At 39.4% G+C, this 110,837-nt stretch overlaps 1 protein-coding gene across 1 annotated transcript; it reads right to left on the bottom strand.

Annotated features, from left to right (window-relative positions):
• Positions 1-30,112: 30,112 nt before the first annotated feature.
• Positions 30,113-91,920, bottom strand: LOC126817651 (neuropeptide receptor 15). The gene is made up of 2 exons (XM_050544758.1): positions 90,982-91,920; positions 30,113-31,200 (listed from the first exon to the last, which is right to left on the bottom strand). Exons 1-2 carry the CDS (start codon positions 91,428-91,430, stop codon positions 30,447-30,449), a joined length of 1,203 nt encoding a protein of 400 aa, XP_050400715.1. The 5' UTR covers positions 91,431-91,920; the 3' UTR covers positions 30,113-30,446.
• Between the last annotated feature and the right edge of the window lie 18,917 nt (positions 91,921-110,837).

Genomic DNA, 110,837 nt, shown 5'->3' with positions numbered 1-110,837 from the left:
TGAGATAAGGGAAGGCTGCAGCACCAGACACAATTATCATTTTACTCTTCAACATTCTGATTAAAATACAGATCTATATTTTGTTTCGTTTTTTTATTCATTTGATGGCCTGAACTACATGAAGATCTGACCGACTGTAGTGGAAGGTCACGTCAGAGGTAATACGAATGGCTTTTGACCCTATGACATCAGACATTTGATTAACCAATCAACGTTGATGTGTCTAGTGGGTTACCCACAGTTCCGTGTACCTCACAACAAAAACTCGCCATAACAGACCGTTTCATTAGCTAATCCCTCACATCATCCAGAACGTGGGTTATATAACAACTCTTCCAGATCCTATTCATTGGCTAATCCCTCACATCAACCAGAACGCGGGTTATATAACAACTCTTCCAGGTCCTAGTGTATAAAAACGAAACGAAATAGGATCTGTGCTTTAATCAGATTGACCCTTTGATATCTTCTGATATAATCCTACCAGTACATTCTTATTCTCTAAGACCCCCTCCCACCCCCAACCCCTCCTCCTGAAACCCCTGTATATATTATAAAGATGGCTACCTTCGATATCTTCTGATATAATCCTACCAGAACATTCTGATTCTGTTATAGTTGTTGTTAAATCTACAACCATCTGGCCATCTCTCTGTCCGTTATCAAACTTAATCTAAAACAGTTAAATATATATTATCAAATTTAAACATACATTATGCAAGAGCTAAATCTGCCTATTACAGGTCTTTCTTTAGGCCTGATATGTTATATAAATTATTAATTAGACATTTATTAACTTATCCAGACCATAATCAACTCTCGATGTCATCGGATTTCTCCGATATTAAATAGATTAGAACAGTTCAGCCATATTTTGATTTAAGCTAAAAAAATGGACGAGCGAGACTTGGCTTTGAACAACCAGTACAGTGGTTGAAATTATTGCACACGTCTTGTCAAACCTCCAAAGACAAATATCTTTGCTCGCAATAGAGTAATTTGAATGAAATTTTCAAATTATTCATTTTACATTATCTATTTTCGAACTATTATAGCACGAATGGCCAGCTCTTTATCTAAATCTTACATAATGTATTTTTAATCTAAAACAGTTCAATATATCAAGTTATATATATTATAAACAGCTGGCCGTTCTTACTATAATAGTTTATAGATGTATTATGTACAATTTAGATAAAGAGCTGACAGTTCTTGCTATAATAGTTTATAGATGTATTATGTACAATTTAGATAAAGAGCTGACAGTTCTTGCTATAATAGTTTATAGATATATCAAGTAAGATTTAGGATAAAGAGTTGAGGGTTCAAAAGGCATCAGGGAAAATCTAATGTATCATTTAGCTTTCATGGAGAGAGAGAGAGAGAGAGAGAGAGAGAGAATGAAAAACTGAGGTCCGGTGTATACATTGGCATGCATGTAAAAGATCCCTTGGCAGTTGTAATTCGATATAAGAGTAGGCCGTAGTGCCGCTGCCAGGGCAGGCAAAATTCCCCTCCTAGCACACTGTATGGCGTATGCCCGTCTTCATTAGCCAGTTGAAGCAGAACATTTGGATATTAAATCCCATTTCATTTCATAAACAGGTCTGAAAGCCAGAACTTCTTTTTTTATATGGCCTAGCTACAAGTAAACAGGAAAGAGAGAGAAATGGGGTTTAACACCCACTCGACACAAACTAGGTCATTTCGGGACTAACACATGGTTCAATTTTATTTCAATAATTCGCTTTACGGGTAGCAGTGGGAGGAAACCTGAGGACCCGGAGAAAACCCCTGAGGTTGGACAGGCAACTCTACTCTTTGTAACGTACAACCAGGGAATCAAAACCCTGCCAGTTGACTCAATGACAGGCTTTATGATACAGCGTGCACGTACTAACCTTTCGACCATCCACCCTCCGCTACATGTAAACAAGTTGACGTATAAAATATAATCTGTCTTCATGTGTTTACTTACGGTTAGCTCCGTTTTAAAACAAGCTGGACCAGAATGTTGCGTCAATAAATCTAAATGATAAGATCGGAACAACATTTTCATTTCTACAGATAAAAACCTGAAATATATAAACACACACATGCCATATATTTCAAAATGTGGCAGTCGAGATATATTTATTTGGGGTCATCAGCGGACGAATTATATTGTCATGGTTTAGCTTAAAAATAAACACAACAGTTCTATGGATAACAATTTCTGTATTTCTATTTAAGCTACGTTTCAACAATGATTCTCTTGTCGTTATCAAGCTTGATAATGACAAGAAAATCATTGTTGAAACGTAGCTTAAATAGAAATACAGTAATTGTTATCCATAGAACTGTTGTGTTTATTTTTAATGTGTTCAATTACTAAATGCCATTCAAACAGTATATCAGACATCAATAAGGTTTAGCTTATTGTATAATTCATGACATTGAAAGTAAATACCTGTCGAATAAGATTGTATGGTTAATCTTGTCGAGATATTCTATAATATCCGGCACTAGGGTTCCATTAGCGCTGATTTCTGGCTCTATTTCAAAACACACTAAAAAAAAACAATATTTATACTTGACGTAATAAACCATAACACATACATATTGAAAACAGCTACTAGTTTATTTGGGCAACGTTAATTTCGTTTCGTTTTTATAGTTCCAAATTTTGTTTTACTTGTCTTTACTACACTGGGATCTGGAAGAGTTGTTATCATTGACGTGTTCTGAATGATGTGAGGGATTAGCCAATGAAACGGTCTGTTACGACGATCTTTAGGCATGTTTTGCACGGAACTGTGGGTAATCCACTAGTAATATCAATGCTGATTGGTTAGTCAAATGTCTGACATCATAGGGTCAAAAGACGCTCATATGACCTCTGACGCAACCTATCGCTACAACCAGTCAGATCTTCATGTAGTGTAGGCCATTGAAAGTATAAAAAAAAGAAACACAATATAGATCTGTATTTTAATCAGATTGTTATGGCGACGGAAAATGGTCTTGGAGCGCGTCAAGATCATCATTAGCCAAGCCAAGGTTTTGCGATCTGACCTGGATAGCTGTGAGAAGGCGACTTTTTTCATGTTTGTAATATTTTGGGACATTTTCTCGCGTTGTGTTCATGCTTGCTGGCGACCATGTGCATTTTCTGGTCGCTGTTACATCATGTTCAATCAATGTCAGATTTTGTTGCAGTGACAATCTGATTAAAACACAGATCTATATTTCGTTTCTTTAAACTTTTGATAGCCTACACTGCATGAAGATCTGACAGGTTGTACTGGAAGGTCGCGTCAGGGGTTGTACGAGCGGCTTTTGACCCTATGGCGTAAGACATTGATCTAACTGGTTGTAGTAGAAGGTTGCATCAGGGGTCGTACAAGCGGCTTTTGACCCTATGACATCAGACATAGAATAATCAATCAGCGTTGACATTTATAGTAGTTTACCCGCAGTTCCGTGCATCGCGTTTTAATCAAATTGATGAAGTAAGGCCCTAGGTTACTCTATTGATGAGACTCCACCCTGACAACTAGGGGAGGGGAAATCGGAGAACCCGGCGAAAACCCACAAAGTTGGACAGGTGACCCTACTCTGTGTCACGCATTAACCATCCCCCCCACCCCATGACTTGAGGATGGGACAAAAAACTGAGGTCCCGTGTACAAATTGGCATGCACGTAAAAGAAACCTTGGCAGTTTGAATTCGATATAAGAGTAGGCCGTAGTGCCGCTGTCCAGGCTAAATTTCCCTCATAGCACACTGTATGGCGTAGGCCCGTCTTCATTAGCCCAGTTCGGAGCAGAACAGTAGGACGGTAAACTCCATTTCATTTCATTTCATTTCACTTCTTTCATAGGACAAAGCATGGCATAATTCTGTCTTTATTACCTCAATTGGTGTAGAGCAGTTTGATATTAAACCCATTTCATTTCATTATTCGTTGAAAATCAATAGGCTTCTTCATTATTTTAATGCTACATGTGTTTAAACATTTTTAAATAGGACGTTAAACTCCATTTTATTTCCTGAAGTTTATAATTTCTCACAGGGGGTTGGATGGCCGAATGGTTAGCATGTGCGCGCTGTATCATAAGGCCCTTCATTGAGTCGACTGGTGTGGTTTTGATTCCCCGATTGTACGTGACAAGGAGTAGGGTCGCCTGTCCAACCTCTTGGGTTTTCTCCGGGTCCTCCGGTTGCAAGCGAGTTATTGAAATAAAAAATTAAAACCATATGTTAATCCCAAAATGGCCTAGTTTGTGTCCAGTGGACATAAAACCCTTTTCTCTCTCTCTTTAATTTCTCACCTTCTTTAACGTCGGGATCAATAATAAATGTTTTATTGTCGTAAATGTTGACTCGCGTGTAATACCGTTTACACATTACCATTGGTTTTGGTAGCGTAGATGTAGTATTTGTTGAGGAAGAATTACCGTGGGGCTTTTCCCAGTAGAATGTACCGATTGCTATCGACGGTATTTCATAGTACTGAAATATTAAAAACATCACTAAATATATTTATTCTATTTTAAGTAAAACAATGTCTTGATGTAAATGAAAAAGTTTGAAAATCATCAACAGAAAAAAAGGATTCATTTAATACCAAAGATTTCATCCACTTTCAAATACAAACTCTAAGCAACACTACTAACAGTAGTCTCTTAGTAACACTAATGGTCTCTTAGCAACAGCATCGGTCTCTTAGCAACACTATTGTCTCTTAGCAACACTATCAGTCTCTTAGCAACACTATCGGTCTCTTAGCAACACTATTGGCACTATCGGTCTCTTAGCAACACTATCGCTCTCTTAGCAACACTATATACATGTATTAGTCTCTTAACATTTTTTCTTGGTGAAGTAAGAGTAAAAAGTCCAGTGCTGTCGGTTTTTAAACGATATTTTTCCCCCGTTATACATACCTGAGATATAATATGGTTTACATGGTCGTAGAAATTCTGTTTTGTATAAATGGCATACTCTCCTACTGCAGGTGGGTACGGCATCGTCTCGTAACTAGCTTCCCAATCTTTCAGAAAGATATGTTTTAAAGCTAAACGATTTCTCTCAAAATAATCAACAGTTCCCGATCTTTGACTTGCAAATATCAAAACCTACAATGATGATAATATAGTGATTACCATGGTTTTATTAATATTTACCAGTTTAGACGAACTGAAATTGAAATTAACCAACTAAAAAACTTACCTATAAGTAACAGAATATAAAAAAAAAAGAATTTCAAATGTAATAAATTCAGTTAAACATACATTATTCAAGAGCTGAATCTGCCTATTGCAGGTCTTTCTTCAGGCCTGAAATTTTATCAACTTATTAATTAGACATTAATTAACTTATCCAGACCATAATTAACTCTTGATGGCATCGCCATCCTGCGATATTTACTGGATTATCAAAAAATGGATAATCGAGACTATGTTTTTTATCGTAATGATGATCGAGACTAGGTCCAAAATTCAATCGCTAAATACTCGTTTCAGGGTGGATCAATTTGACTTAAATTTTTAGCAAATTGCCTTTACATTATCTAGATTTTAACTATTATAGTGCAAACTACCAGCTCTTTATCTAATCTCCCATAATGTATCTTTAAGTTTATATAGTTTTTATGTGTTAAAAAGGGGCATTGGGTAAGATTAGATAAAGACCTAATAGTTCTCGCTATAATAGTTAAAAAGTAGATAATGTGAACAGATTGGGGTTTAAAGACTAGTTGACACAATACTTAGAATAACATAAGCCAGCCACTGTGATGGTAAAATGTTTCAATGGCATTTAGTAATTGAACTGGAGTAAACAGGTCACAATCCTATGGAAAACAATTACTGCTTATTACGGAGCGACATTTCGACTAGGCTTCTCTAGTCATTATCAAGCAATGAAAAAATATAACAATATAACAAGACAATATATACCCGTAAAAGCCGACCAGATAATGACTAGAAAAGCCTAGTCGAAACGTCGCTCAGTAAAAAGCAGTAATTGTATTCCATAGAATTGTGACCTGTATATGATGGTATCGTGGCTTCCAACATACAACATATAAAAACTTTGTAACATGGACGAAAAATCTTCCTTTGTTCTCTTCGTTGAATAAGCAGATTGTTTTCCCAAATTTTAGTAATTTGATTGGATAATATTAGATTGATTTTAGTGCTTAGCCAATCAAAATTGAAGTATCTACTAAAATTTGGATTTTATCTTTAGTTACAATTTCGTGAAACAGGGCCCAGGTCAGTTACTGAAATGACAAAAAAGCTTAAAAAAGAAACGCGATACATCGATTCAACATCTTTTGATTTAATACGTGAATCACGATACATTAATTCAACGATATATCGTGCCAGCAGGAGTGTGTTACTATTTTTGATATGTGTCCAGTACCAAGTTCAAAATGCGAGGTACTAGTTCAATAATATAGCCTGTTATTTTGTCAGTTACAACTATAATGATTATTTTTTGGCCTGAGTAAATATGTTTTGTCTTTTCTCAATGTTTTTATTGATATTATTAAACATACATTATACAAGAGCTAAATCAGCCTATTGCAGGTCTTTCTTTAGGCCTAAATGTTATCTAAATTATTAATTAGACATTTATTAACATAAAAAGACTTTAATCAACTCTCGATGCCATCTTATTTTTGTCTGATTTTCATTGGATTTGAATGATTAAACGCAAAAATGGATAATCAAGACTTTGTTAATTATCGCGACAGCGGTAACAATGACAATCAAGGCTACAGAGATTTTAAAATAAGATTTTCTCGGCTTAGAGTGAAGCAATTTGACTGAAATTTTTAGAATAATACATTTACATCATCTAGATTTTATCTAAACAGTATACAATGCATGTCTGGCACAAAGTCCAAAATGTCAGGTATTAGACCACTATTTTCAGTAAGTGCATGGCATTTTGGTCAGTTTCAGTTAAAATCATTATTGCCTCGACTGAGTAAATATTTTAATGTAAAAAAAGAATTTACTGTACCTGAGCTGTAATCAGGAATATCTTCAATACCTGAAGACAAAGTTTCCACGGCCACCTACGTTTCGCTCTCCATTTACTACATGGATCCATAAAAAGGAATTTTAACTTGCGTCGAAATTTATCCTCCAAATCGGGTGTGTAATACGACGACTGTCGCCTCATGTTGATATTCGGTTTGTCCTCTGTCTCTGTGTTTTGCGTGTTGCGCCTTGCATCGTCGGACATATTATTGATGCTATGCTCCACGACCGTTTCTATATTGGCCATGTCACTTAATTCTACAACACAACAAACATAATATCATATTACAGTATCAAGTCGTAAATCATCTTAAATCATCTTCTGTAGACATATACCCACAGATCATAATATTATAAACAAAGGTTTCATTTACAGGTCCGTACAACAGCTTGCATCGAAAATTTGGCCAGACATTTTTTTTTAAAAGTAAGATAGGTTGCCACTTGCCAGGCAATGAAACATGCCCAAGGCAACTAAGTGGTTTGAGTAGTCAACAAAACAAAAAGTTTTTTGTACAACAGTTTAAATGGACCATTTGGTCAGACATTTTCTTTTTTTTAAAATAAGATAGGTTGCTAGGCAATGAAACATGCCCAAGGTAGCTACATGTAAGTCATCTAAGCAGCCCTCAAGGTAAAATATTTGGACAAGTATTAATGTCATTGCTGAAATTCAATAGGCTTCTTCGTTTTACTAATTCAAACAGATAATCAGATATTAACGAGTGTTCTATACGGATTCACATGGTTCAACAAGGGCCATAACTCTAGAAGTAATTAACGTCCACTCGACACAAACCAGGTCATTTCGGGACTAACATATGGTTTAATTTTATTTCAATAATTCGCTTGCCCGTAGGGGTCTTTAGCAGTGGGATGAAACCGGAGGACCCGGAGAAAAACCATGATTTTGGACAGGCACCCTACTCCTTGTCAGGTACAACTGGGATTCGAAACCAGTTGAGTCAATAGCAGGCCTTATGATACAGCGCACATATGCTAAGAATTCGGCTATCCAACACCCCCATATAAATTGGAAAAAGATTGATAATAATTATGTAGTCTTTAGAGTGTTCACAAGAAATTGTGGGTAATAGACGAGGCAATGACTGTATAACAAAAGCTTTTTGTGATGCTGCCCTGCTCCTAAGTAAGGGACTGAGGAAAATATCATTTTAAAAGTATGAATGACCAACATATTGGTTCAAGTTTTAGTGATATTTACAGTGAAATTGACAGACTGGCTGGCAAATTTAATGGTCAATAAAGTTAGATAGCATAAAATTAGAAACAAATAAGATTTAATTGAATTTACTAAAAATCAATTCATAAATTAGGTGCCAGTAATACTAAAACGAGTCCTAATTATATCGTGCTAATCCGAGTTAAACAGAATCTGTCAAACATTAACTAACAGGCAAAATACTGACGTAAAAACCTGGAACAACACCCAAAACAAACAACACACTGGTACGTTTATCTCCACAAAATTACGTTGTCAAGCAACCAACAAGACAGGATAAAAAAGTTAATGGTTCATAGACTAAGCTTTAGGGCAGTGGTTGAGTTGGATTAATGACTGAAGCATCTGTTACTTCATACAGTTAGTAAGTGCAGGGGGACTGCACCACACATAATTTACACAAAAACAAATATATGGACAAGACATATTACGAAGAACTCACAAACAAATGCACAATTCCCATAAAGTGAATGGATCCGGGGGCTAGCCGTAAGCGTCCACTGCGCTGTACAGTCCCGCCTGTAGTGACACAGACTTCACTCAAATTTGAAAACAATCAGGAATAAAACCCAGAGAAACCATTATGTAATGTCAGCATGAGTCATGATCTGCTATATGTTACAAGCATATTGTAGTGAAGGTGAATGAACACCACCCAAACAACATTTCTCCACAAAATTATAGACACTGTCTCTGATACATGTATTTGACCACGTTGGTCCTCACTCTTCACTGTATATTATGTAATATCTGTCCTGTTAATCCCTGCTATGTGGTACGTACATTGTTGTACATGTATCACTGACCTACTGTCCCTTTCTTACACAACCATTAAAAATTATTGATAACAACTTATTATCACATATTATCGTTAAATCATACATGTCCGACTTACAAATTATCTTTTTATAACAAATAGAACAAGCCAACAGTGAGGCTGATGTCCCCCGCCGAAATCCCAAAATAAATAGATGACACATATTAATTAATCGTGCATTTATTTTTTTTTCAAAAGTATCAAGCAATCAAACTGATTATCAACTATACACTAAGTTTCATCACTCTCTATCAGATAGAATCCAAGTTATCTTGTCCCAAAGCATCGACCAGCTCTGCTTAGGTTTAGTTCAAAATGTTAAATCATTGAACTCAGTCAAGACATTCACCTAATGAACATCTACATCAAATTTAATCATTCTAACTCAATTAAAAGCAGAGTTGTTATGTTCCAAAGTCTTGGCCAATCAAATTGCTTATCAATCCTTAGCCCAAGCATAAAATTCTCATCATTGAACTTGGACAAGGTAATGATATAATGAATCTATACTCGGAGTTTCATCACTCTCACTTAATTATAAACAAAGTTATCGTGCCCCAAAGCATAAACCAATCAGATTGCTTATCTCTGTTTATCATCGAACATTCTACCTCAATTAGAAGGAGAGTTATTGTGTTCCATAGTCTCGACCAATCAAATTGCTTATTGTTCTGCTTACCCTGGCTAGAAAATGCTCATTATCGAACTTAGTCAAGGTATTGATGTAATGGAACTATACACCAAGTTTCATCGCTCTCACTTAATTACATGTAGAACTAAACTTATCGTGTCCCAAAGCATCAACCAATCAAATTGCTTATCTCTGCTCACCCTAAGCATCTTCGAACTCCATCACGGCATTGACCTAATAAACACCTACATCAAAGTTGAACATTATAGCGCAATTAGAAGGAGAATTATTGTGTCCCAAAAAATGTGACGGACAGACAGACAGACAGACATAGACAAGAAGAGAGGGGTTGGGATGGCCTAGCAGTCATGAGTGTCTCACTTCGAGCTGTAGCTGGCCCGTCACCACTGTTTTGAGGTCTTGGTTTTAATCTGTGGTGTGAGTGTAGGTTTACTCCGGGTTCTTTGGTTTCCTCCCACATCAAAAACCCCTGTGGTGGACATTAACCACTAATAGAAGAAGATAGGGTTCTGATATAGGCTATGTCTGTCCTAACCACCCACCCCACCCCACCCAATATATTGTATTAAAAATTTTATTTGAAAAAATAGATGGTCGTTCAATGAGTAAAATCCCGTTTCATTTCCTTATTTTTATTAAGATGAAATTGAAAAAGACTAATAGTAATACTAGGTCTTGACCTAGATGTTATACAAGCTGCCATCATCATGTATCACATGTTACTTATAAACTCACATGTTTGTTATACTTAGCTTCCTTTACTCAAATAATAGTTTCATCTTTTGTAGTGTGCCGGACAACCACACTACACACAAAACAAAATCAATTAGACAAATGAAATGAACTGGGCTTAACATCCTATTGTTCTGCTCCAACTGGGCTAATAAAGACAGGAATACACCATACAGTGTGCCGTAAGAGAAATTTTGCCTAGGTAGCGGCACTATGGCCTACTCTTATATCAAATTCCAACTGACAAGGCATCTTTTACATGCACGCCTTGGTTTTTCGTTCCATCCAAATGACTAGACAGCTGTCCTTGTCAGGCCCTCCGGCCTGCACCACTGACAAGGGGAAACCACATCGGAAAATCCAGATGAACTTTCTTGGCCAATGCAGAGATCGAACACGCGACCTCCAGGCTAGCGAGCCAGCTTGTCACCCACTTAGCCACAATTAGACAAACTTGCAGATAAGATAAACAACAACAAATATCTATATTTCGTTTCTGTTTTTTTTACCTTCGATGGCCTACACTTACATGAAGATCTGACAAGTTGTACAGGAAGGTCGTGTCAGGGGTCGTACAAGCGACTTTTGACCCTATGATTCAGACATTGATTAATCAATCAGCGTTGATGTCTCTAGTGCCGTAACAGACCATTTCATTGGCTAATGCCTCACATCATTCAAAACGTGGGTTATATAACAACGCTTCCAGATCCTAGTGTAGTAAATACAATTAAAAAGAAATTTTGAACTATAAAAAAACAAACGAAATGGGACCCGTATTTTAATCAAATTGTCTTTAGACCTGAAATGTTATCTAAACTATTAATTAGACATTAATTAACTTATCCAGACCATAATCAACCCTCGATGTCATCGTTAGCCTGTGATATTTAGTGGATTTTAATACATTTTGTTATGGATTATTTAACGTAAAAATGGTTAATCGAGACTTTGTTTATTATAGTACTAACATTAGTAATGACGATCGTGGCTAACCTAAAACCGAATCGCTAATATATATCTTGATTTAAAGTGAAGCAATTTGCCTGAAATTCTCAGCATATTCTGTTTTCATAGCTACATGTACCTTTGCTCAAATAGTACATGTAGACTGGGTACAATAAACTGAAACAATAGCTAAAGTACATGTAGAGTATTTATTACTATAAACAGCTGTTATCTACATGTACTTGTAGGTCACAAGATATCTCTATCAAGATATCTTATATTGGTCACAAGGCTCAGGTATGATACATCATTTTAATTTTATCATTTACATAATTCTGACAGGTCTATTTCCATACATGATAAAATGACACAAGCTAAATCATAAAATCTAACAGTAATTTATGTACACTGCAATGTTTGCAGACAAGGAGAGAGAACAGAGAGAGAGAGAGAGAGAGAGAGAGAGAGAGAGAGAGAAGAGAGAGAGAGAGAAATGAAATGAAATGTGGTTTAACTGTCCTACTGTTCTGCTCCTAAACTAGGTTGATGAAGACGGGCATACGCCATACAGTGTGCTATTTTGCCTGGGCAGCGTCACTACGGCCTACTCTTATATCGAATTCCAACTGCCAAGGGATCTTTTACGTGCACGCCAATATGTACACGGGACCTTGGTTTTTCGTACCACCCGAATGGTTAGCGTGTGCAAGTTGTATCATAAGGTCTGTCATTTAGTCAACTGCTGTGGTTTCGATTCCCCGGGTGTACGTGACAAGGAGTAGGGTCGCCTGTCCAACATCGTGGGTTTTCTCCGGGTCCTCTGGTTTCCTCCCACAGGTAAAGACCACACAACCCATACATGTATGCACACAGCAGTTAAGTCGTCTTAGTATTCCACAAAGGTTGTTGTATAGGCCTATTTATTCTTTTGTACATGTACAATGTAGGCATAATGCGATCATCCTATGAAGAACATGTATGTATAATAAATTAAAATGTGGATGGTTTCTACATGTAGTTGGATTTAAACTAGATTTTTTTGAATCTGCTATTTAAAATTAAAAATGTTATTCGGAAAATAGGTCAACCAAAAAAAAAAAAAAAAAATAGGTCAACCAAAAAAATAGCTGAACACGTATAGTGCAATTCACAGACTTTAGGGTGGGTAAAAAAAATTAAGAAAGAATGATATTAATGTTCTAAGCATTTATTTTAGTTGACTTCAATAATAACTATATATCAGGCCTTAGTTCCTTTAGGAACTGTTTCTGATCGGACTATATGTCCGCTGACAGTTCCTACCGCTTGCTAAGAGCTGCAATATGAAAATAAGGTAAAATACCACTCTTTCCCACCTCTGTTCTCGGGCTATTTTCGAACTCTTACCTTCTATTTTTCACCGTGTAGGTTTATTTTTCGCAAAAGGAATCATTTCTCGTCATATCTGACATTTAGCGATTAAATAAACATGTGGTCTGCTCATGTTCGAGTCTCGTAATGGCTGATCAGATGACTTCAATAATAACTATATAAATGACTTTAAGTGTCTGGTAAAGCGGACAACATATTATTGAATTTGAGCTGAATGTATGACAAGTTCGACCATTCAGTCTAATGTGTCAAATGGTGTGATTAATGTTTTGAAGTTAGTTCCTGAACGGTCTACATGAACATTTCTATCCTTCCTTATAACTCTGCAATATGAAATTAATGAAAATACCGCCCCACCCTATTACAGTAACAGGGATTTACATCATTAACAGCCTGAGGACGTCGTCTGCTCTCAGAGACTATACAAAAGCAACTAATGTTGACGATAGAAAAATACTACACAGGATTAGGAGCCTACCATAAATAAAATATGTTTAGTGTAATAATATTTCAAGAAAATTAAAATTAAAATTACTTAATGAGGCATTCATGTTTGATGTGACTCCCATTTTACTGTGTCTCAATATTTCATTGTTCCTAACCCTGAATTTATAGGTTTTAATTTTAAATACCTGACCCTAACCCTAATAGAAAGTAGGAAGTTCCATGCATGTGGACACAGTACTGTACGGACGGACCTGATGAAATGTAAAAGACTAAAAGTGATGGAAATAGAAAAGGGAGTCGGGTCAAACATGATCACCCTCAATGACAGGGCACCAATAACATAATCAGTTTAGTGTACACATATGTACATGCAGACACAACCATAAAAGGCAATGACATTTGCTAATTAAAAAATCAGGTGTTTACTGACTAATTCTGACAGGTGACTGCAGTGGGTTTACGGTACGGTACCACATGAAGAGTTACAACAATTTTAAAACCCTTTTTTAGTCCCTTTGTTGTTTATATACATGTAATAGGCCTACTATACCTGATGAAAAACTACCATAGGTTGAATTTCTGTCTTTATTGTGTCGGTGTCTATGCGATGAAACTGTCAAAAATTGTCTGTCACTATCTTCTTGGTTTACGACGATTTCGTCTCCACCGTCTTCTTTATCGTCATCATCCTGTTGATTACTGCCAAAAGCTGGACTCGGTGAACGCCTTATTAATGACGTATAGTTTGCTGGGTTCATCGAGGAAGGCTTTTTGCACCGACAAGGAAATAAAGACCATAGTTTACTCTAGTCACGTAACTTTAAATTCCCCATTAAATTTAGTAGTGGCTTTTGCAAAATGAAAACAAATGCACGTGACCGCCAGGGTTTTACGACATCATGGATTTTTTTCATATTGGTACAAAATGAAGAGTCTGTAACATTATGTTTAATAAAATAGAAAATGGACCATAGCTTTATCAAAAATTAACTATGAAACAACAAAAGCAATCGCTTTAACGAACATATTATATTTACGACAACCATTTAAGTAAATTAGTCGTTTCGTCCATAGAAATATATGGTTTCGTCATTTACCTTCTAAATCGTTGAGTTGTTTCGTATCACATAATACTACATACCGCGTCGTTTCGTTCAAATCAATCCAAGAAAATGTTTATCATCATAACATTAAATTGCTGTTTGGTATTACCAGAAAGATAATTGAACATGGCGTGATATCAATTATTTGTGTCGGTCCATTTCAAGTTTTAAAATATTGGACGCGAATGGCGAAAATTTTTGAAGATTTGTTTCACGTTTCATTACCTTTAAAGCGGAAATTGCAAATTTTCTAAGAAAGTCAAAACGTAATTATTTCTGTCTTTTGCTCAATAGGTTGTCAACTCACAATTATACGATCATAGGTGTCATTCTCACACTTAAAACTCATTTACACAGGAAGTAATAACAAAATTACCTCCCAATTACCTCCCTTGTTTTCTATTCTCCACCATGGAGTAGCTTTTTTCAAACGTTTGAAAATGAAGAGGAAAATTATATTTTTGCCAATTTCTCAGCTGGCAATAGTGAATTATACGATTAATAGGATTATTCTTTAACAAGGTAGGACTGTTTATTGATACCATCTATTTTCAGGCTTTATTTTAATAAATTTTAAAAATATAACCTTAAAAATTTGCAATTTCCGCTTTAATATTGTTGTTAGGAAAATATTAAATACGTAATTTTATAATGATAAACACTTTTTTTGTCAAAGTGTTTTACAGATATGATATTATAGGAGATTCCATACAAAGAGGTGGAACGGCCTTTAATCAAAGCAGAACGAGATAATTGGATATCTTCGATTCCATTTCGACTAGGTCCATCCAAGCCCCCAATGAAAAAAACAACAAAAAATTCTGAATTTGGTCCTTAAAATGTAGTTCACAAATTAGAAAAATGTGAACTTAAACGTGGAGAGAATTAAACCTCTGCGATCAAAAATTTAGAAGTTCAGTTTAGTTTTATCCCATATAGAGTTAATAATAATAATTCTTTATTACCTTACAGGAATCCTTACACATAGACAAGAGATGAGAAATTTGAAAGAAAATAATAAATAGATATAAATAATATACATGATACATGGATATATGTTAACAAATCACAGCCTATTGCATTTCGTCTGATATTGCTTGGTTTAGTATACATATGCTAGTTACGGTCCTACTACTGTCCCGTATCGCGTTCAGAAGCCTATAAAGTTATTTTAAATGTAAAAAGAAAGAAAAATCTGCGACTTGCGTTTGAACTTGTCCGGCCAGAAATTCTCATATTCGACACGGTTCTTGCTTATGCCTTAAAGAACAATAATGACAGTGGTTCAGGACGGAGGGTCTGGCAAGGGATATTCAGTGTCTAGTCGTTCGGATGGGACGAGTTGGTGCACACGTAAAAGAACCATTGACGCCTTTCACTTCATCTCAGTCATTTTAGTGTGTGAAAAGGGAGGTAACTCCTCCGATCACACTATTGACAGATATTGTTTCTCGATCCATTCTACCGGTCTGTTGATTGTAAAGGTCATGCCATTTTGATAAGGAAATGTATTGAATAAAGAATAAGTAATGCTTTGTAGCCATCAATATTTCAACTGAAAGTTTTTCCAAACCATTCTTTGTGGTGGGGACGGCAATGGGTTGACTAATTAAGTTGTAAAATTGCCCCGTATTAAAAAAAAAAAAAAAACCCACTGCGACAATTGTCCCCAATACATGAATATGTAATCTTTAGGAGTCCGCAAATTCAAACATATCCCAATATAAAAGGTCCCGTGTACACAATGGCGTGCACGTAAAAGATCCCATGACAGTTGGAATTAGTTATAAGAGTAGGCCGTAGTGCCGCTGTCCGGGCAATTTAATTTCCCTCATAGCACACTGTGTGGCGCATGTTCGGAGCAGAACAGTAGGACGTTAAACCCCATTTCATTTCATTTCAAACTGGTGGTTAACAGTTCTTTTAATTTTGTAGATAATAAAGTTGTGATAGACAGTTTTTCCTCATCATGTTTCTAATAAGTTATCCGATGACAATCCTCCATCGTTGACGGGTCGGACCAAGACTGTTCACTTTAGTCAGGTTCTGTTTAAGATATCTGTTGGTTGAAACGCGAGTGGTTTTTCAATATTTTGTGCTTTGATTTGAGGTAAACCCGAGAAAAAAATTTATCATTCAGTATGGCAACTTTTTGTCGAAGATGCTTTGTGGAAGACAAATCGGCGGTCATGTCGAAGATGGAGCGTAGGTCACGCGGAAGACAAATCGTCCACCATGTCGATGATGGATCGTCGGTAACGTCGAAGACAATCGTCGGTCATGTCAAAGACAATCGTCAGTCATGTCAAAGACAATATTGTCAGTCATGTCAAAGACAATATTGTCAGTCATGTTGAAGACAATCGTCGGTCATGTCAAAGACAATTGTCGGTCATGTCGATGTCGAAGAAGAATCATTGGTCATGTCGGAGACAGATCGTCCGCCAGAAAAATCTTTCAGACTATTTAGTACAAGCCAATTTCATTAATATATATAACAGTTTTTTTTAAAACGGTTACCACCCATTAAAACCACTGACCGTCATTTGAAGGCTTTTGAATCCCTCGTCTCGTGTAAGTTGAATCTCTAAAACTAGTTGAATTTCGTTCAGATCGTCGGCCAGAAACATCTGCCAGACTGTTAATATATTCCACGGTATCCACAGTTTTGACAGGTGTTTTTCAGTAAGTGCAAATTACAGTTGAGTTGAAAATAACAGAGAGAGAGGGGGGGGGGGGAGAGAGAGAGGTACATCGACAGGAAGCTCAGTGCGTGGGGGGAGGGGGGTCCATAAAATGGGCACAAAACCAGACCCAACTCTTCGAAACCTGTTCCAAAAATACGTAAAAACTGTCAAATCGAAATCTCCCCGATTTAGTTTAAAAACGATTGTTATACATAATGAAACTAGTTGTCCGAAAAACAATTGAATAGTTTCCTGGTTGGACGCCAGTCAGCAGGAAGCGCAGATTTCCGGGAATCCCAATCTGGGAAAACCGACGTTAATCTGTGACCGGAAAACACGTGTCTGACGACGTAATCAAACATTTGCAAATTTTTTATGAGTTTTCATAAATTTCGCCGGAACATGGACACAGATAAAACCGACGGATGCATTGTACATAATAGCTCACGGGATATAAATGCCGTATTGGTAAATGATAGCGAGGGAAAGTTTGGCATGCTTCATGACGCGGCCCGCAGGCTGGAGTCCAGCCATGAAACTATTTAATTGTTTTTTTCGGAGAAGCCATTAAAAACGCAATGCCTAATTCGTGAAATACTTCTGGTAAACGCTTTCCTATCTTATGGCACATAGGTGAGTCTTGTGATGGGTCGCTTTTTGTGGAGTTCTGGGTTTGAACCCAATATCAGTTCTCGGTAATGAACCTTGTTCGTGCAAACGCAACACTTGTCTTTTTTCACGATTTTAAACAGTCCCATGTCACACGTTTTGCACGTGCATTCCCTGCACTCTGGCCCTTTAAATACAGGTCAAAATTTTGCACGTGCATTCCCTGCACTCCGGCCCTTTAAATACAGGTCAAAATTTCAACATTCATCACTTCGGAAACATGCCACGCCTTACACAAGAAAAAAGAACAGAGCTATTGGCATGCTGGATCAGGGAGCTTCATAGGTAGCCGTCGCCAGACACTTTAATGTCCAACCATCGACCATCGACAACGCAACAGGTTCCAGTCAGCTGTTGGAACACGGGAACTGTTGGAACAAGGCAACGTCAAATCGGCCCTCAAACAGTCCGAAGGCGCCTGGCTGTTCTTGGGTTACGCTGCCGTCTACCTTACCGAGGTCAAATCCTTTTGCATCGTCATCGACTTGCCGGACAGCAATGGGCCGCAAATCAGGGGTTTCTGCACAACACAACATGGCGAAATGTCATCTTCAACCTCAGTTTCCCTTATGAACGTCACCGTATCTACCGACGTCGACATGAACGCTTTGCTCGTAACCCGATCGAACACCTTTGGGATGAACTTGGACGACGGGTTCGAACTCAAGCCGTGCCACCACAAACTGTTGCAGAGTTGGCACCGGCACTCCAAAATCATTGGTAAACAATCTCACAGATATCTGTGCCAGTCCATGCCAAAGCGACTTCAGGCATGTGTAAGAGCTCAGGGTGGACATACCCGACATTGACATCAGTTGACCCCTGCTTTGTTTCATGGTTCTCTGACGTTTCGGTTTTGTGCATTTGTAGTGAATTCTTTCCTGAAATTATCCACAGATGCTTGATATCTCGATTTTGTCAATTGTTATATACATTTGTCAAAAGTTGATGCAGTAAATAAACTTTGAATTTGGCATTGCGTTTTTAATGGCTTTGGGTATAGTTTCAAGGTAGCTCAGATGTAAATAAGGTAAGGGCACGTGATTGTTGGCGAGATTGTAGGTTAGGGTTAGGGTAAGCTCTAAGGCTAGATCAGGATAGGATTAGCGCTAGTCTAGTTTAATCTCCATCGTGACCTTTGACCCAACTTGAAGTTGGCATCACCAAATCGATCTAACCGTTAGATATGGGTACATTTTAGCATGGATTAAGTCGTAATAAATATACTATGTTCCCACTGTCGTACGATGGTTGCAATATGATTTTGCCTATTGAGTCCACGATCTGGTACGTACAGATACGTTCTGATACGTTTCGACGACTGACCTCAATATGGGGAGCCACGGTGGCTAGTTGGTTAAGACACTAGCTCGGTAGCCTGGAGGTCGGGTGTTCGATCCCCGCATTGGGCCGAGAAAGTTCATCTGGATTTTCCGAAGTGGTTTCCGCTTGTCAGTGGTGCAGAACGGAGGGCCTGACAAGGACACCTGTCTAGTCCTTCGGATGATACGAAAAACCGCGGTCCCGTGTAAACATTGGAATGTACGTAAAATATCCCTTGGCAGTTGGAATTCGATATAAGAGTAGGCGATAGTGCCGCTGCCCGGGCAAAATTTCCCTCATAGCACACTGTATGGCATATGCCCGTCTTCATTAGCCCAGTATAGGAGCAGAACAGTAGGACGTTAAACCCCATTTCATTTGATTTCATGACCTCAATATATGATAAGACATAATAGGATCACCACGATTACTCCACGATTAAAACCACGATTTCAATCGTAGCGCGAATCGTGGTAACCTATCTTTAGATACTGTATGAAAAAGCATATACTGTCTGAAAAAGCGTATAACGATCAGCGCCTTTGAAGGTTGGAACTTGTGAATATTGAAAATTGCAGACTCGGTAAAATTTTATTATAAAACACTTTACACGCTACAGATTTCAGTTTCGTTAAGTGTGGTGTTCACAAATCCTCATTGTCTTCTTCATTTGGCACCCGAAGGGGTTTAAATAAACGTGGACTGCTCGTTTCAATTATGCGCTGCTTAAAACAGCGCCATTAAAGACATCATGACCAATCGAATGCTTTTAATTGATTAACTGCAGGACGTTGCGTATCGTCCCTCTTTGTTGGTGCATTGTGGTGTTGACGCACTTTGATTGTTGCTCTGAGAGAATCAACTAAAACTCTTCGTACTCAAAGTTTACGCGGCAAATTCGATACAGACTTGAAAAAGTCGATACTTTCAAGCTACCCCCCATGGCTAGAGCCACTCACCAGTCGTGGAACTCTTCAGTTTTAAGCACCTGACAACGGCAATAAGATGTTGAAAATTGTGTCTCCGGTCAATATCGAGGAAAGTGAAGTTGTTTGAATGTGAAGGCGTTATTTTACTTAGGGTGCAGGGATATTGATCCTTGTGCATTCTCATTGTTTGTATTAAAAGTACGTTTTTTTGAAACTGTTGCTTGCGTAACAAACATAAAAAAGTAAAGATGCATTATGTAAGATTTAGACAAAGAGTTGGAGGTTCTTGCTATAATAGTTCAAAATAGATAATAAAAATGAATAATATATTGAAAATTTCTTTCGAATTACTTGATTCTGAGCGAAGTTATCACTGTATGATGATATGGCGTAGATTGTTTATTATCGTAGCGACGGTACTTGACAACCGCGATTTGAACTCTATTGTCCTTTCAATCTGGTTAAAACACAGATCCTATTTCGTTTCGTTTTTATAGTTCAAAATTTCGTTTTATTTGTCTACTACACTTGGATCTGGAAGAGTTGTTATTTAACTCGTGTTCTGAATGGTGTCAGGGATAAGCCAATGAAACGGTCTGTTACGGCGAGCTTTAGGCGTGTTTTTTACGAAACTGTGGGTAATCCACTAGTAACATCAATGCTGATTGGTTAATCAAATGTCTGACGTCATAGGGTCATAAGTCGGTCTTTGACCCCGGACGTGACCTATCGCTATAACTTGTCAGATCTTCATGTAGTGTAGGCCATCGAAAGTATAATAAAACGAAACGAAATATAGATCTGTATTGTAATCAGATTGTTGTCCTTTTTATCGTTATTTTTAAACTCGCGGATGTTTAAATCCATTTAAATCTCTGCCATCCGATTGTCTAGACTAGAGAGTTGATTGTGGGCTTGTTAATAAATGCCGCTTAATTATATGACATTTGAAGCCAAAAAAAGACCTGCAATAGACAGCTGTAGCTCTTACATAATGCATCTTTAACAATTTAGTTCGTAGCGAAGGCACGTTTCTGAAACAGTTACTTGCACAATCATTGATTTATTTCGGAGCCACATTGGTCAAGAGGTCACGGGTTCGATTACGCAGTTTGTCAATAAAGTTCCAACCTGATTTGCCCATATCAGCGGTGGTCAGGGCTTGTAAAGACCCCCCCCCCCTCCCCCAATCTCCCTCCCTCCCTCATGACTAGGGGAAAGTGAAAGTGTGTTTTAAAATACAATTGGGCAAAGCCGAGGATGATGACAGATGTTTGAGAGAGAGAAAGAGAGAAAGAGAGAGAGAGAGATCGTTTAACGTCCACTCGACACAAGCCAGGTCATTTCGGGACTAACATGTGGTTTAATTTAATTTCAATAATTCGCATGCGCGTAGGGGCCTTTAGCAGTAGGAGGAAACCAGAGGAACCGAAGAAAACACACGAGGTTGGATAGTCGACCTTACTCCTTGTCACGTACAACCGGGGATTCGAAACCACGCCAGTTGACTCAATGACAGGCCTTATGATGCAGCACGCAGGTGCCAACCATTTGGCCATCCAACCCCCCAGATGTTTGAGACTACAGCGCGTATAAGAAATGCTTATAACAATATGCCACACACCTTAGCTGAAGGCCCCATGGATCTCGAGGTCATTCCATCTTTCAGACACAAACTAAGTCATCTCAGGACTAACAGATGGTTATTTCAATAATTCGCTTGCGTGTCGGGGGGGGGGGTCTTTAACAGTGGAAGGACACAGGAGGACCCGAGGAAATCCAACAATGTTGGACAGGCGACCCTACTCCTTGTCACGTACAAGTGGGAAACCACATCATTTGACTCAATGACAGACCTTATGAGCTAAAGGGCATTTGACCACCCAACCTCTCCTCACGATGTTTTCCTATCGCCAGGGTTGAGCAATTAGATCAAATGAATGCAACGACATAACTCTCTAATTTAGAGAAATCTGCAATCCCTTCTGTATCTATTTTTTAAACATTTAATGGATTTTAATGGAATATAAATTACTCCAGTTCATGGTTGAGAAGATGGTGTGTTTTTTTTTGTTAATGTTTTTGTAATAGCAATCAATCTCTGTCGACACATGCGTAATTTACTGAGATCTAATTCTAAATCTAAAAGTTAAGGCCAGCTGAATTTTCGTCAAGGTCGCTGAGATGTAAATAAGGTTAGGGCACGTGATTGTTGGCGAGATTGTAGATTAGCGTTAAGGTAAGCTTTAGGGCTAGGTCCAGGTTTAGGCCCGGTTGGGATTAGCGCCAGTCAAGTTTACATCTCGTAACCTTTGACCAAACTTAAAGTTGACCTTATCAAACTATAGTCCGCTTCAGTGTGTGTGTGTGTGTGTGGGGGGGGGGGGCATACTGGTGGAAGCGGACGTAAAAAAAACTAACTCACATACAGTGGGGGGTTGGAATGGCCTAGTGTTTTAGAGTGCCGCGCTTCGACCTCTAGCTGGCCGGTCACCTGTGGTTTGTGGTTGTGGTTTCGATCCCTGGTGTGAGCGTATGTGGCTTGGAGATAGGGGTGCGCTAAGATAATAAAAAAAGAGATTTGTTTCGGACGTTAAACACTAAGAACAACAAGTTCGCTTCACAGAAATGTGGTTTCCAACAAAAGTGAAACTCGACAAAGAAAACCCAACTTTGTATGGTTTACTACATTTACCTTAATAACATGAAATAGACAAAATATATTAAAACAAATCACAAACTCACAAAATGTGAAATACTCGTCGTTATATCCATTAATACTTTTACTTCAGTCAACAGTTTGATTCTTAGATTATTTATACGGTGTTCAACTCTTCTGTATTTTCACCTTAGCAATAATCGTACGCAAACTTTGTAAATTTTAAAGATAAGTTCAATCTGATTAAAACAAAGATCCTATTTCGTTTCGTTTTTATAGTTCAAAATTTTGTTTTACTTGTCTTTACTACACTAGGATCTGGAAGAGTTGTTATATTACAGGTATTTTGGTTGAAGTGAGGGATACGCCAATGAAACGGTCAGTTACGGCGAGTTCTTGGTGTGCCATGCACAGAACTATGGGTAAATCACTAGAAACGCCAACGCTGATTGATTAATCAATGTCTGACGTCATAGCGTCGAAAGCCGCTCGTACGACCCCTGACACGACCTTCAAGACAACGGTCCATGGTTGGATGTAGCAGAAATGTTATAAATAACAATAATCAATCGTTGTTCTGCAGAAAATATTTACAGGTTTGCTCCCGGTCTTAGTCGAGGAAGTTCCTCGGAATTATCCGGCCTGATTTTCCCTAATCAGTGGTGCAGGACGGAGAACCTGACAATGAACAGTGTCTAGATGTTTGGATGGGACGAAAAACCGAGGTCCCGTGTACACTGCACATTGGCGTACACCTAAAAAAAAACTTGGGAGTTTGAAGAGCAGACAGTTTTTATGTATTTTTGAAACAGGTTTCGAAGTGTTTTGTTTCTGTCATGCATGATCTTTTTCGACGTTCTAAAGTTAATGTACGGTGGTAAGACCCCCCCCCCCCCCCCTAAAGATACGTTTTAAATGTTCCTTTTATTAATTAGAACAGGCTTGACATTTTATTCCTTTAAATCTTCCTTGGGCAAAAACTGACAATTTGCCCTTTTGACATCCGGGGTCACAAAGAACAAAGGTGAATTTAGCAAGTTTACATTTTTATTGAAAGGCTGATTACTTTCCATCATTTTCAGAATGTTTTCGTGATACAAGAATGGCCGCGCATTTACTTTCAGTGCAAATGACCCCATTTGACCTGTGACCCCGAATATCTCGAAAACACCCCAACGACGGACTGATTACCACTCAGCATCGTATTCTACGCAAAATTTTACTCTAGAAAAGTTGGGTCTGATTTTGTGCCCATTTGATGAACACCCCCCCCCCCCCACCGCACTGAGCCTCCGGTCTAGTTGATTCAATGGCAGACCATTCGGCCATTCACCAGCCCCACCTTAATCGTCAGAGTTTAAAACTAATTTCAACTCTATTAATGACCGTCTGTATATGCCGTATTTTCTATTAAAACATGTATAACTCATGGTGAGAGAGGGGCGGTAAGTTATATATATCGGGCAATATATGAAATATACTATTATATAACTGCATAAAGAAACCATGCGCCATTGGCCTTTATCTTTAAATTATCAAATTTATCATGGCTTGATCGACATTAATATACATACTCGGATTATTAAACATACATTATGACGTCACATTAATAATGACGTCATTTTAATAATCATATTAAACATACATTATGCAAGAGCTAAATCTGCCTATTGCAGGTCTTTCTTTAGGCCTTAAATGTTATATAAATTATTAATTAGATATTTATTCACTTATCCAGACCATAATCAACTCTCGATGTCATCGCTAGCCTGCGATTTTTACTGGATTAAAACCCCGTCTGCTGCTTCTGATTAAATAAAAACAAAAATGGATAATCGAGACTATGTTGGGTTTTTTTTATCGTAGCGACTTTAGTAATGATGATCGAGGCTAGGCCCAGAATTCAATCGCTAAATACTCGGTTTAGCGTGGATCAATTTGACTGAAATTTTCAGCAAATTGCCTTTACATTATCCAGTTTTTAACTACATGTATTATAGTGCGAACTGCCAGCTCGTTATCCCATCTCCCATAATGTTTCTTTAAGAAAACAAAACCATAATAGCAACGCTACATAATGTCACGGTTTGAATTCAATCGGAATTAAAATAGATCTATCATTAATCCCTAGAGGACAACAAAATGGCGCTGGGGTTATTACTTAGCGAGCAGGATAGATCGATGAGAAATGGAATAGAATGAAATGAAATGGGGTTTAACGTCCTACTGTTCTGCTCCGACTGGGCTAATGAAGACGGGCATACGCCATACAGTGTGCTATGAGGGAAAATTTGCCCGGACAGTGACACTACGGCCTACTCTTAATCGAATTCCAACTGTCAAGGGATGTTTTACGTGCTCGCCAATGTGTACACGGGACCTCGGTTTTTCGTCCCATCCGAACTACTAGACAGCTGTCCTTGTCAGGCCCTCCGTCCTGCATCACTGACTAGGAGAAACCACGCGGGAATATCTGGATGAACTTTCTCGCCCAATGCAGGGATCGAACACCCGACCTCCAGACTAACGAGCCAGCGTCTTACCCACTTAGCCACCATGGCTCCCTATAGATCGATGAGATTCCTTTTGCTTAAAATGACGCATCTGGCCCCAAGTTGTTGGTCTTATTTTAACTAAAATATAACCCTTTTATTGTTTTAATGTATCAAATACACCAATAAGAAACTATGTTTCCAAGTTTTGTGTTTCTGGATCAAAGATATTTCTCGTGACTGAAAGTACATTAGAATACTTTGTGACCTCGGGGCCGGTACGTTAAGAATTTAAAATCGACCAATTTACGAAGGCGTTAATTATCAGGCCTATGATTCAGATGACAAAAAGAACGAAGTTTTAAATTATTTATGGATTCCTTTATTCTATATTTTAAGTAAGATCTATTCCGTATCGACTAGCCACCCACCTACAAACCGACATGATATGTCAAAAGTTCCATCGTTTTTTGGTTTTTTTTAAAAATTGTCTCATCACCTGCTTGTTTTTTTAGATTAAAGTATAGCTGAATTTTTCTTAGAACGTGTTTAAATGAAATATAAGATTCCTCAGACGGGTAATTATAATATTAACACGTGCCTTCGATATCATCTTCTGCCCATACTTCACATCATGATGGCGACATGATGTTTGAACAATACACACGGTGTTATGAATATTGATATCCATGATATCGATTAAAATTCTAAAGTTTTATAAAAACACTCGATTACTGCTAATTATTAAAATTAAAATAGAAATAATAAAAGAAATTGGGTATAAATATTTGTTTTGTTGGGTTTCCTGCGTCATGTTAAATAAAAACACAGTGTTTGAACTCAATTCCTGTCTGAGTTTTTTTTATATTTTTTTTGTCTTTGTCAAGAAGCCATTCTCGTACGTTTTGTTTTTGTATGGAAGAGGATTAAATGTCTGTTGCCGGCTTTCCGCGGATTGTTTTCACGTTTACACGACAGCGTGCACGCAAAAGAATCTTTGACAATTTGACTTCAATTGCTGCCCGGGCAAAATTTCCCTCATAGCACACTGTATGGCATATGCCCGTCTTCATTAGCCCAGTATAGGAGCAGAACAGTAGGACGTTAAACCCCATTTCATTTCATTTATATTTTCTTTCAAATATCATGTGATTCATCACACACGCATCGACATCGCGGAATGCGATTAATGATCAACATGAAAGCAGAAATTATTGAACTTACCCCGAGAAAGCAGGAAAGTTTTAGATCAAATAAAATCTATAGACAAATGTTGACTCACGCAAAGCTTCTGTTTTCAGAGAAGACAAATGATTTAATTAAAAAAACCATCCCGGACAATTGATTGAGTGTTTATAATTTTGTTGGGGTTTTCTTATAATGACTTAGACACGTGTTATGTTTGAGTTTCTCCTGATTTGGAACTTATATTTGTCCCATACACGGCGACTGACATCCGGTGTAACCCACGGCGACTCGGTGATTGTGGTGCTGTGATACTAACAGGAAGTTTCTAGGTTCGACCCCGGCGTGGGCCGAGGACCTTTCTGGTACTCCCTGCGATGCTGGACGAGGGGTCTGGAATGCAACAAAATTCGTCTAGACGTCTGGATTGGATGTTAAAGAGCCATTTACAATTTTAATTCGATGATCAGTACACAGAAACGCCACTGTCACCAGACACCCCAACCCCCCACCTTTATAAACTGCATGACGTGTACCGATCAACAATTTCCAATTACCAATGGCTCATTACTAAGATCGCCAGAGTCCTCCGCTATTGGGTGGTGGTGGGGTGACTGGCCAAACGGTTAGCACGTGTGCGCTGTATCACAAGGTCTGTCATTGAGTCAACTGGCGTGGTTTCGATTTCCCGGTTGTACGTGACAAGGAGTAGGGTCGTCTCTCCAACCTCGTGGGTTTTCTCGTCCTCCGGTTTCCTCCCACTGCTAAAGACCCCTACGTGCAAGCGAATTATTGAAATAAAATTGAACCACGAGTTAGTCCCGAAATGATATAGTTTGTGTCGAGTGGACGTTAAACCACCCCTCCCTCTCTCTCTCTCTCTCCCACTCTCTCAGAGGCGGGGTCAATGTTAAACCCCATCTCTCTCTCTCTCTCTCTCTCTCTTTCTCTCTCTCTTTCTCTCATCCCCGCTATTGTAAATAGTAAAAGTAAATGCTTACATCGTGTACAATGGTAGGATCGAACCTACCACTACATTGAAGAGTTGGATTAAGGCCCTGGGTTACAGATACCTTGAAACCCCTGGAAACACATAAGTACTATGACTTCGTAATGACGTCATAGTGCAATTGGAAGTGATTGCTGGGGTTAAATGTCAATATTCACACGTTATTGATGTATTAGTGCTTAGGTGATTGGGCGGGGTCAAAATACAAAATGGCGCCAAAAATTATCCCCAAGGGGTAGATATGGAGGGATAGTACTGAGCCAATAGATCATTACAAAAATCATCTTAACCCCTCTTAATTCTTGCTAACACGCCAAATTTCACTTCCCCGATCACGCTAGTGTTATTATTATTATTATTATTATTGTTCGATTCATATAGCGCTTCATTACACGTGAAGTGTTTCTAAGCGCATATCACAAACATATATTCCTACACGCACACTTAGATCACAAAACAAAAACTTGCTAATGCCCTATCATGCAAAATCCTCATTTGGGGAAAGGTCTTATAGTTTTGCTGCTTTTAAACTATGGAATAAGTTACCTTCTGAAATTAAAGATTCCCCTTCCCTGCCTGTTTTTAAGAAAAAGTTAAAGACCCACCTTTTTAAAAGCCATTTTAATTGCTAAATGCTTAAGCTTTTTCAGGGTTTACTTTTTTATTATTGTATACCATATTTTATTCTAATTGTGCAATGTTCTTATTATTGAGATGTTTTATATTTTATACCTTTACAATAATGTAATAGCGCCATAGAGCAATCTAAGTATTGGATTATAGGCGCTCTATAAATAAATTATTATTATTATTATTATATACTTCAAACACACAGAAACAGTTATAAATCTATGAAATGTTTACACGCAAGATTCTCATTTACTACAAATTTATAAACAGTATATTATTTAATACTTTGAATCTACATTCACAAATAAAATACCCACTTTTCTGATTTGAGACCCCTCGGCTGCAACCCCTAAAAACCATGTTCAATTCAGGGGCGCAGATCGCCAAAAAGTAGTGGTGGGGACAGTCCATGCGCGGGCGACTATTGGTAATTTCCTAGATTTCTAAACCATCTTCAAAACAGCAAAAAAAAAAAAAAAAAAATCACTTACTTGTAATAATAAGTACACGATTCTTGGCTCAGCTTACAGAACTCCAAAAAATAGAGGATTTGAGTCTTAAATTTTAGATTTAATTGCCTATATTCCACAGAGAGAGATAGAAACCGGTCTTTAAAAATACGTTTATTTAGTATGACAGCAAATCTAGCAATGAAGGGTTCCCCTGATATACAAACTAAATCCTTTAGTTAGGTGATTTATCATCCAGTATACCAAATAAAAACAAAATCTCAGCTATTCCTTAATCCTTTAATACCCAGCGTATCAGATATGCACACCTACATGATATACATATTATTATAATCCGTATGGAATATTTTAATTATTTACTGTTATAATATGAATTATCACTTATTCCCTGTTAAATAAAAATCGGTCACCGGGTGCAGCTGTCCAACTTCAAGGGAGCCACGGTGGCTAGGTGGTTAAGACGCTGGCTCGCTAGCCTGGAGGTCGGGTGTTCGATCCCTGCATTGGCCGAAAAAGTTCATCTGGATTTTCCGACGTGGTTTCCCCTTGTCAGTGGTGCAGAACTGAGGCCCTGACAAGGACAGCTATCTAGTCCTTCGGATGAGACGAAAAACCGAGGTCCCGTGTATACATTGGAATGCACGCAAAATATCCCTTGGCAGTTGGAATACGATATAGGCGATAGTGCCGCTGCCCGGGCAAAATTTCCCTTATAGCACACTGTATGGCGTATGCCCGTCTTCATTAGCCCAGTATAGGAGCAGAACAGTAGGACGTTAAACCTCATTTCATTTCATTTGTACAATTTCAAGGACCCTGGTCTCAAGTGCCTGGGACCAACTCTTTCTGAAATGTCAATAAAAGCAAAACATCGGAAATAAGTGGTGTGGACACAGTATATCATGTCCCCACCGGGATCTGCGCCCATGGTTTAATTCATACGTGCCACATTGGTGAGAGATCTGATAGCGAAACTTGCAGTGCGCTCAGAAACAAAAATGTTTACAACTATACCGTATATCTATGGATATTAATGGCATTCTATGAACGTGTGTGACTGGTGTGCTTTCTATGAACGTGAATTTGGTATGCTTTCTATGAACACGTGAAACTGGTGTGCTTTCTATGAACACATGTATTTGGTGTGCTTTCTATGTACACGTGTATTTAGTGTGCTTGCTATGAACACGTGTAACTGGTGTGCTTTCTATGAACACAGGTAATTAGTGTAATTTCTATGAACTTCTGTATTTGGTGTACTTTCAGTGAACACAAGTAATTAATGCGCTATTTATAAAAGTGTGTATTTAGTGTACTTTTTGTGTATCCGCGTAATTAGTGTGCTTTCTATGAGCACGCGTAATTGGCGTGTTTTCTATGAGCACGTGTCATTGGCGCGCTTTCTATGAACACGTGTAATTAATATGATTTCTATAACGCACGTAATGAATGTTTTTTTCTATGAACACGTGCTTTCTATGAACACGTGTGAGTAGTGTGCTTTCTATGAACACGTGTAATTGGTGTGCTTTCTATGAACACGTGTAAGTAGTGTGCTTTCTATGAACACGTGTATTTAGTGTGCTTTCCATGAACACGTGCAAGTAGTGTGCTTTCTATGAGCACCTGCAATAGGTAAAATTATAAACAAAAACAATCAGGGGGGGGGGGGTAATTCTGATTCATGGGAAGATACAGAGGAGGAAACCCTAAAGTCTGAAGTATTTCAATTTTTATAATATATGGTTTGATACATTTGGAGCAATGAAAATAATGAATAAGAATGTTACACTAATTAAATACCACAACAAGAATCGACAAAAGGTACGGAATAACAATTCAGCGCTTTATTTATTTGACAGAAATCTCTCACGGAGTAGGCTAGAAGGTGCCGTAGGTTTCGGTCAGGCACTATCAAATACAAGGAGCGGTAATACTGCCTTTAATATGTAACATCAAATAGATTAACTGACGTATATATCACATAGACTGCACCAGACACGTGAAGCATTTAATAAATACATTAAAAAAAACATCCGGGATCAAACGGCACTAGGCGGCACACCACGACGAACAGAACGTCTGAGTAATAGAGTTGTGTGTTCTGTGTACGACGCCATGCTGATTACTCTTGATCGGTCCAGGTCATCCTTCCAACATGTAACACAACGTAACAGTTTACGGAATTTAAGTCTGAAATTTTCACTGAATACACAATATAATATAGGATTGGCCGCGGAGTTAATATAAGCCAGAGTATTTGTTATCACTACAAGAAGCCACGAATGATGGAAGGGGTGTTGGGAAAATGTGTTATAGAAAAGTAAAATTTGATGAGGAGAGTAGCTTAAGAAATATATGATAACACTTGCTATTAACATTTTCACTACACCCTTACGAGCACGTATAGCTTCAGACGTCCGTTCCCGATTTCTACTGTTGTGGTTGGTTCCGTTTCTACAGCGCACAGTCGCGTTACGATGCAACAACTCTACGCCAACAAAAAGTCGTTTACCGATGACGATGTAGCAGACCAGCTGTACCAACAATGGCCCGAAGTAGAAAAAAACAGATTCGGAGAATTTAAATAACTTCATGTACTCTGCAGGATTATGCGGAAATTGCGTCGTACAAAATTCCACTGTCACGTTGCGGGCAGGTGGCGCCACTGTATTAAACATGGCGGTTGGAATTCCACACCACAGAGACAAAAACCAAATGATAACAATGACCACGAATGTTCTCTTTTTGGTACACAATAAGTGAGCTCGTATCGGAAACACGATGGCGATGTATCTGAAACGAGAAAGAAAAGGAGAAAATAATCAGCATAATAAAACAAAAAAACCTCCAGTTATCAACGTCTGGCATCTCTGATAAATAAAACCAATGCGGTGATAAATAAAACCAATGATGTTATGGAAGTTAACCTCCAATTACATTTCAATTTATTTTATTTCAAGTCCATTATAAAAAAGATTAGCCTTAATACGTTTTAAAAGAAAACAGCTATACATATAACGCTGATCGATAAATAGGGATTGTTGAAAATAAATCGGCCAAATGCTACGGATTAATCTAAAGAATCATGCTTTTAACATCTGAGAAACCATAATAACTCATCCGTTATCTAAAATGTTCCAGCCTTTTTGAGGGGACCACGTGGGTAAGTGGGTAAGGCGCTGGCTCGCTAGCCTGGAGGTCGGGCGTTCGATCCCTGCATTGGCCGAGAAAGTTCATCCAGATTTTCCGGCGTGGTTCCCCCTTGTCAGTGATGCAGGACGGAGGGCCTGACAAGGACAGTTGTCTAGTCCTTCGGATGAGACGAAAAACCGAGGTCCCGTGTATACATTGGAATGCACGTAAAAGATCCCTTGGCAGTTGGAATTCGATATAAGAGTAGGCGATAGTGCCGCTGCCCGGGCAAAATTTCCCTCATAGCACACTGTATGGCATATGCCCGTCTTCATTAGCCCAGGTTAGGAGCAGAAAAGTAGGACGTTAAACCCCATTTCATTTCATTTCATTTCCAGCCTTTTTGAATTATTTAAAAACGACATATTCCATTGTTATATTCAGATTTCCATTCCTATTTCCTAAAAATTCCGATAGACAAAGTAAGTGTAGGCAGATGAAAGACGTTTGATTGCTAATTGTATTTGAATTAATCTACTCGAGTGTGCGAGTGGGGGGGGGGGGGTACTCTTGCCCGGCGGACCATGGCTCTAGGCCCTACACTTATATCGAATTCCAAATCCCAAGGGATCTTTTACGTGCACGCCAATGTGTACACGGTTCGAATTTATTTAAATAATTAGCAGTGGGAGGAAATTGGAGGACCCGGAGTAAACCCACGAGGTTGGACAGGCGACCCTACTCCTTGTCACGTACACGTGGAGAGTCGAAACCCTGCTACCTGACTCAATGACAGACCTTATGATATAACGCGTAAGCTTTAAACCCGCATACTGAAAATTGTTCGGCAAGATAGGTTGTTAAAGTTATAAATTATTCATGATTAAACAATAGGCCGCTGATATTATTGTTCGATTTATATAGCGCTTCATTACACGTGAAGTGTTTCTAAGCGCATATCACAAACATATACTTCAAACACACAGAAACAATCAAAATCAGGAGAACATAATTAAACGATATCACTGTTGGATATATAAATAGGCCGATGATATTGCTGTGGGAAATATAAATAAGAAATTTACATTTATTTCATGCTAATTATAAATTGGTCTGTTCTCCACCCGATTTCGGTGTTGTTGTAGTCTATACATAAATACATTGTATACAAAACCAAATCGAATATTTATTGTAATAATAAACAGTCAGGTTGTTGAAGACAGAGAGAGAGAGAGAGAGAGAGAGAGAGAGAGAGAGGTTTAACGTCCACTTAACACAAACTAGGTCATTTTAGGACTAACATATGGTTCAATTTTTTTTCAATAATTCGCTTACGCGTAGGGGTCTTTAGCAATATGAGGAAAACGGTGGAAAACCCACGAGGTTGGACAGGCGACCCTACTCCTTGTCATGTACAACCGGGGAATCGAAACCATGCCTATTGACTCGATGACAGACCTTATGATACAACCCCCCAGAGTGTTTCATACTGAAATTAAAAAAAAATGAAAAGGGGTTTTCTTCAACGACCGGACTAATATGAAGACGAGTGTATGCTATGCGGTGTGCTATTAGGGACATACTCTTATTTGGAATTTCAACTCTATGAAATAGAGTATGATGTTAATAGGAATGAGAGAGAGAGAGAGAGAAATGGGGTTTAACGTCCACTCGACACAAACTAGGTCATTTCGGGACTAACATATGGTCCAACTTTATTTCCATAATTCGCTTGCGCGTAGGGGTTTTTAGCAGTGGGAGGAAACCGGAGGACCCGGAGAAAACCCACGAGGTTGGACAGGCAAACCCTACTCCTTGTCACGTACAACCGGGGATTCGAAACCACGCCAGTTGACTCAATGACAGACTTAATGATACAGCGCGCACGTACTAACCACTAATAGGAATGAAATAGAGTATAATGTTAATAGGCATGAAATAGGGTATAATGTTAATAGGAATGAAATAGAGTATAATGTTAATATGAATGAAATAGAGTATAATGTTAATACGAATGGCACAGAGTATAATGTTAATAGGAATGAAATAGAGTATAATGTTAATAGGAATGAGGAGTATAATGTTAATAGAATGAAATAAAGTATAATGTTAATAGGAATGAAATAGAGTATAATGTTAATAGGAATGAAATGGAATGGAGCATAATGTTTATAGGAATGAAAACAAAATCAAAATACTAACGCTAGATCATGTCCCGGACTGGATTAAATCGGTTTAAAAAAGCCCTACCAATAAATGTTCGCGGACAACAAAATGGCGACCGTCTTATTACATAGATCGACGAAATTTCAATTCCACTGATCGGAATTGAACCATTTTGGACTGATATTCCTATTAGAGATTCAACTTTCATAAAAATATAGTTTGCCAGGGATTCCTAAAGCCCTAAAATGGCGCATCGGGACTTTAAATTAAAAGTCGATGGAGAAATACTTTCAACTGCCTGATGTCTGTTCGTTTCATCCAACCTCCGGTTTTCCTCTCATTGCTAAAGATCCCTACGCGCAAGGAAATGTTGAAATACAATTGCCATATGTTAGTCCCGAAATGACCTATTTTGTGTCGAGTGGACTTTAAACCCCATTTCTCCCCCTCTCCCCTCTCTCTGATCGTTTCATTTTGGGTCAGTCGAACAAAATGTGCCTTTCTAATAAAGAACTCCGGAATAAACTAAATTGTATGCACTCATTTCATTCGCCTTGTTTATGATTAAAACTGACCCCGCGTCAAAAAGACTGCCATTCAATACTTTTATTTAAATAATCCTTGTTCGTCAAACCTTTTTCTGTTTCTATACAAATTGAACCCGATATTTCAGACTTCAATTATTGGATATATAAATACCCAACAACCAGTAAATTGAACTCATAAATTTTCTTTTCGTATTTCAGACAAGAAATTATTTTATTTTTGAAAATTCAACATAATTGAGATAAGAAGATCTCAATTCTCAGTAAACCTGTTTCACAGGATAAAAATATAAGCCTGTAGGAATATTCTGATTTTAATTGGTTATTTAAGAAGAGTATAGAGGTTTCGTCTCGACAGCTTGTCTCCGGAAACACGCATTATTCCTGTATATTGTTTACTTGTAATCCCCATCTTTGTGGGGAAATTGGTCGGTAAGGTGTAATAACTGGCCTAAAGCACAGCGCACACAGCAAAGTTCAACTGCTTGCTAGATTCTCCGGATAATAAGCTAGAAAGTAGTGTTGGGTCACCGTAGCAGCAGTACGACGGACAGAGGGGTTGGGGTCACCGCAGCAGTGCTACGACGGATAGTAGGGTTGGGATCTTCGGAGCAGCACTGCAACGGATAGAGGGGTTGGGGTCACCGGAGCAGTGCTACGACGGATAGAAGGGTTGGGATCACCGGAGCAGCACTTCAATGGATAGAAGGGTTGGGATCACCGGAGCAGTGCTACGGCGGATAGAGGGTTGGGATCATCGGAGCAGCACTGCGACGGATAGAACGGTTGGGGTCACCGGAGCAGTGCTACGACGGATAGCGGAGTTGGGATCACCAGAAAAGCTCCACGACGGATAGAACGGTTGGGATCACCGACAAAATAATAACTAAAAAGTTAAATTTGGACTGTTCACGTATTTCAAGGAACATAACTGATTAGAAATTACAATAATATTTTTAAAAATATAATATAAATAACTTTACACAGATTCATATTACTTTAATATGTGTTTTAGGCCGATTTTCGTCTATTTTGAATCTCCGAAGAATAGAGCCATATGCCCTTTAAGCCAAATATTTTAGATTTTTCCAAACAGAATGTGTTAAAGGTCGACACTACTTGTAGTAACCATCCAGTTGGCACGATATTTCCCGAAGCCACGGTGGTTAAGTGGGTAAGACGCTGGCTAGCTAGCCTGGAGATCGCGGGTTCGCTCCCGGTGTTGGCAGAGCAAGTTCATTTGGATTTTGTGACGTGGTTTCCCCTTGTCAGTGGTGCAGGTCAGAGGGCTCGACAAGGACAGCTGAGTGGTAGTTCGGATGGGACAAAAAAAACGAGGTCCCGTGTACAGATTGACGTGCGCCTTAAAGATCCCCTGGCAGCTGGAATTCGATATAAGTGTAGGTCTTAGCATCGATGTCCGGGCAAATGTCCCTAACAGCACACTGTATGGCCTATGCCCGTCTTCATTAGCCCAGTCGGAACAGGACGTTAAACCACATTTCATTTCATTTAAACTGCGGATAATTGATAATAGCAAAGATAATTGTATCACTAGCTGACCAACTATGTGATTAGGGATTATGCCTGGGCTAATGATCAAGGGCATATAATACTCTACACAGGTCATAACTCTATGGAATACAATTACAGCTTATTACCCAGTGGCGTTTTCACTTGGCTTCTATAGTCATTATCAACCAATGATAATATATAACAATATAATAAGACAATATATACCGGTAAAAACTGACCTGAGGCACTCTAATTATACACATGTAAAAAAACATGACATTTGGTTAAAGCCCGTCGTACACGAGCAAATTTTCTTTCATAAATGGAGATTTGTCAGAGAAATTTGCTCGTGTACGAGAGGAAATTTGCCACATTTTCATTTGCCATATGAGATTTGACAAAAGCTGGCATGCATAGCTTTTCGTCGAATAAATGTGTCAAAGATTTGGAACTTATGCTCGTGTACGATAGGCCGCCAAAAAAATTGCTGGCTTCGTACACGGTCAATGAAAATTTGAAGAGACCGTCAAAGAAATTTGTCAAATTTTCTTTGCTCGTGTACGACGGGCTTAATGCTGGCCAACCAGAGACACTCTTACTTTGTACACATGTCAAAAAAACGACCCTTGGTTAATACTGGCCAACCAGAGACACTCTTACACACATGTAAAAAAAACGACAATTGGTTAATGCTGGCCAACCAGAAACACTCTTATATACATGTAAAAAAAACAACACTTAGTTAATACTGGCCAACCAGAGACACTCTTATATACACGAAAAAAAAACGACAATTGGTTAATGCTGGCCAACCAGAGACACTCTTATATACATGTAAAAACTCGACACTTGGTAACCATGGACACCCTTGAAACAATGGGTGTGTATAGTACAATTTACTATGAGAGAAACTTCGCCCAAACAGTGTCGCTACGATATACCCTTATTTCGCCCAAACAGTGTCGCTACGAGTGTCGCTACGATATACCCTTATTTCGCCCAAACAGTGTCGCTACGAGTGTCGCTACGATATACCCTTATTTCGCCCAAACAGTGTCGCTACGAGTGTCGCTACGATATACCCTTATTTCGCCCAAACAGTGTCGCTACGAGTGTCGCTACGATATACCCTTATTTCGCGCAAAACAGCGGCGCTATGGCATAGAGAGAGAGAAATGGGGTTTAACGTCCACTCGACACAAACTAGGTCATTTCGGGACTAACATATGGTTTAATTTTATTTCAATAATTCGCTTGCGCGTAGGGACCTTTAGCAGTGGGAGGAAGCCGGAGGACACGCGGAATACCACAAGGTTGGACAGGCGACCCTACTCCTTGTCACGTACAACCGGGTATTCGAAACCACGCCAGTTGACTCAATGACAGGCCTTATGGTACAACCGTGTGCTCGTTGGTGTGCACGTAAACAAACTCGGAGTACTTTACATAATCTATTTCGCAGAGATCTTTTAATATCTCTGTAACAGATGACTGTTTCGACACGTGACGTCACATCACGCGGCGTCAATCATTGGCTCAATAGCGCGCGCATTGTTTACATAAGACGTTACTGATTCGGGCTAAATGGTGAATTTTACTTATTTTAATACCCATTTACACTAAATAGGAAATGATTTTTACCTACAAATAATTCAAACGTCTTTATTTATTTTTCTAATAAATGAAAAAAATGTATAAGAATTTAATTTGACGGAAGAAAAAAGTTAATATTTGGGACTCATTAAGTCGCATCGATGTCATCCTTATCAGTGATTGTAGCGGCTTAGCGAAAATTCATTGCGGATCAGTGTGGGAGAGTGCTTGTCTACATTAGTCAGATGGTGATGAAACGTGGGACGTAAAACACTTTTCATTTCATATTTGAACAAACTTTTTATCACCTTGAAAATCTGTAATAACAAACCATTTCGTGCGTCTCCTTAAAGTGTGACTCAAATAACATAATGCGGACATTAGCCTCGCAACTCCCGTGTCTTCCGGCTCTAACTTTCTAACAAGGACTATGATCGGCTTTAGAGGACATTAAGTTAATCTAGTTGACCAGTAAGTGATGTGTCATGGAGGAGTTTTACCTAGTTATTTCTATTATCAGAACTAAAGTTCCAGATGGCATATAATCCGTTTTAATCTATGGTGAAATGGTGTTTACGAGAGAGAGAGAGGGGGTGGGTGGAGGGGGTTAACGTCCACACGAAACAAACTAGGTCTCAATGACAGGCCTTATGGTACAGCGCGCACGTGCTAACCATTCGGCCATCCACCCCCCTTGGTGAAATGATGTTTACGAGAGAGAGAGATGGGTTTAGCACCCATTCAACACAAACTATCTGATTTCAAGACTAACATATGGTTCAATTTTATTTCAATAAATTGCTTGCACGTAGGGGTCTTTAGCAGTGGGAGGAAACCGGAGGAAACCCACGAGGTTAGACATGCGTCCCTACTCCTTGTCACGTATACAGCCGGGGAATCGAAATCACAACAGTTGACTCAATGACAGATCTTATGGTACGGTACAGTGCCACGTGCTAACCATTCGCCCCCCCCCCCTCTATTTAAGACCCACTGAATATTTTAAAATCTGTACACGAGTCGTGTACTCAATGGTTTCGGATGGCCTTTGTAACGAACAAGGATAAAATTATCTTACAAGACAATGTGGAAGTAATTAGTAATGGCTGTTTCACAAACGACAACATGACAATTAAAAAACTTGTAGACGTAACAGACTGCCGTTCAATTTGGACTGTTCGTGTATTTCACCGAACATAATTGTTTTGAAATTATAATATTTAAAAAAATAATAAATTTAAATCACATTACGTTAAGATGTGCTTTTAGACACATACGGCCTTAAAACATACATTATGCAAGAGCTAAATCTGCTTAATGTAGGTCTTTCTTTAGGCCTGAAATGTTATATAAACTATTAATTAAACATTAATTAACTTATCCAAACCATAACCAACTCTCAATGCCATCTTATGTGTCGGATTTTTACTGGATTTGAATCCGATCTGCTACTCAACGCTCATTGATGATTAAATCCAAAAATGGATAATCGAGACTATGTTTATTTTTTATCGTACCGACTTTAGTAATGATGATCGAGGCTAGGCATAATATCTCGGTTCAGAGTTGAGCATATTTCCTTTACATTATCTAGTTTTAGTAAGAACTGCCCGGGTCCTTATTCGCGAAAACTTAAACTAAGTTACAACCAAAATTTTAAGAAATACTGCAACTTCATTGGATATATGCAAATTGATTTTACTGGTCAGCCAATAGAATTGCAGTATTTCTTAAAATTTCGATTGTATCTTAGTTTAAGTTTTCGTGAATAAGGGTCCAGTTCTTTATCGAATCTTCCATAATTCCTTTTTAATCGTCAGAGTTTAAAACTAATACCCCTTTAACTTTATTTTATTCCCTGTCCAACCTCGTGGGTTTTCTCCGGGTCCTCCGGTTTCCTCCCACTGCTAAAGACTCGCAAGCGAATTATTGAAATAAAATTGAACTATTTGTTAGGCCCGAAATGACCTAGTTTGTGTCGAGTGGACGTTAAACCACCCCTCCCTCTCTCTCTCTCTCTCCCTCGCTCTATCTCTCACAGAGGCGGATTCAATGGGGGCGCGAGGGGCGCCCCCGCCCCCTAATTTTCGACAGTGCCCTTTTTTACTGCTGAAAGTGCCTTTTCTCAGAGTCAAATATGTCCGTTCCCAACCCGTTGTAGGGATCCCAAATGACTCAAACCATCGACTCAAACACACCAGTTTGGGAAGTAGCTCTTGGAATGGCTACAGATGCATGGAAATGACGGATAATTTTCTTGGGGACCCCCCCCCCCCCCCTCAGCGGCGTGCCCCGTCTCCGCGGTCAATGCCTTCATTTTGCAGCGCCCCCCCTTTTCAAAATTCCTAGATCCGCCCCTGTCTCTCTCTCTCTCTCTCTCTCTCTCTCTCTCCCTCTCTCTCTCCCTCCCCCTCTCTCTCTCCCCCTCTCTCTCTATCTTTCTCTCTCTCCCTCTCTCTTCCTTTCTCTCTCTCTCTCTCTCTATATATATATATATCTTCCCTCTCCCTCTCTTCCTTTCTCTCTCTCCCTCTCTCTCTTTCTCTCTCCCTCTCTCTCTCTCTCTCCCCCTCTCTCTATTGTCCCCCCCCCATGAAATTGGATGAATCATTATAAACGGTATTCTCTTCTACTTTATTGTTTATCCCCGAGGGCGAGGACATCCAAATTAATATTAGTCACACTTTTACGATTTATAAATACAAATACTCATCACCCACAATGTAATTCTAGAAGCAATAATAGCACATCTTTATTTTTCCAATTTTCTAGGAAACTTCCAACCGAGGACATTCATATTAACATTATTCACACTATCACGATTAATAATTAAAAAGATTCATCACAATTAGCCTATCTTTATTGTAATTTCTAATCTATTATGTTCGGTGAAATACGTGAACTGTCCAAATTGAACGACAATCGTTTAAGCCTGCTTAGTCCATTCTTTACGTTTTTTTATTATTATTATTTTGTAGTTTGTGAATCAGGCATTACTAATTACTTCCTCATTGTTATGTAGGATATGATTGGATGATTGTACCCTTTATTTTCACGACAAGATAACAACACCAATATTGATTGAAATGGACCAATATGGAATTCTAATTCATTTTTTTTTTTAATTTTGAATATTATCAAAAATATTGAGTTAGAACTTTAGATCTTTTAAATAATTTCTTTTATATTGACTTAATGCCGTTTTCCATGGACAATACAATAGTATGTCAACTTCTATAGAAGATTGTTTCAATGAACTGGAAATACACCAATCAATATTCTATGAAAAACAAATGAAATGAAATGGGATTTAACGTCCTACTGTTCTGCTCCGACTGGGCTAATGAAGACGGGAATACGTCATACAGTGTGCTATGAAGGAAATTTTGCCAGGACAGCGGCACTATGGCCTATTCTTACATGTGTATATCGAATTCCAACAGTCAAGGGATCTTTTACGTGCACGCCAATGTATATACGGGACCTCAGTTTTTCGTCTCATCCGAAGGACTAGACAGCTGTCCTTGTCAGGCATGTAAATGCACGTAAAAGATCCCCTGGCAAAATTTCCCTCATAGCAAACTGTATGGCGGATGCCCGTCTTCATTAGCCCAGTATAGGAGCAGAACAGTAGGACGTTAAACCCCATTTCATTTCATTTCATTTCATTTCTTTATCTAATTTACATAAGGTCCCTTTAATTAAATGTTAATAATGAATCCGGGTACATATTAGTGTGCAATAAGCCGTGAGAAATTGGATATTTTTCGAACAATACAGATCACGATCAGCTATTTTAACAGTGAAAATTGAATCATTTCAAAGAGAGAAAAAAGGAAAATTGATTATTACCGATATCTAGGGAAACAATGGAAAGTGATCAAATTTCTGATGCCTAGAAAAACTAATTTACGATTGCTTTTTTTATGTAACGTTACCCTCTTGTAGGATTTCTGATCGAATTGGTAGAAACCATAGTACAATACCTTGCAACTTGAGAATAGTGTAAATTAGGTTTTACGAGTGCTTTAAGTATTGGGTGGGCAGGATATTGTTTGGTTGAAGGGTCGAGAGTAGAGTGATTGGAATTACAATAGGTTACCGTGAGGCTTTATTGTAGGATAAGTTACCGTGAGGCCTTATGGTATTGACATTTATAATATAAGTATTCATAACGTGTAATACACGACTTGGATACTCTCCTTAAATGGAGGGTTGGATGGCTGAATGGCTAGCACCTGCGCGCTGTATCATAAGGTCATTGAGTCAACTGGCGTGGTGTCGGTTCCCCGGTTGTACGTGACAAGGAGTAGGGTAGCCTGTCCAACCTCGTGGGTTTTCTCCATGTCCTCCGGTTTCCTCCCACTGCTAAAGACCTCTACGCGCAAGCGAATTATTGAAATAAAATTGAACCATGTGTTAGTCCCGAAATGACCTAGTTTGTGTCGCGTGGACGTTAACCCTCTCTCGTTATGCCAGGCCCCCACATTACGATTGGTATGTCCCTATTGAGTCACGATCTGCTACGTGCAGATACGTTTGGATCAGTCGGCAAACCTCGGCAGATTCCATAACTCTACATCTAGCCTCGGCTGTATGACGGTAAGTGATATGTACCTACGCCTATACAATTGCGATGCGGCACCGGTTTACTTATTAGGAAAACTTGCCGCTGTTAAAAAGACGTTCGAAGCGTGTGTAAAATTTTCAGTGCAAATTAAGTTGTCATTGTTTGAAGAAAATCGGATAAACTTGAAAGAAAAACTTCTTCAGACTTTGAAATATATGTATGATAAAACAGTCTTCAAAGGCCTCGTCATGGGCAACGCCGTTGGTCATCCGGGAACTGGAAGTAATTCCAATGGCGGACTTCGTCATACAGCCGAGGCTGGATGTAGGGTACTGGAACCTGCTGAGGTTTGCCGAGTGACGTTTGGATACGATCAACACGTCTGCTACGACTGACGTCAAGATATAAGACCTGATGGAATCACTACGATTATTCTACGTGTCGACGATCTGCTACGTGCAGATACGTTTCGATACGATCAACACGATTGCTACGACTGACCTCAGTATATGATGAGACCTGATAGGATCACCACGATTACTCTACGATTAAAACCACGATTTAAATCATAGCGCGAATCATGATAGTGGAAACCTAGCATTAGACAAAACCTCGCCAAGCAATCTCGCTCAATATTCAGAATATTCTTGCATTTGTTTTGTTTTTGGAGGTGGGGTCGGGGGAGGGGGGGGGGTGTTCTTACTAACAGCTTTTTATTCGGTTATTTGTTTTTTTTGATGGAGTAGGGTGGTGGAAATGAAATGAAATGAAATGGAGTTTAACCTCCTACTGTTCTGCTCCTAACCTGGGCTAATGAAGACGGACATACGCCATACAGTGTGCTATGAGGGAAATTTTGCCAAGACAGCGGCACTAGGGCCTACTCTTATATCGAATTCCAACTGTCAAGGGATCTTTTACGTGCACGCCAATGTGTACACGGAACCTCGGTTTGACTGAGATACGTTTGAGAGGTTGAAATTTGACTGAAATACGTTTGGTGGTACTGTAACATCTTTAATTTGGCAAAGGCACCACGGTTCAACCCTCATACAAGTTCAATAATAACAATATCTCCACCGATAAATAATAATAATAATAATAATGTACACTTTTAGACAGCCAAATCCACCCAAAAACATGCTCGAAACACAATGAGACAATAATTATATACACAGTGAACATAAAGTCTAATTCTCATAGGATTCCCGATATAAGTGAATCTACAGCTGTGATTTGAAAGTAGTCAATGTTTCACTGTTACGGATTTTCAGAGGTAAATTACTCCAGAAACTTCTGTCACCAAAATTTTTTAGTTTGGACTATGGAACGACAAGAGTGTTCTGGTTATAAGATCTCAAGGACCGATTTAGTTGATATATTGTCAGTAGTTCTCATAAATAGCTGGGTTCAAGATTTGGTTGATATAGTGTCAGTAGTTCTGATAAATAGCTGGGTGCAAAAATTTCGTAGAAACTGGTATGTTAGGCACTGGACCTTAGAAAATGAAATGAAATGAAATGGGGTTTAACGTCCTACTGTTTTGCTCCGAACTGGGCTAATGAAGACGGGCATACGCCATACAGTGTGCTATGAGGGAAATTTTGCCCGGACAGCGGCACTACGGCCTACTCTTATATCGAATTCCAACTGTCAAGGGATCTTTTACGTGCACGCCAATGTGTACACGGGACCTCGGTTTTTCGTCTCATCCGAATGACTAGACAGCTGTCCTTGTCAGGCCCTCCGTCCTGCATCACTGACAAGGGGAAACCACGCCGGAAAATCTGGATGAACTTTCTCGGCCAATGCAGGGATCGAACACCCGACCTCCAGGCTAGCGAGCCAGCGCCTTACCCACTTAGCCACCGTGATCCCCCCACTGGACCTTAGAGTTGCCGCGAGCTGGAACTGGAAGGCAATGTAAGGATTTTAGAATAGGTGTTACGTGAGATGATGTTTTGGTTCGTGATATGATTCTGACTGCTGTATTCTGTATATACTGGTTCGTGATATGATTCTGGCTGCTGTATTCTGTATTTTCTGTACCCTGTATAGACTGGTTTGATTAATCCCAGATAACAAACTCTTTCAATAGTCTATTCTAGATATCTCAAATATTCACAGATTGTCATTTGGACTACAGGGATGGAAAACTAACTGACTGTATCGTCTTCAACCCCTTCAAGGTTTACACATTAAACCTGTTCAGTAATATGTACCAATACAATCGCAACAATTCAGCAACACAACGTTTTGGATTGCTGTCAACCGCTTGAATTCATTCGTTGTGAATTTCTAAAACGGAGTGAGCTACAGAAAGGATGAAAACTAGAAAGGTCGAAGATAAACACATGCTTCAATCCACGTGTCATGTTGGCTCCATCGACCTGTCTAGTCCTCAATCAACGCTATTAGAGCTGTTCGGTATAATCTATTGAAAACGGCGCAGTAACATAAACAACGGAAGTAAAGCCGCGCGTGCGCACACTAATTTAAATAAACAAAATCACACTGGGTTATAAAATCAAAGAAATTTCAAAACGGCAATCTGATTCAAACACAGATCCTATTTCGTTTCGTGTTTTATAATTCAAAATTTCGTTTTACCTGTCTTTACTACACTAGGATCTGGAAGAGTTGTTATCATTGACGTGTTATAAATAGTGTAAGGTATTAGCCAATGAAACGGTCTGTTACGGCGAGCTTTAGGTGTGTTTTGCACGGAACTGTGGGTAATCCATTAGTAACATCAATGCTGATTGGTTAATCAAATGTTTGACGCCATAGGGTCAAAAGCGGCTCGTATGACCTCTGACGTGACCTATCGCTACAACCGGTCAGGTCTTCATAAAGTGTAGACCAACGAAAATATATAAAAACGAAACGAAATATAGATCTGTATTTTAATCAAATTTTCAAAACGGCGACATACAGTACATTTAAAGCGAGAATTTCATATTTTCTAAGAAAGTCAAAACATAATTATTTCTATGTCTTTTGCTCAATAAGTTATCAACTCACTATTATACGACCATGGGCATTATTTCCCACCCTTAAAAATCATTGACACAGGAAATAATAACACAATTACCTCCCCTGTTTCCTATTGCCTCCATATTAGCTAACCTCAATAGTGAATTATAGGATTAATAGGATTATTCTTTAACAAGGTAGGACGGTTTATGGATACCATCTATTTTAAGGCTTTATTTTAATAAATTTTAAAAATATAACTTAAAAATATGAAATTGTAGCTTTAAAATGGGTTATAAAATGAAAGAAAATTCACATGATTTCAAAACGGCACCATACAGTCCGGATGGGACGTAAACCCAAGGTCCCGTGTATACATTGGCGTGCACGTAAAAGATCCCTTGGCAGACGGAATTCGATATAAGAATAGGCCATAGTGCTGCTGCCCGGGCAAAATTTCCCTCATAGCACACTGTATGGAGTATGCCCGTCTTCATTAGCCCAGCATAGGAGCAGAACAGTAGGACGTTAAACCCCATTTCATTTTATTTTCATACCTCTATAGGTAAATATAGACCATAATTTTACAACATGTCGAGTATCAAATAGGCTGGGGCTATTTGCCACATGTGGTAAGACAATACGGAGACTATTTGCCACATATGACAAGTCTCATTTCATGTGGCACGGCTACAGACCACAATTATCAACCGATTTCAATGAAACTTACAGATTATAATAAGAGTATTGATATCTCAAACTAGCTTTCGGCCACTTCCGGTTAACGGTTTCCGAGATATTAGGTTACCACACATTTCATGTGGCACGGCTACAGACCATAATTATCAACCGATTTCAATGAAACTTACAGATTATAATAAGAGTATTAAGAGCTCAAACTAGCCAAAATTTCGGCCACTTCCGGTTAGCGGTTTACGAGATATCAGGTTACCACACATTTCATGTGGCACGGCTACAGACCACAATTATCAACCGATTTCAATGAAACTTACAGATTATAATAAGAGTATTAAGAGCTCAAACTAGCCAAAATTTCGGCCACTTCCGGTTAGCGGTTTCCGAGATATCAGGTTACCACACATTTCATGTGGCACGGCTACAGACCACAATTATTAACTGATTTCAATGAAACTTACAGATTATAATAAGAGTATTAATATCTCAAACTAGCCAAAATTTCGGCCACTTCCGGTTAACGGTTTCCGAGATATCAGGTTACACACATTTCATGTGGCACGGCTACAGACCACAATAATCAACCGATTTCAATGAAACTTACAGATTATAATAAGAGTTTTAAGAGCTCAAACTAGCCAAAATTTCGGCCACTTCCGGTTAGCGGTTTCCAAGATATCAGGTTACCACACATTTCATGTGGCACGGCTACAGACCACAATCATCAACCGATTTTAATGAAACTTACAGATTATAATAACATTAATATCTCAAACTAGCCAAAATTTCGGCCACTTCCGGTTAGCGGTTTACGAGATATCAGGTTACCACACATTTCATGTGGCACGGCTACAGACCACAATTATCAACCGATTTTAATGAAACTTACAGATTATAATAAGAGTATTACGAGCTCAAATTAGCCAAAATTTCGGCCACTTCCGGTTAGCGGTTTACGAGATATCAGGTTACCACACATTTCATGTGGCACGGCTACAGACCACAATTATCAACCGATTTCAATGAAACTTACAGATTATAATAAGAGTATTAATATCTCAAACTAGCCAAAATTTCGGCCACTTCCGGTTAGCGGTTTACGAGATATCAGGTTACCACACATTCCATGTGGCACGGCTACAGACCACAATTATCAACCGATTTCAATGAAACTTACAGATTATAATAAGAGTATTAAGGGCTCAAACTAGCCAAAATTTCGGCCACTTCCGGTTAGCGGTTTACGAGATATCAGGTTACCACACATTTCATGTGGCACGGCTACAGACCACAATTATCAACCGATTTCAATGAAACTTAGAGATTATAATAAGAGTATTAATATCTCAAACTAGCCAAAATTTCGGCCACTTCCGGTTAGCGGTTTCCAAGATATCAGGTTACCACACATTTCATGTGGCACGGCTACAGACCACAATTATCAACCGATTTTAATGAAACTTACAGATTATAATAACATTAATAATATCTCAAACTAGCCAAAATTTCAGCCACTTCCGGTTAGCGGTTTACGAGATATCAGGTTACCACACATTTCATGTGGCACGGCTACAGACCACAATTATCAACCGATTTCAATGAAACTTACAGATTATAATAAGAGTATTAATATCTCAAACTAGCCAAAATTTCGGCCACTTCCGGTTAGCGGTTTACGAGATATCAGGTTACCACACATTTCATGTGGCACGGCTACAGACCACAATTATCAACCGATTTCAATGAAACTTACAGATTATAATAAGAGTATTACGAGCTCAAATTAGCCAAAATTTCGGCCACTTCCGGTTAGCGGTTTACGAGATATCAGGTTACCACACATTTCATGTGGCACGGCTACAGACCACAATTATCAACCGATTTCAATGAAACTTACAGATTATAATAAGAGTATTAAGAGCTCAAACTAGCCAAAATTTCGGCCACTTCCGGTTAGCGGTTTCCGAGATATCAGGTTACCACACATTTCATGTGGCACGGCTACAGACCACAATTATTAACTGATTTCAATGAAACTTACAGATTATAATAAGAGTATTAATATCTCAAACTAGCCAAAATTTCGGCCACTTCCGGTTAACGGTTTCCGAGATATCAGGTTACCACACATTTCATGTGGCACGGCTACAGACCACAATTATCAACCGATTTTAACGAAACTTACAGATTATAATAAGAGTATTAATATCTCAAACTAGCAAAAATTTCGGCCACTTCCGGTTAGCGGTTTCCGAGATATCAGGTTACCACACATTTCATGTGGCACGGCTACAGACCACAATTATCAACCGATTTCAATGAAACTTAGAGATTATAATAAGAGTATTAATATCTCAAACTAGCCAAAATTTCGGCCACTTCCGGTTAGCGGTTTACGAGATATCAGGTTACCACACATTTCATGTGGCACGGCTACAGACCACAATTATCAACCGATTTCAATGAAACTTACAGATTATAATAAGAGTATTAAGAGCTCAAACTAGCCAAAATTTCGGCCACTTCCGGTTAGCGGTTTCCGAGATATCAGGTTACCACACATTTCATGTGGCACGGCTACAGACCACAATTATCAACTGATTTCAATGAAACTTACAGATTATAATAAGAGTATTAATATCTCAAACTAGCCAAAATTTCGGCCACTTCCGGTTAACGGTTTCCGAGATATCAGGTTACCACACATTTCATGTGGCACGGCTACAGACCACAATAATCAACCGATTTCAATGAAACTTACAGATTATAATAAGAGTTTTAAGAGCTCAAACTAGCCAAAATTTCGGCCACTTCCGGTTAGCGGTTTCCGAGATATCAGGTTACCACACATTTCATGTGGCACGGCTACAGACCACAATTATCAACCGATTTTAATGAAACTTACAGATTATAATATCATTAATAATATCTCAAACTAGTCAAAATTTCGGCCACTTCCGGTTAGCGGTTTCCGAGATATCAGGTTACCACACATTTCATGTGGCACGGCTACAGACCACAATTATCAACCGATTTCAATGAAACTTACAGATTATAATAAGAGTATTAAGAGCTCAAACTAGCCAAAATTTCGGCCACTTCCGGTTAGCGGTTTACGAGATATCAGGTTACCACACATTTCATGTGGCACGGCTACAGACCACAATTATCAACCGATTTCAATGAAACTTACAGATTATAATAAGAGTATTAAGAGCTCAAACTAGCCAAAATTTCGACCACTTTCAGTTAGCGGTGTCCGAGATATCAGGTTACCACACATTTCATGTGGCACGGCTACAGACCACAATTATCAACCGATTTTAACGAAGCTTACAGATTATAATAACATTAATAATATCTCAAACTAGCCAAAATTTCGGCCACTTCCGGTTAGCGGTTTCCGAGATATCAGGTTACCACACATTTCATGTGGCACGGCTACAGACCACAATTATCAACCGATTTCAATGAAACTTACAGATTATAATAAGAGTATGATTATCTCAAACTAGCCAAAATTTCATGTGGCACGGCTACAGACCACAATTATCAACCGATTTCAATGAAACTTACAGATTATAATAAGAGTATTATTATCTCAAACTAGCCAAAATTTCGGCCACTTCCGGTTAGCGGTTTCCGAGATATCAGGTTACCACACATTTCATGTGGCACGGCTACAGACCACAATTATCAACCCATTTTAACGAAACTTACAGATTATAATAACATTAATAATATCTCAAACTAGCCAAAATTTCGGCCATTTCCGGTTAGCGGTTTCCGAGATATCAGGTTACCACACATTTCATGTGGCACGGCTACAGACCACAACTATCAACCGATTTCAATGAAACTTACAGATTATAATGAGAGTATTATTATCTCAAACTAGCCAAAATTTCGGCCACTTCCGGTTAGCGGTTTTCGAGATATCAGGTTACCACACATTTCATGTGGCACGGCTACAGACCACAATTATCAACCGATTTTAATGAAACTTACAGATTATAATAACATTAATAATATCTCAAACTAGCCAAAATTTCGGCCACTTCCGGTAAGCGGTTTCCGAGATATCAGGTTACCACACATTTCATGTGGCACGGCTACAGACCACAATTATCAACCGATTTTAACGAAACTTACAGATTATAATAAGAGTATTAATATCTCAAACTAGCCAAAATTTCGGCCACTTCCGGTTAACGGTTTCCGAGATATCAGGTTACCACACATTTCATGTGGCACGGCTACAGACCACAATTATCAACCGATTTCAATGAAACTTAGAGATTATAATAAGAGTATAAATATCTCAAACTAGCCAAAATTTCGGCCACTTCCGGTTAACGGTTTCCGAGATATCAGGTTACCACACATTTCATGTGGCACGGCTATAGACCACAATTATCAACCGATTTCAATGAAACTTACAAATTATAATAAGAGTATTAAGAGCTCAAACTAGCCAAAATTTCGGCCACTTCCGGTTAGCGGTTTACGAGATATCAGGTTACCACACATTTCATGTGGCACGGCTACAGACCACAATTATCAACCGATTTTAATGAAACTTACAGATTATAATAAGAGTATTACGAGCTCAAATTAGCCAAAATTTCGGCCACTTCCGGTTAGCGGTTTACGAGATATCAGGTTACCACACATTTCATGTGGCACGGCTACAGACCACAATTATCAACCGATTTCAATGAAACTTACAGATTATAATAAGAGTATTAATATCTCAAACTAGCCAAAATTTCGGCCACTTCCGGTTAGCGGTTTACGAGATATCAGGTTACCACACATTCCATGTGGCACGGCTACAGACCACAATTATCAACCGATTTCAATGAAACTTACAGATTATAATAAGAGTATTAAGGGCTCAAACTAGCCAAAATTTCGGCCACTTCCGGTTAGCGGTTTACGAGATATCAGGTTACCACACATTTCATGTGGCACGGCTACAGACCACAATTATCAACCGATTTCAATGAAACTTAGAGATTATAATCAGAGTATTAATATCTCAAACTAGCCAAAATTTCGGCCACTTCCGGTTAGCGGTTTCCAAGATATCAGGTTACCACACATTTCATGTGGCACGGCTACAGACCACAATTATCAACCGATTTTAATGAAACTTACAGATTATAATAACATTAATAATATCTCAAACTAGCCAAAATTTCAGCCACTTCCGGTTAGCGGTTTACGAGATATCAGGTTACCACACATTTCATGTGGCACGGCTACAGACCACAATTATCAACCGATTTCAATGAAACTTACAGATTATAATAAGAGTATTAATATCTCAAACTAGCCAAAATTTCGGCCACTTCCGGTTAGCGGTTTACGAGATATCAGGTTACCACACATTTCATGTGGCACGGCTACAGACCACAATTATCAACCGATTTCAATGAAACTTACAGATTATAATAAGAGTATTACGAGCTCAAATTAGCCAAAATTTCGGCCACTTCCGGTTAGCGGTTTACGAGATATCAGGTTACCACACATTTCATGTGGCACGGCTACAGACCACAATTATCAACCGATTTCAATGAAACTTACAGATTATAATAAGAGTATTAAGAGCTCAAACTAGCCAAAATTTCGGCCACTTCCGGTTAGCGGTTTCCGAGATATCAGGTTACCACACATTTCATGTGGCACGGCTACAGACCACAATTATTAACTGATTTCAATGAAACTTACAGATTATAATAAGAGTATTAATATCTCAAACTAGCCAAAATTTCGGCCACTTCCGGTTAACGGTTTCCGAGATATCAGGTTACCACACATTTCATGTGGCACGGCTACAGACCACAATTATCAACCGATTTTAACGAAACTTACAGATTATAATAAGAGTATTAATATCTCAAACTAGCAAAAATTTCGGCCACTTCCGGTTAGCGATTTCCGAGATATCAGGTTACCACACATTTCATGTGGCACGGCTACAGACCACAATTATCAACCGATTTCAATGAAACTTAGAGATTATAATAAGAGTATTAAGATCTCAAACTAGCCAAAATTTCGGCCACTTCCGGTTAGCGGTTTACGAGATATCAGGTTACCACACATTTCATGTGGCACGGCTACAGACCACAATTATCAACCGATTTCAATGAAACTTACAGATTATAATAAGAGTATTAAGAGCTCAAACTAGCCAAAATTTCGGCCACTTCCGGTTAGCGGTTTCCGAGATATCAGGTTACCACACATTTCATGTGGCACGGCTACAGACCACAATTATCAACTGATTTCAATGAAACTTACAGATTATAATAAGAGTATTAATATCTCAAACTAGCCAAAATTTCGGCCACTTCCGGTGAACGGTTTCCGAGATATCAGGTTACCACACATTTCATGTGGCACGGCTACAGACCACAATAATCAACCGATTTCAATGAAACTTACAGATTATAATAAGAGTTTTAAGAGCTCAAACTAGCCAAAATTTCGGCCACTTCCGGTTAGCGGTTTCCGAGATATCAGGTTACCACACATTTCATGTGGCACGGCTACAGACCACAATTATCAACCGATTTTAATGAAACTTACAGATTATAATATCATTAATAATATCTCAAACTAGTCAAAATTTCGGCCACTTCCGGTTAGCGGTTTCCGAGATATCAGGTTACCACACATTTCATGTGGCACGGCTACAGACCACAATTATCAACCGATTTCAATGAAACTTACAGATTATAATAAGAGTATTAAGAGCTCAAACTAGCCAAAATTTCGGCCACTTCCGGTTAGCGGTTTACGAGATATCAGGTTACCACACATTTCATGTGGCACGGCTACAGACCACAATTATCAACCGATTTCAATGAAACTTACAGATTATAATAAGAGTATTAATATCTCAAACTAGCCAAAATTTCGGCCACTTCCGGTTAGCGGTTTACGAGATATCAGGTTACCACACATTTCATGTGGCACGGCTACAGACCACAATTATCAACCGATTTCAATGAAACTTACAGATTATAATAAGAGTATTAAGAGCTCAAACTAGCCAAAATTTCGACCACTTTCAGTTAGCGGTGTCCGAGATATCAGGTTACCACACATTTCATGTGGCACGGCTACAGACCACAATTATCAACCGATTTTAACGAAGCTTACAGATTATAATAACATTAATAATATCTCAAACTAGCCAAAATTTCGGCCACTTCCGGTTAGCGGTTTCCGAGATATCAGGTTACCACACATTTCATGTGGCACGGCTACAGACCACAATTATCAACCGATTTCAATGAAACTTACAGATTATAATAAGAGTATGATTATCTCAAACTAGCCAAAATTTCATGTGGCACGGCTACAGACCACAATTATCAACCGATTTCAATGAAACTTACAGATTATAATAAGAGTATTATTATCTCAAACTAGCCAAAATTTCGGCCACTTCCGGTTAGCGGTTTCCGAGATATCAGGTTACCACACATTTCATGTGGCACGGCTACAGACCACAATTATCAACCCATTTTAACGAAACTTACAGATTATAATAACATTAATAATATCTCAAACTAGCCAAAATTTCGGCCATTTCCGGTTAGCGGTTTCCGAGATATCAGGTTACCACACATTTCATGTGGCACGGCTACAGACCACAACTATCAACCGATTTCAATGAAACTTACAGATTATAATGAGAGTATTATTATCTCAAACTAGCCAAAATTTCGGCCACTTCCGGTTAGCGGTTTTCGAGATATCAGGTTACCACACATTTCATGTGGCACGGCTACAGACCACAATTATCAACCGATTTTAATGAAACTTACAGATTATAATAACATTAATAATATCTCAAACTAGCCAAAATTTCGGCCACTTCCGGTAAGCGGTTTCCGAGATATCAGGTTACCACACATTTCATGTGGCACGGCTACAGACCACAATTATCAACCGATTTTAACGAAACTTACAGATTATAATAAGAGTATTAATATCTCAAACTAGCCAAAATTTCGGCCACTTCCGGTTAACGGTTTCCGAGATATCAGGTTACCACACATTTCATGTGGCACGGCTACAGACCACAATTATCAACCGATTTCAATGAAACTTAGAGATTATAATAAGAGTATAAATATCTCAAACTAGCCAAAATTTCGGCCACTTCCGGTTAACGGTTTCCGAGATATCAGGTTACCACACATTTCATGTGGCACGGCTATAGACCACAATTATCAACCGATTTCAATGAAACTTACAAATTATAATAAGAGTATTAAGAGCTCAAACTAGCCAAAATTTCGGCCACTTCCGGTTAGCGGTTTACGAGATATCAGGTTACCACACATTTCATGTGGCACGGCTACAGACCACAATTATCAACCGATTTTAATGAAACTTACAGATTATAATAAGAGTATTACGAGCTCAAATTAGCCAAAATTTCGGCCACTTCCGGTTAGCGGTTTACGAGATATCAGGTTACCACACATTTCATGTGGCACGGCTACAGACCACAATTATCAACCGATTTCAATGAAACTTACAGATTATAATAAGAGTATTAATATCTCAAACTAGCCAAAATTTCGGCCACTTCCGGTTAGCGGTTTACGAGATATCAGGTTACCACACATTCCATGTGGCACGGCTACAGACCACAATTATCAACCGATTTCAATGAAACTTACAGATTATAATAAGAGTATTAAGGGCTCAAACTAGCCAAAATTTCGGCCACTTCCGGTTAGCGGTTTACGAGATATCAGGTTACCACACATTTCATGTGGCACGGCTACAGACCACAATTATCAACCGATTTCAATGAAACTTAGAGATTATAATCAGAGTATTAATATCTCAAACTAGCCAAAATTTCGGCCACTTCCGGTTAGCGGTTTCCAAGATATCAGGTTACCACACATTTCATGTGGCACGGCTACAGACCACAATTATCAACCGATTTTAATGAAACTTACAGATTATAATAACATTAATAATATCTCAAACTAGCCAAAATTTCAGCCACTTCCGGTTAGCGGTTTACGAGATATCAGGTTACCACACATTTCATGTGGCACGGCTACAGACCACAATTATCAACCGATTTCAATGAAACTTACAGATTATAATAAGAGTATTAATATCTCAAACTAGCCAAAATTTCGGCCACTTCCGGTTAGCGGTTTACGAGATATCAGGTTACCACACATTTCATGTGGCACGGCTACAGACCACAATTATCAACCGATTTCAATGAAACTTACAGATTATAATAAGAGTATTACGAGCTCAAATTAGCCAAAATTTCGGCCACTTCCGGTTAGCGGTTTACGAGATATCAGGTTACCACACATTTCATGTGGCACGGCTACAGACCACAATTATCAACCGATTTCAATGAAACTTACAGATTATAATAAGAGTATTAAGAGCTCAAACTAGCCAAAATTTCGGCCACTTCCGGTTAGCGGTTTCCGAGATATCAGGTTACCACACATTTCATGTGGCACGGCTACAGACCACAATTATTAACTGATTTCAATGAAACTTACAGATTATAATAAGAGTATTAATATCTCAAACTAGCCAAAATTTCGGCCACTTCCGGTTAACGGTTTCCGAGATATCAGGTTACCACACATTTCATGTGGCACGGCTACAGACCACAATTATCAACCGATTTTAACGAAACTTACAGATTATAATAAGAGTATTAATATCTCAAACTAGCAAAAATTTCGGCCACTTCCGGTTAGCGGTTTCCGAGATATCAGGTTACCACACATTTCATGTGGCACGGCTACAGACCACAATTATCAACCGATTTCAATGAAACTTAGAGATTATAATAAGAGTATTAAGATCTCAAACTAGCCAAAATTTCGGCCACTTCCGGTTAGCGGTTTACGAGATATCAGGTTACCACACATTTCATGTGGCACGGCTACAGACCACAATTATCAACCGATTTCAATGAAACTTACAGATTATAATAAGAGTATTAAGAGCTCAAACTAGCCAAAATTTCGGCCACTTCCGGTTAGCGGTTTCCGAGATATCAGGTTACCACACATTTCATGTGGCACGGCTACAGACCACAATTATCAACTGATTTCAATGAAACTTACAGATTATAATAAGAGTATTAATATCTCAAACTAGCCAAAATTTCGGCCACTTCCGGTGAACGGTTTCCGAGATATCAGGTTACCACACATTTCATGTGGCACGGCTACAGACCACAATAATCAACCGATTTCAATGAAACTTACAGATTATAATAAGAGTTTTAAGAGCTCAAACTAGCCAAAATTTCGGCCACTTCCGGTTAGCGGTTTCCGAGATATCAGGTTACCACACATTTCATGTGGCACGGCTACAGACCACAATTATCAACCGATTTTAATGAAACTTACAGATTATAATATCATTAATAATATCTCAAACTAGTCAAAATTTCGGCCACTTCCGGTTAGCGGTTTCCGAGATATCAGGTTACCACACATTTCATGTGGCACGGCTACAGACCACAATTATCAACCGATTTCAATGAAACTTACAGATTATAATAAGAGTATTAAGAGCTCAAACTAGCCAAAATTTCGGCCACTTCCGGTTAGCGGTTTACGAGATATCAGGTTACCACACATTTCATGTGGCACGGCTACAGACCACAATTATCAACCGATTTCAATGAAACTTACAGATTATAATAAGAGTATTAAGAGCTCAAACTAGCCAAAATTTCGACCACTTTCAGTTAGCGGTGTCCGAGATATCAGGTTACCACACATTTCATGTGGCACGGCTACAGACCACAATTATCAACCGATTTTAACGAAGCTTACAGATTATAATAACATTAATAATATCTCAAACTAGCCAAAATTTCGGCCACTTCCGGTTAGCGGTTTCCGAGATATCAGGTTACCACACATTTCATGTGGCACGGCTACAGACCACAATTATCAACCGATTTCAATGAAACTTACAGATTATAATAAGAGTATGATTATCTCAAACTAGCCAAAATTTCATGTGGCACGGCTACAGACCACAATTATCAACCGATTTCAATGAAACTTACAGATTATAATAAGAGTATTATTATCTCAAACTAGCCAAAATTTCGGCCACTTCCGGTTAGCGGTTTCCGAGATATCAGGTTACCACACATTTCATGTGGCACGGCTACAGACCACAATTATCAACCCATTTTAACGAAACTTACAGATTATAATAACATTAATAATATCTCAAACTAGCCAAAATTTCGGCCATTTCCGGTTAGCGGTTTCCGAGATATCAGGTTACCACACATTTCATGTGGCACGGCTACAGACCACAACTATCAACCGATTTCAATGAAACTTACAGATTATAATGAGAGTATTATTATCTCAAACTAGCCAAAATTTCGGCCACTTCCGGTTAGCGGTTTTCGAGATATCAGGTTACCACACATTTCATGTGGCACGGCTACAGACCACAATTATCAACCGATTTTAATGAAACTTACAGATTATAATAACATTAATAATATCTCAAACTAGCCAAAATTTCGGCCACTTCCGGTAAGCGGTTTCCGAGATATCAGGTTACCACACATTTCATGTGGCACGGCTACAGACCACAATTATCAACCGATTTTAACGAAACTTACAGATTATAATAAGAGTATTAATATCTCAAACTAGCCAAAATTTCGGCCACTTCCGGTTAACGGTTTCCGAGATATCAGGTTACCACACATTTCATGTGGCACGGCTACAGACCACAATTATCAACCGATTTCAATGAAACTTAGAGATTATAATAAGAGTATAAATATCTCAAACTAGCCAAAATTTCGGCCACTTCCGGTTAACGGTTTCCGAGATATCAGGTTACCACACATTTCATGTGGCACGGCTATAGACCACAATTATCAACCGATTTCAATGAAACTTACAAATTATAATAAGAGTATTAAGAGCTCAAACTAGCCAAAATTTCGGCCACTTCCGGTTAGCGGTTTACGAGATATCAGGTTACCACACATTTCATGTGGCACGGCTACAGACCACAATTATCAACCGATTTCAATGAAACTTACAGATTATAATAAGAGTATTAATATCTCAAACTAGCCAAAATTTCGGCCACTTCCGGTTAGCGGTTTACGAGATATCAGGTTACCACACATTTCATGTGGCACGGCTACAGACCACAATTATCAACCGATTTCAATGAAACTTACATATTATAATAAGAGTATTAAGAGCTCAAACTAGCCAAAATTTCGGCCACTTCCGGTTAGCGGTTTCCGAGATATCAGGTTACCACACATTTCATGTGGCACGGCTACAGACCACAATTATCAACTGATTTCAATGAAACTTACAGATTATAATAAGAGTATTAATATCTCAAACTAGCCAAAATTTCGGCCACTTCCGGTTAGTGGTTTCGGAGATATCAGGTTACCAAACATTAAAATCTTTATCCCCATAGGATTTCAGTTTAGCTTGTGGCACAACTAATGGGTGTGTATTTTGTGAGCGAAGTGGTCGATCTGTTTGATATGATTGAATGAGATCCGTGGGGTAAGGTGGAGAAAGGTCATGTTGACGCATACAGTATACACCAATGTTAAAATCTTGAAAGTTATCCGGGCTCCTATTGGTAACTCATGTAAGGATTTTAGGATTGGAGTCATGTGAGAGTATTTTTGTGTTCTTATTATTATTCTGGCGGCGGTGTTTTGAAATTATTTTGAGTTTTGCAGACGGGTTTTTGGGAACTCTATTCAAAACACTGTTACAGTAATCGAACCTCAAGATGTGTGTATTGAAAATTAGCAGTAAAATTTGTTTTAAGCGATCGTGGCGTAATGGCAGAACCTATGAAGATCGCAAGTGGTTCTGAAGTTTGGATTTGATGTTGATCAGTGATAGAATCTTTGTTAATGGTCTATTAAAAGTTGATAATGGAGTTTTGACATGACTAATAGTTATTGTTGTCTTTGGTGATCACACACAGATGTCTCTGAAATAAATAACACAGTATTTAGTAATCTTTTGTACCATTGTGTTCTAATTAGCTCTTATTTGTGCCATCAATAATAGTCTACAAACCAAAACAAAGTTTAAGCAGATACATTATGCGCAGATCCTATTCTAATCCTCGCGCAAATAAACTATAGAACCAATGCTGCCTAACTTTTCATTGTCTTTTATAGGGGTAATCTTAATATTTTGGAGTCCGTTATACCTCAGCCATTTGTTTTGAATGCGTATTATACATGTAAAATGTGCATTATTATGAAAAGTTATTCCGATTAGTATGTAAGGTGTTGTAAGAACGTTTATGCTAATCGGAATATCTTCATAGTGTAAGTTGTTCATGTTACATGCATGTGGTTGATATATTAAAAATGGTGGTGGTTGTTGTTTCCAAATACGCCTGATACTTAATTTTGTCGTGCAATTCGGACACGGCTTATCCGTTTCACTGCCCAACTGATGCCATGTTTCTAAACTTTTGAGAAAAGCCGAGTCATTGGGGGAGGGGAATGGTTTTATTGCCACTGCAGTCTTTCCGTCAACAAATTGTTGAACAAAATTACAATCGGGTTGAGAGCAAGAAAATATTTCTGTAGTTTGAAACATGAAAGTGAACTTCGAAATAAATATTTCATATTCACTTCCATACAAATCAACTGATATTTGGCTAGAGTCATGTTTTCCAAAGAAATGATACTTACCCTCAAAATCCAAACCTTTAGAGAGCAACTCAACGCTTTTAAGCAACCTCTGTATTACAGCCTGGTTCGTCTCTTCAAGTTCGAAAGATGAGAAGTCAGTCATAACTTTAAAAAAACATGCCCTGTTACACAAAAATATGGCAAGAAAATTATCAATAGTACAAGTGTTGGACAAATGAATCAATTGATTCCATTCATTTACCCCTCTCCCTCCCCAAGAAGGCAGATTCCCAGTCGACTCCTTAGTAATGAACCCAAAGTCAGATGGAGATGGGTAGTTTGGCATACTTTCTGGAACTGCCGGCACAAGCTTGTTAAGGGGGGTTATGCTGATATATCGAAAACCGCTAACCGGAAGTGGCCGAAATTTTGGCTAGTTTGAGATATTATTAATGTTATTATAATCTTTAAGTTTTATTGAAATCGGTTGATAATTGTGGTCTGTAGCCGTGCCACATGAAATGTGTGGTAACCTGATATCTCAGAAACCGCTAACCGGAAGGGGCCGAAATTTTGGCTAGTTTGAGATATTATTAATGTTATTATAATCTGTAAGTTTCATTGAACTCGGTTGATAATTGTGGTCTGTAGCCGTGCCACATGAAATATGTGGTAACCTGATATCTCGGAAACCGCTAACCGGAAGTGGCCGAAATTTTGGCTAGTTTGAGATATTAAGACTCTTATTATAATCTGTAAGTTTCATTGAAATCGGTTGATAATTGTGGTCTGTAGCCGTGCCACATGAATTGTGTGGTAACCTGATATCTCCGAAACCGCTAACCGGAAGTGGCCGAAATTTTGGCTAGTTTGAGATATTATTAATGTTATTATAATCTGCAAGTTTCATTGAAATCGGTTGATAATTGGGGTCTGTAGCCGTGCCACATGAAATGTGTGGTAACCTGATATCTCGGAAACCGCTAACCGGAAGTGGCCGAAATTTTGGCTATTTTGAGATATTAATAATGTTATTATAATCTGTAAGTTTCATTGAAATCGGTTGATAATTGTGGTCTGTAGCCGTGCCACATGAATTGTGTGGTAACCTGATATCTCCGAAACCGCTAACCGGAAGTGGCCGAAATTTTGGCTATGCTGAGATATTATTAATGTTATTATAATCTGTAAGTTTCATTGAAATCGGTTGATAATTGTGGTCTGTAGCCGTGCCACATGAATTGTGTGGTAGCCTGATATCTCCGAAACCGCTAACCGGAAGTGGCCGAAATTTTGGCTAGTTTGAGATATTACTAATGTTATAATAATCTGTAAGTTTCATTAAAATCAGTTGATAATTGTGGTCTGTAGCCGTGCCACATGAAATGTGTGGTAACCTGATATCTCGGAAACCGCTAACCGGAAGTGGCCGAAATTTTGGCTAGTTTGAGATATCATTAATGTTATTATAAGCTGTACGTTTCATTGAAATCGGTTGATAATTGTGGTCTGTAGCCGTGCCACATAAAATGTGTGGTAACCTGATATCTCGGAAACCGCTAACCGGAAGTGGCCGAAAGTTTGGCTATTTTGAGATATTATTAATGTTATTATAATCTGTAAGTTTCATTGAAATCGGTTAATAATTGTGGTCTGTAGCCGCAGGGCTATTTTGACATTCTTGCTTACCACATGTGGCAAATAGCCACTGCCTATCAAATATAGTCATTTCCGGCGAAACATGGTAACATGTTCAATTTTATTTCAATAATTTCTATTTAAATAATTCAATTTCCATCATTCGCGTGCGCGTAGGGGGTCTTTGGCAGTTGGAGAAAACATGATGACCAGAAGAAAACACACGAGGTTGGATAGGCAACAGAGAATCGAAAACACTTCACTTGACTCAATGACAGAACATGTAATTTCAAGCGCATGCGTTAATGCCCCCACTCCCTCCGCCCCCACGCAACCGCTGAAGTTAAAGGAGCTAGAAATTGACAAAAGTGGGTCGCAAAGCATATAATACTCTAATATGAATGTATATAAACTGATTTACATTCAATGGTTTCCGTTTTTACTCCAATTTCAAATCAGTTATGTTCGGCGAAATAAGCAAGCAGTCTCAAGCGAGTGCAAATTTCTAGCGTCTGGTTATTCCAGTCTACATACGCTGTTTGATTTGGTGCAATGTGTCTAGCCTCGTTCCTCGAGTCTCTTGATACAACTGGGGTTGAAGCGCATTATGGTACACGATTCGTGTACCAATGGTAAAATGTTTATTTTGTCTTAAATATTGGATATCAGAAGACCATCTTTTCCGGGTAAGATCACAACATCAATGTTGATTTAAATTGACAAATAATTCGTGTCTTCAATGTTGAAGATTTTGGATGATATTGAGTTAGAGACTTAGCTACTTTAACAACAACACCTCGTTAGTTATTTGCTTCTCTTTCTATCACATCATTAAAAGAGAATACAATATTGATGAAAAACACAGATTGAAAAAAGGTGATTTTTTTCTGTAACTTTAGAGCGAATGTTATTTAAGTTATATAATATTGAAATAAATCATTTTCTAGCATATTAGACAATCATTTGATTACTTCATTGTGATCTCAATAACAGACATACCCTTTATCTTGTAGCACAATATTAGTGAGTTTTTTTTATTTCAAAATAGACCTCATTACGTCAAATATTTCTAATTAAAATTGAAAACCTAAAAAACAAATTGTTCTAAAAACATTTTCAAAGCTTACGTAATTCTCATTTTTTTGTTAATACTCATTAGTGAGAAAGAGAGAGAAATGGGGTTTAACGTCCACTCGACACAAACTAGGTCATTTCGGGACTAACATATGGTTTAATTTTATTTCAATAAATCGCTTGCGCACAGGGGTCTTTAGCAATGGGGGAAAACCGGAGTGCCCGAAGAAAACCCACGAGGTTGGACAGTCGACTCTACTCCTTGTCACGTACAACCGGGGAATCGAAACCACGCCAGCTGACTCAATGACAGACCCTATGATACAGCGCAATGCGCTAAGCATTCGGTCATCCAACCCCCACTCATTAGTGAATATGCTCGACTTCTCTCACACAAAAAAAGCCACTTGTCGGTGTAAACGTCACAAGATTAGCCAACATTTATTGTACTTAGATGTGGTGTTACCTCATTAGATCACTTTCCAATAATAAGCGCAAGGTGACTGCACCACACACAAGCAATTACCCAAGACAAATGTACGGATACGACACAATAGGCAGATATCAAAAACAAACGTACACATCAGTTCAAGTGAATGGATGCGGGAGCTAACCGTAAGCGTCCACTTCGCTGTACAGCCCCGGGCCTGTACTGATACAGACTATACTCAAAAATAAAAACTAACAATCAGGTATATAACCCAGAGAAAAACATTGTGTAATACTAGTACGAGTAATGACCTGCTATATGCCACATGAAATGTAAATGTAAGCCCACTGAAAGAACTTTACCTATACAAGTAACCATGGTATATGTAGTATTGAGAAAAATTTAATTTTAAGAAGTTCCTAATGTATGTTTAAATGGAATTATATTTTTAACAACATTAAAGTAAATCGTCTCTAATTTAATTTATAATAAATAGACGCTTGATTGCCAACAGTTCACTCTTTATTTACAGGCCTTCATCATGGCAAGTCCTTGCCTAATATACTAACAAAGTCCTAACATAGTAACCATAGAGAATTCAAATCACGGTGATGCTATGTAAATATTTATAAATTGTTATTTTTTGTCCATCTCTACAATAACATTATTTCTAGCGAACTTTTAGACGAGAGAAAAGTACTTTAAAGGGACAATAACACTCTTGCTGGCTTGACAGCTCCAGAAAATAAAAAATAGCCTTATTCTAAGAACTAGATGTGTTAGTGTCCTACCTGTTGTGTAAATTATCCATTAAATCCTATTTTACTTGTCCAGAGGGTTCAGAAATATTTTTAAATCCAAGTCACATTTGAAAAGCTTTACGCCAGGCTTTTCAAATCATTTATTTGAATTTTTCCAATTTTTTAAAATTAGGTGTGTTAAGATGAAATTTGTATCATCAATTAATTGGAATATTGTAAAATAGTGCAATTTGTTGACCAGAATACAGATTGGGACATATTATTCAGTTACAACAAGAGTGGTATTGAGCCTTTAAAATGAGAGAGAGAGAAAGATAGAGAGAGAGAGAGAGAGAGAGAGAGAGAGAGGGAGGGTTGGATGGCCGAATGGTGTGTCCGTTGTATCACATGGTCTGTTATGGCGTTGTTTCGTTTCCCCAGTTGTATGTAACAAGAAGTAGGGTCGCCTGTCCAACCCTGTGGGTTGTCTCCGGGTCCTCCGGTTTCCTCCCACTGCTAGAGACCCCTACGCGCAAGCGAATTATTGAAATAAAAATTGAACCAGTCCCGAAATGACCTAGTTTGTGTCGAGTGGACATTAAACCCCATTTGTCTCTCCCTTAAAATTAAATCTTTCGGACAACTGTCTATAGTCGTTCTGGGGATTAAAATAGCAAGTTCCTGTGTACCTGCTGGTGTGCACCTAAAAGAAGCCATACCAGTAGGAATTCGAATTAATGTCGAATCAATGTCCGTCTTCATTAGACGGATGGAGTAAAAGAGTAGGAGTTATATCCAAATTCATGTCATTTGTTTTTAAGTTGAGATCTTGAGCACCCTAGCTGTCATTCAACTTGTCAACCTTGTAAAATATTACCGTAAAATCGCTTCAAAATGTGTTTCAATTTCACAAATTAAATTTACCAGACTAGACAGTAGATTTGACTATTGGGATCATGTGATGACAGCCAAGACACACGTTTGACATTTATCTTAGATTGATAAACCCCCTGAGAGCATGAACAGAAAACAGGAAGCCGTGCTGATTCAGTGAGTAAGAGAGAGAGAGAGAGAGAGAGAGAGAGGGAGAGAGAGAGAGAGAGAGAGAGGGAATGGGGTTTAACGTTCACTCGACAGGTCATTTCGGGACTAACACATGGTTCAATTTTATTTCAATAATTCGCTTGCGCGTAGGGGTCTTTAGCAGTGGGGGAAAACCGGAGGACCCGGAGAAAACCCACGAGGTTAGACAAGCGACCCTTCTCCTTGTCACGTACAACCGTGGATTCGAAACTACGTCAGGTGACTCAATGACAGGCCTTATGATACAGCACACACGTGCTAACCATTCGGCCATCTTCCCCCCCCCCCCCCCCCGTGTGTAAGACATATAATGAAATAAAATGTAGTTTAACGTCCTACTGTTCTGCTCCTACTGGGCTAATCAATATAGGCATACGTCATACAGTGTGCTATGGGATAATTTTTGCCCAAACAGCGGCACTAAGGTCTACTCTTATATCGAATTCCAACTGCCAAGGGATCCTTAACGTGGACATCAATGTGTACACGGGAACATTAAACCTCATTTCATTATTCATTCATTTCCCCTACTAAAATGAAATTAATCATTTTAAAAGAATGAACTTATCATATTTCTCGGAAAATCACTTATGAAGCAGTGTTGGTTGGTCTAGTGATTTAACGCGTGTGTAATATAAGGTCTGAAACAGGGTCGTCTGTCCAGCCCCGTGGGTTTTCTCCTGGTCCTCCGGTTTCCTCCCACTGCTACTGAAATAAATTTGAACCATATGTTAGTCCTGAAATGACCTAGTTTGTGTCATTTAAAAACTTCTCCAATGAACACATGGCGCGTTTATCGACTTGTCAAATCGATTTGAATTTAGTGGAGATTGTATGTGACAGCATAGTCGATTTCAAAGTACTTTGATGAGTTCGATAAATGCGACGATCAGCTGTAAAACAGGGAGAGAGAGAAAAATGGGGCTTAACATCCACTCGACACAAACTAGGTCATTTCAGAACTAACGTATGGTTTAATTTTATTTCAATAATTCGCTTGCGCGTAGGGGTCTTTAGCAGTGGGAGGAAACCGAAGGACCCGGAGAAAACCCACCAGGTTGGACAGGCGACCCTACTCCTTGTCACTTACAACCGGGGATTCGAGACCACGCCAGTTGACTCAATGACAGGCTTTATGATACAGCACGTACGTGCTAACCATTCGCCCCCCCCCCCCCCCCAGCTGTAAACAATTCTTGGGACTGGACATGTGATCACCGGATCAAATCGACAAATCGCTTCGGAAATCGGTGTCGATAATTTCGTTGAATACGGTAATCGATTTAATTTAGATGAACGTTAAAGATGAAAATCACTTTGTCTAATCAGTGGTCGGTATAAACGTCTATAATGTTTGTGTAGAGACAAATGAAATAAAATGGACCACCCGCATAGACTGTAACTGTCTTCATTATCCGGTTGGTATTGACAACAAGGATGTTAAACCCCATTTAATTTCAGTTCTGTCATTCATCAAATTCTAGTGACCGAAATAAACACGAAACTGAATTAAAAAAAAGCGGATTAAATTTTGAGAGGTAGAAATATAAGACGTCATTAACTTTTGTGTTTTTTGATATGTGACAACCCATTGTCGATCATCGGTGATATTCGGACCTGTAAACGACATTCAGTGTCATTACACTTTATAAATGGACACATAGAGTGACAGAGCAATTTCTTATCAAATACTCCATCTTTTCAGTCGAGATTAACCAGACGTACCTGGTTACGAGAGAGAGAGAGAGAGGGGGGGGGGGGAGAAATGGGGTTTAACGTCCACTCGACACAAACTAGGTCATATCACGACCATCATAAGGTTCAATTTTATTTCAATAATTCGCTTGCGCGTAGTTTGTTTTAGCAGAGGGAGGAAACCGGGGGACTCGGAGAATGGTTAGCACATGCGCGCTGCATCATAAGGCCTGTCATTGAGTCAACTGGCGTGGTTTCGAATCTCCGGTTGTACGTGACAAGGAGTAGGGTCGCCTGTCTAACCTCGTGGGTTTTCTCCGGGTCACCTCTCTCACATAATGCATCTTTAAGATTGCTGGACGATTCAGAAAAACTGTTTTAGGCCAATATGGATTTAAGATTAAAGTCAATGGCGAGAGAATTACTAGCTTGAGCGTTGATCGAACATAATTCTCTGGCAGGTCCCTTTGGCAGTTTGAGGAAGCCGAAGAATCGAAAAGATTAGCCTCCTTTAGAAAAAAAAGTAACTATTAATAGAAACATTGGACAAAAATAGCGAATGATCAAATTTCCGATGACTAATCGACCCCGTGTTACGATTGCATTTTTACACAATGTTGCAATCTTCTACGACTTCTGATTCAATTGGATGACGTCATTACAGCAATCCATGGCACATGAAATAGTCTAAAATTAGGTTTAACAAGTGTTATAAGTAGTTTCTGTGCAGGATATTAATTTACTCAAGGGTTGCGGTGTCTATGTGTTACGGGAGCCACGGTAGCTAGGTGGTTAAAGGCTCAATACCACTCTTGTTGTAACTGAATAATATGTCTCAATCTTTATTCTGGTCAACAAATTGTAATTTTTTAGAATATTTCAATTAATTGATGATACAAATTTCATCTTAACACACCTTATTTAAAAATTTTGAAAAATTCAACATAATGGTTTGAAACGTCTAACGTAAACCTTTTCAAATGAAATATTTTCGAACCCTCTGGACAAGTAAAATAGGATGTAATGGATAATTTACACAACAGGTAGGACACTTAAACATCTAGTACTTAGATAGAGATATTATTTATTTTCTGGAGCTTTCAAGCCAGCAAGAGTGTTATTGTCCCTTTAAGACGCTGGCTCGCTAGCCTGGAGGTCGGGTGTTCGATCCCTGCATTGGCCGAGAAAGTTCATCTGGATTTTCCGACGTGGTTCCCCCATTGTCAGTGATGCAGGACGGAGGTCCTGACAAGGACAGCTGTCTAGTCCTTCAGATGAGACGAAAAACCGAGGTCCCGTGTATACATTGGAATGCACGTAAAAGATCCCATGGCAGTTGGAATTCGATATAAGAGTAGGCGATAGTGCCGCTGCCCGGGAAAAATTTCCCTCATCGCACACTGTATGGCGTATGCCCGTCTTCATTAGCCCAGCATAGGAGCAGAAAAGTAGGACGTTAAACCCCAATTTATTTCATTTCATTTCCTTTTTATCTATGTGTTACATGTGAGACTCGGTATTCGAGAATTAACAAAATGCCAACTGGTGGGTCAGATCTAGATATTAAGGTCCCCTGCCGATTTCGTCAAGGTCATGAGATGTACACGGGGTTAGGGCACGTGATTGATGCAGGGTGTGGGTTAGGGCTAGGGTTAGCCCTGTTTACATCTCATGACCTTGACGAAATCTGCAAGTGACCTTAATATTTAGATCTAACCCAACTGGTGCAGGATTGCGTGCATGACAAGAAGCAGAGCTTAGCCGCTCGCAGAGAAGATAATCCGTCATCCCGCACGTAGGCGAGTTATAAATAGACAATTTTTCCCTTAATTTTTTTCTCCCCTCTTCCTGCATTTTTGGGTTGACTTTTTGGTCTAGAATTGGAGAAAAGGGATCAAATTTGCAATTCCATAGCAGTTTTGGGTAATACAGATGATTTTACAGCGGAGGGATAGGGTGTGTAAAGTGTCTTTCTGTAGAGCAATCATTGTGTCGGAAGTGAGATTTTCACCTCAGTCAACATCAAATCCCCATAGCAAAAGGTCTAAACGGTCAACCCCATACACAATTAATTATTACGAGGAGATTGCCAAATGTGGTCCCGATTGTGCCGATAAAGATTGGAACCAACGGAATGTTGAGCAAAAAGCTACAGCCTGTGATGTTACAGCCATTTAACATTGAAGTCAATGGGCAAATAAAAGCTAGTCTGAGTTCATGTATATTTGTGTGTAGGCCTATATTAAAGAATCCGTGACAATTGGAATTCGATTTAGAGTAGAGAGAAACGCCCCTGTCGAAATATCCCCCCCATCCCACCCCACCCCACCACAGTGATTATATATACCCGTCTTCATTAGCCTAGTTGGTGCAGATACATGGGACTTAATAATATAATAATAATAATAATTATATATTTTATTACAGTGTCACAACTCAGTTGAATGTTCATACAACATAATACAAATGATTCCTGGCCAACAAAGAACCGTATAGCGGTTCGACAACCCACTACTAGCGTCCTCTGTCGTCATAATGTTCAGGTTAGATGAATTTGGAGAGAGAGAGAGAGAGAGAGAGAGAGAGAGAGAGAGATGGGGTTTAACGTCCACTCCACACAAACTAGGTCATTTCGGGACTAACACATGGTTCAATTTTTATTTCAATAATTCGCTTGCGCGTAGGGGTCTTTAGCAGTGGGGGAAAACCGGATGACCCGGAGAAATCCCACGAGGTTGGATAGACGACCCTAGTCACCCTACCCCGTGGCAGGTTGAAGGCTCGGGCCGCCAACGCTATATACTAATAAATCTCACCATGTTTACATTGGCGTGCACGTAAAAGGAATTCGATAGGCGATAGTGCTGCTGCCCGGTCAAAATTTCTCTAATAGCACACTGTATGGCGTATGCTCGTCTTCATTAGCCCAGTAGAAGCAGAACAGTAGGACGTTAAACCCCATTTCATTTCATTTGTCAGGCGTATTACTAAAACTATATATAGTAACATGTTAAATATTGAGCAGGATATGTTACAGGGATATAAAGTTTTAGCCGTGCATTTAACAGATAAAATCCACATGGCCGAATCCACCTGTCAGTTGGGCTTTGATCTAACCCCATGAATTCAATCTAATCTACATCAATGTTGAACGAAATGTTTTTAAATTTCTATTTGGTTAGAAAAACACACCATAGTTCTAAACATTTGGAGAGAGAGAGAGAGAGAGAGAGAGAGAGAGAGAGAGAGGGTTTAACGTCCACTCGACACAAACTAGGTCATTTCTGGACTAACATATGGTTTAATTTTATTTCAATAATTCGCTTGCGCATAGGGGTCTTTAGCAGTGGGAGGAAACCAGAGAACCCGGAGAAAACCCAAGAGGTTGGACAGTCGATCCTACAACCATTCGGCCATCCACCCCCCCCCCCCCCCCACCATAGTTCTAAACCTTTGGAATGTCGATTAAGAACATAAATGTCGTTGTTGTTGTATTCTCTCTTTTGCTTAATAAATTCTAATAGTCAAGGGTTCCTTTACGTGCACGCCAATATGTACACGGGACCTCAGTTTAGCGTACCATCCGAACGACTAGAGACTGTTCCGTGTGGGAAACTTGCTCGGCCAACTTCGGGATCGAACCGAGAGCTGATTAGCTATCAAATCGGCTTCCTCACTGAGCTACCACATCCTCTTTTTGTAAACCACAACAGTCTCACAGTCGAACATCGTTAAGACTGGAACCAACCAGAAGGCCTCGCTAAGAAGAGTTCTCTATCCTACTAGAAGACCTTGCTAACACGAGTTCTCTTTCCCACCAGAAGACCTCGCTAACAAGCGTTCTCTATTCCACTAGAAGGCCTCGCTAACAAGAGTTGTCTATCCCACCAGAAGACCTAGCTATCCTGCCAGAAGACCTCGCTAACAAGAGTTCTCTGAAGAGAATCTGAAGACTTGATACCCTGCAGCTCGGTGTATATCCGGATATAAATATATACATTTATTTTTACTTTTGATTTATAATTGTGGGGGGACCTTTAGTGTTCTGTTAAAGGTGCCCGGGGAATCTCGGTTTTTACGCCCCATCCGAAAGACTAGAGACGCCCCTTCTTCCCAATAGTTTATCAAAACACCATATAAAACTCGCCAAACTCCTTTGTGAATTTCCATTTATCGGACAATATCTAATTTTCCTGACTCAATCCCCGCTACAACGTACCTGAATGTAGACGAAAGATAACCGGGTTGGATTCCATCGGACTAAAACGATATCCATCAAAAGATTTTAGCCATTACGTATAGGTGGCGATTGTTTGTTTATTATATACAGCAGAGGATGTCGAAAGTTGAGAAATTCTCAATTCATCGTATCTTTATAAATACTGAATGGAATTGAACCATTGTTGGACTAATATTCCTTTTTTGAATGGAATTGAACCATATTTGGACTAATATTCCTTTTTTGAATGGCACTGAACCATTGTTGGATTAATATTCCTTTTATGAATGGAATTGAACCATTGTTGGACTAATATTCATTTTATGAATGGAATTGAACCATTTTTGGACTGATGTTGTTTTAGAGATTCAACTTCTACAATATTTGGTTTAAAAGGGAGTCAAAATCCTTCAAATGACGGTTAGAGATACATTATGCAAGAGGTAAATCTGCCTAATGCAGGTCTTTCTTTAGGCCTGAAATGTTATATAAACTATTAATTAGATATTTATTAACAAAACAAGACCATAACCAACTCTCAATGGCATCGGGTACTCGAGATGTTAACTAGATTAAAACGGTTCGCCATTTAAAAAATTTAATTTAAAAATGGGAAAGCGAGGCTAAGTCTCAAATTTGCCCGAGCCCTGGTTACCACAATGAACACATCTTGCCAAAACTACAAACAGTGATAACTTGGCTGAGAATGAAGTAATTTGAATGAAATTTTCAATATTTTCATTTTGAATTATCTATTTTTGTGCTATTATAGCGAGAACTGTCAGCTCTTTATCTACATCTTACATAATTTATCTTTAATAATTAAAACAAATGAAATTCAGAGACTTGGGTGTAGTAGGTTAATAAAGAAATACAACCCTAACTGAAACTCATTGTTGAATCGAGAGAATAAAAATCGATGCTGGGTCAATACCTTTGTCTTAGTTCTTCACTTTTTATATATCAATTAAACTATTTTAGTTTCTTAAATTTACAAGAAACAAGCGATATTATCTGCGACTCGGGTAATCAATAGGATATCTAATTTAATTTATTACCAGAGCATGTACGTCACGTTCATATTGAATAGATGTTGAAATTATATTTTTAAATTATCAATATACTTCTACTAAAATAACCAGACCAGCGTATTGAATAGATGTGGAAATTATATTTTCAATACCGATCTACTCGAATTACTAGACCAGCGTGGAAATTCCACTTAAATAAATAGGGTTAATTCCACTTAAAGATACATTATGTAAGATTTAGACAAAGAGCTAGCCATTCTTGCTATAATAGTTCGAAAATAGATAATGTAAAATGTGCTATAATTTCAACCACCGTACTGGCTGTTCGAATCTAAGTCTGGCTCATCCATTTTTAGCTTAAATCAAAATATCGCGGAACTGTTCTAATCTATTTAATATTAGATGAAATCCGATGCCATCGAGGGTTGATTATGATCTGGATATGTTAATTAATGTCTAATTAATAATTTAGATAATATTTAAGGCCTAAAGAAAGACCTGAAATAGACAGATTTAGCTCTTGTATAATGCATGTTTAACATCACTATAATGACCCAATTGACCCACTCTGAACCGATGGAGAATTTGGCGTTTGATTTTTAGGCCTAGCCTCGAACATCATTACTAAAGTCGGTACGATAAAAAAAAACCCAACAAAGTCTCGATCATCTAAATTAATGTCTAATTAATAATTTATATAACATTTCAGGCCTAAAGAAAGACCTGCAATAGGCAGATTTAGCTCTTGTATAATGTATGTTTAATAACATGGAAAGGTATACTTAATTTGGAAGGTTTTGTTTTTTTTTACAAAGAATAAACCTGTGAGTAGCTGTTGTGGATTATCAGGAATTATCAGGATCTCACTATGTATAATTTATCGGAATTCCATAAACTAAAAACGTGCATTAAACATACAGTATGACGTCACATTAATAATGATGTCATTGTAATAATCATATTAAACATACATTATGCAAGAGCTAAATCTGCCTATTGCAGGTCTTTCTTTAGGCCTGAAATGTTTTCTAAATTATTAATTAGACATTAATTAACCTATCCAGACCATAATCAACTCGCGATGTTATCGCTAGTCTGTGATATTTACTGGATTTGAATCCGATATGTTGGTCAACTTTCATTCATGATCAAATCCAAAAATGGGCAATCGAGACTATGTTTTATATCGTACCGACTTTAGTAAAGATGATCGAGGCTAGGCCTTAAATTCAAAAGCTAATATCTCGGTTCAGAGTGGATCAATTTGACTGCGATGTTCAGCAAATTGCCTTTACATTATCTATTTTTTTAACTATTATAGTTAAAACTGCCAACTCGTTATCAAATCTCCCATAATGTCCCTTTATGTAATTGACCCGGTATTATATGGCAACCCTTTTCTTTCAGATTCAAACACATTTGAAATAGTGTAAAAAATACATACAAGACATTTAACATTTAAAACTTACAATTACACTCCAAGTACATATATTTGCAACTCAAGGCCTATCCATATGTCCACCATTATTTAGTGTAAACATAACATTTAACGATTTTATATGTTTGGAGAGAACGTGCCTGTTGTTCAATCCAATTTAGTTTATTGAATAAAATATTGTTTAAACTAAATAAAGCATCGAGTATAACAAATACATTGAAAATGAAACACTTCAGATTAATAACACAAATTAAAAACGCTAGTGCAATAAGGTCCGACTCATTGTTAAGTTATTGTCTAGGTTCAAGAGAGAGAAAGAGAAATGTGGTTTAACGTCCACTCGACACAAACTAGGTCATTTCGGGACTAACATATGGTTTAATTTTTTATTTCAATAATTCGCTTGCGTGTAGGGGTCTTTAGCAGTGGGAGGAAACTGGACGACCCGGAGAAAACCCACGAGGTTGGACAGGCGACCCTACTCCTTGTCAAGTACAACCGGGGATTCGAAACCACGCCAGTCGACTCAATGACAGACTTTATGATACTGCGCGCGCACACTAACCATTCAGCCACCCAACCCCCCTTCTAGGTTCAAACTAACTTTTAACAGATCTTTAAAGACACAGTATGTAAGAGTTAAATCTATCTATTACAGGTCTTTCTTTTGGCTTCCGATATTCTTTAATCTATTATTTAAACATTTAATCACATGACAAGCCATTAATCTACTCTCTGATGGCAGAGATTTAAAGGGATTAAAATAATTTTATGATAAAATGGATAATTGGGGCTTAGTTTCGTTTGTCCAGTACCGTTGCTGCGATACTCAACGGTTACGCTACATCTTCAAACAGTCATTACTTCGCCCAGAATAAAGTAATATGAATGAAATTTTCAATATATTCATATTTCATTATCTATTTTAGTAAGAACGACTAGCTCTTTATTAAATCTTACATAATGTATCTTTAAGGGAGATAAAACAAATATTAGTTTGAGAATCTATTGACTAATCACGACTGCTCTAATTTGGTAAGTTTCTCAGGAAGCGCGTGTCAGTGATATCAGGCAAGCTGAAAGCGAACGTTAACCCATAGCTAGTAAATTGTTTAACGTCCTACTGTTCTGCTTCATCTGGGCTAATGAAGACGAGCATACGCCATACAGTGTGTTATGACGGAAATTCTGCCCGGACTGCGGCACTATGGCCCACTCTTACATCGAATTCCAGATGCCAAGGGATCTTTTACGTGCACGCCAATGTGTACACAGGACCTCGGGTTTTCGTCCCATCCGAACGACTAGACAGCTGTCTTTTTGGTGAATGTTATATAAACTAATAATTATACGTTTATTAACACCACGGCAAGACCATAATTAACTCTCGGTGCCATCGGATTTGAATCAGATCTGCTATTCAACGACTGTTTATGATTAACCGTAAAAATGGATAATCGAGACTTTGTTTATAATCGTATCAACGGTTACAATGACAATCGAGGCTACAGTGTTTTTGAATTTCGGTTTTCTTGGTTCAGAGTAAAGTAATTTGACTGAAAATTTCAGCATATTCTCTTTACATTATCTATTTTCTATCTATTATAGCGATACTTGTCACCTCATTATGTCACCTAACAATGTCGCCACAACTATATTGCTACACTTATTTGTTATAATGACCGCTATTTTCAAACCGCCCCCAACATTGATTCATTTCTATAAATACATAAACGTCATAAAAACAAACAGTAATTATACCATTTTTGTCAGGCAATCTATTGAAAAATTCATATATTCCTAATCAAAGAAGTTTTTTTGTAAGATTTTTCTGTCATTTCTTGTTATTTTCGGGATTTAACAGATCGATTGCTATGATAATTTCAGTTGGTAATTATGGCTAACAATTCTAATTGTAAATTAACCTTTCCTTGATCGATTGATCAGTTTAGCTAATTTGTTTTATTAACTATAATAAATACAATAAGGTAATATATTCCTGGTGTTGGCGCCTAGGTGTCTCTCGTGGTGGGTGTTCGAATTGATCACAAGTAAATATTGGTTAATGTCACTGAGAGAGAAAACAGTAAATGTGTTGCAAAGATTCCTTGGATAAAAAAGATTTCTATTTAGCTTGTATCCATTATAGGTGCATAAACTAGTACGTGAATATGCAGCTCATTGTCTCGATAACAAATAAAAGATGGTAATTAAAAACATATTTACAATCCTACGCGTGGATTACAGACCAGAGAGAAAGGTTATATGTACTTTTGTAATATAACATCGCAGTTTGGATCGTCCCACTACCGCTGTGGTAATTAACTAAATCCAAATGAAATGGGATTTAGCTTTAGCTTTTCTCAGCCTATTGGCTTCATGAAGACTGGTTAACGAAATCAAAATGAAATGGAATGGGGTTTAACGTCCTACTGTTTTGCTCCGACTGGGCTAATGCAGACGGGCATATGCCATGCAGTGTGCTATGAGGGAAATTTTGCCCGGCGCTAGGCCAACACCGGGAGCTATGCGGGATATATTTGGCAAGACATCGGCGCTACAGCCTACGCTTATATCGATCACCGGATCAAATTTACAAATCGCACCTGGAGGTGATTTGGCGATTGGGGGTAATCGGTTCCGAAATCGATTTAAATTAGATGGACGTTAAAGATGAAAATCACTTTGTCTAATCAGTGGGCGGTATAAACGCCTATAATGTTTGTATAGGGACAAATGAAATGAAATGAAATGGGGTTTAACGTCCTGCTGTTCTGCTCCGACTGGGCTAATGAAGACAGGCATACACCATACAGTGTGCTATGAGGGAAATCTTGCCCGGGCAGCGGCACTATAGCCTACTCTTATATAGAATTCCAACTGCCAAGGGATCTTTTACGTGCAACCAATGTGTACACCGGACCTCGGTTTTTAGTTCCATCCGAACGACTAGACGTTCTCCCTAGCCTGGGGGAACTACACCTGAAAAATCCGATGAACATTCGTGACCAACACGGGAAATCCTTGCAAATGACATTGCGCAAAGGACCATAGTGAATAAACAAAGGGGCCACAGTGGCTCATTGATTAAGGGTCAGCAGGTCCGGGGATCGATCCCGGTGGTGTTTCCTGTGTGGTTTCCCTTTGTCAGTAGTGGGGCATGGAACAGCGTTTAACCGTTCAAATGAAACGAAAACCCAAGGTCACACCGTCTTGCACCACTGACAAGACGACACCAAGCTGACAAATTTCTTAGGACCTTCTTGTCAAACAGCGGGATGAAACCCGAAGACCTTCTCGGCCAACTCCGGGATCGCATGACTACTGTCGTGAGTTTTCACGGGGTGTTCGAGTATTTTCCCACTGCTAAAGACCATCTGCGTAAGAGATTTTATGAAATTGAATTATATGTTAATACAGAAATGGGTGGCCGAATAGTTAACGCGTGCGCGTTGTATCAGAATGTCTGCCATTGATTCAAGTGACATGGTTTCGATTCCCCGCTTGTACGTTACAAGGTCGCCCGTCCAATCTCCTGAGTTTTCCCCGGGCCCTACTACGGTTTCCTCTCATTGCTAAAGACCCCTATGCGCAAGCGAAATATTGAAATAAAATTCAACCATATGTTAGTCCCGAAATGACCTGGTTTGTGTCGAGTGGACGTTACAATCTCCCACCCCTCTCTCTCTCTCTCTCTCTCCCTCTTCATTTTTTCAACATGAAACATGATATCCATTATTTTATATAAAAACGACAGAATACATTAATCTTGGTTAACTAGTAGGAATGTCAATTATTTCATGGGAAACATAAACACATAATACATTGCACAGATTCATCACTAACTTTCTTTGCCGCCAGCTGAATAACAAATTCTTTTACGATCAAAGTTACTATAAATTTAGCTCGCTCGCTGTGTGTCTTTTACACACAGAGAGAAAATCGAATTAAAAAATCCTTATGCTAAACTCCCACTGTCGTGCGATGCGATACGATAGGATTGTAGCTCCTGAGTCCACGATCTGGTACGTGCAGATACGTTCGGACACATTTCGATACGATCAGCACGATTTCTACGACTGACCGCAATATATGATAAGACCTGATAGGATGACCACGATTACTCCACGATTAAAACCACCATTTCAATCGTGACAGAAGTCCAAATAAATAAAAGCAAAACAACAAACGTTACATATTATTATTACAAAATGTATATAGGGCCCATTTCACAAATGTGTTCAGGGACATTTTACAGAATAACAAAACACACATTCACAAATAAAATATACCAAAAAGATAAAAATCGCCTGGAAATCGATGTCAGCGATTTAACTACTGGTTAACGTGATAGTAGCAACCTAGCATTAGTTAGTAGAGCTGATGGTAGTGGAGACAGTTCCTCGGGATTCAGGGGGGTTGGATGGCCGAATGGTTAACACGTGCGCGCTGTATCATAAGGTCTGTCATTAAGTAGGGTCGCCTGTCCAACCTCGTGGGTTTTCTCCGGGTCCTCCGGTTTCCTCACACTGCTAAAGACCCCTACGCGCAAGCGAATTATTGAAATAAAATTCAACCATATGTTAGTCTCCAAATGACCTAGTTTGTGTCGAGTGGACGTTAAACCTCATTTCTCTCTCTGCCTTGTCTGTAGTTCAGATCGGGTTAGGAAACGGCGTGCAATCCTTCGCATGGGGCGAAAACGTAGCATGCACGTTAAAAACAAACACATGACGGTGAGAATATGCTGAAGGGTAGGTGAAGACTTAATTTAAGAATTCACTCAAAATTAAATCATCGTTTATGAGAAATATCTTTGATCCAGAAACACAAAACTTTGAACATAGTTTCTTATTGATGTATTTGATACATTAAAACAACAAAAGTTTTATAAAGGGCTATATTTTAGTTAAAATAGGGGGTACAATTTTGAGTAAATTCTTAACTTAAGTCTGAGAATGCTTCGTGAACTCGGGGGCCGTTGATACAATTAAATAAGACGTGAAACCCCATTTCATTTCATTTAATAGACAGACAATCAACTGTCGCGGAAAGACATCTTTAAGTTGGATTTCTCCCGGACCTGATCATTACCCAGCCATACGTATACTCATTCAACCACCATCGTCCACCATCGTCTTACCCACTCAACCACCATCGCTCACCATGTTTACATCACTCAGAGTCCGTTTAAAGATCAATCTAATTAAACACACAGATCCTATTTCGTTTCGTTTTTTGCAGTTGAAAATTTCGTTTGACTTGTCTTTACTACACTAGGATCTCGAAGAGTTGTTATCATTGACGTGTTCTGAATGGTGTGAGAGATTACCCAATGAAACGGTCTGTTACGGCGAGCTTTAGACGTGTTTTGCACGGAACTGTGGGTAATCCACTAGAACCATCAATGCTGATTGGGTAATCAAATTTCTGACGTCATAGGGTCAAAACCCGCTTGTATGACCTCTGACGCGACCTATCGCTACAACTTGTCAGGTCTTTTTGTAGTGTAGGGATCGAAAGTATAAAAAAAAACGAAACGAAATGTAGATCTGTATTTAAATCAGGTTGTTTAAAGATTGCAGCCACCCGTTGCGTATTTACCTTTAATTTTTTCTCCAGTTTGAAAAAGGTTTTCTCATCTGTAGTTACACGGTGAACATGTTTGATGAGCGAATTAAACCAAATTTAATCCATCATAACTTGAACAAGAGAACACCGCCATCGTTTCTTTAATTTAAATAAGATTTTGTGAAGGGGACGAAGTACAAGGGCGACTTAATATGTGGTCTGCTACGTTCTTTAAGACCGAAATAGCAAAGCGAGGAAAACCGATTAATATTTCTCGCTAAAGACTGGATGTAAATTCACTTCTACAAAAGACCATTTTGTTATGTCAATATGCCGATATGCTGAGTTGTGCAATGCTGTTCAACGGTTCAATGGAATCTGCCAAATTGCTATTAATGGTTAAAAGATTTTAGAACTCTCGTTATAACTTCCGTTTGTCTAGTGTAAACATCAGTACATAAGAATTTATATAAACAAGTAATTCCTTCGTCTTTAATAGACCCTCCGATAAATCTTTAAAAATACATCTGGCAATAGAGTACCTTATATAGACACTACATACAACAAACACGTTTTCAATAGACCAGGGACCGGTTGCGGTTGCTCAAAACTAAGTTATTTTAAGAATCCGTTAAACTCTAACGGATTGTTATCTTGCTAACGCGTCGTTTGTTAATGGTCCGTTTAATTTCTGTCACTGGAAAGTCAGTTTTCCGGACACCTGTTACCACCGTTTGTCGTGTATTTTGTACACGGTGAACAGTCCATTTGCTGATTTGCACTTCAGAAACTGTAGAATATTTCTGGCCATTATTTACTACAGGCTCCCAAAATTTTGTAGAATACTATAACGCCAAGTTAACGATATGTTAAAGATGGGTTCCCCCAAAAAGTATTTATCGGGTGGTTATTTCCAATAAAAGTATGGCAATTTTGGTATATATGGAAAGTAGAGATATCCAATCTTACTAGAAAAATACTGGATTCCCCGAATAACACTCATGGAGCGTATACAGGACAAAAATGTAAGGGTTCCCCTAATGGAAAGCCCGACGATTAGGAATTTCTGCACGCGTGATGTCAAAGGTCAGACGCGAACATTGAGCGCTTGATGTACAAGTTGATAAACTTTATGAAGAGTTAGACGTACAACACTTTCTGAGATAAAAATGGCGGAAAAAGACGCGGGTAGTGGATAATCCGAGAATTAAATAAGGATTCGATAATTGTAATAAATAGTAAGTGATTAAAGACAACATCGTCTTATGTATGCAATGAATTCTCCTCTGACTTGCAAGAGAGGTAAGTCACGTGACGTAAACATGACCTGGTTTGATCGAATTTTTATAGCAGGGCATTCCTTCGCAATTACAATGTTTTAGAAGGATTTGAAGCAAAATTATGACAAATTAATTAGTTTGAATGTTTTTAGTCCATATGTACCATTAAATCACCCAGTTTGTACCGGGAATGTATCTTTAAAGTTAATGGGGCTTCTCTCCGTTATAGATAACGATCCATTAACATCATGTTAACGAGTCGTTAAAAGTTAACGGAGCTTTGAGCAACCAGCCCTTGGCAATACAGTGCCTTATATAGACATACAACAAACACATCTCACAATAACTGACTTGAATCTAGTCACTGTTACTATGACATGAAATGAAATGGGGCTTAACGTCCTACTGGAGGGGCTGGATGGCCGAATGCTTAGCACGTGCGCGCTGCGCTGTATCATACGGTCTGTCATTGAGTCAACTGGCGGGGTTTCGATTCCCCGGTTGTACGTGACAAGGAGTATGGTCGCCTGTCCAACCTCGTGGGTTTTCTCCGAGTCCTCCGGTTTCCTTCACTGCAAAGACCCCGACGCGCAAGCGAATTATTGAAATAAAATTGAAACATGTGTTAGTCCCGAAATGACCTAGTTTGTGTCAATTGGACGTTAAACCCCATCTCCCTCTCTCTCTCTCTCTCCCCCCCTCTCTCTCTCTCTCTCTCTCTCTGTCTCCTACTGTTCTGGTTCTGACTGGGTTAATGAAGACGAGCATGCGCCATGCAGTGTGCTATGAGGGAAATTTTTCCCGAACAGCGGTGCTCGGCCAACACCGGAAGAGAAACCGCGACTTCCAGGCACGCAAGCCATTTTCTTATTCACTTAGTCACCATGGCTCCAGTTACAGTTCGGGGGACCTGTTTCACCAAATTCTAACTAAGATAAAATCCAAATTTTAGTAATTTAATTGGATAATATTAGATTGATTTTAGTGCTTAGCCAATCAAAATTGACGTATCTACTAAAACTGGATTTTATCTTTACTTGAAATTTCGTGAAACAGGCCCCTGCTCCGAGTGGGTTAATGAAGACGTGTATACGCCATGCTCTGTGCTATGAGGAATATTTCCCCGGATAGTAGCGCCACGGCCTACTCTTTTATTGAATTCCAAATGCTAAGGGATCTTTTACGTGCACGTCAATGTGTACACCGGACCTCGTGTTTTTTGTCCCATCCGAACGACAAGGGCACACCACGCCGGGATGGAGCCAGCGTCTTACTCACTTAGCCACCGTGGCACCCCCTTTTAATATAGGGAATGGAATAGAATGGAAAGAACTGGTGCTTAACGTCTTGTCAACACCGGTACCATACTTCCGTCATTTTAGAACTAACATATGACAATGTTCATTGTTATAGTTACGCGTGAATTGCGAGGATGGAGAATATTGCCCAAGACAGTGGCGTTTCTGCTCAACTAGTTTTCTTCGATTTACAAAAGTTCTATTTTTCGGGGGGGGGGGGGGGGGGCGGGGTGGCCGAATGGTTAGGACGTGCTTGCTGTATCATAAGGCCTGTCATTGAGTCAGCTGGCGTGGTTTCGAATCCTCGGTTGTACGTGACAAGGAGTAGGGTTGCCTGTCCAGCCTCGTGGGTTTTCTCCGGGTCCACCGGTTTCCTCCCACTGCTAAAGATCCCTACGCGCAAGCGAATTATTGAAATAAAAAAAAAGTAAAAACCATATGTTAGTCCCGAAATGACCTAGTTTGTGTCGAGTGGACGTTAAACCCCATTTCTCTCTCTCTCTCTCTCTCTCTCTTCCTCTCTCTCTCTCTATTTTTCGACACGCGTCCCTTGTCCGATCCACAAACACTAGCCCTTTTACGAGAGGGAGAGAAATGAGGTGTAACGTCCACTCGACACAAACCAGGTCATTTCGGGACTAACATGGTTGAATTTTATTTCAATATTTCGCTTGTACGTAGGGGTCTTTAGCAGTGAGAGGAAACCGTAGGGCCCAGTGAAAACCCAGGAGATTTGACGGGCGACCTTGTAACGGACAAGCGGGGAATCGAAACCATGTCACTTGACTCAATGGTAGACATTCTGATACAACGCGCACGCGTTAACTATTCGGCCACCCGTTAGCCCTTTCAAATGAATACCGTAGCGCCGCTGCCTGGGCATACAATCCCGCCATAGCACACGCCATGGCGTATGTCCGTCTTCATTAGCCCAGTCGGAGCAGAACAGTAGGACGTTAACCCCTTTTCATTCCATTAAAGCCAGCTTGTCGCAGAAAAGTAGGACGTTAAACCCCATTTCATTTCATTTCCTGTAAAGAAATTATTATTCAACATAGATATTCCACTAACGAGCAAAACATGTCAATCCGTATCAGGTTAACAATTAGCGTGATCGTGTCGACTAATCAACTCTTGTCACGGGTGTGACATCCAGTGAGAAAAACCAATGTCTCTTCACTGATAAAGATAATCATAGGACGAATCAAATTAACGATTCGGGTAAATCTTTATGTATTACTACACAGTTGGCTATGTCACATGTTGCCCTGTCCATCATCAGTGTTACTTGAAGAGCGTACCAATGAGGGTGTGTATATATATCGAAGTAGGCCTAGCTACGAGACCGGTCCTAAAAACGTTGATATATTTGATCTTGTTAGTTTCATTTCACAATGTGAGTGTGTACATATAGAGAATCTCCTACGAGTATTTTTTTAAATCAAAAAATATCAATACAAGTCGATAAAGGAAAAAAAAACTCGGCAGAGCCTCGTTTCTTTTTTTACTTTATCGACCAGTGTTGATAATGTTTGATATCAAAAAAGACGAGTAGGAGATTTTATTTATGACCCAATGCACAAATAAATAAATATAATTCTTTGCTATAGATTTCACTTTTACTGATCATGATTACATTGATTACATCAAGGTCAATTAAATAAAAAATAATTTATTTTTAATAAAAAAAAAGAAGTTACTTTTGATAAAAAATGAACTGTTCTTTGAAAATTAAAAAAAGTAGTTCCTTTTTAACTGACAAATCAAATTCATGTAAAGCGATATTTCCTAAGGAGATTAGTGCCCGTAACGTCCTTAAAAAGTAATGGTGTATTAGTATGCTTATTTAATATACCCAGCTGTATGACGTTAAGTGATATGTAGTTATATCCATACAATTGTGATACGGCTGCCGGTTTACTATTGGCAACACTTGCCGCTTTTAGAAAGACGTTGTCAAAATAGCGTCGTTCGAAGACATCCGGCAAACCTCGACGGACTACGATACCCTTCCTAGCTTTAGTCAAACAATTTAAGCGTTTACTATCGGAAGTGCATAACAAACAACAAACAGTTTCTTGAGATAGAACACTCTTATCAGGCGTCTTTCATCCAATTATGGGCGCCGCCATTTTTAATCCGGGCACTTGAAAGTAGTTCCAATATGGCCGAATTCGTCACCCAGCCGAGGTTAGATGTACAGGGGTTAGTTGAAGTTAGAACAATCCACCTCTCTCTCATTCTCTCTCTCTCTCTCTCTCTCTCTCTCACATAACAACCACGAAGAGGATATTTTGTCAGTTGTGCAAGACGGGCCTGACAAGGATCAAACAGGTCTTGAGGTTCGGATAGGACAAACAAATATCGATGTCCTCCCATATAGTTGTTGCTAAGCACTGTGTAACAAGTTTATAACATTATATGAAATGGTGGTTGATTTGTGCAACCCCTCCTGGCAAAAATAATCTCTTCGGAAAGAACCCATGCCAGCTGGCAATAGATGAAAATTAGGCAGTAACACCGCAGCACACGCACAATTTACATCATAGCACACTCCATATGGTGTATGTCAAACTTCATAAGCTCGGTTGGTTCTTAAAAATAGGACTCCAAACCTCACTTGATTTCATTTTGCAGATCTGATTACGTTTAATTCTATTGAAGATTTGTGTGTAAGCCCGCTCGTCTAGCCATATAATTAGGTCCGCAATAGTATATTTAATTATAGAAGAAGAAAAAAAAGCGGGAAGCGGTAGTGTACTGATAGACAAATGGCTACAGGGTCAGTAAAACTATTATCACCGTAACTCGACAGGTTTAGTTGTAGACAAAGGTTAATGGGCCTGGTGGTATCCTGTACATTGTTCATGTCAAGTAATGAGGTGTTTATTCTCCCCATAAAAACCACTAGGGGCTGAAATCCAATTCGTTTATTTATTAAACAAGAGTTCCACAAATTAATTATTAAAAATATGCGTGTGTGAAAAAGCTTTATTTAACGTCCGCGTCCACCGAGGTGATATCACAGACAATAAAAATATGCTGTTTCTATCTGATCTTATAGTCTCAAGCTTTCCCTTTCTTTCTCTAGGGGAGCCACGGTGGCTAGGTGGTTAAGACGCTGGCTCTCTAGCTTGGAGGTCGGGTGTTCGATCCCTGCATTGGCCGAGAAAGTTCATCCAGATTTTCCGACGTGGTTTCCCCTTGTCAGTGGTGCAGAACGGAGGGCCTGACAAGGAGAGTTGTCTAGTCTTTCGGATGAGACGAACAACCGAGGTCCCGTGTATACATTAGAATGCACGTAAAAGATCCCTTGGCAGTTGGAATTCGATATAAGAGTAGGCGATAGTGCCGCTGCCCGGGCAAAATTTCCCTCATAGCACACTGTATGGCGTATGCCCGTCTTCATTAGCCCAGTATAGGAGCAGAACAGTAGGACGTTAAACCCCATTTCATTTCATTTCCTTTCTCTAGAGGTGGTGGTGGGGGGGTAGGGTAGCCTGTCCAACCTCGTGGGTTTCCTCCGGGTCGTCCGGTTTCCTCCCACTGCTAAAGACCATGCTACACGCAAGCGTATTATTGAAATAAAATTGAACCATCTGTTAGTCCCGAAATAACCTGGTTTGTTTCGAGTGGACGTTTGCCCCCCCTCTCTCTCTCTCCTTCTCTCTCTCCCTCTCTCTCCCGCTCTCTTTCACACCAAATGTGAGAAAAATCTGTTTGCAATTGTAGGATCTATCGTGTTCACAAGATTTTCGGAAAAGGGGGTGTAATTCGGGAGCGAAAGATCGCTGAACGCTGAAATGCGGTATGGTTCATCTTCACATCAAATTGGAAAAGACAAAACTGTGGCCCCTATTGCGTTCAATAACCTACCGCGACGATCAGGCGTATAACTGTTCATTTTAAAACAAGGAAACGAAGAGAAAGTGTCACCCACTTGTGCCACTCGGCAAACCTCAGCAGATTCCAGTACCCTACATCTAGCCTCGGCTGTAGGACGATGTCCGCCATTGGGACTACTTTCAAGTTCCCGGATAACCAACGGCGTTGTCCATGACGACGCCTTTGCAGAATGTTTTATCAAAAAAATATTTCAAAGTCTTAAGCTGTTTTTCTTTCGAGTTTATCCGATTTTCTTCAAACAAGGACAACTTTGCACTAAAAATTCTACACACGCTTCGAACGACGCAATTTGGTTAACTTCTTTCTAAAAGCGGCAAGTTTTCCTAATAAGTAAACCGGTACCGCATCGCAATTGTATAGGCGTAGGTACATATCACTTACTGTCATACAGCCGAGGCTCGTTGTGTAGAGTAACAAGAGTGCCACTTAAACCACACAAGTCGCTCTTGGTGGACCGAAGGGGCGCTCTGCCAATCTTATGTGATGAATTTGTTCTGGTCTTTCAGCAGTCATTATATAAATTGATTTTAAGAAAAAGTTAGAAATGAAAAGAACTGCTTGATCACCCTTAGTTGTATAAAAAAAATTAATAAATTATAAATTGATGGAGTCACCACTTTCCAGTAAACTCATCAAGCGTGTTCGTCATATTTTTGCTAAACATGATTTTAACTGTGGCACAAAGGTGGCTTCATGATTATAGATATATTCTAAATTATTTATGTCAACCAAAATTATGTTTTTAATTTTATATTAAATAGCTATATATATATACAAGAAAAAAAAGATCTTGCTCACTGACGAAGAGGTTCCGGGTTCGTATTGTTTTACCCTTGTCAGTGCTGCTGGGCGGAGGGCATGTCTAGTTGTGCTGATGGGACAAAAAACAGCCCAGTTGGTGCCGGGAAGTAGAACGTTCAAGCCCGTTTTATTTTTATTGTATAGGTCTATAGCTGTACAGCCACAAATAAACTTAATTTATGGTAGTTGGCGCAGCCTTAAGTCGTATTGTCGATATAATCAGGTGTCGATATAAATAGGTCTCGATATAACCAGGTATCAATATAACCAGGTATCGATATAACCAGATCTTGATAGAACTAGGTGTCGATATAACCAGGTATCGATATAAACGGGTCTCAATATAACCAGGTAATTATAAACAGGTGTCGATATAACTAGGTGTCGATATAATCAGGGATCGATAGAAAGAGGTGTTGATACAGCCAGGTGTTGATACAGCCAGGTGTCGATATAACCAGATCTTGATATAACTAGGAGTCGATATAACCAGTTATCGATATAACCAGCCGTCGATATAAGCAGGTATCGATATAACTAGGTATCGATATAACCAGGTCCAATATAGTGCGATATTCGTTTTTTAAATATGCATTGAGATAAAGAGCGGACGGTTCGCCTATTATAGTGTAAATAGAGATAATGAAAAGGCAATGTTGAAATTTCCAGTCAAATTACTTCATTCCTAGCGAAGTTAGGACTGTTTAAGAATATCGTCGTCTCGATTTTCCATTTTTATATTAAATTATTAATGCGATCGTGTTGTAATCCGTTCAAAATTACAACCACCCGACGGTCCAGAGGGTTGATTATGGACTTGTCATGTAAATAAATGTTTTAATGAATAACTGAATAATTCATATGAGATTTGAGGCCAAAAGAAGATAGAGAGAAAAAGAGAGGGAGAGAGAGAAAGAGAGAGAGAAAGAGAGAGAGAGATGGGTTTTAACACAAACTAGGTCATTTCGGGACTAACATGTGGTTCAATTTTATTTCAATAATCCGCTTGCAGTGGGAGGAAACCGGAGGACGACCGGGAGAAAACCCACAAGGTTGGGCAGGCGACCCAACGCCTTATCACGTACAACATGGGAATCGAAACCACCACAGTTGACTCAATGACAGACCTTATGATACAGCGCGCACGCGCTAACCCTTCGGCCATCCAACCCCCGGAGGCCCAAAGCTAGACCTGTAATAGGCAGATTTAAATCTTACATAATGCATCATTAAGAACCCCCACTCCGCTTTTCTTTTTTTATCAAATCAGCGTTCAATGGAAAGAATTTAGAAACAAAACAGAAAAAAAACATGTCTAAAATACTGTTACTGTCAACATCTGCCCAGGTAGTGATTATCTATTATTAAAATACAGATGTGACGTCATCCTTTGATGTTGGAGTACCATTATTTCAAATAATCGTACGGGCAATGTGCCAAGCGTAACTTCGTAAAATATTGAACTCGAGTGACGTATTTCATTGCAAAGCACGTGCAAGTGTCTGTATTTTAAGTTGTTTAATGGTCTCGAGCTTAAGACATTGCGTAATATATTGTAAAAACATTCGGGCCTCACGGCCCTCATGTTGTTACAATATATTACTTAATGTCTCGCTCTCGACCATTAAACAATACTTACAGGTAGTGATTATCTATTATTGGGGACATCTCACTGTGCCCCCTGCTATTGTTCTCATGGGGGGATTAATCAAGCAAGGGGATTATCGAATACAATGGTGTTAAAAGTATAGTCTGTTTTTTTAAACTACTAGGTTTAAACTAATTAACAACTTTATTCACAATAAATTTCATAAAAGTAACAACAAATACATGTATCAATTATAAATCATAACCCTACTAAATGTGATATGGCGTCAGTATATTCAATTGCACTTTTTACTACATTTAACAGTTTGATTTTTAGATCATTAATAGATTCTTCTACTCTTTTATATTTTCGTCTATTAGGGGGCAATCGTCCCCCGTTATCCAATTGAACTATTGTATTTTCAGTAAAAGTCTGCAGGTGCTATTGGGTTTCGTATAATTAACTAAATTTTGACCTCCTTGGGAATTAGGAATAAACCCTATGCGAACTTGAGCCATTTTAAAAGATATAATGTAATTGGGGTGACAACTATCCTTATATAATGATAGTGAGTTTCTAATCATATATTTGATTGATTTATGAGTACTGTCTGAATGAAAGGTAGGTCAATAATATTTAAGATACTCGTTAACCGATGACACGTGAACTTAACTTATATATTTTAATCATTAAAATAATTAAATTTTAACTAGGTGAACAGTACTAATAAGGATACAGTCTATAATCCTTTGTTTACTTAAATTTTCACACCACTACCCTATAACACCAGTTGATTGGGGGGCACAGTGAGATTAAACCCCATTATTACAACTAGGTACTAATTATCTTTAGTATCACTGTTACTGTCAACATCTCAGGTAATAATTGTCTATTATTACTACTAAGTATCAGTTATCTTTAGTATCACTGTTACTGTCAACATCTCAGGTAATAATTGTCTATTATTACTACTAAGTATCAGTTATCTTTAGTATCACTGTTACTGTCAACATCTCAGGTAATAATTGTCTATTATTACTACTAAGTATCAGTTATCTTTAGTATCACTGTTACTGTCAACATCTCAGGTAATAATTGTCTATTATTACTACTAGGTATCAGTTATCTATTATTATTTGTCTTATTATTGTCATTATGGTTGCTTTTAATAATTTTAATGGTTTCTTCTGGTTATTTATTTGTTTGATATTTAAGCTAAAACATGAATAAATAGGCTGACTAGATGGATATTTATCATTAACTTGAAAACGTGACCTTTATGTGTTACGAAATATCGTTATTAAATAACAGAGAAGTATATTTATTTATATATATATATCCTGTGTTTTGGTATAAATGTCTAAAATAATCAGTACTGCACAAAACAACTTTAGTTAAAGGGGGATTATGGGAGATTAGATAAAGAACTCTGAACCGAGGTATTAGCTTTTGAATTTTAGGCCTAGCCCCGATCATCATTACTAAAGTCAGTACGATAAAAAAAACGTAGTCTCGATTATCCATTTTTGGATTTAATCATCATTGAGCGTTGAGCAGCAAATTGGATTCAAATCCAGTAAATATCACAGGCTAGCGTTGACATCGAGAGTTGATTATGGTCTGGATAGGTTAAAGATACATTATGGGAGATTCGATAACGAGTTGGCAGTTCTCACTATAATAATTAAAAACTAGATAACGTAAAGGCAATTTGCTGAAATTTTCATTCAAATTGATCCACTATGAACCGAGAACTAAGCGAATAAAATATCTGCCTAGTCTCGGTCATCATTACTAAAGTCAGTACGTTAAACAGCATAGTCTCGATTATCCATTTAATCGTTTAATCGAGAAGGAAAGTTATGCAGTAAATCGAATCACAATCCACTTAAGCTCGCAGGCTAGCGATGCCATCTAGATTACAGTCTGGATAAGTTAATTAATGCCTAATTAATAATTTAGATAACATTTCAGGACTAAAGAAAGACCTGCAATAGACAGATTTAGCTCTTGCATAATGTATGTTTAAAGCAGAACTATTTTTTTTTATCTATCCTTACTTCCAACACATTAATTGTTTTTCTTTAATGTTTAAAAATTTAATTTGCAGAAGAAAAAAAAATTGTGAGTCAATTAACACGCGGTGATCGTAGCGACCACCAACAATAACTGACCCAGAGTGATCTTAGGGTGAGCAATGGCTACTAAAACTTAAGATGACATATACCTAACGGTGCCGTCTACAGATGGACGTATTTCACACGAGGCATCGTGAAATATATCGGACATAGGGAATTAGTCGAACATCCAGACGTTGCCATGGAATGCCCTTGGCAGAACAGACACGAATTAACCGATTTTAACAGATCTTACTTCCTTATGAGAAGTATACACTAGCATACGATCTGTACCCCCAGCAGCGTATAGTTAGGCCCTGGTTAAACTGGAGGTTTTATCTTGAGAATTCATAGGACAGATTCTTTCTTGTGAACAGCACCAGTTTGTCTTATAAGTTACCATTATTTGGCTTACGTAAAACCGTAAGGTATAGAACAGACCCTATTCATGTAGGATTTTACCTAATATCAACGCAGCAACTCTTCTCATCAGGACCTAGTGTATAAAACAGACCCTACTTAAGGAGGATTTTACATAGAAACCTAGCAGCACCCTTTTCCAACATGGTAGAAATTATAGAACAGATCTTATTCGTGTAGGCATACAGTGTGCTATGAGGGAAATTTTGCTAGGGCAGTGGCACCATGGCCTACTCTTATATCGAATTCCAACTGCCAAGGGATATTTTACTTGTAACATCCGAATGATTAGACAGTTGTCCTTGTCAGGCCCTCCGTCCAGCATTTTTACTAGGAACCTAGCCGAACAATAACTTACGTGATAAATCCTATACGACTTTTGCTAGGATTTGTCTTTGATGATCAACCGGTGTGTCTCTGTCTTTAATCAGCTCATGTTATAGAAACCGCAAGGTGTTTTTTTGGAATTAGATTTAAATCGAAATCAATATTCATCTCTAATGGTTAATTAGTTTTCCCTTTCATGTTTAAGGTTTTTTAATTATGGAGATTGAGAGAGAGAGAGGGAGAGAGAGAGAGATTGAGAGAGAGAGAGAGAGAGAGAGAGAGCTTAAGTAATTAGTACAGCAATTAAATCAGTAGTTTATTAGCTCTATATAGGGACTACACCTGTGGTACGATCGCGGTACATGAAAAACGCATGCTAGCGCTAATATGAGCGCAATGCTTTAGACCATTCTGCCATATAACATTCTTAAAGTAAAACTGAAATAGGGTTTAACGTCCTGCACGTCTGCGCCAATCTGGATAAGAAGGCGGACATACGCCGTACAGTGTGATATAAAGGGAATTTTGCCCGGACAGCGGCGCTACGGCCTACTCTTCTATCGAATCCCAACTGTCATGGGATCTTTTACGTGCACGCCAATGTATCCACGGGATCTCGTATTTTAGTCCCATCTTAACGATTAGACAGTTGTGCGTGTCCTAAAAGGGGGTGGGGGTAGATGGCCGAATGTTTAGCGAGTGCGCGCTGTATCATAAGGTCTGTCATTGAGTCTGTGGTTTCCATTCGCCGGTTGTACGTGGCAAGGAGTAGGGTCGCCTGTCCAACCTCGTGGCTTTTCCCCCACTAAAATCCCTTACGCGCTAGCGAATTATTGAAATAAAATTGAATCATATGTTAGTCCCGAAATGACCTGGTTTGTGTCGAGTGGACGTTAATCTCTCTCTCTCTCTCTCTCTCTCTCTCTCTCCTAAAAGTAATGGTCGCTCTTAAATAAATGGCAGATCTATTATCTGCAACATTCTAAAAAAATAAACGCCTAAAGTATTAAAGCTTACCTTTCAACACAGACCGCAACAAGGGTTAACACTGAGGAATACAGACCACAGACGAGTAGGGTCCTCTGTAATTTACACATAACCAATCCCATCAGCCAGCCCCTATTAAGCATGAATAGTACAATTTCGGGAACTCCAAATAACATGATTATTGAATCAGCAATTGCCAAGTTCAGAATAAGCATATTTGTCACAGATTTTCGCATTTTTCGATCCGCTAGAATGATGTAAATGACCATAAAGTTGCCGATAATTCCGACAAACCCCACAACACAAAATAAAGTTGAAAAAATAGCGATATAGCTGGTCGAGACCATCGGATTTTCTTCCACCTCGGGTGTCCTGTTATTCGCCAGCGGCAGGTTAAGAGTCAAGTTTATCGCCTGAGATGTTAAGGCCAACACTGAATGACTGTCACCAGATAAACCGCCGTCAACCAAGCCATCCATCTTCACTGATTATAGATAGAACTCCAAAGAGACCGCAATTAGCTAAATAACACCGCTCACTTCTCCTAGATATAGTCAACTTACTAATTGTATCTTGATCCAGTTCCCATTGGGAATATATCATTCAAGACTTAAGATGATTTCGCCAAAAGTTTTTCTAACTTTTCAGTTAATCAACGCTTCTAGGTTAACAAATAAACAGTTTCTGGCACCCCCGTAGAGAATTTCCGTCATTCCGAAATTTTTAGCCTTTTGACTAATTTCCACTTATTCTGAAAAGAGTAAAAGTGAATTAAATCAGTAGAGTATAATATGCATATATTTATATATAGTCGATGTTTTTCCAGCCAACCAACTGTGTTTACAATACGGTGTGATCGATATGACGATGTGATCACTGTTCTATGAATGAAGAAGTGTCTGCTTATATATACACATATATAAAACTATACCCCGTCGTTGAACGCCACTCGTCATACAGAACGATCTGTTGCGCCGTTCGTGTTAGTTAAATCGCCTATAATGCACAAACTTGCATAAAGCAGTTACTTTGGCACGCAAGAATCATTATTTTCATTCTGCTACACCGTCCATTCATCGTTCGTTATTTATACACGAGTCTTAACTAGTGCCACGCCCACTTGTTGCTTTCAAAAAATACTTTCAAGTTATTTTATATTAAAAACAGATTTTCTTAAATATGAGACATGTTCTACAGTATTATATAATTCCCCCTGGACCGCCTACGTTTTATAGTTGATAAACATAACGCCCACTAATGTATTGTTGTCCGCCTTTTAGTCAAAGTGTGTGCTATTAAATTTGGTAACTTCGCCTTTCATTCACACGGATTTTAAAGCTGTTCTCTTATTCACGGATTTTAAAGCTGTTCTCTTATTTCTTCCGGGGATCACGTGGCGAAGTGGGTAAGACGCTAGCTCGCTAGCCTGGAGGTCGGGTGTTCGATCCTTGCATTGGCCGAGAAAGTTCATCCAGATTTTCCGGCGTGGTTCTCCCTTGTCAGTGATACAGGACGGAGGGGCTGACAAGGAAAGCTGTCTAGTCGTTCGGATGGGTCGAAAAACCGAGGTCCCGTGTACACATTGGCGTGCACGTAAAAGATCCCTTGGCAGTTGGAATTCGATATAAGAGTAGGCCGTAGTGCCGCTGTCCGGGCACAATTTCCCTCATAGCACACTGTATGGCGTATGCCCGTCTTCATTAGCCCAGGTTAGGAGCAGAACAGTAGGACGTTAAACTCCATTTCATTTCATTTTTCTTATTTCTTCCGTCTTTGTCAGCCCAGTCGAAACAGAAGAGTGGGACGGGGTGATAAAAATTGGAATATACGTATCTCTCAACTACAGACATCACTGACAATAGCAGTTCAGATTAAATAGACAAAGCTGTCAATTCAATGGTTAGCTAAGAGAGATTAACGGAGAAATGAAATAGAATGGGGTTTAACTTCCTAGTCGGCTAATGAAGACACGTGCGAGCATATGCGGGAAGTGCTTTGAGAGAAATGTATGCTTACGGCTTACTGTCAAGAGATCTTTTACGTGCACTTCAATGTGAACACGGGACCTCGGTTTTTCGTCTTATCCGAACGACTATATGTTGTCCCTTGCCAGGCCCTGCAATACTGCAATAATTCCGATGAATTTTCTCGGCCAACATCCGGTGTTGGTCGAGATAGTTCCGCGGACGCTATCCGCGTGGTTTGCCCTTGTCCGTGGTACAGAACGGAGGGTATGGCAGGGTACAGCGTCTATTCCAGTGATTCTTAACCAGGGGTACGTGTACCCCCTGGGGGTACGAAGCATCAAAGTAGGGGGTACGAATTGTGGTGCTAAATTCAGTACTGAATAGATTAGTAATGCCAGGTTCCCACCAATCTGATTATAATACAGATCTATATTTCGTTTCGTTTTATATATACTTTCGATGGCCTACACTACATGAACATCTGACCAGTTGTAGTGGAACGTCGCGTCAGAGGTCGTACAAACGTCTTTTGACCCTATGACGTTAGACATTTGATTAACCAATCAGCATTGATGTTACTAGTGGATTACCAACAGTTCCGTGAAAAAGCTCGCCGTTTCATTGGCTTATCCCTCACATCATTCAGAACACGTCAATGATAACAACTCTTCCAGATCCTAGTGTAGTAAAGACAAGTCAAACGGAATTTTGAATTATAAAAACGAAACGAAATAGGATCTGTGTTTTAATGAGATTGGGTTCCCACTGTCGTGCGATACATTGCGATAGGACTGTTCCTATTGAGTCCAGGTGTAAATACGTTTCGATATGATCAACGCGATTGCTACGACTGGCCTCAGTATATGATAAGACCTGATAGGATCACTATGATTACTTCACGATTACAAACCACAATTTCAATCGTAGCACGAATCATGATAGTCGCAACCTAGCATTATATGTCTGATTGTCGGTGTACTGTGTGAGTGAAATGAAATGGGGTAACGTCCTACTGTTCTGCTCCTATACTGGGTTAATGAAGACGGGCATATGTCATACAGTGTGCTATGAGGGAAATTTTGCCCGGGCAGCGGCACTATCGCCTACTCTTCTATCGAAATCCAACTGCCAAGGGATCTTTTACGTGCATTCCAATGTATACACGGGACCTCGGTTTTTCGTCTCATCCCAAAGACTAGACAGCTGTCCTTGTCAGGCCCTCCGTCCTGTATCACTGACAAGGGGGAACCACGCCGGAAAATCTGGATGAACTTTCTCGGCCAATGCAGGGATCGAAATCCCGACCTCCAGGCTAGCGAGGTACTGTGTGCGCACAGTTATATTTGAAAGACTATTTATGTATTCAGTATATTTGTATGTATTCAACTATTGTATAAATAAACTTACATTGTATTTCATATCAGTTATTATAATATCATTTAAGTCATTTTAGATATTGGGTGCAGGGAAATATTATGAAAGCTCAGTCTGAAGTACGGAAACGTAACAAAACCTTGACTGGACATTTTCAAGCACAAAATAAAAAAATAAATGTATGAGAGAGAGAGAGAGAGAGAGAGGGTGGGGAGAGAGAGGGGGAGGGAGAGAGAGACGGGTGGGGAGAGAGAGAGAGAGGGGGAGGGAGAGAGAGAGGGGTGGGGAGAGAGAGAGAGAGGGGGAGGGAGAGAGAGAGAGGGGTGGGGGGAGAGAGAGAGGGTGGGGAGAGAGAGAGAGAGGGGGAGAGAGAGGGTGGGGAGAGAGAGAGGGGGAGGGAGAGAGAGAGAGGGTGGGGAGAGAGAGAGAGGGGGAGAGAGAGGGGTGGGGAGAGAGAGAGAGAGGGGGAGGGAGAGAGAGAGAGGGGTGGGGGGAGAGAGAGAGGGGGAGGGAGAGAGAGGGAGAGGGGGAGAGAGAGAGAGAGAGAGAGGGAGAGAGAGGGGTGGGGGAGAGAGAGAGAGAGAGGGTGGGGAGAGAGAGAAAGAGAGAGAGAGGGGGGGGAGTATGCCCACTTCAGAAATTTTGTGGTATGTAGAACCACACAGCCTTATTGGGGATCCGAGAAGAAATTGTTGAAAAAATTGATTTCTTGTGGAACTCTTTTAGTAAAAAACACCCAAAACACTCTATCAAAATTATTCGAAAATCTCTGGATGACATCAAACAGTATATAAAGGACCGCGGGTAGTATCACGAGATAAGCCGGAAGCAGACGAAATACAAACAAACTACTACATCCGCCTTTATAAGGGTGGTTGGGTGGCCGAATGGTTAGCACGTGCGCGCTGTACCACAAGTCCTGTCATTGAGTCAACTGGCGTGGTTTCGATTCCCGGTTGTACGTGACAAGGAGTAGGATCGCCTGTCTAACCTCGTGAGTTTTCTCCGGGTCCTCCGGTTTCCTCCCACTGCTTAAGACCCCTACGCTCAAGCAAATTGTTGAAATAAAATTGAACCATGAGTCAGTCCCGAAATGACCTAGTCTGTGCCGAGTGGACGTTAAACCTCCCTTCTCTCTCCGCCTGTATTATCCCAGTCGGAGCAGAACAGTAGAGGGGGGTTGGGATGTCCTAGTAGTCTAGAGTGTCACGCGTCGACCTCTAGCTGGCCGGTCACCTCTGGCTTGCATTTTTGGTTTCGATCCCTGGCTTGCAGATAGGGGCACCTGCTCAACCTTGTGGGTTTACTCCGGGTACTCCGGTTTCCTCCCATAGAAAAGACCACGCTAATGAAATTGAAAACACAAAACTCTCATGAGCAAAACAAAGATTATAATATAAATACAGATGAAATGACATCAAAATAATTATTATTCTCACATTTAGTGAATTAGATCCATTGATGTATATATATAATCCGCAGTACTTTAATTTATCTTAATTACCCCAAATCACCTGTCTCCACTTTCATCTGTTTTATTAAATTTTAATTAACGTCCACGGGCTTAACCGGTTTAGTTAAAGTAGCTAAGTCTTTTAACTCAATATCATCCAAAGTCTTCGACATTGAAAACACAAATTATTGGTCAATTTAAATCAACACTGATGTAGTGATCTTACCAGGAAAAGATGGGCCTCTGATATCCAATATTTAACACAAAATAAAGATTTTACCATTGGTACACGAATCGTGTACCATAATGCTTTTCAGTGCCATTTGTAACAAAGGACTCGAAGAACGAGGCTAAACATATTTGCACAAGTCATGTCAAACGGTGACGTCATATTCCTATCTGGAGAGTATGCGCAATAAATACTATGTAGACTAGAATAACCAGACGCTAGAGATTGTCATTCGATTGAGACTCCTGGCATATTTCGCGGAACATAACTGATTTGAAATTAGAGTAAAAACCGAAACGTTTGAATGTAAATCAGTTTATATACATTCATATTACATTATTATATGCGTTGCGACCCATTTGTGTCAATTTCTAGGTCCAAAATATTAGCCATTTAGCTCCTTTAACATACCGTTTGCTTGGAGATAGATCATAGGATTAATGCCACAGGTAACGCATCTTCATATATAGAACCAAATCAGTCAGTCAAATCCGCAGGTCCAGCATTGTGGTTTTTAAAAAATGAAATGAAATGAAATGGGGTTTAACGTCCTACTGTTGTGCTCCGAACTGGGCTAATGAAGACGGGCATCCATACAGTGTGGTATGAGGGAAATTTTGCCCGGGCAGCGGCACTACGACCTACTCTTATATATAATTCCAACTGTCAAGGGATCTTTTACGTGCACGCCAATATGTACACGGGACCTCGGTTTTTTTATCCCATCCGAACGACTAGACAGCTGTCCTTGCCAGGCCCTCCGTGCTATATGACGCGGATTGTTTTTCCCCGGGTTTTCGTTCTACCGGATTGAAGATACCAATCATCAATCAACTGGATCTACAAGAGGAAGGGAGAAGATGATCCTCCCTCTTTTCTCACGTCAGTGAATTTTAACACCGTGTTTTTTTTGGTTTTTTAATATGACCTTTTTTTATACAAGAACTTTTTAATGTTTTTATCTTCTTTGTTTTATTACTCCTTCATATGCAAATGATTATTTAAACCAAGTATAAATCAGCTGAACTTCCTGTTTTTAACTTGACTTTATCATGCCGAAGGGAGAAGATGATATCCCATCTTTTCTCACGTCAGCGAATCGTAATACCCTGCTTTTTGTTATTTTTAAAGAGACTATTTTTTAATACAAGAATATTTTTTAATGTTTTTATTGTCTTTGTTTTATTACCCCTTCTTATGCTAATAACTTAAAGTTGCAATTTCATATTTTTAAGTTATATTTTTAAAATGTATTAAAATAAAGCCTTAAAATAGATGGTATTTATAAACAGTCCTACCTTGTTAAAGAATAATCCTATTAATCCTATAATTCACTATTGCCAGTTGAGAAATTGGCAAAAATATCATTTTCATCTTCAAATTCCAACGTTTGAAAATGGCTACTCCATGGTGAAGAATAGAAAACAAGGGAGGTAATTGGGAGGTAATTGTGTTATTATTTCCGGTGTAAATGAGTTTTAAGTGTGAGAATGACACCTATGATCGTATAATAGTGAGTTGACAACCTATTGAGCAAAAGACATACAAATAATTATGGTTTGACTTTCTTAGAAAATATGAAATTGTAACTTTAATTAAATCAACCTGTCCATAATATCGTATATATTGTATTGGACGTTAAATCTTTAATAAACAACAACAACATCTTTTTATATAAACGTTCGTTCATGTCTCCATGATATGTAAATAATTTTAATTAAATCAACCTGGACCTTGTTTCTCGAAATCGTAACTAAAGCTAAAATCCAAATTTTAGTAGATACTTCGATTTTGATTGGCAAAGCACTAAAATCAATCTAATATTATCCAATCAAATAACTAAAATTTGGATTTTATCTTAGTTAAAATTTCTTGAAGTAGGCCCCTGTCCATAATATCGTATATATTGTGTTGATTGACTAAGCACTAAAATCAATCTAATATTATCCAATCAAATAACTACAATTTGGATTTTATCTTAGTTAAAATTTCGTGAAGTAGGCCCCTGTCCATAAGATCGTATACATTGTGTTGAACGTTAACACAACAACATTAAATAGAAGAATCTTACAGATCACATGGGGGATCACGTGGATAAGCGGGTAAGACGCTAGCTCGCTAGCCTGGAGGTCGGGTGTTCGATCCCTGCATTGGCCGAGAAAGTTCATCCAGATTTTCCGGCGTGGTTCCCCCTTGTCAGTGATGCAGGACGGAGGGCCTGACAAGGACAGCTGTCTAGTCGTTAGGATGGGACGAAAAACCGAGGTCCCGTGTACACACTGGCGTGCACGTAAAAGATCCCTTGGCAGTTGGAATTCGATATAAGAGTAGGCCGTAGCGCCGCTGCCCCGGGCAAAATGTCCCTCATAGCACACTGTATGGCATATGCCCGTCTTCATTAGCCCAGGTTAGGAGCAGAACAGTAGGACGTTAAACCACATTTTCATTTCAGATCACATTCCTGAGGATGAACTTTGTGTACCTATATTTGGATATTTTGAGACAAGCTTCTATACCATTTGTTTTTAAGATTGTTAACATAAATTCTCTGATGTACCTTAGGTTGGTTAATAGTCAACCAAAGAATTAGCAACACGATTCCTTTTCTTCTTTCATTTATTCATCCAAGAAAATATTCAATACATTATACAAGAAGAAGGGGGGTTGGATGGCTGAATGGTTAGCGTGCGCGCGTTGTATCATACAGTCTGTCATTGAGTCGACTGCCGTGGTTTCGAATCCCCGGTTGTACGTGGCAAGGAGTAGGGTCGCCTGTCCAACCTCGTGGGTTTTCTCCTGGTCCTCCGGTTTCCTCCCACTGCTAAAGACCCCTACGCGCAAGCGAATTATTGAAATAAAATTAAAACCATATGTTAGTCCCGAAATGACCTAGTTTGTGTCGAGTGGACGTTAAACCCCATTTCTCTCTCTCTCTCTATACAAGAAGAACACATGTATAATAGTTCTAAAATAAAAACTCAAATAATTTGGGGATACAGACCATTTGTTCACTGTTGATTTGTTTTTAACTTGAACATTAAACTATCATCCAGTCTGGAAACTTTCAAAATCAGATTAAAAACTCATCTATTATGGCACCGAGACTTTGTAGCGTCTTAGGGGAGCTACGGTGGCTAAGTAGGTAAGTTGCCGCCTCGCTAGCATGGACGTCGCGTGTTCGATCCCGGCATTGACCGAGAAAGTTCGTCGTTATTTCCGGCGTTTATTCCCCTTGTCAGTGATGCAGGACGGAGGAGGGCCTGACAAGGACAGTTGTCGTTCGGATAGAACGTAAAACCGAGGTCCCTTGTATACAATGGCGTGCCCGTCTTCATTAGCCAGTAGGAGCAGAAAAGTCGGACGTTAAACCCCATTTCATTTCAAGCGTCTTGAGCATACGTACCAGTATAAAACTGTGCACGGTATAGATGTATGTATTATTAATTTATAAATGGTTTGAACTGATTGACGTCATTTCCGCTGGTAAATGTATACGTAAAAGTCATTCAATGTTAAAACGTATCTGTATCTGTATACAATTTAAAAGTCAAAAGATCTTGTTGTTAAAAGGTGTTAGTGTTTTTGTACAGTGGATACAATTTAAGATCTGGTAGTCTTTGTACATTGTAACACGCTTAAGGGTGAGTCTTGCGTTTCGATTGGTCACTTAGACACTATCGATTGGACAATAACACCCCTCTGTTTTAGCAAGGCGAATAACTGCGTATATATATATTACAGTGTACTTTTTTCATTTTGTGCTCAACCATCTTCCTCAACTCAAATCTTTATTGATACATATCTTCAAGAAATTCTGCTCAAATGACCATCACACTATTTTCAAACTTCATCCAAACATTTGTTCCACAAATAAATAAGAGAGGGAGAGAGAGAGAGAGAAAGAGGGAGAGTGAGAGAGAGAGAGAGAGAGAGAGAAAAAGAGGGGGGGGGGGGTAGTTGACTTGCGTGTCAACAGTATAATCATAACTTTAAGGAAGGTAGCAAACGAATGTTCCTACAAATTGGTGAAGTTTGGTTTTAGTAATAATTGACGAAGCTGTGTTTGGAATCTTCTGTGGGCGATTTAATGAAGTAGGTTATATAAACGGAAAGACCTTGTTCTAAAACCAAACGATCGCGTGTACTTACTTCGCTGAGAGAATCTCTTGTAGAATTTACAGGCTAGTTATCAATAAAGATCATCAGAGCATACATAAACGATATTGTTTTATCACATAAATTAATTTTATGAAGCTTGTGTTAGTATGATGAAAGATTCCCAGTCCACACTCGATCATAAAATATGTGATCATGAAATACCATCTTGATTCTTGGATCAGTGTGAATTAGCAATCGAGACCACACTATCAATATAAATCACATCTTTATCGTGGCCCCCCCATAACATTTGTCTGGAGTGGAAGTTACAAAATCTTTGTTATATGATTCAATATTATTTGTGGGATGGCCGAATGGTTGGCACGTGCGCGCTGTATCATAAGGTCTGTCATTGAGTCACCTGGTTTGCGTGGTTTCGATTCCCCGGTTGTACGTGACAAGAAGTAGGATCGCCTGTTCATGCTGGTGGGTTTTCTCTGGGTCCTTCGCCCCCCCCTTCTGCTAAAGACCCCTACGCGCAAGCAAATTATTGAAACAAAATTGAACCATGTATTAGTCCCGAAATGACCTGGTTTGTGTCGAGTGGACGTTAAACCCCATTTTTCTCTCTCTCCCCCTCCCCCCCCCTCTCTCTCTCTCTCTCTCCTAAGGTAGCATTTTGACATAAACAATTTGGAAATCACGGTGGAACATTTACCAAGTTTCGGTGACATGGGTAATAACTCTGAATTTCGTATCAGTTTGTTCGTACCACGTATAGAATAATTTCAGCAAGAAAACAACTCCGGTGATAGATCTTTCGCCGTCGGTGCTCCGAAGTTATGGAATTCAATATCAAACGAAAACAAAAGCGCAAATTTTACCATGTGTACTAAATAATGTTCTCTGTATTTTGTTTATGTCTTTTATTTTATGGATTAATGTGTTGTGATTGTTGTAATTTTATATTAGTTGTACTTACGTAAAGCGCCCGAGAGCAGCTCGCTGAGTTGAATTGTTGGCGCTATATAAATCAATTATTATTATTATTATTGTTTTTGACAGACGATATCATTTTTTAGACTTTGTGACATTTCTTACAATTGATGCAACCTCCCCACATGATTGCCTTCAAGTTGTGAATAAAGTATTATTATTACAATATACCAACACTACATAAAAACTTTGTTTTATTAATCTTTTTTAAAAGAAAAGATTATTTTCTTAGCACGCAGTTTGTTGACATTCCCTTGTTTAATATTGCAAGGTTTAATATAATAATGTCATCTCCTGACAGTGAGGCTGGTGGCTGGATGGCCGAAGGGTTTTAAGACCTGTCACTGATTTCCCGCTTGTACTCCATAAAGAGTAGGATCGCCTGTCCAACCTCCGTGTCTTCCGGGTCCCCCAGTTTCCTCCTACGCGCAAGCGAATTATTGAAATAAAGTTGAACCATATTTTAGTTCCAAAAGGACATAGTTTGTGTCGACTGGACGTTAAAGACCATCTCTCTCTCTCTCTCTCTCTCTCTCTCTCTCCTGACAGTGAATGATCACAGCAGATTATAGACCAGAAATGATCTATATAGAAATAATTTTGTTCATCACAAGGCAGTGTGGTGCTCCATCGACACTGTCAATTAACTAGACGTCAACAGTTAAATTAAGTTTAATCAAGTCCTGATACTAACTGCTGTTGTTTTGTTTTAAAGGTGACAGGTGAGAAGAGTATCTCATTCACAGACACGTTCACAGGAAACAGGCCAGTTATACAGCAACACTTCTAGAAACACCTTGTTACTATAATACACATCAGTTCATTGTGGTGACTCAGTGAGTAAGACGTTGAACCGTTAACATGGAGGTCAGTGTATAGTCCTTCAAATAGAACGAAAAACTGTGTCCCGTGTACACATTTGGCGTGCACGCAAAAGAACCCTTGACAGTTGGAATTCGGGCAAACTTTAGTTCAAGCACACTGTATGGCTCATGCCCGTCTTCATTAGCCCAGAGAGAGAGAGCGAGAGAGAGCGAGAGAGAGAGGCTTCTATTTCAGCAGTGGTTCAAAATTTTAAAGGATCAACATAATTCCTAATAGCGTGTCACTAAGTTGTTAGCAGTTTCACGTTTTTAACCCACAAAGTGAATAGTTTGGAGGTTTTAATCCATAAAGTGAATAGATTTTAGGTTTTTAACCCATAAAGTGAATAGTTTTGAGGTTTTTAAACCATAAAGTGAATAGTTTGGAGGTTTTATACCATAAAGTGAATAGGTTTGGGGGTTATAACACATAAAGTGAATTGTTTTCAGGTCGTTAACCCATAAAGTGGATTGTTTTGATAAAAAAAATGAAAAGTCTTGATAAAAAGTTAACAATTTTGATATAAAGTTAAAAGTTTTGATGTTTTTAACATATATTTTAACATTCTTATTTATTAAACCTCGACACGATTGCAATGAGAGAAGGACATTTTACAGTACGACATGGAATGGGATTGAACGTCCTATATTACTGCCTCAGTAAGTGAGGGAAATGCTGTCGGACAGATTCTTTTCCGCCAAAGGCTCTTTTACATGCATGCCAAAGTGTACTTACATGGGATTCGGTTTTCGGTACAACCCAAACAACTAAACGTTGTCCCTTGTCAGATTCCCTGACCAGCATTACTGACCAGCATTACTGACAAGGTGAACCCGAGTTAAAAATAAAATCATTATTTTATATAAGAGTTACCTCCTTCTTCGTTGATTCTACTAATTAAACTTTATAGTAATTATCACATTTTGTAATTATACTGCTAGACTGTAATCAAATTATCTGATACTAGCAGGATACCCGGCTTCGCTCGGGGTTCATAACTCCGAAACCGGGAGTGGTAGACTAACGCCACCTGGCCTATGTTACTCCCCGGTCCGAGCTACCCCTATACCCCACATTTCAGACTCGGGGCAGACCTAGTGTAGCCACCAACCCCGAACAGACCGGCTTCGCTCGGGGGTAATAACTCCGAAACCGGAAGTGGTAGACTAACGCCACCTGGCCTATGTTACTCCCCGGTCCGAGGTACCCCTATACCCCAAATTTCAGACTCGGGGCAGACCTAGTGTAGCCGCCAACCCCGAACAGACAGACAGAGAGATACCCGGCTTCGCTCGGGGGGTCATAACTCCGAAACCGGAAGTGGTAGACTAACGCCACCTGGTCTATGTTACTCCCCGGTCCGAGCTACCCCTATACCCCAAATTTCAGACTCAGGGCAGACCTAGTGTAGCCGCCAACCTCGAACAGACCGGCTTCGCTCGGGGGTCATAACTCCGAAACCGGAAGTGGTAGACTAACGCCACCTGGCCTATGCTACTCCCCGGTCCGAGCTACCCCTATACCCCAAATTTTAGACTCGGGGCAGACCTAGTGTAGCCGCCAACCCCGAACAGACAGACAGACAGATACCCGGCTTCGCTCGGGGGTCATAACTCCGAAACCGGGAGTGGTAGACTAACACCACCTGGCCTATGTTACTCCCCGGTCCGAGCTACCCCTATACCCCACATTTCAGACTCGGGGCAGACCTAGTGTAGCCACCAACCCCGAACAGACCGGCTTCGCTCGGGGGTAATAACTCCGAAACCGGAAGTGGTAGACTAACGCCACCTGGCCTATGTTACTCCCCGGTCCGAGGTACCCCTATACCCCAAATTTCAGACTCGGAGCAGACCTAGTGTAGCCGCCAACCCCGAACAGACAGACAGACAGACAGACAAACGACAGTCACAAATATATATATAGATAGATAGATAGATAGATAGATAGATTAGCCACACTATAATTAACAATATCCCTCAGTAACCATCATAATGAACATATATTATTAATGCAGTTGTTTGTTTATGATCGGGGGGTTGGATGACCGAATGGTTAGCGCTTGCGTGTTATATCATAAGGTCTGTCATTGAGTCAACTGGTTTCGATTTCCCGGTTGTACGTGACAAGGGATAGGGTCGCCTGTCCCACTGCTAAAGACCACTAAGCACAAGCGAATTATTGAAATAAAATTTAACAAATGTTAATCCCGAAATGACATAGTTTGAGACGAGTGGACGTTAAACCCCATTTCTCTCTCGATCCCTCTTGTTTATGATCGTTCATTCGTTCGTGAGGCTTATAGCCAATCTGATTAAAATACAGATCTATATTTCGTTTCGTTTTTCTTTATACTTTCGATGGCCTCTACTATATGAAAATCTGACCGGCTGTAGTGGAAGGTCGCGTCTGGAGTCATACAAGCGGCTTTTGACCATATGACGTCTGACATTTGATCAACCAATCAGCGTTGATGTTTCTAGTGGGTTACCCACAGTTCCGTGTACCTCACGCTAAAAACGCGCCGTAACAGACCGTTTCATTAGCTAATCCCTGGCCTCACTTCAACCAGAACACGGGTTATAAAACAAACAACTCTTCCAGATCCTAGTGTAGTAAAGACAAGTTAATCAAAAGACGAAACGAAATAGGATCTGTGTTTTAATCACGGTTGGTATCGTTAAATATTATTAGGAAACTATTCATGTGATGAGACAAACCGGAGAACAGATGATTTCAACATGCTTTTACTGCGAATCTTGCGCTTTGATTGGTCAATAACACCCCTCTGTTTTAGTAAAAAAAATTTAAATCCTAAAAAATAGTATGTTACAATGTCGATAAACACTTCCTGTTTCGCATTTAGAGGGGTGTTATTGTCCAATAGACATGTCCTGAGATCATTAGGACCCAAGACGCGTTTGCGAAACAGGAAGTGTTTATCTCCTAAATGAAGGTTAAGCGTTGTGGAAAATTATGATTTTATTTTTGAGACGCTGTTCGAATCGGGATAGTTCCTTTAAGCGTTTTGAAAAATTATGATTGAGCTGTTTTAATATAATATTTGTTATCTCCATCTGCTAGAGACATTACGCGCTAAGAAATTGTTGAAATAACATTTATCATATTTTATCTATGTCATTGATCGTAATGTGTAAATACATCTTAACTATTCTTGGTATTAGTCCACGTCCCGAGAGACCGACCATTGATGATGGCATCATAATATACTGAACGCCATGGAAAACGCATCACTTTTTTTCCCAAATATTTTATTGCTAGGTGGTTTTGTATGTATAATATACTATTCAAAAAAAGTAGGGGATATTTGATTTTTAAGTGTTATTAAAGTCACCTAATGAAACTGACGAAGAAACAAATGACAAAATGAAATGAAGTTCACATTCATCGATTTATTCCAAATGATCGTTAGACTAAGTAAGGCACAGACTGACCATTATAAGGGTAAAATGATACCCGGGGTCAAACAGCAAAGTTACCACAGCATCACAACCAAGTCAGTAACGGGTAAATCCTCCTCTGTTTGCCAAACAAGCATTGATCCGACGTGGCATACTCCTAATGAGACGTCTAAGGTCATCTTGGTCCAGATTGTCCCATTCCTGTTGCAACGCAGCAGCAAGTTCTTGGACATTGGCAGGACGTTGTTGACGTTGACGTAACCTCTGTCCAAGCATGTCCCAGACATGCTCGATCGGGGAGAGGTCGGGACTCAGTGCTGGCCAAGGTAATGTGGTGATGTTCTGTTGTTGGAGGTAACCTGTAACGATCCTGGCCCTGTGACATCTTGCGTTGTCATCCTGGAAGATGAAACGGCGGCCATGACGTCGTGCGAACGGCACAACATGGACTGCCAAGATGTTGTCCCGGTAGTACTGGCCTGTAACATGCCCTGCAACAACATGTAAAGCCGTTCTTCCAGCAACAGTGATGCCTCCCCACACCATAACAGAACCACCCCCAAATCGATCATGTCTGATGACGTTAACGTCTTGGAAGCGCTCGTTTCGACGACGCCACACCCTCCTACGTCTGCCCAAAAAATCAACAGTGAACCTTGACTCATCTGAAAACATCACATTGCTCCAGCGTCGATTATCCCAGTGTTGGCGATCCCTACACCAACGACGTCTTGCCTGAATGTGATGATCTCTCAAACAAGGGATCACGCGAGGACGTCGGGCGCGAAGGTGATCCCTATGCAGTCGATTCCGAATCGTCTGGCCGCTCACTCTCACACCAGTGTCTGTTTGAAGACGAGCGCTGATCTGATTTGCTGTGATGACACGATTTCTCAAGGCCAAGGTACGGATAAATCGATCCTGGGCTTGAGTTGTCGCCCTTGGTCGACCTGAGCGTGGTCTGTCCTGTACAGATTGTGTATCACGGTATCTGGACCATAGCCTGCTTATGACAGACTGAGAAACATTCATCGTCCGCGCCACAACCGCCTGTGTTGTGCCGATCTGTAGCATGCCAAGGGCACGTAACCTTTCATTTTGGGTAAGCCGACGCATATCAAAATTTGTTTTCTGGTCACTAAAACAATTAAACTGATGTTTCCACCCTGGAATTCAATGCCACAATGACTGTAACATGCAAATCTTGGGTTGGACCCCCATGATGATCCCAAGCATCACCTGCATTCCATGCGGTAGCTATTGGTGCGTTTGGGCGTCACATGTAACTGGAAATGTTTCTTCTGTTAGGTTCTATAGTGACTTTTTTCGTAATCATTTGCATATTTTAGTATTATGCCCCCAAAATCAAATATCCCCTACTTTTTTTGAATAGTATATTATGCAATACTATGAACTATTGTTTCAGACACTGCTCCCAAACACAAAAAATATCGGCCCGTGTGCACAAAAAAAAATTGCACGAGATGCACATGAAAAATCCAATATTCACGTGCAGCATTGTGTGTGAGCCCTTTAAAAGCATGTTTTCATTTTAATGTGCAGTACATGAACTGTGAAATGTCAATCTGTCGTAATTTGTTGTTGGACGTGTGAAGGAATCGAGCTAGAGATGCCGAGACTTACTGAAAATCAACGGAATGAAGCCATGGGAATGTCCCTGGCTGGCATGTCTACACGTGCTATTGCCAGATACTTCAATTGTCATCAGGCCACTATTGTAAGGTTGGTGGAACGTCCTGGTCCACAACGCGTTACAACCCAGGCTCAAGACCGCTACATCCGGGTCACTAATCTGCGTGACAGATTCCGCCCAGCGACTCGAACAGGTGTAGCAGTCGTCGGAAGACAAGGACCAGTAAGTGCCAACACCGTAAGACGTCGTCTAAGAGAAGTAGGACTCCGTGCACGACGACCTTATGTTGGAGCTATCCTCAGGGATCATCACCGTCAGCGGCGATTGATATGGGCTCAAGGACACCAGACATGGAGAAGAGTAGACTGGCAAAGTGTGCTCTTCAGTGATGAGAGTCGCTTTCATCTTTATCACGCTGATGGCCGTCAACGTGTGTGGAGACGTCTTGGGGAACGTCTTCCAGACTGTTGCGTCTTCGAAACGAATCGATGGAGTGGGGGAAGTGTAATGGTGTTGGGAGACTTCACATTTCATCACCGGATCGCCCTACACATTTGCAGGGGTCGCGTTAATGCTGTAACCTACCGTGATGATGTCTTGCAACGAATTGTTGTTCCGATGTTTCGAGCGCACCCACAACTTCAGCATTTCCAACAGGATAATGCATGTCCGCATACCGCCCGTTTTAGTATGGACTACCTGGCTGCTAACAACATCAATGTCTTGGACTGGCCAGCCATGTCTCCGGACATGGCACCGATAGAACATGTCTGGGATGAGATTGGACGCCGTCTGTATCGGAGACCACAGATGCACACCATTGCTGCTTTAGAAGCTGCTCTTGTCCAAGAATGGAACAATTTGCCCCATGCGACGTCGCTGCACAGCGTGCGTAAGAGCCCGTAGAGGACACACGCGCTACTGACATCTGTGTCGTACTTTTGGTTTTGACCCCTCTGACTTTGTACCGTTGATTACAGATTATACATCCATAAGTGTACAAAGGTCTTGTTATTGATGTGTTCCCATTTGAAAATTGTTTACAATAAGAAGCAAAATAAATAAGATATGTTTACAGGATCATTTTGTTATACGAAAAACTAAGTAATGCGTTTTCCATGGCGCTCAGTATATTAATAATAACAATGTTATTACCGAGAGAGAGAGAGAGAGAGAGAGTGTTTAACGTCCACTCGACACAAACTAGGTCATTTTTCGGGACTAACATATGGTTTAATTTTATTTCAATAATTAGCTTGCGCGTAGGGGTCTTTAGCAGTGGGGGGAAACCGGAAGACCCGGAGAAAACCCACGAGGTTGGAGAGGCGACTATGATCCTTGTCACGTACAACCGGGGATTCGAAACCACGCCAGTTGACTCAATAGCAGGTCTTATGATACAGCGCGCACGTGCTAACCATTCGCCCCCCCCCCCCACCCAGTAATGAAGACCGTATACTGAAGGTATTTCGTATTCTTGCTTTGTTTGATATGGTACATTTTAAAATAAAGAGAATGAAATATGAAATTGCTGCATCGACTACAAGACGGGGGTAAAGAAGCCCAGGGTGTAAGGAATAAGTATACAAAGTTTTAAGATGATCTATTAATACTTGAAGTTTGTAGGCGACAAACAGACAAATACAAAAATTGCGCATGGTTCTACCCTGGGTAGCGCAACAACATCCACAACAACATGAACAAAAACCATAAGAGCAACAAGATGAGTAGCGCAACAACAACAACACGAATCAGAAGAGCAACACGATGAGTAGCGCAACAACCACAACAACAAGAACACAGCAAGATGAGTAGCGCAACAACAACAACAACAACACAAATCAAAAGAGCAACACGATAAGTAGCGCAACAACCACAACAAGAACACGGAGAGGATGAATTAGTAGTTCCAGATACTGGTTCAAAAATAAAGGGAAACGAAAGTGACATGTAATTTTAAATTGATGTGTTTTCAGTCAATCAGTGAGGACCGATTCATGAACGTGATATAGCAGAAGATAATACACCCAAGTCCTTTATTGAATTCGCCTGTCCAACCTCATGGGTTTTCTCCGGTTCCTCCGGTTTCCTCCCACTGCTAAAGACCCCTACGCACAAGCGAATTATTGAAATAAAATTAAACCATATGTTAGTCCCGAAATGACCTAGTTTGTGTCGAGTGGACGTTAAACCCCATTTCTCTCTTTCTCTCTCTCTCTCCCTTTATTGAATAAAACATCAAGCGACTATGTGATAATTTTGATATGAATTGGACAAGAGGAAGGAACTAGATAGTTATGGCTGTCTAGGTGATCACTTGTCGGGAGTTAGTGTTTAATTACGTACACAGCGATCATCTCGGTTGATTGTCGTATTTATTGATTCCGTAAATATTTCGTTCGATTATCAGGAGTCACGGTGGATCAGTGAGTAGGACGTTGACTCGCTAACCTGTAGGTCGCCGGTTCGATCCCGGTGTTGGTCGAGAAAGTTCATCGGGATTTTCCGGCGTGGTTTCCCCCTTGTCAGTGATGTAGGGCCGTGGGTCTGGCAAGGGACAACGAAAAACCAGGGTACCGTGTACACAAAGGCCTGGAGCCACCGCGGCTAGTTGGTTAAGACGCTGGCTCGCTAGCCTGGAGGTCGGGTGTTCGATCCCTGCATTGGCCGAGAAAGTTCATCTGAATTTTCCGACGTGGTTTCCCCTTGCCAGTGGTGCAGAACGGAGGGCCTGACAAGGACAGCTGTCTAGTCCTTCGGATGAGACGAAAAAACAAGGTCCCGTGTATACATTGGAATGCACGTAAAAGATCCCTTGACAGTTGGAATTCGATATAAGAGTAGGCGATAGTGCCGCTGCCCGGGCAAAATTTCCCTCATAGCATATGCCCGTCTTCATTAGCCCAGTATAGGAGCAGAACAGTAGGACGTTAAACCCCATTTCATTTCATTTCATTTCACACAAAGGTCATTGGCGTACACGTAAATGAACCCTTGACAGTTGGATTCGAAATAGCACATTGTCGCTGTCTGGGCAAAATTACTCTCATAGTACATTGCGCGGCGTATTCTCGTCTTGGTTTAACCGTTGGGCGTTAAACCCCATTTCATTTCATTTTCCTTCGATTATCCATGAACATTAAAATGCGTAGCATGGGAATGAAATGTAATGTGCTTCCCAATGCGTGCTGGTCGGAAATGAATGGGAGAGAGAGATAGAGAAATGGGGTTTAACGTCCACTCGACACAAACTAGGTAATTTCGGGACTATCATATGGTTTAATTTTATTTCAATGATACCCCCCCCCCCCCCCGAAATGAATTGGATGGAAATGAAAAGTAATGTACATCAAAATGCGTGCTGATCAGGATGGAATGGGATAGAAATATATGGGGATTATTTCGATGATGTGAGACTAACACGTGGTAGAGAGAGAGAGAGAGAGAGAGAGAGAGAGAGAAAAATGGGGTTTAACGTCCACTCGACACAAACTAGGTCATTTCGGGACTATCATATGGTTTAATTTTAATTCGCTTGCGCGTAGGGGTCTTTAGCATTGGGAGGAAACCGGAGGACCCGGAGAAAACCCATGAGGTTGAACAGGCGACCCTACTCCTTGCCACGTACAACCGGGGATTCGAAACCACGCCAATTGACTCAATGACAGGCTTTATGATACAGCGCGCGCACACTAACCATTCAGCCATCCACCCCCCCCCCCCTCCTAACACGTGGTAAGCATTTACATGGTCATGTATACAATGTGAGTGGGATAATTTTCCGCTCAATCATCTTTGATTTGGAAATTACCTAGGAATCGTGTACGTA

Source organism: Patella vulgata, chromosome 4, assembly GCF_932274485.2.
Source record: "Patella vulgata chromosome 4, xgPatVulg1.2, whole genome shotgun sequence".
NCBI lineage: Eukaryota > Metazoa > Mollusca > Gastropoda > Patellidae > Patella > Patella vulgata.
Note: the sequence above shows the minus strand (reverse complement) of the source record. Positions and strands in the feature narration are given on the sequence as shown.

Excerpts from the sequence above, each read along its gene's own strand:
- LOC126817651 (XM_050544758.1), bottom strand. The coding sequence starts at position 91,430 with ATGGATGGCTTGGTTGACGGCGGTTTATCTGGTGACAGTCATTCAGTG. Across the intron at positions 31,201-90,981 it reads GTTGCGGTCTGTGTTGAAAG|ATACATCGCCATCGTGTTTC; the intron begins GTAAGCTTTAAT and ends TTCTCGTTTCAG.